Raw genomic sequence first — 144,179 nt, 5'->3', positions numbered from 1 at the left:
CCGAGAGCTGAAAGTTACTACAAAGGTTCATATAGGCCAACCCTCTTCGGCCGTGCAGAAATACATAGGATCCGAGAGCTGGAAGTTACTACTAAGGGCCATATAGGCCTAGCCTGTTTAGCTGTGCAGGAATACCTAGGATCCGAGAAATGGAAGTTACTACTAAGGGCCATATAGGCTGACCCTCTTTGTCTGTGCAGGAATACCTAGGATCCGAGAAATGGAAGTTACTACTAAGGGCCATATAGGCTGACCCTCTTTGTCTGTGCAGGAATACATAGGATCCGAGAGCTGGAAGTTACTAGTAAGGGCCATATAGGCCTAGCCTGTTTAGCTGTGCAGGAATACATAGGATCCGAGAGCTGAAAGTTACTAGTAAGGGCCATATAGGCCTAGCCTGTTTAGCTGTGCAGGAATACATAGGATCCGAGAAATGGAAGTTACTACTAAGGGCCATATAGGCCTAGCCTGTTTAGCTGTGCAGAAATACATAGGATCCAAGAAATGGAAGTTACTACTAAGGGCCATATAGGCCAACCCTCTTTGTCTGTGCAGGAATACATAGGATCCGAGAGCTGGAAGTTACTACTAAGGGTCATATAGGCCAACCCTCTTCGGCCGTGCAGAAATACATAGGATCCGAGAGCTGAAAGTTACTACTAAGGGTCATATAGGCCAACCCTTTTCGGCCGTGCAGGAATACAGATAATTCAGGACAGTGGGAAGGGAAAAGGTTAACTGGGATAATTGGAGAGTTTGCAATGGAAGGTAGCTGAGGATGAAGGGGAAAAGGGAAAGAGAAACTGGTACATTATTAAAAGCAGCTGAGAAATTGGGAGATCAGAAGGTCTAAAGAAAAAACAAAGCAAAGTGCATGAACACACAAATTACTATTTAACATAACCATTTTTTATTATAAAATAACCATACTAGAACTGTCTTTCGCCAGCCTTTTTGGACTCTCTGCTGCTGGTTTTGCCTCTTTGGCCTGCTGCTGGGCTCATCAACAGGGAGCTGGTTCATCATCATCCTCCCATTCTCTGCTGCAGATGGCAAGCAGATGGAAGGAAGGAAGGAAGGAAGGAAGGAAGGAAGGAAGGAAGGTGAAAAGGAGATTTCCCCCTGAGACTGGAGCTGCCTCCTGGACAGAGAGGAGGATGGGAGCAGAAAAAGGGCCATGCCAGTCTCATGCACCAGCAGAGACCCATCATCATCCTCTGCCTCTGGCTCCCAGAGTCTAGTTCTGGATTATTGGGAGCCCTCCTCTTTCATGGTAAGAGAGGGAGGGAGAGGGGAAGGGGAAAAGGGGAAGAAGGGAAGGAAGGAGGGGAAAGGGAAGGAGGGGAAGGGGAAGAAGGGAAGGAAGGAGGTATGGGGGAAGGAGTGAAGGAAGGAGGGGAAGGGGGAAAGAGGGACGACAGAGGGAATGAAAGAAAGACTTAAATGGAAGGAGGGGATGAAAAGGAAGGGAGGGAGGGAGAAAGGAAGGAACAAGGAAATAAAGAAAGAAGGAAGGAAAGCAAGGAAGGGAGTAAAGAAGGAGAAAAGAAAGGAGAGAGGGAGGGAGTAAAAAGGAGGAAAGGAAGGAGAGAGGGAGGAAGGAAGGAAGGAAGGAAGGAAGGAAGGAAGGGACTAGAACTTCTTTTTGGATGGTATGGATATCTATTTTATACTAAATTAAATTCTAAGAAGCAATTAAGAGTATTGGTTGAATATTAAACCTAAATGTTGTCCATTCCTTCCGAACTGGGCATCCATAAAGGAAGCGTTTTGTAATTGGGTCTAGCTAAGCCAAGAAAAATGGGTAAGGTGTGAAGATCTGATTGATCAAAAAGGCAAAAGACATACAAATAAAGTCACAAAGCAATTGATATCACAAGGTCTTAGCTGTACCTGGTTTACTTATAGACAGATTAGGGAAAGGTTTATAATGGATGTTAAGACTTTAGCAATTGGCGAAGCGGATATGGAATGGGGAAAAATTGTTCAATAAGAAGATAATCATAGAATCAACATTTTTTATAAAATATGGGAAACTACTATTTTATAAGATTTCAGCTGGCAGAATGGTTTACACTCAGAAATGGAAAATGAAGACAATACCTAATGTAAAGGACTGGTTGATAAAATTGTATGATGTTATAGAAACTGATGAATTAAGACATTTATTAAAGAAGAATTCAATGAATACGTTTGAAAAGCAATGGGAGCCTTTGATAAAAAATTTAAAAACAGAATGAGGAAAAGACTTTACTTTTGGACTGGAGTGATAAAAATATTTGTAAAGTAGTTAGTATACTTTAAAGCAACCACAAATAGATGGACTTTGCAATCATGTATGCGATTGTAGATACTTCTTGAAAATGGAGTATGTTTACTTTTAGATTTTAAGTAATATATTTCACTGTTAATAATGTCTGGAGACCTCATTTAATACTAGAAGGCAGGAGATCTCAAGTAAAAAGAAAGAAGAGTTTGATATGGTTTAGACATATAATTAGATTTCTCTGTGGTTTGTTATGAAAGAAAATGAATTGTATGTGTTTGTTTTTTATATATTATATCTATTTAAAAATGTAATACTGAATATTTTTTTTAAAAAGAAAGAAAGAAGATGATGAAGGAGAAGAGGAAAGAGGAGGAAGGAAAGCAAGAGAAGGAAGAAGAGGAAGGAAGAGGAAGGAGAGAAAAGAGGAGAAAGAAAAGAGGAGGAAGGAGATGAAGGGAAGGAAAGAGGGAGAGGAAAGAGGAAAAGGAAAGAGGGAGAGGAAAGAGGGAGAGGAAATAGGGAGAGGAAAGAGGAAAAGGAAGGAGGGAGAGGAAAGAGGGAGAGGAAAGAGGAGGAAGGGGTGGAAGGAAGGAAGGAAAGAAGAGAGAACTATATCCCCCGGCAGCCCCTGCCCACCATGCCCTTCCATCCTGCCACTGCTGGTCAGTTGGCTGGGCTCCCCTAAGCGCCAGCCAACTGACCAGCAGTGGCAGGATGGAAGGGCATAGTGGGCAGGGGCTGCTGGGAGATATAGTTCTCTCTTCCTTCCTTCCTTTCACCCCTTCCTCCTCTTCGTTACTTCCTTCTTTGGTTAAGCCGAGGTTTGAATCCAGCCAGAGCTCAAAGCACTCGGCTGTACTCTGAGAGTTAAAGGCCCACAGTTCAATCCAGGCCCGGGTTGGGGTGTTAGTGCTCCCCTTGTCTTCCCCATTGTTGCAGAGATGCGTCCCGTCACTTGAACCCGGCAAAGGTAGCTCGACCTGGATGGCACATTTTAAGCCTGGGTGGAACCGGTGGGATTGTCCTGCCCCAAATGGGGAAATGTCCACACCCAACGTCCGAGTGGCACAGCTTGGAAAGGTATGATGACATCCTTCTCCTGCCACGCCCTCCTGCGGCTGCCTGGCCTCTGCTGCCTTCTGTGCCCCTGGTGGAATTGGCGGAAGAGGGAAGGCTTGCTTGTGGCTTGGCTGCTGGTCTTCCTGAGGGCTGGAGGAGTGGCTTTTGAAGCTTCCCACTCCTCCTGCTGCTGCCTGGCCTCTGCTGCCTTCTGTGCCCCTGGTGGAGTTGGCGGAAGAGGGAAGGCTTGCTTTTGGCTTGGCTGCTGGTCTTCCTGAGGGCTGGAGCAGTGGCTTTTGAAGCTTCCCACTCCTGCCACGCCCTCCTGCTGCTGCCTGGCCTCTGCTGCCTTCTGTGCCCCTGGTGGAGTTGGCGGAAGAGGGAAGGCTTGCTTGTGGCTTGGCTGCTGGTCTTCCTGAGGGCTGGAGCAGTGGCTTTTAAAGCTTACCACTCCTGCAATGCCCTCCTGCTGCTGCCTGGCCTCTGCTGCCTTCTGTGCCCCTGGTGGAGTTGGCGGAAGAGGGAAGGCTTGCTTGTGGCTTGGCTGCTGGTCTTCCTGAGGGCTGGAGGAGTGGCTTTTGAAGCATCCCACTCCTGCCATGCCCTCCTGCTGCTGCCTGGCCTCTGCTGCCTTCGGTGCTCCTGGTGGAGTTGGGGGAAGAGGGAAGGCTTGCTTCTGGCTTGGCTACTGGTCTTCCTGAGGGCTGGAGGAGTGGCTTTTGAAGCTAACCACTGTTGCCATTCCCTCCTGCTACTGCCTGTCCTCTGCTGCCTTCTGTGCCACCGGTGGTGTTGAAGGAAGAGGAAAACCTTGCTTCTGGCTTGGCTGCTGGTCATCCTGAGGGCTGGAGGAGTGGCTTTTAAAGCTTTCCAATCCTGCCATGCCCTCCTGCTGCTGCCTAGCCTATGCTGCCTTCTGGATTATTGAGAGCCCTCCTTTTTCATGGGAAGGGGGGGATTGAGAGGGGAAGGGGAAGGAGGTAAGGAAGGAGGGCAAGGGGAAGAAAGGAAGGAAAGAGCGGAAGGGGAAGAAGGGAAGGAAGGAGGGGAAGGGGAAGAAAGGAAGGAAAGAGGGGAAGGGGGAAGAGTGAAGGAAGGAGGGGAAGTGGGAAGGAGGGAAGGAAAAGGGATGTAGGAAAGGAAGGAAAGAAAAAAGAGGGAAAGAAGGAAGGAAGGAAGGAAGGAAGGACAGAGGGAATGAAACAAATAAAGAAAAACGGAAGGAAGGAATGAAAAAGAAGGAAGGAGGTAGGAAAAAAAGAAGGAAGGAAGGCATAAAAGAAAGAAAGGAAACAGAGAAGAGAGGGAGGAAGTGATGAAAGGAAAGAAGAAGAAAGGGAAGGGAGGGAGGCAGGAAGGAATGAAAGAAAATGGAAAGAGGGAAGGGAGGGAGGAATAAGGGAAAGAGGGAGTGAAGGAGGCAAAGAAGGAAGAGAAGGGAAGGGAAGGAGGTCGGAGGGAGGGAGGAAGAAGAAAAGGTAGAAAGGAAGGAAGGAGAAAAGAAAGAAAGAGGGAGGGAGGGAAGGAAGGAAGGAAGGACAAAAGGAAGTCAGGGGGGAAAGAGAGAGGGAGCAGAAAAGAAGGAAGTAGAAAAAAGAAAAGAGGGAAGGAGGTAGAAAGAAAGGGAAGAGGAGGGAAGAAAGAAGAGAGGAGGAAAGGGAGGGAGGAAGCAATGAAAGAAAGAAAGAAGAGAGGGAGGAAAGGAAGGAAGGAAGAAGGAAGGAAGGAAGGAAGGAAGGAAGGAAGGGAATGGGGAAGGAAGGGAGTAAAGAAGGAGAATAGAAAGGAGAGAGGGAGGGAATAAAAAAAGAGGAATGAGGAGGAAGGAGATGAAGGGAAGGAAAGAGGGAGAGGAAGGTGGGAGAGGAAAGAGGGAGAGGAAAGAGGAAAAGGAAGGAGGGAGAGGAAAGAGGGAGAGGAAAGAGGGAGAGGAAAGAGGAGGAAGGGGTGGAAGGAAGGAAGGAAAAAAGAGAGAACTATATCTCCCAGCAGCCCCTGCCCACCATGCCCTTCCATCCTGCCACTGCTGGTCAGTTGGCTGGCGCTTAGGGGAGCCTAGCCAACTGACCAGCAGTGGCAGAATGGAAGGGCATAGTGGGCAGCGGCTGCTGGGAGATATAGTTCTCTCTTCCTTCCTTCCTTCAACCCCTTCCTCCTCTTCGTTACTTCCTTCTTGGGTTAAGCCGAGATTTGAATCCAGCCAGAGCTCAAAGCACCCAGCTGGAATCTGAGAGTTGAAGGCCCAGAGTTCAATCCAGACCTGGGTTTGGGTGTTAGTGCTCCCCTCGTCTTCCCCATTGGTGCAGAGCTGCGTTCAGTCACTTGAACCGGGCAAAGGCAGCTCGACCTGGATGGCACATTTTAAGCCTGGGTGGAACCGGTGGGATTGTCCTGCCCCAAATGGGGAAATGTCCACACCCAACATCTGAGTGGCACAACTTGGAAAGGTATGATGGCATCCTTCTGCCACGCCCTCCTGCAGCTGCCTGGCCTCCTGCTGCCTTCTGTGCTCCTGGTGGAGTTGGCGGAAGAGGGAACGCTTGCTTCTAGCTTGGCTGCGGGCCTTCCTAAGGGCTGGAGGAGTGGCTTTTGAAGCTTGCCACTCCTGCCTCGGCCTCCTGCTGCTGCCTGGCGTCTGCTCCCTTCTGTACCCCTGGTGGAGTTGGGGGAAGAGGGAAGGCTTGATTCTGGCTTGGCTGCTGGTCTTCCTGAGGGCTGGAGGAGTGGCTTTTGAAGCTGACCACTCCTGCCACGCTCTCCTTCTGCTGCCTGGCTTCTGCTGCCTTCTGTTCCTCTGTTGGAGTTGGAGGAAGAGGGAAGGCTTCCTTCTGGCTTGGCTGATGGTCTTCCTGAGGGCTGGCCTTTGAAGCTTACCCCTCCTGCCATGCCCTCCTGCTGCTGCCTGGCCTCTGCTGCCTTCTGTGCCCCTGGTGGAGTTGGGGGAAGAGGGAAGGCTTGCTTCTGGTTTCTCTCCTGGTCTTCCTGAGGGCTGGAGGACTGGCCTTTGAAGCTTGCCACTCTTGCTGCTGCCTGGCCTCTGCTGCCTTCTTTGCCCCTGGTGGAGTTGGGTGAAGAGGGAAGGCTTGCTTCTGGCTTGGGTGCTGGTCTTCCTGAGGGCTGGAAGAGTGGCCTATGAAGTTTACCCCTCCTGCCATGCCCTCCTGCTTCTGCCTGGCCTCTGCTGCCTTCTGTGACCCTGGTGGAGTTGGGGAAAGAGGGAAGGCTTGCTTCTGGCTTGGTTGCGGGTCTTCCTAAGGGCTGGAGGAGTGGCTTTTGAAGCTTGCCACTCCTGCCTCACCCTCCTGCTGCTGCCTGGCGTCTGCTGCCTTCTGTGCCCCTGGTGGAGTTGGGGGAAGAGGGAAGGCTTGATTCTGGCTTGGCTGCTGGTCTTCCTGAGGGCTGGAGGAGTGGCTTTTCAAGGTTGCCACTCCCGCCATACCCTCCTGCTGCTGCCTGGCCTCTGCTGCCTTCTGTGCCCCTGGTGGAGTTGGGGAAAGAGGGAAGGCTTGCTTCTGGCTTGACTGCTGGTCTTCCTGAGGACTGGAGGAGTGGCTTTTAAAACTTACCACTCCTGCTATGCCCTCCTGCTGCTGCCTGGCGTCTGCTGCCTTCTTTGCCCCTGGTGGAGTTGGGGGAAGAGGGAAGGCTTGATTCTGGCTTGGCTGCTGGTCTTCCTGAGGGCTGGAGGAGTGGCTTTTGAAGCTGACCACTCCTGCCACGCTCTCCTTCTGCTGCCTGGCTTCTGCTGCCTTCTGTTCCTCTGTTGGAGTTGGGGGAAGAGGGACGGCTTGCTTGTGGCTTGTCTGCTGGTCTTCCTGAGGGCTGGAAGAGTGGCCTTTGAAGTTTACCCCTCCTGCCATGCCCTCCTGCTGCTGCCTGGCCTCTGCTGCCTTCTTTGCCCTTGGTGGAGTTGGGTGAAGAGGGAAGGCTTCCTTCTGGCTTGGCTGATGGTCTTCCTGAGCGCTGGAGGAATGGCTTTTCAAGGTTGCCACTCCTGCCATGCCCTCCTGCTGCTGCCTGGCCTCTGCTGCCTTCTGTGCCCCTGGTGGAGTTGGGGGAAGAGGGAAGGCTAGATTCTGGCTTGGCTACTGGTCTTCCTGAGGGCTGGAAGAATGGCTTTTCAAGCTTCCCACTCCTGCCATGCCCTCCTGCTGCTGCCTGGCCTCTGCTGCCTTCTGTGCCCCTGGTGGAGTTGGGGGAAGAGGGAAGGCTAGATTCTGGCTTGGCTACTGGTCTTCCTGAGGGCTGGAGGAGTGGCTTTTGAAGCTGACCACTCCTGCCACGCTCTCCTTCTGCTGCCTGCCTTCTGCTGCCTTCTGTTCCTCTGTTGGAGTTGGGGGAAGAGGCAAGGCTTGCTTCTGGCTTGGCTGATGGTCTTCCTGAGGGCTGGCTTTTGAAGCTTGCCACTCCTGCCTCGCCCTCCTGCTGCTGCCTGGCCCTTTGCTGCCTTCTGTGCCCCTGGTGGAGTTGGGGGGTAGATGGAAGGCTTGCTTCTGGCTTGGCTCCTGGTCTTCCTGAGGGCTGGAGGAGTGGCTTTTGAAGCTTACCACTCCTGCCATGCCCTCCTCCTTCTGCCTGGCCTCTGCTGTCTTCTGCTCCCCCATTGCTTAACCACCCACATCCACGAAGACCAAAATCCAAATCCGCAAGAAGACTCGAGGGCCCCATGGCAGATCTGTAGACGGAAAGATTCTTCTTCTATAGTGGGGGCTTCTTGACCTCTCAGGCTGAAGACCAACAATGGCAGAACCAGGAGCTGACGCAGACTGGATCCAGCCCTGTTGGTTTCTCAAAGCCCAACTGCCCAAGTCGATGCATTCTGGAACCTTTTGAGCCACGTCGCTGAACTCCCATTGTGAGTTCTTATGACTTCAGGGTTCTGCTGTGCTGTCATCATTGACTCAAAGATATATGCCCTTGTTACTCTGCAAAATCAGTGTCTCACAGCTCCTTTGAGACTGAAAGAGATAATTTGGCAGGAGGAGCTTTCCTAATGTCCAATTGCATGAGGCCACTATGACCACGATGTGGATATCTGGTCTTATAGGATAAGACCGTAACATCTGTTTTATTGTATTGATAAAATCAGTTTCCCCTCCTTCTCCATGGATTCTCCAAAACAAACCAACTTATTTTTATTTTTATGTGTTTATGGTATTTCTAGCCTGCTTTTCTCCTGGGTCAGGCTATTGGCTAGGAGTGGCTGATCTGAGGCAGAGAACATGGGAAACTCTCTTTCTCTGTGTCCATCAGGGTCACAAGATGGGAGCCCCTTGCCGTTTATCGGGATTTGCGGAATTAGCAAAAGCATCCTTCCTCCAGACTTGAAAGCAGAGCACTCCTTAACGCTGTGTCTACATCACACGACATCCCATTATTAGATCAGTTTCATAGCAGCTGAGCCTCCATCCTATGGAATCCTGGGAGTTGCAGTTTTCTATGATATTTTAGACTTCTCTCTCAGAGAGTTCTGGTGCCACAGCAAACTACTGCACATCTCAGGATTTCTATCAGATGGAGCCAGGGCATTGTCGAGCTGCATTATTTCTACAGTGCAGACGCACCCAAAGTTAAACCTACACTGGAAACGTGGGCTGTAGCTACACTGTGGAAATGAATGCAGTTTGACGCTGCTTCAAGCACCGTGGCTCAGCGCTACGGAAAGCCTGAGATGTGTAGTTTTTGTGAGATGGCTTTGGTGCCACAGCAAACTGGGCATCCCAGGATTTCCATATGATGGAGCCGTGGCAGTTAAAGCGGTGTCAGGCTACACTGATTCTGCAGTGTGGCAACAGCGTGGACTTGAAATGGAATTGCTGCTGTGAGGGCATTTCCCATTGTCAGCTCAGTTCCCAAAGAGGGATTCTGGCCGGCCAGAGCCGCTGGGGCTCTTAAACGGCTGGTCTGATCTGGAAGCTGAAATGGATGAAGGCACTTCAGATGTCAGGCAGAGGTTGTTCACCCCTCCTTCGGATTCAGCACATGGCCAGGGGCCTCTTTGCACCTCTATTGTGGTTCCATCCAATTTTAGACCAAGTGCTTTGAAGTCGTTTCCAATTTATAAGGGTGCTTCCTTGGCATCTTTCTTCGGGATGGGAGGGGGGAGTCTTTGCCATGGCTATTCTCTGAGACTGAGAGAGTGTGCCTTGCCCAGGGTCACCCACTGGGTTTTCATGGCCGAGGCAGGATTTGAACCCTTGCCTCCCAGGAGTCTTAGTAGACCGTCAGTGTGATGCTTCAGCTAAGAAAGCCAATGCAATTCTTGGTCGCATCAACAGAAGTGTAGTATCTAGATTGAGGCAAATGACAGTACAGTGGGCCCTTATTATCCGCTGGGGTTTGGTTCCAGGATCAACTGCAGATAACAAAGTCCATGGATGCTCAAGCCCCTACTGTAATGTCACAGTAGCCCCTGAGGTGAAGACAGATATTGCAAAAGTACTTAATTATGTTCTCCACACATGTAAGTACCATTACAAAGACCCAAGTCCCATGCCAGGTTGCAGCCATATTCTTAGAAACTAGGAGCAGCCATAGAGAAGGCCCTGTCCCTCATTCTGATTAAGTGTGAAGGTGGTAGGATCCAGAGTAGTTTCTCCCCTGAGGATCACAGCAGCATTGGATGTTTTATGAGATCAAAATCCTTACATCTGATCACCAGTGCTTAATATATGAGAAGAAATTTGTTAGGAAGGCCATGATACCCAAGTGACCAGATATTCTAAACAGAAAGGAGAACAGGCACCGTAAAATATAGGGCCTTCAACATGCAAAATGCAAGCTAAAAACACTAATGCGGTCAGCCCTCAATATCCAGAGATTTTTTTTTTATCCACGGATTCAAGTATCCATGGATTGAAAATAGTCCAAAAATATAAATTGTTTGAGGTGCAATTGTTTGTAATCGTATTGTAATCAGCTATCATATACTGGCCTCTTACCACAATAAAACATTTACTTACTTACTAGGAGACACATAAATCAAATAATTGTTTCAAGGTGTGGGGGGTTTCAGGGTTGGACTAGGATGCTGGTGGCCAGAATTCAAATCCAGCTTGGCCATGGAAACCCACTGGGTTCCTCTCAGCCTCAGAGGATGGCTGTGCCAAACCCAGTCTGAACAAATCTTGCCAAGAAAACCCCATGATACCTTTGCCTTAGGGTTGCCATAAGTCAGAAACACTTTGAAGGCACAGAACAACAATAACAAACAAGGTGACACATAAATAAAATAATTATTTCGGTAGGCATGTGTGTAGAAACCACTATTTCTGAACTCTCCAGGTGCCTGTTCCCAGGAGAAGTAAACCTAAGCTTGCAGCTGAGCCTCACCATCCTAATACTTCGATGCCAGTCCCAGCCAGTTGAAGGCAAGCACACCTGCAGAGTGGGAAGTCAGCCCTGCTTTCTCTACATGCTTTTTGAGTGCCATAGTGGTTTGAGTGTTGGCCTATGACTCTGGAGACCAGGGTTCATTTACCCCCTTGGCCTTGGATTCAGTGGGTGACCTTGGACAAGTCACACTCTCTCAGCCTCGGGGGAGGGCCATGGCAAGCCTATTCTGAACAAATCTCATAGAAGCATAGAGCTGGAAGAGACCTCAAGGGCCATTATTACATCTAGTCCGACCCCCTGCCATGCAGGAAGACATGAACAAAGCACTCCCGACTGATGGCCATCCAACCTCTGGTTAACAAGGCTGTTAGAAAAAAAGGTTACTCGCACTACCGATGATGTGGATCTTTTTAAAAAAACTCCTGCACAGACAAACACTGTGAAAATAATCCAGGAGGAATCTGAATTGAATCTCCATTGTTCACTTGCATCCTGAACACACTAGATGAAGTTGGGCTACCATAACCCCCTCTTTATCCAGATAATCAATATTGGGTTTCCTTCTGAGTTTTTTTTTTCCTAAAGCTCCACATCATCATTAGTGTGAATAACTGATGCAAACGGACCTGAACAGACCTGGGATGAAACTCTGCATCACTGTTTGGTGGATTGTTTGAATTTACTAGCCCTGTGAGTCATATGGATGGAGATCTTGTGGCACCGTTTGAGACTGACTGAAAGAAAGCAGTGGGCAGCATGAGCTTTCCCAGGCTTTCCTTTGGATGTATTTGGTGGAGTGGAAAACCAGGGATAGGCCTATACAGCGCCGCGTGGGGGAAAGCGATGGCGTGCGTGCTCATGGCATGTGCACCGCACCACACCGTGAGCTCACGCCCCATTGTTTTCAATGGGGCTTCAGCACACACACTTTTTCTCTTACTCAGGGGTCCAGAACAGATCCCCCACGTAAGGGAAGGACCCCTAATAATAATAATAACAACAACAACGGGAACTCCATTTTAACAGACCAGTCTGTTTCTGTAACAGAAAGGGTGGTAAACAAAGACGAAAACTAGTAAATAAACATGTCCTTTAAAAGTCTTCACTGATGTTAATATCCATCCATTTGTGTTTTTGGCGATGAATGACCGTTCTTATAAAAATTAAAAATTTGGTTACATCAGCAGTAGTAGTTCATTAGACCCATCAGTGCAGTTGTGGCAAATCGGATGGCTATATCAGGCCTGCACAACATACGGCCCCTAAGGGTCCTATAGGGCGGCCCTTTTCGGCCGTGCAGGAATACATAGGATCCGAGAGCTGAAAGTTACTACTAAGGGCCATATAGGCCAACCCTCTTAGGCTGTGCAGGAATACATAGGATCCGAGAGCTGGAAGTTACTACTAAGGTTCATATAGGCCAACCCTCTTCGGCCGTGCAGAAATACATAGGATCCGAGAGCTGGAAGTTACTACTAAGGGTTATATAGACCATCCCACTTTGGCTGTGTAGGAATACATAGGGTCCAAGAACTGGAAGTTACTACTAAGGGCCATATAGGCCTAGCCTCTTTGGCTGTGCAGGAATACATAGGATCCAAGAGCTGGAAGTTACTACTAAGGGTTATATAGGCCAACCCTCTTTGGCTGTGTAGGAATACATAGGGTCCGAGAACTGGAAGTTACTACTAAGGGCCATATAGGCCAACCCTCTTTGTCTGTGCAGGAATACATAGGATCCGAGAGCTGAAAGTTACTACAAAGGTTCATATAGGCCAACCCTCTTCGGCCGTGCAGAAATACATAGGATCCGAGAGCTGGAAGTTACTACTAAGGGCCATATAGGCCTAGCCTGTTTAGCTGTGCAGGAATACCTAGGATCCGAGAAATGGAAGTTACTACTAAGGGCCATATAGGCTGACCCTCTTTGTCTGTGCAGGAATACCTAGGATCCGAGAAATGGAAGTTACTACTAAGGGCCATATAGGCTGACCCTCTTTGTCTGTGCAGGAATACATAGGATCCGAGAGCTGGAAGTTACTAGTAAGGGCCATATAGGCCTAGCCTGTTTAGCTGTGCAGGAATACATAGGATCCGAGAGCTGAAAGTTACTAGTAAGGGCCATATAGGCCTAGCCTGTTTAGCTGTGCAGGAATACATAGGATCCGAGAAATGGAAGTTACTACTAAGGGCCATATAGGCCTAGCCTGTTTAGCTGTGCAGGAATACATAGGATCCAAGAAATGGAAGTTACTACTAAGGGCCATATAGGCCAACCCTCTTTGTCTGTGCAGGAATACATAGGATCCGAGAGCTGGAAGTTACTACTAAGGGTCATATAGGCCAACCCTCTTCGGCCGTGCAGAAATACATAGGATCCGAGAGCTGAAAGTTACTACTAAGGGTCATATAGGCCAACCCTTTTCGGCCGTGCAGGAATACAGATAATTCAGGACAGTGGGAAGGGAAAAGGTTAACTGGGATAATTGGAGAGTTTGCAATGGAAGGTAGCTGAGGATGAAGGGGAAAAGGGAAAGAGAAACTGGTACATTATTAAAAGCAGCTGAGAAATTGGGAGATCAGAAGGTCTAAAGAAAAAACAAAGCAAAGTGCATGAACACACAAATTACTATTTAACATAACCATTTTTTATTATAAAATAACCATACTAGAACTGTCTTTCGCCAGCCTTTTTGGACTCTCTGCTGCTGGTTTTGCCTCTTTGGCCTGCTGCTGGGCTCATCAACAGGGAGCTGGTTCATCATCATCCTCCCATTCTCTGCTGCAGATGGCAAGCAGATGGAAGGAAGGAAGGAAGGAAGGAAGGAAGGAAGGAAGGAAGGAAGGAAGGAAGGTGAAAAGGAGATTTCCCCCTGAGACTGGAGCTGCCTCCTGGACAGAGAGGAGGATGGGAGCAGAAAAAGGGCCATGCCAGTCTCATGCACCAGCAGAGACCCATCATCATCCTCTGCCTCTGGCTCCCAGAGTCTAGTTCTGGATTATTGGGAGCCCTCCTCTTTCATGGTAAGAGAGGGAGGGAGAGGGGAAGGGGAAAAGGGGAAGAAGGGAAGGAAGGAGGGGAAAGGGAAGGAGGGGAAGGGGAAGAAGGGAAGGAAGGAGGTATGGGGGAAGGAGTGAAGGAAGGAGGGGAAGGGGGAAAGAGGGACGACAGAGGGAATGAAAGAAAGACTTAAACGGAAGGAGGGGATGAAAAGGAAGGGAGGGAGGGAGAAAGGAAGGAACAAGGAAATAAAGAAAGAAGGAAGGAAAGCAAGGAAGGGAGTAAAGAAGGAGAAAAGAAAGGAGAGAGGGAGGGAGTAAAAAGGAGGAAAGGAAGGAGAGAGGGAGGAAGGAAGGAAGGAAGGAAGGAAGGAAGGAAGGAAGGAAGGGACTAGAACTTCTTTTTGGATGGTATGGATATCTATTTTATACTAAATTAAATTCTAAGAAGCAATTAAGAGTATTGGTTGAATATTAAACCTAAATGTTGTCCATTCCTTCCGAACTGGGCATCCATAAAGGAAGCGTTTTGTAATTGGGTCTAGCTAAGCCAAGAAAAATGGGTAAGGTGTGAAGATCTGATTGATCAAAAAGGCAAAAGACATACAAATAAAGTCACAAAGCAATTGATATCACAAGGTCTTAGCTGTACCTGGTTTACTTATAGACAGATTAGGGAAAGGTTTATAATGGATGTTAAGACTTTAGCAATTGGCGAAGCGGATATGGAATGGGGAAAAATTGTTCAATAAGAAGATAATCATAGAATCAACATTTTTTATAAAATATGGGAAACTACTATTTTATAAGATTTCAGCTGGCAGAATGGTTTACACTCAGAAATGGAAAATGAAGACAATACCTAATGTAAAGGACTGGTTGATAAAATTGTATGATGTTATAGAAACTGATGAATTAAGACATTTATTAAAGAAGAATTCAATGAATACGTTTGAAAAGCAATGGGAGCCTTTGATAAAAAATTTAAAAACAGAATGAGGAAAAGACTTTACTTTTGGACTGGAGTGATAAAAATATTTGTAAAGTAGTTAGTATACTTTAAAGCAACCACAAATAGATGGACTTTGCAATCATGTATGCGATTGTAGATACTTCTTGAAAATGGAGTATGTTTACTTTTAGATTTTAAGTAATATATTTCACTGTTAATAATGTCTGGAGACCTCATTTAATACTAGAAGGCAGGAGATCTCAAGTAAAAAGAAAGAAGAGTTTGATATGGTTTAGACATATAATTAGATTTCTCTGTGGTTTGTTATGAAAGAAAATGAATTGTATGTGTTTGTTTTTTATATATTATATCTATTTAAAAATGTAATACTGAATATTTTTTTTAAAAAGAAAGAAAGAAGATGATGAAGGAGAAGAGGAAAGAGGAGGAAGGAAAGCAAGAGAAGGAAGAAGAGGAAGGAAGAGGAAGGAGAGAAAAGAGGAGAAAGAAAAGAGGAGGAAGGAGATGAAGGGAAGGAAAGAGGGAGAGGAAAGAGGAAAAGGAAAGAGGGAGAGGAAAGAGGGAGAGGAAAGAGGGAGAGGAAAGAGGAAAAGGAAGGAGGGAGAGGAAAGAGGGAGAGGAAAGAGGAGGAAGGGGTGGAAGGAAGGAAGGAAAGAAGAGAGAACTATATCCCCCGGCAGCCCCTGCCCACCATGCCCTTCCATCCTGCCACTGCTGGTCAGTTGGCTGGGCTCCCCTAAGCGCCAGCCAACTGACCAGCAGTGGCAGGATGGAAGGGCATAGTGGGCAGGGGCTGCTGGGAGATATAGTTCTCTCTTCCTTCCTTCCTTTCACCCCTTCCTCCTCTTCGTTACTTCCTTCTTTGGTTAAGCCGAGGTTTGAATCCAGCCAGAGCTCAAAGCACTCGGCTGTACTCTGAGAGTTAAAGGCCCACAGTTCAATCCAGGCCCGGGTTGGGGTGTTAGTGCTCCCCTTGTCTTCCCCATTGTTGCAGAGATGCGTCCCGTCACTTGAACCCGGCAAAGGTAGCTCGACCTGGATGGCACATTTTAAGCCTGGGTGGAACCGGTGGGATTGTCCTGCCCCAAATGGGGAAATGTCCACACCCAACGTCCGAGTGGCACAGCTTGGAAAGGTATGATGGCATCCTTCTCCTGCCACGCCCTCCTGCGGCTGCCTGGCCTCTGCTGCCTTCTGTGCCCCTGGTGGAATTGGCGGAAGAGGGAAGGCTTGCTTCTGGCTTGGTTGCTGGTCTTCCTGAGGGCTGGAGGAGTGGCTTTTGAAGCTTCCCACTCCTCCTGCTGCTGCCTGGCCTCTGCTGCCTTCTGTGCCCCTGGTGGAGTTGGCGGAAGAGGGAAGGCTTGCTTTTGGCTTGGCTGCTGGTCTTCCTGAGGGCTGGAGCAGTGGCTTTTGAAGCTTCCCACTCCTGCCACGCCCTCCTGCTGCTGCCTGGCCTCTGCTGCCTTCTGTGCCCCTGGTGGAGTTGGCGGAAGAGGGAAGGCTTGCTTGTGGCTTGGCTGCTGGTCTTCCTGAGGGCTGGAGCAGTGGCTTTTAAAGCTTACCACTCCTGCAATGCCCTCCTGCTGCTGCCTGGCCTCTGCTGCCTTCTGTGCCCCTGGTGGAGTTGGCGGAAGAGGGAAGGCTTGCTTGTGGCTTGGCTGCTGGTCTTCCTGAGGGCTGGAGGAGTGGCTTTTGAAGCATCCCACTCCTGCCATGCCCTCCTGCTGCTGCCTGGCCTCTGCTGCCTTCGGTGCTCCTGGTGGAGTTGGGGGAAGAGGGAAGGCTTGCTTCTGGCTTGGCTACTGGTCTTCCTGAGGGCTGGAGGAGTGGCTTTTGAAGCTAACCACTGTTGCCATTCCCTCCTGCTACTGCCTGTCCTCTGCTGCCTTCTGTGCCACCGGTGGTGTTGAAGGAAGAGGAAAACCTTGCTTCTGGCTTGGCTGCTGGTCATCCTGAGGGCTGGAGGAGTGGCTTTTAAAGCTTTCCAATCCTGCCATGCCCTCCTGCTGCTGCCTAGCCTATGCTGCCTTCTGGATTATTGAGAGCCCTCCTTTTTCATGGGAAGGGGGGGATTGAGAGGGGAAGGGGAAGGAGGTAAGGAAGGAGGGCAAGGGGAAGAAAGGAAGGAAAGAGCGGAAGGGGAAGAAGGGAAGGAAGGAGGGGAAGGGGAAGAAAGGAAGGAAAGAGGGGAAGGGGGAAGAGTGAAGGAAGGAGGGGAAGTGGGAAGGAGGGAAGGAAAAGGGATGTAGGAAAGGAAGGAAAGAAAAAAGAGGGAAAGAAGGAAGGAAGGAAGGAAGGAAGGACAGAGGGAATGAAACAAATAAAGAAAAACGGAAGGAAGGAATGAAAAAGAAGGAAGGAGGTAGGAAAAAAAGAAGGAAGGAAGGCATAAAAGAAAGAAAGGAAACAGAGAAGAGAGGGAGGAAGTGATGAAAGGAAAGAAGAAGAAAGGGAAGGGAGGGAGGCAGGAAGGAATGAAAGAAAATGGAAAGAGGGAAGGGAGGGAGGAATAAGGGAAAGAGGGAGTGAAGGAGGCAAAGAAGGAAGAGAAGGGAAGGGAAGGAGGTCGGAGGGAGGGAGGAAGAAGAAAAGGTAGAAAGGAAGGAAGGAGAAAAGAAAGAAAGAGGGAGGGAGGGAAGGAAGGAAGGAAGGACAAAAGGAAGTCAGGGGGGAAAGAGAGAGGGAGCAGAAAAGAAGGAAGTAGAAAAAAGAAAAGAGGGAAGGAGGTAGAAAGAAAGGGAAGAGGAGGGAAGAAAGAAGAGAGGAGGAAAGGGAGGGAGGAAGCAATGAAAGAAAGAAAGAAGAGAGGGAGGAAAGGAAGGAAGGAAGAAGGAAGGAAGGAAGGAAGGAAGGAAGGAAGGAAGGAAGGAAGGGAATGGGGAAGGAAGGGAGTAAAGAAGGAGAATAGAAAGGAGAGAGGGAGGGAATAAAAAAAGAGGAATGAGGAGGAAGGAGATGAAGGGAAGGAAAGAGGGAGAGGAAGGTGGGAGAGGAAAGAGGGAGAGGAAAGAGGAAAAGGAAGGAGGGAGAGGAAAGAGGGAGAGGAAAGAGGGAGAGGAAAGAGGAGGAAGGGGTGGAAGGAAGGAAGGAAAAAAGAGAGAACTATATCTCCCAGCAGCCCCTGCCCACCATGCCCTTCCATCCTGCCACTGCTGGTCAGTTGGCTGGCGCTTAGGGGAGCCTAGCCAACTGACCAGCAGTGGCAGAATGGAAGGGCATAGTGGGCAGCGGCTGCTGGGAGATATAGTTCTCTCTTCCTTCCTTCCTTCAACCCCTTCCTCCTCTTCGTTACTTCCTTCTTGGGTTAAGCCGAGATTTGAATCCAGCCAGAGCTCAAAGCACCCAGCTGGAATCTGAGAGTTGAAGGCCCAGAGTTCAATCCAGACCTGGGTTTGGGTGTTAGTGCTCCCCTCGTCTTCCCCATTGGTGCAGAGCTGCGTTCAGTCACTTGAACCGGGCAAAGGCAGCTCGACCTGGATGGCACATTTTAAGCCTGGGTGGAACCGGTGGGATTGTCCTGCCCCAAATGGGGAAATGTCCACACCCAACATCTGAGTGGCACAACTTGGAAAGGTATGATGGCATCCTTCTGCCACGCCCTCCTGCAGCTGCCTGGCCTCCTGCTGCCTTCTGTGCTCCTGGTGGAGTTGGCGGAAGAGGGAAGGCTTGCTTCTAGCTTGGCTGCGGGCCTTCCTAAGGGCTGGAGGAGTGGCTTTTGAAGCTTGCCACTCCTGCCTCGGCCTCCTGCTGCTGCCTGGCGTCTGCTGCCTTCTGTACCCCTGGTGGAGTTGGGGGAAGAGGGAAGGCTTGATTCTGGCTTGGCTGCTGGTCTTCCTGAGGGCTGGAGGAGTGGCTTTTGAAGCTGACCACTCCTGCCACGCTCTCCTTCTGCTGCCTGGCTTCTGCTGCCTTCTGTTCCTCTGTTGGAGTTGGAGGAAGAGGGAAGGCTTCCTTCTGGCTTGGCTGATGGTCTTCCTGAGGGCTGGCCTTTGAAGCTTACCCCTCCTGCCATGCCCTCCTGCTGCTGCCTGGCCTCTGCTGCCTTCTGTGCCCCTGGTGGAGTTGGGGGAAGAGGGAAGGCTTGCTTCTGGTTTCTCTCCTGGTCTTCCTGAGGGCTGGAGGACTGGCCTTTGAAGCTTGCCACTCTTGCTGCTGCCTGGCCTCTGCTGCCTTCTTTGCCCCTGGTGGAGTTGGGTGAAGAGGGAAGGCTTGCTTCTGGCTTGGGTGCTGGTCTTCCTGAGGGCTGGAAGAGTGGCCTATGAAGTTTACCCCTCCTGCCATGCCCTCCTGCTTCTGCCTGGCCTCTGCTGCCTTCTGTGACCCTGGTGGAGTTGGGGAAAGAGGGAAGGCTTGCTTCTGGCTTGGTTGCGGGTCTTCCTAAGGGCTGGAGGAGTGGCTTTTGAAGCTTGCCACTCCTGCCTCACCCTCCTGCTGCTGCCTGGCGTCTGCTGCCTTCTGTGCCCCTGGTGGAGTTGGGGGAAGAGGGAAGGCTTGATTCTGGCTTGGCTGCTGGTCTTCCTGAGGGCTGGAGGAGTGGCTTTTCAAGGTTGCCACTCCCGCCATACCCTCCTGCTGCTGCCTGGCCTCTGCTGCCTTCTGTGCCCCTGGTGGAGTTGGGGAAAGAGGGAAGGCTTGCTTCTGGCTTGACTGCTGGTCTTCCTGAGGACTGGAGGAGTGGCTTTTAAAACTTACCACTCCTGCTATGCCCTCCTGCTGCTGCCTGGCGTCTGCTGCCTTCTTTGCCCCTGGTGGAGTTGGGGGAAGAGGGAAGGCTTGATTCTGGCTTGGCTGCTGGTCTTCCTGAGGGCTGGAGGAGTGGCTTTTGAAGCTGACCACTCCTGCCACGCTCTCCTTCTGCTGCCTGGCTTCTGCTGCCTTCTGTTCCTCTGTTGGAGTTGGGGGAAGAGGGACGGCTTGCTTGTGGCTTGTCTGCTGGTCTTCCTGAGGGCTGGAAGAGTGGCCTTTGAAGTTTACCCCTCCTGCCATGCCCTCCTGCTGCTGCCTGGCCTCTGCTGCCTTCTTTGCCCTTGGTGGAGTTGGGTGAAGAGGGAAGGCTTCCTTCTGGCTTGGCTGATGGTCTTCCTGAGCGCTGGAGGAATGGCTTTTCAAGGTTGCCACTCCTGCCATGCCCTCCTGCTGCTGCCTGGCCTCTGCTGCCTTCTGTGCCCCTGGTGGAGTTGGGGGAAGAGGGAAGGCTAGATTCTGGCTTGGCTACTGGTCTTCCTGAGGGCTGGAAGAATGGCTTTTCAAGCTTCCCACTCCTGCCATGCCCTCCTGCTGCTGCCTGGCCTCTGCTGCCTTCTGTGCCCCTGGTGGAGTTGGGGGAAGAGGGAAGGCTAGATTCTGGCTTGGCTACTGGTCTTCCTGAGGGCTGGAGGAGTGGCTTTTGAAGCTGACCACTCCTGCCACGCTCTCCTTCTGCTGCCTGCCTTCTGCTGCCTTCTGTTCCTCTGTTGGAGTTGGGGGAAGAGGCAAGGCTTGCTTCTGGCTTGGCTGATGGTCTTCCTGAGGGCTGGCTTTTGAAGCTTGCCACTCCTGCCTCGCCCTCCTGCTGCTGCCTGGCCCTTTGCTGCCTTCTGTGCCCCTGGTGGAGTTGGGGGGTAGATGGAAGGCTTGCTTCTGGCTTGGCTCCTGGTCTTCCTGAGGGCTGGAGGAGTGGCTTTTGAAGCTTACCACTCCTGCCATGCCCTCCTCCTTCTGCCTGGCCTCTGCTGTCTTCTGCTCCCCCATTGCTTAACCACCCACATCCACGAAGACCAAAATCCAAATCCGCAAGAAGACTCGAGGGCCCCATGGCAGATCTGTAGACGGAAAGATTCTTCTTCTATAGTGGGGGCTTCTTGACCTCTCAGGCTGAAGACCAACAATGGCAGAACCAGGAGCTGACGCAGACTGGATCCAGCCCTGTTGGTTTCTCAAAGCCCAACTGCCCAAGTCGATGCATTCTGGAACCTTTTGAGCCACGTCGCTGAACTCCCATTGTGAGTTCTTATGACTTCAGGGTTCTGCTGTGCTGTCATCATTGACTCAAAGATATATGCCCTTGTTACTCTGCAAAATCAGTGTCTCACAGCTCCTTTGAGACTGAAAGAGATAATTTGGCAGGAGGAGCTTTCCTAATGTCCAATTGCATGAGGCCACTATGACCACGATGTGGATATCTGGTCTTATAGGATAAGACCGTAACATCTGTTTTATTGTATTGATAAAATCAGTTTCCCCTCCTTCTCCATGGATTCTCCAAAACAAACCAACTTATTTTTATTTTTATGTGTTTATGGTATTTCTAGCCTGCTTTTCTCCTGGGTCAGGCTATTGGCTAGGAGTGGCTGATCTGAGGCAGAGAACATGGGAAACTCTCTTTCTCTGTGTCCATCAGGGTCACAAGATGGGAGCCCCTTGCCGTTTATCGGGATTTGCGGAATTAGCAAAAGCATCCTTCCTCCAGACTTGAAAGCAGAGCACTCCTTAACGCTGTGTCTACATCACACGACATCCCATTATTAGATCAGTTTCATAGCAGCTGAGCCTCCATCCTATGGAATCCTGGGAGTTGCAGTTTTCTATGATATTTTAGACTTCTCTCTCAGAGAGTTCTGGTGCCACAGCAAACTACTGCACATCTCAGGATTTCTATCAGATGGAGCCAGGGCATTGTCGAGCTGCATTATTTCTACAGTGCAGACGCACCCAAAGTTAAACCTACACTGGAAACGTGGGCTGTAGCTACACTGTGGAAATGAATGCAGTTTGACGCTGCTTCAAGCACCGTGGCTCAGCGCTACGGAAAGCCTGAGATGTGTAGTTTTTGTGAGATGGCTTTGGTGCCACAGCAAACTGGGCATCCCAGGATTTCCATATGATGGAGCCGTGGCAGTTAAAGCGGTGTCAGGCTACACTGATTCTGCAGTGTGGCAACAGCGTGGACTTGAAATGGAATTGCTGCTGTGAGGGCATTTCCCATTGTCAGCTCAGTTCCCAAAGAGGGATTCTGGCCGGCCAGAGCCGCTGGGGCTCTTAAACGGCTGGTCTGATCTGGAAGCTGAAATGGATGAAGGCACTTCAGATGTCAGGCAGAGGTTGTTCACCCCTCCTTCGGATTCAGCACATGGCCAGGGGCCTCTTTGCACCTCTATTGTGGTTCCATCCAATTTTAGACCAAGTGCTTTGAAGTCGTTTCCAATTTATAAGGGTGCTTCCTTGGCATCTTTCTTCGGGATGGGAGGGGGGAGTCTTTGCCATGGCTATTCTCTGAGACTGAGAGAGTGTGCCTTGCCCAGGGTCACCCACTGGGTTTTCATGGCCGAGGCAGGATTTGAACCCTTGCCTCCCAGGAGTCTTAGTAGACCGTCAGTGTGATGCTTCAGCTAAGAAAGCCAATGCAATTCTTGGTCGCATCAACAGAAGTGTAGTATCTAGATTGAGGCAAATGACAGTACAGTGGGCCCTTATTATCCGCTGGGGTTTGGTTCCAGGATCAACTGCAGATAACAAAGTCCATGGATGCTCAAGCCCCTACTGTAATGTCACAGTAGCCCCTGAGGTGAAGACGGATATTGCAAAAGTACTTAATTATGTTCTCCACACATGTAAGTACCATTACAAAGACCCAAGTCCCATGCCAGGTTGCAGCCATATTCTTAGAAACTAGGAGCAGCCATAGAGAAGGCCCTGTCCCTCATTCTGATTAAGTGTGAAGGTGGTAGGATCCAGAGTAGTTTCTCCCCTGAGGATCACAGCAGCATTGGATGTTTTATGAGATCAAAATCCTTACATCTGATCACCAGTGCTTAATATATGAGAAGAAATTTGTTAGGAAGGCCATGATACCCAAGTGACCAGATATTCTAAACAGAAAGGAGAACAGGCACCGTGAAATATAGGGCCTTCAACATGCAAAATGCAAGCTAAAAACACTAATGCGGTCAGCCCTCAATATCCAGAGATTTTTTTTTTATCCACGGATTCAAGTATCCATGGATTGAAAATAGTCCAAAAATATAAATTGTTTGAGGTGCAATTGTTTGTAATCGTATTGTAATCAGCTATCATATACTGGCCTCTTACCACAATAAAACATTTACTTACTTACTAGGAGACACATAAATCAAATAATTGTTTCAAGGTGTGGGGGGTTTCAGGGTTGGACTAGGATGCTGGTGGCCAGAATTCAAATCCAGCTTGGCCATGGAAACCCACTGGGTTCCTCTCAGCCTCAGAGGATGGCTGTGCCAAACCCAGTCTGAACAAATCTTGCCAAGAAAACCCCATGATACCTTTGCCTTAGGGTTGCCATAAGTCAGAAACACTTTGAAGGCACAGAACAACAATAACAAACAAGGTGACACATAAATAAAATAATTATTTCGGTAGGCATGTGTGTAGAAACCACTATTTCTGAACTCTCCAGGTGCCTGTTCCCAGGAGAAGTAAACCTAAGCTTGCAGCTGAGCCTCACCATCCTAATACTTCGATGCCAGTCCCAGCCAGTTGAAGGCAAGCACACCTGCAGAGTGGGAAGTCAGCCCTGCTTTCTCTACATGCTTTTTGAGTGCCATAGTGGTTTGAGTGTTGGCCTATGACTCTGGAGACCAGGGTTCATTTACCCCCTTGGCCTTGGATTCAGTGGGTGACCTTGGACAAGTCACACTCTCTCAGCCTCGGGGGAGGGCCATGGCAAGCCTATTCTGAACAAATCTCATAGAAGCATAGAGCTGGAAGAGACCTCAAGGGCCATTATTACATCTAGTCCGACCCCCTGCCATGCAGGAAGACATGAACAAAGCACTCCCGACTGATGGCCATCCAACCTCTGGTTAACAAGGCTGTTAGAAAAAAAGGTTACTCGCACTACCGATGATGTGGATCTTTTTAAAAAAACTCCTGCACAGACAAACACTGTGAAAATAATCCAGGAGGAATCTGAATTGAATCTCCATTGTTCACTTGCATCCTGAACACACTAGATGAAGTTGGGCTACCATAACCCCCTCTTTATCCAGATAATCAATATTGGGTTTCCTTCTGAGTTTTTTTTTTCCTAAAGCTCCACATCATCATTAGTGTGAATAACTGATGCAAACGGACCTGAACAGACCTGGGATGAAACTCTGCATCACTGTTTGGTGGATTGTTTGAATTTACTAGCCCTGTGAGTCATATGGATGGAGATCTTGTGGCACCGTTTGAGACTGACTGAAAGAAAGCAGTGGGCAGCATGAGCTTTCCCAGGCTTTCCTTTGGATGTATTTGGTGGAGTGGAAAACCAGGGATAGGCCTATACAGCGCCGCGTGGGGGAAAGCGATGGCGTGCGTGCTCATGGCATGTGCACCGCACCACACCGTGAGCTCACGCCCCATTGTTTTCAATGGGGCTTCAGCACACACACTTTTTCTCTTACTCAGGGGTCCAGAACAGATCCCCCACGTAAGGGAAGGACCCCTAATAATAATAATAACAACAACAACGGGAACTCCATTTTAACAGACCAGTCTGTTTCTGTAACAGAAAGGGTGGTAAACAAAGACGAAAACTAGTAAATAAACATGTCCTTTAAAAGTCTTCACTGATGTTAATATCCATCCATTTGTGTTTTTGGCGATGAATGACCGTTCTTATAAAAATTAAAAATTTGGTTACATCAGCAGTAGTAGTTCATTAGACCCATCAGTGCAGTTGTGGCAAATCGGATGGCTATATCAGGCCTGCACAACATACGGCCCCTAAGGGTCCTATAGGGCGGCCCTTTTCGGCCGTGCAGGAATACATAGGATCCGAGAGCTGAAAGTTACTACTAAGGGCCATATAGGCCAACCCTCTTAGGCTGTGCAGGAATACATAGGATCCGAGAGCTGGAAGTTACTACTAAGGGTTATATAGACCATCCCACTTTGGCTGTGTAGGAATACATAGGGTCCAAGAACTGGAAGTTACTACTAAGGGCCATATAGGCCTAGCCTCTTTGGCTGTGCAGGAATACATAGGATCCGAGAGCTGAAAGTTACTACTAAGGGCCATATAGGCCAACCCTCTTAGGCTGTGCAGGAATACATAGGATCCGAGAGCTGGAAGTTACTACTAAGGTTCATATAGGCCAACCCTCTTCGGCCGTGCAGAAATACATAGGATCCGAGAGCTGGAAGTTACTACTAAGGGTTATATAGACCATCCCACTTTGGCTGTGTAGGAATACATAGGGTCCAAGAACTGGAAGTTACTACTAAGGGCCATATAGGCCTAGCCTCTTTGGCTGTGCAGGAATACATAGGATCCAAGAGCTGGAAGTTACTACTAAGGGTTATATAGGCCAACCCTCTTTGGCTGTGTAGGAATACATAGGGTCCGAGAACTGGAAGTTACTACTAAGGGCCATATAGGCCAACCCTCTTTGTCTGTGCAGGAATACATAGGATCCGAGAGCTGAAAGTTACTACAAAGGTTCATATAGGCCAACCCTCTTCGGCCGTGCAGAAATACATAGGATCCGAGAGCTGGAAGTTACTACTAAGGGCCATATAGGCCTAGCCTGTTTAGCTGTGCAGGAATACCTAGGATCCGAGAAATGGAAGTTACTACTAAGGGCCATATAGGCTGACCCTCTTTGTCTGTGCAGGAATACCTAGGATCCGAGAAATGGAAGTTACTACTAAGGGCCATATAGGCTGACCCTCTTTGTCTGTGCAGGAATACATAGGATCCGAGAGCTGGAAGTTACTAGTAAGGGCCATATAGGCCTAGCCTGTTTAGCTGTGCAGGAATACATAGGATCCGAGAGCTGAAAGTTACTAGTAAGGGCCATATAGGCCTAGCCTGTTTAGCTGTGCAGGAATACATAGGATCCGAGAAATGGAAGTTACTACTAAGGGCCATATAGGCCTAGCCTGTTTAGCTGTGCAGGAATACATAGGATCCAAGAAATGGAAGTTACTACTAAGGGCCATATAGGCCAACCCTCTTTGTCTGTGCAGGAATACATAGGATCCGAGAGCTGGAAGTTACTACTAAGGGTCATATAGGCCAACCCTCTTCGGCCGTGCAGAAATACATAGGATCCGAGAGCTGAAAGTTACTACTAAGGGTCATATAGGCCAACCCTTTTCGGCCGTGCAGGAATACAGATAATTCAGGACAGTGGGAAGGGAAAAGGTTAACTGGGATAATTGGAGAGTTTGCAATGGAAGGTAGCTGAGGATGAAGGGGAAAAGGGAAAGAGAAACTGGTACATTATTAAAAGCAGCTGAGAAATTGGGAGATCAGAAGGTCTAAAGAAAAAACAAAGCAAAGTGCATGAACACACAAATTACTATTTAACATAACCATTTTTTATTATAAAATAACCATACTAGAACTGTCTTTCGCCAGCCTTTTTGGACTCTCTGCTGCTGGTTTTGCCTCTTTGGCCTGCTGCTGGGCTCATCAACAGGGAGCTGGTTCATCATCATCCTCCCATTCTCTGCTGCAGATGGCAAGCAGATGGAAGGAAGGAAGGAAGGAAGGAAGGAAGGAAGGAAGGAAGGAAGGTGAAAAGGAGATTTCCCCCTGAGACTGGAGCTGCCTCCTGGACAGAGAGGAGGATGGGAGCAGAAAAAGGGCCATGCCAGTCTCATGCACCAGCAGAGACCCATCATCATCCTCTGCCTCTGGCTCCCAGAGTCTAGTTCTGGATTATTGGGAGCCCTCCTCTTTCATGGTAAGAGAGGGAGGGAGAGGGGAAGGGGAAAAGGGGAAGAAGGGAAGGAAGGAGGGGAAAGGGAAGGAGGGGAAGGGGAAGAAGGGAAGGAAGGAGGTATGGGGGAAGGAGTGAAGGAAGGAGGGGAAGGGGGAAAGAGGGACGACAGAGGGAATGAAAGAAAGACTTAAACGGAAGGAGGGGATGAAAAGGAAGGGAGGGAGGGAGAAAGGAAGGAACAAGGAAATAAAGAAAGAAGGAAGGAAAGCAAGGAAGGGAGTAAAGAAGGAGAAAAGAAAGGAGAGAGGGAGGGAGTAAAAAGGAGGAAAGGAAGGAGAGAGGGAGGAAGGAAGGAAGGAAGGAAGGAAGGAAGGGACTAGAACTTCTTTTTGGATGGTATGGATATCTATTTTATACTAAATTAAATTCTAAGAAGCAATTAAGAGTATTGGTTGAATATTAAACCTAAATGTTGTCCATTCCTTCCGAACTGGGCATCCATAAAGGAAGCGTTTTGTAATTGGGTCTAGCTAAGCCAAGAAAAATGGGTAAGGTGTGAAGATCTGATTGATCAAAAAGGCAAAAGACATACAAATAAAGTCACAAAGCAATTGATATCACAAGGTCTTAGCTGTACCTGGTTTACTTATAGACAGATTAGGGAAAGGTTTATAATGGATGTTAAGACTTTAGCAATTGGCGAAGCGGATATGGAATGGGGAAAAATTGTTCAATAAGAAGATAATCATAGAATCAACATTTTTTATAAAATATGGGAAACTACTATTTTATAAGATTTCAGCTGGCAGAATGGTTTACACTCAGAAATGGAAAATGAAGACAATACCTAATGTAAAGGACTGGTTGATAAAATTGTATGATGTTATAGAAACTGATGAATTAAGACATTTATTAAAGAAGAATTCAATGAATACGTTTGAAAAGCAATGGGAGCCTTTGATAAAAAATTTAAAAACAGAATGAGGAAAAGACTTTACTTTTGGACTGGAGTGATAAAAATATTTGTAAAGTAGTTAGTATACTTTAAAGCAACCACAAATAGATGGACTTTGCAATCATGTATGCGATTGTAGATACTTCTTGAAAATGGAGTATGTTTACTTTTAGATTTTAAGTAATATATTTCACTGTTAATAATGTCTGGAGACCTCATTTAATACTAGAAGGCAGGAGATCTCAAGTAAAAAGAAAGAAGAGTTTGATATGGTTTAGACATATAATTAGATTTCTCTGTGGTTTGTTATGAAAGAAAATGAATTGTATGTGTTTGTTTTTTATATATTATATCTATTTAAAAATGTAATACTGAATATTTTTTTTAAAAAGAAAGAAAGAAGATGATGAAGGAGAAGAGGAAAGAGGAGGAAGGAAAGCAAGAGAAGGAAGAAGAGGAAGGAAGAGGAAGGAGAGAAAAGAGGAGAAAGAAAAGAGGAGGAAGGAGATGAAGGGAAGGAAAGAGGGAGAGGAAAGAGGAAAAGGAAAGAGGGAGAGGAAAGAGGGAGAGGAAATAGGGAGAGGAAAGAGGAAAAGGAAGGAGGGAGAGGAAAGAGGGAGAGGAAAGAGGAGGAAGGGGTGGAAGGAAGGAAGGAAAGAAGAGAGAACTATATCCCCCGGCAGCCCCTGCCCACCATGCCCTTCCATCCTGCCACTGCTGGTCAGTTGGCTGGGCTCCCCTAAGCGCCAGCCAACTGACCAGCAGTGGCAGGATGGAAGGGCATAGTGGGCAGGGGCTGCTGGGAGATATAGTTCTCTCTTCCTTCCTTCCTTTCACCCCTTCCTCCTCTTCGTTACTTCCTTCTTTGGTTAAGCCGAGGTTTGAATCCAGCCAGAGCTCAAAGCACTCGGCTGTACTCTGAGAGTTAAAGGCCCACAGTTCAATCCAGGCCCGGGTTGGGGTGTTAGTGCTCCCCTTGTCTTCCCCATTGTTGCAGAGATGCGTCCCGTCACTTGAACCCGGCAAAGGTAGCTCGACCTGGATGGCACATTTTAAGCCTGGGTGGAACCGGTGGGATTGTCCTGCCCCAAATGGGGAAATGTCCACACCCAACGTCCGAGTGGCACAGCTTGGAAAGGTATGATGGCATCCTTCTCCTGCCACGCCCTCCTGCGGCTGCCTGGCCTCTGCTGCCTTCTGTGCCCCTGGTGGAATTGGCGGAAGAGGGAAGGCTTGCTTCTGGCTTGGTTGCTGGTCTTCCTGAGGGCTGGAGGAGTGGCTTTTGAAGCTTCCCACTCCTCCTGCTGCTGCCTGGCCTCTGCTGCCTTCTGTGCCCCTGGTGGAGTTGGCGGAAGAGGGAAGGCTTGCTTTTGGCTTGGCTGCTGGTCTTCCTGAGGGCTGGAGCAGTGGCTTTTGAAGCTTCCCACTCCTGCCACGTCCTTCTGCTGCTGCCTGGCCTCTGCTGCCTTCTGTGCCCCTGGTGGAGTTGGCGGAAGAGGGAAGGCTTGCTTGTGGCTTGGCTGCTGGTCTTCCTGAGGGCTGGAGCAGTGGCTTTTAAAGCTTTCCACTCCTGCAATGCCCTCCTGCTGCTGCCTGGCCTCTGCTGCCTTCTGTGCCCCTGGTGGAGTTGGCGGAAGAGGGAAGGCTTGCTTGTGGCTTGGCTGCTGGTCTTCCTGAGGGCTGGAGGAGTGGCTTTTGAAGCATCCCACTCCTGCCATGCCCTCCTGCTGCTGCCTGGCCTCTGCTGCCTTCGGTGCTCCTGGTGGAGTTGGGGGAAGAGGGAAGGCTTGCTTCTGGCTTGGCTACTGGTCTTCCTGAGGGCTGGAGGAGTGGCTTTTGAAGCTAACCACTGTTGCCATTCCCTCCTGCTACTGCCTGTCCTCTGCTGCCTTCTGTGCCACCGGTGGTGTTGAAGGAAGAGGAAAACCTTGCTTATGGCTTGGCTGCTGGTCATCCTGAGGGCTGGAGGAGTGGCTTTTAAAGCTTTCCAATCCTGCCATGCCCTCCTGCTGCTGCCTAGCCTATGCTGCCTTCTGGATTATTGAGAGCCCTCCTTTTTCATGGGAAGGGGGGGATTGAGAGGGGAAGGGGAAGGAGGTAAGGAAGGAGGGCAAGGGGAAGAAAGGAAGGAAAGAGCGGAAGGGGAAGAAGGGAAGGAAGGAGGGAAAGGGGAAGAAAGGAAGGAAAGAGGGGAAGGGGGAAGAGTGAAGGAAGGAGGGGAAGTGGGAAGGAGGGAAGGAAAAGGGATGTAGGAAAGGAAGGAAAGAAAAAAGAGGGAAAGAAGGAAGGAAGGAAGGAAGGAAGGAAGGAAGGAAGGAAGGAAGGAAGGACAGAGGGAATGAAACAAATAAAGAAAAACGGAAGGAAGGAATGAAAAAGAAGGAAGGAGGTAGGAAAAAAAGAAGGAAGGAAGGCATAAAAGAAAGAAAGGAAACAGAGAAGAGAGGGAGGAAGTGATGAAAGGAAAGAAGAAGAAAGGGAAGGGAGGGAGGCAGGAAGGAAGGAATGAAAGAAAATGGAAAGAGGGAAGGGAGGGAGGAATAAGGGAAAGAGGGAGTGAAGGAGGCAAAGAAGGAAGAGAAGGGAAGGGAAGGAGGTCGGAGGGAGGGAGGAAGAAGAAAAGGTAGAAAGGAAGGAAGGAGAAAAGAAAGAAAGAGGGAGGGAGGGAAGGAAGGAAGGAAGGAAGGAAGGAAGGAAGGAAGGACAAAAGGAAGTCAGGGGGGAAAGAGAGAGGGAGCAGAAAAGAAGGAAGTAGAAAAAAGAAAAGAGGGAAGGAGGTAGAAAGAAAGGGAAGAGGAGGGAAGAAAGAAGAGAGGAGGAAAGGGAGGGAGGAAGCAATGAAAGAAAGAAAGAAGAGAGGGAGGAAAGGAAGGAAGGAAGAAGGAAGGAAATGGGGAAGGAAGGGAGTAAAGAAGGAGAATAGAAAGGAGAGAGGGAGGGAGTAAAAAAAGAGGAATGAGGAGGAAGGAGATGAAGGGAAGGAAAGAGGGAGAGGAAGGTGGGAGAGGAAAGAGGGAGAGGAAAGAGGAAAAGGAAGGAGGGAGAGGAAAGAGGGAGAGGAAAGAGGGAGAGGAAAGAGGAGGAAGGGGTGGAAGGAAGGAAGGAAAAAAGAGAGAACTATATCTCCCAGCAGCCCCTGCCCACCATGCCCTTCCATCCTGCCACTGCTGGTCAGTTGGCTGGCACTTAGGGGAGCCCAGCCAACTGACCAGCAGTGGCAGAATGGAAGGGCATAGTGGGCAGCGGCTGCTGGGAGATATAGTTCTCTCTTCCTTCCTTCCTTCCACCCCGTCCTCCTCTTCGTTACTTCCTTCTTGGGTTAAGCCGAGGTTTGAATCCAGCCAGAGCTCAAAGCACCCAGCTGGAATCTGAGAGTTGAAGGCCCAGAGTTCAATCCAGACCCGGGTTTGGGTGTTAGTGCTCCCCTCGTCTTCCCCATTGGTGCAGAGCTGCGTTCCGTCACTTGAACCGGGCAAAGGCAGCTCGACCTGGATGGCACATTTTAAGCCTGGGTGGAACCGGTGGGATTGTCCTGCCCCAAATGGGGAAATGTCCACACCCAACATCTGAGTGGCACAACTTGGAAAGGTATGATGGCATCCTTCTGCCACGCCCTCCTGCAGCTGCCTGGCCTCCTGCTGCCTTCTGTGCTCCTGGTGGAGTTGGCGGAAGAGGGAAGGCTTGCTTCTGGCTTGGTTGCGGGTCTTCCTAAGGGCTGGAGGAGTGGCTTTTGAAGCTTGCCACTCCTGCCACGGCCTCCTGCTGCTGCCTGGCGTCTGCTGCCTTCTGTACCCCTGGTGGAGTTGGGGGAAGAGGGAAGGCTTGATTCTGGCTTGGCTGCTGGTCTTCCTGAGGGCTGGAGGAGTGGCTTTTGAAGCTGGCCACTCCTGCCACGCTCTCCTTCTGCTGCCTGGCTTCTGCTGCCTTCTGTTCCTCTGTTGGAGTTGGGGGAAGAGGGAAGGCTTCCTTCTGGCTTGGCTGATGGTCTTCCTGAGGGTTGGCCTTTGAAGCTTACCCCTCCTGCCATGCCCTCCTGCTGCTGCCTGGCCTCTGCTGCCTTCTGTGCCACTGGTGGAATTGGGGGAAGAGGGAAGGCTTGCTTCTGGTTTCTCTCCTGGTCTTCCTGAGGGCTGGAGGACTGGCCTTTGAAACTTGCCACTCTTGCTGCTGCCTGGCCTCTGCTGCCTTCTTTGCCCCTGGTGGAGTTGGGTGAAGAGGGAAGGCTTGCTTCTGGCTTGGGTGCTGGTCTTCCTGAGGGCTGGAAGAGTGGCCTTTGAAGTTTACCCCTCCTGCCATGCCCTCCTGCTTCTGCCTGGCCTCTGCTGCCTTCTGTGACCCTGGTAGAGTTGGGGAAAGAGGGAAGGCTTGCTTCTGGCTTGGCTGCGGGTCTTCCTAAGGGCTGGAGGAGTGGCTTTTGAAGCTTGCCACTCCTGCCTCACCCTCCTGCTGCTGCCTGGCGTCTGCTGCCTTCTGTGCCCCTGGTGGAGTTGGGGGAAGAGGGAAGGCTTGATTCTGGCTCGGCTGCTGGTCTTCCTGAGGGCTGGAGGAGTGGCTTTTGAAGCTGACCACTCCTGCCACGCTCTCCTTCTGCTGCCTGGCTTCTGCTGCCTTCTGTTCCTCTGTTGGAGTTGGGGGAAGAGGGAAGGTTTTTTTCTGGCTTGGCTGATGGTCTTCCTGAGGGCTGGCCTTTGAAGCTTACCCCTCCTGCCATGCCCTCCTGCTGCTGCCTGGCCTCTGCTGCCTTCTGTGCCCCTGGTGGAGTTGGGGGAAGAGAGAAGGCTTGCTTCTGGCTTCTCTCCTGGTCTTCCTGAGGGCTGGAGGACTGGCTTTTGAAGCTTGCCACTCCTGCTGCTGCCTGGCCTCTGCTGCCTTCTTTGCCCCTGGTGGAGTTGGGTGAAGAGGGAAGGCTTGCGTCTGGCTTCGCTGCTGGTCTTCCTGAGGGCTGGAGGAATGGCTTTGAAGCTGACCACTCCTGCCACGCTCTCCTTCTGCTGCCTGGCTTCTGCTGCCTTCTGTTCCTCTGTTGGAGTTGGGGGAAGAGGGACGGCTTGCTTGTGGCTTGTCTGCTGGTCTTCCTGAGGGCTGGAAGAGTGGCCTTTGAAGTTTACCCCTCCTGCCATGCCCTCCTGCTGCTGCCTGGCCTCTGCTGCCTTCTGTGACCCTGGTGGAGTTGGGGGAAGAGGGAAGGCTTGCTTCAGGCTTGTCCCTGGTCTTCCTGAGGGCTGTAGGAGTGGCTTTTGAAGCTTGCCACTCCTGCCATACCCTCCTGTGGCTGCCTGGCCTCTGCTGCCTTCTGTGACCCTGGTGGAGTTAGGGGAAGAGGGAAGGCTTGCTTCTGGCTTGCGTGCTGGTCTTCCTAAAGGGTGAAGGAGTCGCTTTTGAAGCTTGCCACTCCTTCCTCGCCCTCCTGCTGCTGCCTGGCCTCTGCTGCCTTCTTTGCCCTTGGTGGATTTGGGTGAAGAGGGAAGGCTTCCTTCTGGCTTGGGTGCTGGTCTTCCTGAGGGCTGGAGGAATGGCTTTTCAAGGTTGCCACTCCTGCCATGCCCTCCTGCTGCTGCCTGGCCTCTGCTGCCTTCTGTGTCCATGGTGGAGTTAGGAGAAGAGGGAAGGCTTGCTTCTGGCTTGGCTGCTGGTCTTCCTGAGGGCTGGAAGAATGGCTTTTCAAGCTTCCCACTCCTGCCATGCCCTCCTGCTGCTGCCTGGCCTCTGCTGCCTTCTGTGCCCCTGGTGGAGTTGGGGGAAGAGGGAAGGCTAGATTCTGGCTTGGCTACTGGTCTTCCTGAGGGCTGGAGGAGTGGCTTTTGAAGCTGACCACTCCTGCCACGCTCTCCTTCTGCTGCCTGCCTTCTGCTGCCTTCTGTTCCTCTGTTGGAGTTGGGGGAAGAGGCAAGGCTTGCTTCTGGCTTGGCTGATGGTCTTCCTGAGGGCTGGCTTTTGAAGCTTGCCACTCCTGCCTCGCCCTCCTGCTGCTGCCTGGCCCTTTGCTGCCTTCTGTGCCCCTGGTGGAGTTGGGGGGTAGATGGAAGGCTTGCTTCTGGCTTGGCTCCTGGTCTTCCTGAGGGCTGGAGGAGTGGCTTTTGAAGCTTACCACTCCTGCCATGCCCTCCTCCTTCTGCCTGGCCTCTGCTGTCTTCTGCTCCCCCATTGCTTAACCACCCACATCCACGAAGACCAAAATCCAAATCCGCAAGAAGACTCGAGGGCCCCATGGCAGATCTGTAGACGGAAAGATTCTTCTTCTATAGTGGGGGCTTCTTGACCTCTCAGGCTGAAGACCAACAATGGCAGAACCAGGAGCTGACGCAGACTGGATCCAGCCCTGTTGGTTTCTCAAAGCCCAACTGCCCAAGTCGATGCATTCTGGAACCTTTTGAGCCACGTCGCTGAACTCCCATTGTGAGTTCTTATGACTTCAGGGTTCTGCTGTGCTGTCATCATTGACTCAAAGATATATGCCCTTGTTACTCTGCAAAATCAGTGTCTCACAGCTCCTTTGAGACTGAAAGAGATAATTTGGCAGGAGGAGCTTTCCTAATGTCCAATTGCATGAGGCCACTATGACCACGATGTGGATATCTGGTCTTATAGGATAAGACCGTAACATCTGTTTTATTGTATTGATAAAATCAGTTTCCCCTCCTTCTCCATGGATTCTCCAAAACAAACCAACTTATTTTTATTTTTATGTGTTTATGGTATTTCTAGCCTGCTTTTCTCCTGGGTCAGGCTATTGGCTAGGAGTGGCTGATCTGAGGCAGAGAACATGGGAAACTCTCTTTCTCTGTGTCCATCAGGGTCACAAGATGGGAGCCCCTTGCCGTTTATCGGGATTTGCGGAATTAGCAAAAGCATCCTTCCTCCAGACTTGAAAGCAGAGCACTCCTTAACGCTGTGTCTACATCACACGACATCCCATTATTAGATCAGTTTCATAGCAGCTGAGCCTCCATCCTATGGAATCCTGGGAGTTGCAGTTTTCTATGATATTTTAGACTTCTCTCTCAGAGAGTTCTGGTGCCACAGCAAACTACTGCACATCTCAGGATTTCTATCAGATGGAGCCAGGGCATTGTCGAGCTGCATTATTTCTACAGTGCAGACGCACCCAAAGTTAAACCTACACTGGAAACGTGGGCTGTAGCTACACTGTGGAAATGAATGCAGTTTGACGCTGCTTCAAGCACCGTGGCTCAGCGCTACAGAAAGCCTGAGATGTGTAGTTTTTGTGAGATGGCTTTGGTGCCACAGCAAACTGGGCATCCCAGGATTTCCATATGATGGAGCCGTGGCAGTTAAAGCGGTGTCAGGCTACACTGATTCTGCAGTGTGGCAACAGCGTGGACTTGAAATGGAATTGCTGCTGTGAGGGCATTTCCCATTGTCAGCTCAGTTCCCAAAGAGGGATTCTGGCCGGCCAGAGCCGCTGGGGCTCTTAAACGGCTGGTCTGATCTGGAAGCTGAAATGGATGAAGGCACTTCAGATGTCAGGCAGAGGTTGTTCACCCCTCCCTCGGATTCAGCACATGGCCAGGGGCCTCTTTGCACCTCTATTGTGGTTCCATCCAATTTTAGACCAAGTGCTTTGAAGTCGTTTCCAATTTATAAGGGTGCTTCCTTGGCATCTTTCTTCGGGGGGGGGGGGGGGGTCTTTGCCATGGCTATTCTCTGAGACTGAGAGAGTGTGCCTTGCCCAGGGTCACCCACTGGGTTTTCATGGCCGAGGCAGGATTTGAACCCTTGCCTCCCAGGAGTCTTAGTAGACCGTCAGTGTGATGCTTCAGCTAAGTCCGTGGATGCTCAAGCCCCTACTGTAATGTCACAGTAGCCCCTGAGGTGAAGACGGATATTGCAAAAGTACTTAATTATGTTCTCCACACATGTAAGTACCGTTACAGAGACCCAAGTCCCATGCCAGGTTGCAGCCATATTCTTAGAAACTAGGAGCAGCCATAGAGAAGGCCCTGTCCCTCATTCTGATTAAGTGTGAAGGTGGTAGGATCCAGAGTAGTTTCTCCCCTGAGGATCACAGCAGCATTGGATGTTTTATGAGATCAAAATCCTTACATCTGATCACCAGTGCTTAATATATGAGAAGAAATTTGTTAGGAAGGCCATGATACCCAAGTGACCAGATATTCTAAACAGAAAGGAGAACAGGCACCGTGAAATATAGGGCCTTCAACATGCAAAATGCAAGCTAAAAACACTAATACGGTCAGCCCTCAATATCCAGAGATTTTTTTTTATCCACGGATTCAAGTATCCATGGATTGAAAATAGTCCAAAAATATAAATTGTTTGAGGTGCAATTGTTTGTAATCGTATTGTAATCAGCTATCATATACTGGCCTATTACCACAATAAAACATTTACTTACTTACTAGGAGACACATAAATCAAATAATTGTTTCAAGGTGTGGGGGGTTTCAGGGTTGGACTAGGATGCTGGTGGCCAGAATTCAAATCCAGCTTGGCCATGGAAACCCACTGGGTTCCTCTCAGCCTCAGAGGATGGCTGTGCCAAACCCAGTCTGAACAAATCTTGCCAAGAAAACCCCATGATACCTTTGCCTTAGGGTTGCCATAAGTCAGAAACACTTTGAAGGCACAGAACAACAATAACAAACAAGGTGACACATAAATAAAATAATTATTTCGGTAGGCATGTGTGTTGAAACCACTATTTCTGAACTCTCCAGGTGCCTGTTCCCAGGAGAAGTAAACCTAAGCTTGCAGCTGAGCCTCACCATCCTAATACTTCGATGCCAGTCCCAGCCAGTTGAAGGCAAGCACGCCTGCAGAGTGGGAAGTCAGCCCTGCTTTCTCTACATGCTTTTTGAGTGCCATAGTGGTTTGAGTGTTGGCCTATGACTCTGGAGACCAGGGTTCATTTACCCCCTTGGACTTGGATTCAGTGGGTGACCTTGGACAAGTCACACTCTCTCAGCCTCGGGGGAGGGCCATGGCAAACCTATTCTGAACAAATCTCATAGAAGCATAGAGCTGGAAGAGACCTCAAGGGCCATTATTACATCTAGTCCGACCCCCTGCCATGCAGGAAGACATGAACAAAGCACTCCCGACTGATGGCCATCCAACCTCTGGTTAACAAGGCTGTTAGAAAAAAAGGTTACTCGCACTACCGATGATGCGGATCTTTTTAAAAAAACTCCTGCACAGACAAACACTGTGAAAATAATCCAGGAGGAATCTGAATTGAATCTCCATTGTTCACTCGCATCCTGAACACACTAGATGAAGTTGGGCTACCATAACCCCCTCTTTATCCAGATAATCAATATTGGGTTTCCTTCTGAGTTTTTTTTTTCCTAAAGCTCCACATCATCATTAGTGTGAATAACTGATGCAAACGGACCTGAACAGACCTGGGATGAAACTCTGCATCACTGTTTGGTGGATTGTTTGAATTTACTAGCCCTGTGAGTCATATGGATGGAGATCTTGTGGCACCGTTTGAGACTGACTGAAAGAAAGCAGTGGGCAGCATGAGCTTTCCCAGGCTTTCCTTTGGATGTATTTGGTGGAGTGGAAAACCAGGGATAGGCCTATACAGCGCCGCGTGGGGGAAAGCGATGGCGTGCGTGCTCATGGCATGTGCACCGCACCACACCGTGAGCTCACGCCCCATTGTTTTCAATGGGGCTTCAGCACACACACTTTTTCTCTTACTCAGGGGTCCAGAACAGATCCCCCACGTAAGGGAAGGACCCCTAATAATAATAACAACAACAACAACGGGAACTCCATTTTAACAGACCAGTCTGTTTCTGTAACAGAAAGGGTGGTAAACAAAGACGAAAACTAGTAAATAAACATGTCCTTTAAAAGTCTTCACTGATGTTAATATCCATCCATTTGTGTTTTTGGCGATGAATGACCGTTCTTATAAAAATTAAAAATTTGGTTACATCAGCAGTAGTAGTTCATTAGACCCATCAGTGCAGTTGTGGCAAATCGGATGGCTATATCAGGCCTGCACAACATACGGCCCCTAAGGGTCCTATAGGGCGGCCCTTTTCGGCCGTGCAGGAATACATAGGATCCGAGAGCTGAAAGTTACTACTAAGGGCCATATAGGCCAACCCTCTTCGGCCGTGCAGGAATACATAGGATCCAAGAGCTGGAAGTTACTACTAAGGGTTATATAGGCCAACCCTCTTTGGCTGTGTAGGAATACATAGGGTCCGAGAACTGGAAGTTACTACTAAGGGCCATATAGGCCAACCCTCTTTGTCTGTGCAGGAATACATAGGATCCGAGAGCTGAAAGTTACTACAAAGGTTCATATAGGCCAACCCTCTTCGGCCGTGCAGAAATACATAGGATCCGAGAGCTGGAAGTTACTACTAAGGGCCATATAGGCCTAGCCTGTTTAGCTGTGCAGGAATACCTAGGATCCGAGAAATGGAAGTTACTACTAAGGGCCATATAGGCTGACCCTCTTTGTCTGTGCAGGAATACCTAGGATCCGAGAAATGGAAGTTACTACTAAGGGCCATATAGGCTGACCCTCTTTGTCTGTGCAGGAATACATAGGATCCGAGAGCTGGAAGTTACTAGTAAGGGCCATATAGGCCTAGCCTGTTTAGCTGTGCAGGAATACATAGGATCCGAGAGCTGAAAGTTACTAGTAAGGGCCATATAGGCCTAGCCTGTTTAGCTGTGCAGGAATACATAGGATCCGAGAAATGGAAGTTACTACTAAGGGCCATATAGGCCTAGCCTGTTTAGCTGTGCAGGAATACATAGGATCCAAGAAATGGAAGTTACTACTAAGGGCCATATAGGCCAACCCTCTTTGTCTGTGCAGGAATACATAGGATCCGAGAGCTGGAAGTTACTACTAAGGGTCATATAGGCCAACCCTCTTCGGCCGTGCAGAAATACATAGGATCCGAGAGCTGAAAGTTACTACTAAGGGTCATATAGGCCAACCCTTTTCGGCCGTGCAGGAATACAGATAATTCAGGACAGTGGGAAGGGAAAAGGTTAACTGGGATAATTGGAGAGTTTGCAATGGAAGGTAGCTGAGGATGAAGGGGAAAAGGGAAAGAGAAACTGGTACATTATTAAAAGCAGCTGAGAAATTGGGAGATCAGAAGGTCTAAAGAAAAAACAAAGCAAAGTGCATGAACACACAAATTACTATTTAACATAACCATTTTTTATTATAAAATAACCATACTAGAACTGTCTTTCGCCAGCCTTTTTGGACTCTCTGCTGCTGGTTTTGCCTCTTTGGCCTGCTGCTGGGCTCATCAACAGGGAGCTGGTTCATCATCATCCTCCCATTCTCTGCTGCAGATGGCAAGCAGATGGAAGGAAGGAAGGAAGGAAGGAAGGAAGGAAGGAAGGAAGGAAGGTGAAAAGGAGATTTCCCCCTGAGACTGGAGCTGCCTCCTGGACAGAGAGGAGGATGGGAGCAGAAAAAGGGCCATGCCAGTCTCATGCACCAGCAGAGACCCATCATCATCCTCTGCCTCTGGCTCCCAGAGTCTAGTTCTGGATTATTGGGAGCCCTCCTCTTTCATGGTAAGAGAGGGAGGGAGAGGGGAAGGGGAAAAGGGGAAGAAGGGAAGGAAGGAGGGGAAAGGGAAGGAGGGGAAGGGGAAGAAGGGAAGGAAGGAGGTATGGGGGAAGGAGTGAAGGAAGGAGGGGAAGGGGGAAAGAGGGACGACAGAGGGAATGAAAGAAAGACTTAAACGGAAGGAGGGGATGAAAAGGAAGGGAGGGAGGGAGAAAGGAAGGAACAAGGAAATAAAGAAAGAAGGAAGGAAAGCAAGGAAGGGAGTAAAGAAGGAGAAAAGAAAGGAGAGAGGGAGGGAGTAAATAGGAGGAAAGGAAGGAGGGAGGGAGGAAGGAAGGAAGGAAGGAAGGAAGGAAGGGACTAGAACTTCTTTTTGGATGGTATGGATATCTATTTTATACTAAATTAAATTCTAAGAAGCAATTAAGAGTATTGGTTGAATATTAAACCTAAATGTTGTCCATTCCTTCCGAACTGGGCATCCATAAAGGAAGCGTTTTGTAATTGGGTCTAGCTAAGCCAAGAAAAATGGGTAAGGTGTGAAGATCTGATTGATCAAAAAGGCAAAAGACATACAAATAAAGTCACAAAGCAATTGATATCACAAGGTCTTAGCTGTACCTGGTTTACTTATAGACAGATTAGGGAAAGGTTTATAATGGATGTTAAGACTTTAGCAATTGGCGAAGCGGATATGGAATGGGGAAAAATTGTTCAATAAGAAGATAATCATAGAATCAACATTTTTTATAAAATATGGGAAACTACTATTTTATAAGATTTCAGCTGGCAGAATGGTTTACACTCAGAAATGGAAAATGAAGACAATACCTAATGTAAAGGACTGGTTGATAAAATTGTATGATGTTATAGAAACTGATGAATTAAGACATTTATTAAAGAAGAATTCAATGAATACGTTTGAAAAGCAATGGGAGCCTTTGATAAAAAATTTAAAAACAGAATGAGGAAAAGACTTTACTTTTGGACTGGAGTGATAAAAATATTTGTAAAGTAGTTAGTATACTTTAAAGCAACCACAAATAGATGGACTTTGCAATCATGTATGCGATTGTAGATACTTCTTGAAAATGGAGTATGTTTACTTTTAGATTTTAAGTAATATATTTCACTGTTAATAATGTCTGGAGACCTCATTTAATACTAGAAGGCAGGAGATCTCAAGTAAAAAGAAAGAAGAGTTTGATATGGTTTAGACATATAATTAGATTTCTCTGTGGTTTGTTATGAAAGAAAATGAATTGTATGTGTGTGTTTAAATTTTATATATTATATCTATTTAAAAATGTAATACTGAATATTTTTTTAAAAAAGAAAGAAAGAAGATGATGAAGGAGAAGAGGAAAGAGGAGGAAGGAAAGCAAGAGAAGGAAGAAGAGGAAGGAAGAGGAAGGAGAGAAAAGAGGAGAAAGAAAAGAGGAGGAAGGAGATGAAGGGAAGGAAAGAGGGAGAGGAAAGAGGAAAAGGAAAGAGGGAGAGGAAATAGGGAGAGGAAAGAGGAAAAGGAAGGAGGGAGAGGAAAGAGGGAGAGGAAAGAGGAGGAAGGGGTGGAAGGAAGGAAGGAAAGAAGAGAGAACTATATCCCCCGGCAGCCCCTGCCCACCATGCCCTTCCATCCTGCCACTGCTGGTCAGTTGGCTGGGCTCCCCTAAGCGCCAGCCAACTGACCAGCAGTGGCAGGATGGAAGGGCATAGTGGGCAGGGGCTGCTGGGAGATATAGTTCTCTCTTCCTTCCTTCCTTTCACCCCTTCCTCCTCTTCGTTACTTCCTTCTTTGGTTAAGCCGAGGTTTGAATCCAGCCAGAGCTCAAAGCACTCGGCTGTACTCTGAGAGTTAAAGGCCCACAGTTCAATCCAGGCCCGGGTTGGGGTGTTAGTGCTCCCCTTGTCTTCCCCATTGTTGCAGAGATGCGTCCCGTCACTTGAACCCGGCAAAGGTAGCTCGACCTGGATGGCACATTTTAAGCCTGGGTGGAACCGGTGGGATTGTCCTGCCCCAAATGGGGAAATGTCCACACCCAACGTCCGAGTGGCACAGCTTGGAAAGGTATGATGGCATCCTTCTCCTGCCACGCCCTCCTGCGGCTGCCTGGCCTCTGCTGCCTTCTGTGCCCCTAGTGGAATTGGCGGAAGAGGGAAGGCTTGCTTCTGGCTTGGTTGCTGGTCTTCCTGAGGGCTGGAGGAGTGGCTTTTGAAGCTTCCCACTCCTCCTGCTGCTGCCTGGCCTCTGCTGCCTTCTGTGCCCCTGGTGGAGTTGGCGGAAGAGGGAAGGCTTGCTTTTGGCTTGGCTGCTGGTCTTCCTGAGGGCTGGAGCAGTGGCTTTTGAAGCTTCCCACTCCTGCCACGCCCTTCTGCTGCTGCCTGGCCTCTGCTGCCTTCTGTGCCCCTGGTGGAGTTGGCGGAAGAGGGAAGGCTTGCTTGTGGCTTGGCTGCTGGTCTTCCTGAGGGCTGGAGCAGTGGCGTTTAAAGCTTACCACTCCTGCAATGCCCTCCTGCTGCTGCCTGGCCTCTGCTGCCTTCTGTGCCCCTGGTGGAGTTGGCGGAAGAGGGAAGGCTTGCTTGTGGCTTGGCTGCTGGTCTTCCTGAGGGCTGGAGGAGTGGCTTTTGAAGCATCCCACTCCTGCCATGCCCTCCTGCTGCTGCCTGGCCTCTGCTGCCTTCGGTGCTCCTGGTGGAGTTGGGGGAAGAGGGAAGGCTTGCTTCTGGCTTGGCTACTGGTCTTCCTGAGGGCTGGAGGAGTGGCTTTTGAAGCTAACCACTGTTGCCATTCCCTCCTGCTACTGCCTGTCCTCTGCTGCCTTCTGTGCCACCGGTGGTGTTGAAGGAAGAGGAAAACCTTGCTTATGGCTTGGCTGCTGGTCATCCTGAGGGCTGGAGGAGTGGCTTTTAAAGCTTTCCAATCCTGCCATGCCCTCCTGCTGCTGCCTAGCCTATGCTGCCTTCTGGATTATTGAGAGCCCTCCTTTTTCATGGGAAGGGGGGGATTGAGAGGGGAAGGGGAAGGAGGTAAGGAAGGAGGGCAAGGGGAAGAAAGGAAGGAAAGAGCGGAAGGGGAAGAAGGGAAGGAAGGAGGGAAAGGGGAAGAAAGGAAGGAAAGAGGGGAAGGGGGAAGAGTGAAGGAAGGAGGGGAAGTGGGAAGGAGGGAAGGAAAAGGGATGTAGGAAAGGAAGGAAAGAAAAAAGAGGGAAAGAAGGAAGGAAGGAAGGAAGGAAGGAAGGAAGGAAGGAAGGAAGGACAGAGGGAATGAAACAAATAAAGAAAAACGGAAGGAAGGAATGAAAAAGAAGGAAGGAGGTAGGAAAAAAAGAAGGAAGGAAGGCATAAAAGAAAGAAAGGAAACAGAGAAGAGAGGGAGGAAGTGATGAAAGGAAAGAAGAAGAAAGGGAAGGGAGGGAGGCAGGAAGGAAGGAATGAAAGAAAATGGAAAGAGGGAAGGGAGGGAGGAATAAGGGAAAGAGGGAGTGAAGGAGGCAAAGAAGGAAGAGAAGGGAAGGGAAGGAGGTCGGAGGGAGGGAGGAAGAAGAAAAGGTAGAAAGGAAGGAAGGAGAAAAGAAAGAAAGAGGGAGGGAGGGAGGGAAGGAAGGAAGGAAGGAAGGAAGGAAGGAAGGAAGGAAGGACAAAAGGAAGTCAGGGGGGAAAGAGAGAGGGAGCAGAAAAGAAGGAAGTAGAAAAAAGAAAAGAGGGAAGGAGGTAGAAAGAAAGGGAAGAGGAGGGAAGAAAGAAGAGAGGAGGAAAGGGAGGGAGGAAGCAATGAAAGAAAGAAAGAAGAGAGGGAGGAAAGGAAGGAAGGAAGAAGGAAGGAAATGGGGAAGGAAGGGAGTAAAGAAGGAGAATAGAAAGGAGAGAGGGAGGGAGTAAAAAAAGAGGAATGAGGAGGAAGGAGATGAAGGGAAGGAAAGAGGGAGAGGAAGGTGGGAGAGGAAAGAGGGAGAGGAAAGAGGAAAAGGAAGGAGGGAGAGGAAAGAGGGAGAGGAAAGAGGGAGAGGAAAGAGGAGGAAGGGGTGGAAGGAAGGAAGGAAAAAAGAGAGAACTATAAATCCCAGCAGCCCCTGCCCACCATGCCCTGCCATCCTGCCACTGCTGGTCAGTTGGCTGGCGCTTAGGGGAGCCCAGCCAACTGACCAGCAGTGGCAGAATGGAAGGGCATAGTGGGCAGCGGCTGCTGGGAGATATAGTTCTCTCTTCCTTCCTTCCTTCCACCCCGTCCTCCTCTTCGTTACTTCCTTCTTGGGTTAAGCCGAGGTTTGAATCCAGCCAGAGCTCAAAGCACCCAGCTGGAATCTGAGAGTTGAAGGCCCAGAGTTCAATCCAGACCCGGGTTTGGGTGTTAGTGCTCCCCTCGTCTTCCCCATTGGTGCAGAGCTGCGTTCCGTCACTTGAACCGGGCAAAGGCAGCTCGACCTGGATGGCACATTTTAAGCCTGGGTGGAACCGGTGGGATTGTCCTGCCCCAAATGGGGAAATGTCCACACCCAACATCTGAGTGGCACAACTTGGAAAGGTATGATGGCATCCTTCTGCCACGCCCTCCTGCAGCTGCCTGGCCTCCTGCTGCCTTCTGTGCTCCTGGTGGAGTTGGCGGAAGAGGGAAGGCTTGCTTCTGGCTTGGTTGCGGGTCTTCCTAAGGGCTGGAGGAGTGGCTTTTGAAGCTTGCCACTCCTGCCTCGGCCTCCTGCTGCTGCCTGGCGTCTGCTGCCTTCTGTACCCCTGGTGGAGTTCAGGGAAGAGGGAAGGCTTGATTCTGGCTTGGCTGCTGGTCTTCCTGAGGGCTGGAGGAGTGGCTTTTGAAGCTGGCCACTCCTGCCACGCTCTCCTTCTGCTGCCTGGCTTCTGCTGCCTTCTGTTCCTCTGTTGGAGTTGGGGGAAGAGGGAAGGCTTCCTTCTGGCTTGGCTGATGGTCTTCCTGAGGGTTGGCCTTTGAAGCTTACCCCTCCTGCCATGCCCTCCTGCTGCTGCCTGGCCTCTGCTGCCTTCTGTGCCACTGGTGGAATTGGGGGAAGAGGGAAGGCTTGCTTCTGGTTTCTCTCCTGGTCTTCCTGAGGGCTGGAGGACTGGCCTTTGAAACTTGCCACTCTTGCTGCTGCCTGGCCTCTGCTGCCTTCTTTGCCCCTGGTGGAGTTGGGTGAAGAGGGAAGGCTTGCTTCTGGCTTGGGTGCTGGTCTTCCTGAGGGCTGGAAGAGTGGCCTTTGAAGTTTACCCCTCCTGCCATGCCCTCCTGCTTCTGCCTGGCCTCTGCTGCCTTCTGTGACCCTGGTAGAGTTGGGGAAAGAGGGAAGGCTTGCTTCTGGCTTGGCTGCGGGTCTTCCTAAGGGCTGGAGGAGTGGCTTTTGAAGCTTGCCACTCCTGCCTCACCCTCCTGCTGCTGCCTGGCGTCTGCTGCCTTCTGTGCCCCTGGTGGAGTTGGGGGAAGAGGGAAGGCTTGATTCTGGCTCGGCTGCTGGTCTTCCTGAGGGCTGGAGGAGTGGCTTTTGAAGCTGACCACTCCTGCCACGCTCTCCTTCTGCTGCCTGGCTTCTGCTGCCTTCTGTTCCTCTGTTGGAGTTGGGGGAAGAGGGAAGGTTTTTTTCTGGCTTGGCTGATGGTCTTCCTGAGGGCTGGCCTTTGAAGCTTACCCCTCCTGCCATGCCCTCCTGCTGCTGCCTGGCCTCTGCTGCCTTCTGTGCCCCTGGTGGAGTTGGGGGAAGAGAGAAGGCTTGCTTCTGGCTTCTCTCCTGGTCTTCCTGAGGGCTGGAGGACTGGCTTTTGAAGCTTGCCACTCCTGCTGCTGCCTGGCCTCTGCTGCCTTCTTTGCCCCTGGTGGAGTTGGGTGAAGAGGGAAGGCTTGCTTCTGGCTTGGCTGCTGGTCTTCCTGAGGGCTGGAGGAATGGCTTTGAAGCTGACCACTCCTGCCACGCTCTCCTTCTGCTGCCTGGCTTCTGCTGCCTTCTGTTCCTCTGTTGGAGTTGGGGGAAGAGGGACGGCTTGCTTGTGGCTTGTCTGCTGGTCTTCCTGAGGGCTGGAAGAGTGGCCTTTGAAGTTTACCCCTCCTGCCATGCCCTCCTGCTGCTGCCTGGCCTCTGCTGCCTTCTGTGACCCTGGTGGAGTTGGGGGAAGAGGGAAGGCTTGCTTCAGGCTTGTCCCTGGTCTTCCTGAGGGCTGTAGGAGTGGCTTTTGAAGCTTGCCACTCCTGCCATACCCTCCTGTGGCTGCCTGGCCTCTGCTGCCTTCTGTGACCCTGGTGGAGTTAGGGGAAGAGGGAAGGCTTGCTTCTGGCTTGCGTGCTGGTCTTCCTAAAGGGTGAAGGAGTGGCTTTTGAAGCTTGCCACTCCTTCCTCGCCCTCCTGCTGCTGCCTGGCCTCTGCTGCCTTCTTTGCCCTTGGTGGATTTGGGTGAAGAGGGAAGGCTTCCTTCTGGCTTGGGTGCTGGTCTTCCTGAGGGCTGGAGGAATGGCTTTTCAAGGTTGCCACTCCTGCCATGCCCTCCTGCTGCTGCCTGGCCTCTGCTGCCTTCTGTGCCCCTGGTGGAGTTGGGGAAAGAGGGAAGGCTTGCTTCTGGCTTGACTGCTGGTCTTCCTGAGGGCTGGAGGAGTGGCTTTTGAAGCTTACCACTCCTGCCATGCCCTCCTGCTGCTGCCTGGCCTCTGCTGCCTTCTGTGTCCATGGTGGAGTTAGGAGAAGAGGGAAGGCTTGCTTCTGGCTTGGCTGCTGGTCTTCCTGAGGGCTGGAAGAATGGCTTTTCAAGCTTCCCACTCCTGCCATGCCCTCCTGCTGCTGCCTGGCCTCTGCTGCCTTCTGTGCCCCTGGTGGAGTTGGGGGAAGAGGGAAGGCTAGATTCTGGCTTGGCTACTGGTCTTCCTGAGGGCTGGAGGAGTGGCTTTTGAAGCTGACCACTCCTGCCACGCTCTCCTTCTGCTGCCTGCCTTCTGCTGCCTTCTGTTCCTCTGTTGGAGTTGGGGGAAGAGGCAAGGCTTGCTTCTGGCTTGGCTGATGGTCTTCCTGAGGGCTGGCTTTTGAAGCTTGCCACTCCTGCCTCGCCCTCCTGCTGCTGCCTGGCCCTTTGCTGCCTTCTGTGCCCCTGGTGGAGTTGGGGGGTAGATGGAAGGCTTGCTTCTGGCTTGGCTCCTGGTCTTCCTGAGGGCTGGAGGAGTGGCTTTTGAAGCTTACCACTCCTGCCATGCCCTCCTCCTTCTGCCTGGCCTCTGCTGTCTTCTGCTCCCCCATTGCTTAACCACCCACATCCACGAAGACCAAAATCCAAATCCGCAAGAAGACTCGAGGGCCCCATGGCAGATCTGTAGACGGAAAGATTCTTCTTCTATAGTGGGGGCTTCTTGACCTCTCAGGCTGAAGACCAACAATGGCAGAACCAGGAGCTGACGCAGACTGGATCCAGCCCTGTTGGTTTCTCAAAGCCCAACTGCCCAAGTCGATGCATTCTGGAACCTTTTGAGCCACGTCGCTGAACTCCCATTGTGAGTTCTTATGACTTCAGGGTTCTGCTGTGCTGTCATCATTGACTCAAAGATATATGCCCTTGTTACTCTGCAAAATCAGTGTCTCACAGCTCCTTTGAGACTGAAAGAGATAATTTGGCAGGAGGAGCTTTCCTAATGTCCAATTGCATGAGGCCACTATGACCACGATGTGGATATCTGGTCTTATAGGATAAGACCGTAACATCTGTTTTATTGTATTGATAAAATCAGTTTCCCCTCCTTCTCCATGGATTCTCCAAAACAAACCAACTTATTTTTATTTTTATGTGTTTATGGTATTTCTAGCCTGCTTTTCTCCTGGGTCAGGCTATTGGCTAGGAGTGGCTGATCTGAGGCAGAGAACATGGGAAACTCTCTTTCTCTGTGTCCATCAGGGTCACAAGATGGGAGCCCCTTGCCGTTTATCGGGATTTGCGGAATTAGCAAAAGCATCCTTCCTCCAGACTTGAAAGCAGAGCACTCCTTAACGCTGTGTCTACATCACACGACATCCCATTATTAGATCAGTTTCATAGCAGCTGAGCCTCCATCCTATGGAATCCTGGGAGTTGCAGTTTTCTATGATATTTTAGACTTCTCTCTCAGAGAGTTCTGGTGCCACAGCAAACTACTGCACATCTCAGGATTTCTATCAGATGGAGCCAGGGCATTGTCGAGCTGCATTATTTCTACAGTGCAGACGCACCCAAAGTTAAACCTACACTGGAAACGTGGGCTGTAGCTACACTGTGGAAATGAATGCAGTTTGACGCTGCTTCAAGCACCGTGGCTCAGCGCTACAGAAAGCCTGAGATGTGTAGTTTTTGTGAGATGGCTTTGGTGCCACAGCAAACTGGGCATCCCAGGATTTCCATATGATGGAGCCGTGGCAGTTAAAGCGGTGTCAGGCTACACTGATTCTGCAGTGTGGCAACAGCGTGGACTTGAAATGGAATTGCTGCTGTGAGGGCATTTCCCATTGTCAGCTCAGTTCCCAAAGAGGGATTCTGGCCGGCCAGAGCCGCTGGGGCTCTTAAACGGCTGGTCTGATCTGGAAGCTGAAATGGATGAAGGCACTTCAGATGTCAGGCAGAGGTTGTTCACCCCTCCCTCGGATTCAGCACATGGCCAGGGGCCTCTTTGCACCTCTATTGTGGTTCCATCCAATTTTAGACCAAGTGCTTTGAAGTCGTTTCCAATTTATAAGGGTGCTTCCTTGGCATCTTTCTTCGGGGGGGGGGGGGTCTTTGCCATGGCTATTCTCTGAGACTGAGAGAGTGTGCCTTGCCCAGGGTCACCCACTGGGTTTTCATGGCCGAGGCAGGATTTGAACCCTTGCCTCCCAGGAGTCTTAGTAGACCGTCAGTGTGATGCTTCAGCTAAGTCCGTGGATGCTCAAGCCCCTACTGTAATGTCACAGTAGCCCCTGAGGTGAAGACGGATATTGCAAAAGTACTTAATTATGTTCTCCACACATGTAAGTACCGTTACAGAGACCCAAGTCCCATGCCAGGTTGCAGCCATATTCTTAGAAACTAGGAGCAGCCATAGAGAAGGCCCTGTCCCTCATTCTGATTAAGTGTGAAGGTGGTAGGATCCAGAGTAGTTTCTCCCCTGAGGATCACAGCAGCATTGGATGTTTTATGAGATCAAAATCCTTACATCTGATCACCAGTGCTTAATATATGAGAAGAAATTTGTTAGGAAGGCCATGATACCCAAGTGACCAGATATTCTAAACAGAAAGGAGAACAGGCACCGTGAAATATAGGGCCTTCAACATGCAAAATGCAAGCTAAAAACACTAATACGGTCAGCCCTCAATATCCAGAGATTTTTTTTTATCCACGGATTCAAGTATCCATGGATTGAAAATAGTCCAAAAATATAAATTGTTTGAGGTGCAATTGTTTGTAATCGTATTGTAATCAGCTATCATATACTGGCCTATTACCACAATAAAACATTTACTTACTTACTAGGAGACACATAAATCAAATAATTGTTTCAAGGTTTGGGAGGTTTCAGGGTTGGACTAGGATGCTGGTGGCCAGAATTGAAATCCAGCTTGGCCATGGAAACCCACTGGGTTCCTCTCAGCCTCAGAGGATGGCTGTGCCAAACCCAGTCTGAACAAATCTTGCCAAGAAAACCCCATGATACCTTTGCCTTAGGGTTGCCATAAGTCAGAAACACTTTGAAGGCACAGAACAACAATAACAAACAAGGTGACACATAAATAAAATAATTATTTCGGTAGGCATGTGTGTTGAAACCACTATTTCTGAACTCTCCAGGTGCCTGTTCCCAGGAGAAGTAAACCTAAGCTTGCAGCTGAGCCTCACCATCCTAATACTTCGATGCCAGTCCCAGCCAGTTGAAGGCAAGCACGCCTGCAGAGTGGGAAGTCAGCCCTGCTTTCTCTACATGCTTTTTGAGTGCCATAGTGGTTTGAGTGTTGGCCTATGACTCTGGAGACCAGGGTTCATTTACCCCCTTGGACTTGGATTCAGTGGGTGACCTTGGACAAGTCACACTCTCTCAGCCTCGGGGGAGGGCCATGGCAAACCTATTCTGAACAAATCTCATAGAAGCATAGAGCTGGAAGAGACCTCAAGGGCCATTATTACATCTAGTCCGACCCCCTGCCATGCAGGAAGACATGAACAAAGCACTCCCGACTGATGGCCATCCAACCTCTGGTTAACAAGGCTGTTAGAAAAAAAGGTTACTCGCACTACCGATGATGCGGATCTTTTTTAAAAAACTCCTGCACAGACAAACACTGTGAAAATAATCCAGGAGGAATCTGAATTGAATCTCCATTGTTCACTCGCATCCTGAACACACTAGATGAAGTTGGGCTACCATAACCCCCTCTTTATCCAGATAATCAATATTGGGTTTCCTTCTGAGTTTTTTTTTTCCTAAAGCTCCACATCATCATTAGTGTGAATAACTGATGCAAATGGACCTGAACAGACCTGGGATGAAACTCTGCATCACTGTTTGGTGGATTGTTTGAATTTACTAGCCCTGTGAGTCATATGGATGGAGATCTTGTGGCACCGTTTGAGACTGACTGAAAGAAAGCAGTGGGCAGCATGAGCTTTCCCAGGCTTTCCTTTGGATGTATTTGGTGGAGTGGAAAACCAGGGATAGGCCTATACAGCGCCGCGTGGGGGAAAGTGATGGCGTGCGTGCTCATGGCATGTGCACCGCACCACACCGTGAGCTCACGCCCCATTGTTTTCAATGGGGCTTCAGCACACACACTTTTTCTCTTACTCAGGGGTCCAGAACAGATCCCCCACGTAAGGGAAGGACCCCTAATAATAATAACAACAACAACAACGGGAACTCCATTTTAACAGACCAGTCTGTTTCTGTAACAGAAAGGGTGGTAAACAAAGACGAAAACTAGTAAATAAACATGTCCTTTAAAAGTCTTCACTGATGTTAATATCCATCCATTTGTGTTTTTGGCGATGAATGACCGTTCTTATAAAAATTAAAAATATGGTTACATCAGCAGTAGTAGTTCATTAGACCCATCAGTGCAGTTGTGGCAAATCGGATGGCTATATCAGGCCTGCACAACATACGGCCCCTAAGGGTCCTATAGGGCGGCCCTTTTCGGCCGTGCAGGAATACATAGGATCCGAGAGCTGAAAGTTACTACTAAGGGCCATATAGGCCAACCCTCTTCGGCCGTGCAGGAATACATAGGATCCGAGAGCTGGAAGTTACTGCTAAGGTTCTTATAGGCCAACCCTCGTCAGCCGTGCAGAAATACATAGGATCCGAGAGCTGGAAGTTACTACTAAGGGTTATATAGACCATCCCTCTTTGGCTGTGTAGGAATACATAGGGTCCGAGAACTGGAAGTTACTACTAAGGGCCATATAGGCCAACCCTCTTTGTCTGTGCAGGAATACATAGGATCCGAGAGCTGAAAGTTACTACTAAGGGTCATATAGGCCAACCCTCTTCGGCCGTGCAGAAATACATAGGATCCGAGAGCTGGAAGTTACTACTAAGGGTTATAGAGGCCATCCCTCTCTGAGGTCTTAGAGAAAACTGACTTACAGGAGAGGCAGTCTTGAGTTTTTTCTCATGGGGCTCGTTTGGGCTACACGATTGTAAAGCACTATGATTCCATTTTATTGCCACAGCTCCATCTTATAGAATCCTGGCTGTGTAGTTTATGGAGGAGTATGTTCGTAGTAATTTGAGTGCTTGACTATGACTTGGGAGACCAAGGTTTGATTCCCAGCTCAGCCATGAAACCCACTGGGTGACCTTGGGCAAGACACATGCTCTCAGCCTTAGGGCAAGGCAATGGGAAACAAACTCCTCTGGACAAATCTTGCCAAGAAAACCCTGTGATAGGTTCACTTTAGGATTGCTATAAGTCAGAAATGACTTAAAGGCAAGCAACACACACACATGTACAAATTCTCAGCCAGAGAGCTCCAAAGCCCACCCCCACCTCCAAATTACAGACTCCAGGATTCCACTGGATGAAGCCATGATAGTTAAAGTGGAATTATAGTGCCATACTGGGATAGTGTGACGAAGTTCCTGTCCCATGCAATTCTGCAGTTTCCATGGTGGTTGCCTTAATGAGACAGAATTCTGGCATGCTTGGTGAGGAAGGAGAGGCATGTTGCAGGTCTGCCTCTGAGAGATGACAGAGAGGATGTGGATGGAGTGGAGTCATAGCTGTTTCATCCTACAACTATCTCCACCCATGTGGGGGACATTTGGACCAGTCATGGTCCTGTCACAAGACTTGTAGCTGAAGCGAATGTTTCTCAAAACAAAACCAGTTGCCTTGTAGCGGAGGGGGGATGCTCCCTACCAAGATTTTGCATAGACCAGAGGGTCTGATGTTGGGGGCCTCTGTCCTTCTCACTCCCTCACCTTTTAATTGCTTTCTTAGTACACAATTTTTGAAAAACAAAGTTACTCTTGAGATTCAGGTTATCAGCTTCTAAAATTCTGTTCTGCAGTGTTCCCAGTGGAAAGAGAAAAGAGGATTAAAGGATTACTCCCTTTGTTGTGATTATACGCAATCCTCTGTTACACATGTTAGAAACACTTATAAGTTAACAACAGGACTGGCCATGGCTGTGCTGTGTCCTACTTCTGTATCAGACAAGCAGAACTATCTATGTCTTATCTAGTTCAGAGTTAGTTCAGATACTGCAAGCCTTTATGTTCTGTCACATTTGTTAAGATCAGGTTGAAGTCTAATGCCACAAAATCATGGATGTGCAAAATCTGTGGTGTTCTATCTATGATAATGAAAGAAAATGTGTCTCTTGTCTAAGGCAGCCACAACTAACAGGGTCATTGTGGAAGACACTTCCAAATCTGATTGTCGTCCAAGGTGCAGTGCACAATTTCAGGTCAACACTCCAAATGGAAGGAAAGCTTGCTAAAGGTGGGGAGGGGAGCATAACTGAGCAAGAAATACTTTTTAAAGGGTTAGAAAACAGAAGAGCATACTCTGAGAAATATATATATATGTATATATAAACAGAAGACAGTTGTTTTAATTATCAAACTGCTGCCAATATTTTTTTAAAGGATGGGGAACAGGAAAACAAGGGATTCCAAGGAACACTTTGGGGGTATTAACAATGGACCTGGGCAGCACTGGACACATTTCAGCTACTTGTAAGAAGGAATGAGTTGTGCACTATTGCTGCTTGGTGATCATTTTAAATTTTATGATTAATTTACAATTAATTACATAGCCACACTCTATAAAAGGGTGCAGGAGGAGGGAGATACTTTCTCAGCTGCCCAGTAATGTTTTCTGAGTGTTCATCTGAGTCAGCCAGTCATAACAGAAAGTGCTGGTTTTAACTTTGTCATAAAGGAGCCCTTTCCATGTTACCCTTGTCATGCAGGAGCTGCTTTGAGAATGGGATCGTTTTTGTGTTTGTAGGGATATTTCAAATTTTGAGGACGCTACAAGAGGCATGGCCTGTTACAAAATGACAAGAAGGAAAAGACATCCTAGTAAATAATAATTTAAAAAAGATCAATGGAAATTTGCATTGGCTTTTCCTTAAATCTCTCCTTGAAGGTTAATATGTGGATTGCAAAGACTTCTTATATATGCTAACAGTCCACACAAATAACTGTTCCTTTGTTGAAGGATAATTGTTTCCTCTCAGGCAGGCAGTCATGTCCTTAGAGGCCCCTTGAGACAGCCATGTTGTCTTGTTCAAGGCTGTTAACCATGACATTTGAGATGCTGAGGATGTGTAAAGCTTGAGTAACAGCTGCAGGCTTCTAGGAAAAGACTTAACAGATTATTTTCTGCCCAGCTTACATTTTACATCATTTTTATTCCACCCTACCTCAAAAGGAGCTCAGGGGCCAGGTAGTACACACACCTGATTTCTATCTCCTCACCAGATTTTGTTCTTTATCCTGGACTGGAGTCAAGTTTATATGATTCAAGCATGTGGACAAACAGGTAAAACCCTAAAGGTCTTAACCACAAAACCACTGATATCTAAACCCTTTGACCCACACATAGTTTGACCATTTAAGGCCCCATTCCCACTGGGCTATAAAGCGAATCAAGAATTGGATTATAGGAACATCATTCCCATTTGAACTCACATTCCATCCTAGTTTAAGGAAAATCGTTGCCATTTGAATTCGTGTTCAAGCCTATTTTGATCGATTTCTCTAGCAAAAATCCAAATCAGCAGTGGATAACCCGGGTTATCCTGACACCACTTTTCCAGCGGTTCTTTTTCCGTGTCCGATCCAGGGTAAATTAATGGGAACATTGGGTGTCCGATTCGGGTATTTTGGGATGGGAGGGCCAAAGTTAAAAGGGCTGGTCTGGAGGTGTCACCAACTTTGTTCTTTCCTGGCATTCCCGGCGCCATTTTTGTGTTCACGTAGCCTTTCCTTGGTGGTGCGGGAAGCGATCACGTGTGTAGCAAGCCCATAGCTAGGCTGGGGCAAGGGGGCGCCAAAGAGAGGGAGACAGAGAGACTTGGGCTATATCTACACTGGAGAAATCACCCAGTTTGGCACCGCTTTAATTCTTTCCTGGTTCTAGGGTATGGAATTCTGGGAGTTGGGCCCACAACAAACTCCAGCTCCCAGAATGCCATAGCCTTGAGCCAGGATGCTTAAAAGCAGTGCCAAACCGGGTGATTTCTCCAGTGTAGATGCAGCCTCAGTCTCTCTGTCTCTGTCTCTCTCTCTCTGGCACGCCTGCCCCTCCTGGGAGTTGGAGTTGGTTGTGGGACTGGGCACACACACACACACACACACACGGGAAGACCTTTGCATCTGAATTGGATCCCTTCTTATTCTTCCTCCTCCTCCTCCTCCTCCTCTTCTTCCTCCTCCTCTCCCACTCTGGGCCTGACAACATACTCCAACTCCCAGAATTCCATAGCCTAGAGCTAGAAAAGAGTGAAAGAGGTGCCAAGAGTTTGGATACAGGCGTGCACTCCTCTGCCCCAAGTCCCGGGAGTTGGGGTTTGTTGCTGGCTGGCTGGGCCCTTCTTATTTCTCTTCTTACTGCTCCTCCTCTTTTTCCTCCCCTCTTCTTCTTCCTCCTCTTCTTCTTTCCCTCCTCCTCCTCCTCTTCTTCCCCTCTTCTTCCTCCTCTTCTTCTTTTTCCTCCTCCTCCTCTTCTTCTTCTTCCTCTTCTTTTTGTCTTCTTTCTCCTATTCTCCTTCTCCTCCTTCCCCTTTCTCCTCCCCCTTCCTCCTCTTCTTTTTGTGTTGTTGTTGTTGTGTTCCTTCAACTCCTTTAGGACTTATGGCAACCCTGCAGTTTCCCTGGCAAGTTTCTTCAGGGGGAGGTTGCCTTTACCTTCCCCTGAGAGGCTGAGAGAGTGTGATGTGCCCAAGGTCTCCCAGTGGATTTGCACGGCCAGTCTGTTTCCTCTAATTCTCTAGCCACCAAGCCAGCCCCCTCTTCTTCCCCCTTTCTTCTTCTTTTTCCTCCTCCTCTTCTTCTTCCCCTCTTCTTTCTCTTCTGTTGTTGTTGTTACTGTGTGCCTTCAACTCCTTTCTGACTTATGGTAACCCTGCAGAGTTCTCTTGGCATAGTTTCTTGGGGGGGGGGGTGCTTTTAATTTCTCCTGAAAGGCTGAGAGAGTGTGTCTTGCCCAAGGTCTTCCAGTGGGTTTGTATGGCTAGTCTGTGTCCTCCAGGTCTCTAGCCACCAAGCCAGCCCCCTCTTCTCCCCCCCCTTCTTCTTCCTTTTCTTCTTCCTCCTCCTCTTCTTTCTCTTCTTCTTCCCCTCTTCCAATCACAATGATGCCTAGCCACCCAAGCACTCATGCGCTTCAGCGATCCATTGACAGGAGAGATTAATAATAAACAACCAGGAGGAAGAAATGGACCACACATCGGAGAGATGGCTTCTTTCTCCCCCCCCCCTCCTGGAGGGCTAATAGAAGCCATGGGCGAGGTCTAAGAGCTTGGGGATGGAGGAGGGGAAGAAGGGATAGGTGGGTTAAATGGGGAAGGGGGGGAGGGAGGGAGGGAGGGAGGGAGGGGGGAAATGTTTGTAGGGGTAGTGCACTGAAGAGCCTAGATAGAAGATGTAGAATAGCAACATGGATAATAAAATAAGGATAGCAACATTAAACATGAAAGGACTGGGGTCTGTAATTAAAAGGAAAAGGATTGAATCATTAATGAAAAAACAGAAAGCGGATATTTTTTTTATTCAGGAAACGCACCAAGCGAAATCAGGATCGTCGGAATTGAAGATGAACTGGGTTGCCACATATGAAAAAGCATATGGTACTTCTAAAGCAAGAGGAGTAGCAACCTTAATATCTAAGAAATGTGGGTTTGATATACTAAAAGTTAAGTCAGATGAAAAAGGAAGATTTGTATTGGTGCAAGGAACGATGGGGGGAGAAAAATACTTGTTGGTAAATGTGTATGCTCCAAATGAAAATCAAATGGAATTTTATGAAAAAGTATTTAAGGAAATGGAGGATATGCAGGGAGATTACACAATTATGGCAGGAGATTTCAATATGGTCATGGATAAGGTTAAAGATAAATCAGACCCAACAATAAGGGACAGACTTAATAAGATTACACCTTTGAACAAAATAATGAATAGGAAAGAATTGAAAGATGTATGGAGATTGATTAAAGGAGATGAAAAGAACTATACTTACTATTCAGCGGTTCATAAAAATTATTCTAGAATAGATTTCATTTTTGTATCCAAAAATATGATGTCAAGGGTATTAAATAGTGAAATAGAAGGAATAAAAGTTACAGATCACGGAATAGCAAACATGGATTTCATAATTAAAAAAGATTATAGAGAAGCAAAAAGATGGAGGTTAGACACTAGCATACTTAATAACAAAGAAATAGTGAATAAAATAGAGTAAGAATGGCAGGTTATATGGGATATTAATAACAAAGAGATTTCTCAAGCTTTATTATGGGATACTATGAAAGCAGTGGCAAGAGGGATTTGTATTAGGGAAACATGCAAGGTAAGGAGACAAAAGGAAGAGAGAAAAATCAAATTGGAAACGGAAATTGAAAAATTAAATAAGGATTATATAAAGAATAGAAGTAAAAATATATATATAAAACTGCAAGCGAAAAGAAAGGAATTAGAGAAGATAGAAATAGATCAGATCCAGAAAAATTTGATATATTTATGGAGGGAGTTTTTTGAATATAGTAACAAAAATTCAAAAATGTTAGCAAGATTAACACAAAAAAAGAAAGAGAAAAATCTGATAGGGGTTATAAAGGACAAAACAGAGAAAAAATGTATGCTGATGAAAGAAAAGATAAAGATATTTGAAGAATACTACAAAGATTTATATACAGCAGGGGATAGTTCAATTGACAAAATTGAGGAATATATAGAGAAAAATTGGAGAACAAAGATAGAAGAAGAGGATAAAGAAATAATGGAACAACCAGTTTCGAAAAAAGAAATTGAAGAAGTGATAGATAAATTAAAAGGAGGGAAATCACCAGGAATGGATGGATTAGGACCAGAATATTATAAAACTTTTAAAAAGGTTTTAATACCTAAATTAGAAGTGTTATACAATAAAATTTTAAATGGAGAAAGGATCCCACCATCATGGGACCACTCAATGATAATATTGATTCCAAAACCGGATAAAGATTTGTCAGACCCAGGCTCATACAGACCTATATCCCTTATCAATCAGGATGCTAAAATATTAACAGCTATAATGGCAAAAAGAATGAATAAGTTTATATATAAATATATTCAAAATGATCAATGTGGATTTGTGCAAGGAAGACAAATGTCAAATCTAATAGGAAGAGTACTGAATAAAATAAATATAATAGAGAAAAGAAAGCAGAAAGCAGGAATAATGGCATTAGATATTTATAAAGCTTTTGATTGTGTGGAATGGCCAGCATTAAAAATAACGTTAAAGAAATTAGGTATGGGAGAAAAGTTTAGAGGATTGATAGATCAGTTATATTTAAATAATACAGCAGTAGTAACAATAAATGATGGAATAACAGAACAAATTTCAATTTCTAGAGGAACAAGGCAAGGATGCCCTCTTTCCCCGGTTTTATTTGCAATAATTATTGAAATATTAGCAAATATTATTAGGGAGGATAAAAATCTGGAAGGAATTGGGATGAGAAAATTGAATAAGATAAGTTTATTTGCAGATGATACTCTATTAACAATTAGAGACCCCTTGGAAAAAATGAATAATGTGAAAAACCATTTAAAGGAGTTTGGACAAATGACAGGACTAAGAGTCAATTGGAATAAATCAGAGCTAATGTTGTTCAATTATCCAAAAACGGAAGAACAGGAATTTGTAAAGGATGGAAAGATAGATATAAAGGTAAAATATACAATTAAATATCTAGGAATAAAAATTACAAAAAATCTACACAAATTAGAGGATCAGAACTATAAAAAATTAAGAATAGAAATTAAAAGGAAATTAGAAGAATATAAAAATATAAAATTATCATGGTTCGGTAGAATCGCATTAATAAAAATGAAAATTCTGCCTAAGATTAATTTTTTGTTTAGGATGTTGCCAATACAAATATCAGAGGTTGAAATTAAAAATTGGCAAGTATTAGTGAATAACTATTGTAATGGGAATAAAAAAGCAAGGATTAATAAAAGATATTGGTATAAACCCCAAAAAGAAGGAGGTTTGGGTCTCCCAAATTTAAAATTGTACTATAATGCAAACCAAATAAGATATATTATAGATGGAATCATAGAGAAAGGGGAATTAGATTGGTTAGAGATGGAAACAACAGGAATAGAGGAAAAATGGGAAAATATATTTTTTAAAGAACTTACTATGAAAGAAATGAAGGAAATAGAAAACCCCTTTTTAAAGAATATATTAGAAATTTGGAAAAAAATAAAGAAAAACTAATGCCAGCTATTTCACCTTTAACACCAGTTATAATGCTAAAAATTTTTCCAGTAAATTTAAAGGAAGAAGTAGGGAAATTAGTAAAAGGTCAAGAAATATATAGGATAAAAGAATGGATGAAGACTATGAGGGAGAACGGGAAAATAAAGGAGAAATTGCAAGGATCAAAATTAACTTGGTATAATTGTATTCAATTGGAACAATGGATAAAGAAGTACGAGAAAAATATAGGAGAGATTAGAGAATACACAAAATTTGAACAGTTGATTAGGCAAAGAGAAAGTCTAGAGGCAAATGAAACTTTGAAAGGGGTCACAAGTGAAATATATAAATTATTATTAAAATATAATGAGAAAGAAGATTATTTAAAGACAACATGGGAGGATGATTTAGTACGAAAAATAAATGACCACGAATGGGGGAAAATTTGGAATCAACGCCATTTAAAATTTTATTCTATACGAATAAAAGAGAACTACTACAAAATAATTTGGAAATGGTATTTAACGCCTGTAAGGTTAAGTCATATAAATAAGAATTATTCAAGGTTATGTTGGAGAGGGTGTCAAGAGATAGGCACTTATATGCATATGTGGTGGGCTTGTAGAACCGTAAGGAAATTTTGGCAAATTGTATTTGAGGAGATAAAAGAAATAACAAAAATTGATTTAGAATTTAGTCCAAAGATAGCGTTATTATCTTTATATGATAAAATTAACTGCACCCAAGTTATAAAGGATCTAATTACAAATTTATTAACAGCGGCGAGATTAATGATAGCAAAAAAGTGGAAAGACCAGGGAGATTTACAAATACAAGATTGGTATAGAGAGATATGGCAAATAGCAATTAATGATAAGTTAACTAGTGAAATTAAGTTTAGAAGAGGAATAATCAAGAGAAATGATTTTGAAGCAATATGGAAAACATTTGTACAAAAAGTTTTAGGAAAAGAAGGAGGTGTTTTACCACCAGAGGAAGAGTTACAATTCTGGAGATAGAGTAATAAGAAGACAGGCTCGGGTGATGGGGAGCACTTGGGAGAAGGGGGGAATTATGAAAAATATATGATGAAAAGAAATATGAAGTAAAGTTAGATAAAGTAGTAAAGAATCGAATATAAAGGGATATATTATATGTATGGGGAATATAATGTAAAAGTCTTTTTTATATATTATTGTAAAGTGAATTTAATCAATATTTTATCAATTTATTATAACATGTATTAATTTCATTCTACCAATAAAAAAAAAGAAAGAAAAAAAAAGGCTCCAAAGATTAATTTCAGTGTGAAAAGACAATTACATGCTTCTTGCCTTCTTGAAAGGGTTGCTGCAGTCAGTTGTGTGCTTGCTGTAGTTGTTTCAAAACAGCATAGCATGGGCTTTTTAACGCACTAGAAGCTCTTGGAAAGCTGCCATTTTGAGGGTCATTATTCACTGCTTATTTTCAGCTAATTCTGTCTAGAGATGAATGCCCTTCTATACTTGATGGCCTGAGCCAGTGCCAACTGCAGTTCTTTAAAAGGCACCTTCACCTCATCCAGATAATTTTGCTAGTTGCCTTTTGTAGCAGCTATCCCATCTGTCAAGGCTGGAAGGGGGACAACGGTGCAAAGTCCCTGGAACCTGAACCTCTGGAAAGCCCACTGTGGCTGGGACAGTGAAAAAACAAACAGTACATAACAAAATAAACGCTGGTATCAAAACAGCCCAGTGAGAGGCTATAATGTCTATAATTCCCAGTACATCCAAGTCTTCTATAAGCACCAACATTTATTAATTTGTGATCCAGACATAGCAAACTGCAACTTACAGTAGTGATGAGAACTATTGAGACCCTACTAGTAATAGTAGATCCCCATTGCTAGAATGAATATGTCCAAAATCACCGTTGTTGAACAAGTATTTCCTGTAGTTCTACTAAAGGAAGAGTATATCACAGTGGAGAAAAAAAAAGTTTAGATATCAACATATTGTACTTCTACTACACCTCTACAGATACTTCTGGTCTGGGACTAAAACCTGTCAGAACAAGTCTTAATGTGTTTGGCATTGTTTAAAGTGAAATGAATGTACAGTGCACCCGCTTTATATGTGGGTGCGCTATATGCGGCTTTGAGCTTATGCGCTCAAGCTGCGGGGAGTGCACAGGGCGCAAGGGCTGGCGCATCGGATTCAGATGAATGGGGCGCATGCCCATGGCGCATGTGTGCTGCCGCGCAGCCACACGCACAAGCCCTATTCAAGTGAATGGGGCTCCAGCGTAGGCGGAATTTGCCTCACGCGGGGGATCCAGAATGGATCCCCCACATAAGGCAAGGGTCCACTATAAAGGAGTACAAATACAAATATGGAGCAGAGAAAAGAAAATAAAAGCAAGGGGGAAAATGAAGGGCAAAAAGAGCAGGGAGGTCTGCCAAGTTTATTTAGCCTGAGCTTAATTTCAAAATTACCATATGGTGGTTTGGGAGGTAGTGAACACTGGTCACTGGATGCTCAGCTCAAACACTGTTAGAAGAAAAAGCTAATGAAGAGTCTGCTAAAGCAGAACAGGAATGTTCAAGAAAATGAAACTTTCATTATACAGTTGGTCCTCTGTTTTCACGAGGTATTTTGAATAAACATATTAACTGTTCCATTCTGACATTTTCTTTTATTTCGCCTTGTATCCTCCATGCTATGGCACTTTGCCTTGTATCCTGCATGCTATGGATGTCAATGTCTTTCTTATCCTTATTTAAGCCCAAGTCATTTAAAGCAGGACTAAAGATCGTAGTAACATCTCATTTGTAAGAAGACCATGAACATTAGTGCACCGGCTTTAATCCCCCCAAGACCTTTCTCCTCCCTGATCCTTTCTATGGGAAGCCCAAGGAGAAGATTGTGGAGAAAGCAAGAGGTGCCTTGGCCCCTGCAAGACCCTTCTCCTCCCTGATCCTTTCTATGGGAAGCCGAGGAGAGGATCGGGGAGGAGAAGGCAAGAAGTGCCTTGACCCCCCCTCCCAAAACCCTTCTCCTCTCTGATCCTTTCTATGGGAAGCCCAAGGAGAGGATCGGGGAGGAGAAGGCAAGTACCTTGACCCCCCCCCAGACCCTTCTCCTCTCCAATCCTTTCTATGGGAAGCCCAAGGAGAGGATCAGGATGGAGAAGGCAAGATGTGTCCTCTCCGAGACCCTTCTCCTCCTTGATCCTTTCTATGGGAAGCCCAAGGAGAGGATTGGGGAGGAGAAGGCAAGAGGTGTTGTCATCTCTGAAACCCTTTCTCTGGGCAGTCCAATACTATTGAGGGGAACAACAGGAATTCACCATCCCGTCTTGACAGGAACAGTAGTAAGGGAAGGAAATGATAAGTCAGGAGGAGGGTTTTCACCCCACGTCGTAACACTAGGGTTGAGATGGGGATGCAATCTGGACTCATAGATATCACACACAGCGGGAGTAATGGCCTCAGAATGTTTTTTAGGAAGGGAAGATGGAATACAATCGTCGGAGCAATTTCATGTGACTGGAACGGAAAGAGCCCCAGAGAAAAACATTCTGTTCTGTTCCATCCTCTTTCAAACCACAAAACGTTTCACAAAATGTATCCGATAAGCTTCCATGTCAATCTTGCCTCTACACATTTTAGAAATCATCACTGATTTAAAAGAGCTATGGAAATATGAAAGCTTTTGAAACTTTTGACATTGCTTTCCAAACCTGCAATTTTCCAGTCCATATTCCTGATTTATGTGTGTAATGAGCAAGCTGTCTGAAAGAACAGCATTGGCTGCAGAACCCCCCCCCCCTTCTTTTATAAGTATTCAAACAGTATATTCGGATTAAATGGTTTACTGATGGTAGGAAGCACTTTGCCTTGCATCTTGCATGCTATGGATGTCAATGTTCATTCAATAACTTTGTCTCAGAGACTTGGAAATATGATTGTAGGATTGTCATCTTGGCTTGTGGTACACATGCTAATATTTTATTTTCAAGAATTTATATTTTATAGTTCAACCTCAGTACAATCAAATCGTACTTACAGTTGCAAGATGCAACTAACTCCTAGCAATCCTAAACCTAGGCTGCTGCCACACTGCAGGATTAATGCAATCTGGCACCATTTTAACTGTTATGGCTCTATCCTATGAAATCCTGGGATTTGTTGTTTGTTGTGTGGTACCAGAGCTCTCTGAGAGAAGATGAAGTATCTCACAAAACTACACACTAAAGTCTGGAGTGCCATGGGTTCATCACCCCAAGACAGCTGACCACCAAGCAGTCCACATATATACCTATTTAGTATTGCTTAGTTGACAACTCTATGATTCTATGACTGACTTCTCCTCAGTCCTTGTTTTCTAAGACATTTCAATAGGGACGGGGGAGGGGGACCCTCCCCCAAAAATATACTGATTCTAGGACTAGTGTAGACATTTGAGAGTTATTAGGGAGACATAACACTGATTTTTATTTGACAGATGCTTGTGGTTAGCTGCAGGAACCATCTCACTCTACCCCTCCACTAGATATTACAATTAGTGTTTTTGGTTCACCTCATATTGAGTAGTTACTTGGTAACTCAAGAAATGCAAATGTAAATTCATTCCCCCAGTGAGCTTGTTCAGCACTGCTTTTTCACAACATGGCAGATTCTGGAAGCTGGTGGGATCAAGCACCACATCTTTCGAAAGAGCAGGAAGATGGTTGAGCCTCATTACTTCCACACCCAACTTCAGCTTGTGTACTTTTCCTTTTGTATTGCAGAGTGTTGCTGTAAATAATCACTAGCAAAATCCTATTGAATGACTCTATCCATTAAATAGCACTTCAGGCTAATTTTTTAAGGTCACATAGCTGTTGGCGGGTAGAGATGTTGCTAGTCTTTTTCATGGGAGCCTTGAAAAGACAACATCTAAATGCAGACAAAATGAAAGCTGCATTTGGAAAACAGGAAGATACACCTTTAAAGCAACCCACAGACTAAAGCCATGTTATGTTTTATATTTAAATTTTATTGGAAAGATTAAATATACAATTGCAAATGTTATCTACAGAATGTATGAAATATACAGAAATGCAGGTGCAGATTAAGTTATTCTGCTGTTGTTTCTCTTCATATTTTTTTTTAAAAAAACAAGCTGTGAAGACTGACTCAGGACAATCCAGGAAAGCTTCCGCCCCCCCGCCCCCCCCCCCAAAAAAAAACACCATTCAAACAATATCAGTCAGAAATATCTGTCAGGTAATGTGCTTAGTGCCATATTGCTATGAAACAATTACAGTTCATTATTGACCAGCCATGAATAAGCTCTAGATTTTGATGGGCAACTGCAGTGGGTCCAGGAGACAATTTACTGCCTCTGGGACCATCCAGGGGATGCACAGATTTCAAACATTAAAAAAGCAAAACCCTATACAGAACTGGAAGTAGCCAGAAACTGGTGTTTTCAGTGTTCAGCTGCTATCTATTTAAAGTTGAGCTGCTGCTCCTGGAGTTTTCCAGGAAAATAAATTCATCGTTTATTTGGGAGGTGGGCAGAGAGAAAAGGACAGAATGGATCATCTGAAAGGGCTATGGGCTGCAAAACAGGCTAGGGGAGGCACAATTTGCCCACTCCTACTCTAGAGAGTTCAACACATCTTGCAAATACTGAAACAGAGTTACATATGAGATTAGTGTTTTGTTCACATCACTCCCATACATTCTAGATATGTATGGAAAAATGAGGTAGGTTTTGTTAAGAATATTCCTTGAGGGGAAAACAAAACAAAACAAGGAGTGTTGGCATTAGAAAAACAAACCAAAAGTGATACCCATCAGATACCAATACTATTTTGATCCACTGGCATAAAAATACAATAATTCAAATGTGGAAATAACTTTCCACTCCTAATACTTATCCCCACTGATTTCAGTGGAATAGATTTCCAAGTAAAGGCATCAACCAAGAAAGCATCATTCACTACAGTAAGAAAATACTTTCCAGGCAGGCATGTTTTAAGACTGGCACATCAGTTCGAAAAAGTAGAGGGAAACTGTACAAACATCTTCTTACACATTTTGCATAAAATATTTCCTTTTGATACGTACAAACAGATTTCACAGAAGCAGCAACTTGTTCAATAGTCCCACTTTCAGCTTTTCATAAGCTACTTGATTGAGTTGTAATTCTGGCTGTTCCTCCAGAAGTTGTATAACATATCAGTTAAGCATACCTTTAAAAACAAATTTAAGGAATATGAACTTAAGACAATGCATTGTCTTTTTAGAACTGTAAACCGTACAGAATGCTGCTAAGGGCTAAAATTGGTGTGATATCTCTTTGAATTAAAAATGGGTAATACAGGTTGAGTATCCCTTATTCCAAATGCTTGAGATCAGAAGTCTTGGATTTCAGATCCCTTCCCCCTGGATTTTGGAATATATGTATACATAATTAGCTATTTTGGGAGATGGGACCCATGTTTAAACATGAAATTCATTTAAGTTTCATATACACTTTATACACATAGCCTGAAGGTAATTTTATACAACATTTTAAATAATTTTGGACATGAAGCCAGGTTTATGTACATTTAACCATCAAAAAACAAAGGTGTCACTAGCTCAGTTACCCATGAAAACAATTTTGGAATTTGGAGTATTTTGGATTTTGAATTTCCAGAAAAGGCATACTCATAATTGCTGGAACAATTATGGCTGAGTCCATATATGTGGTGTACACATATACGCAGCAGATGTATCTGTGATTTATTAGCAGATGTGGCCGGATATATCCAATAGTCTATTGACAATTTGGAAAACATCCAAGCTTTGCACTTTTTGCTCTATTACCTGAACTGCATTCCTTAACCTTGTAACTCTCTTATTTGAATTTGTGTATGTATATATACCTATCAATTTTCAAAGTCTCACAATAATAATTCAACCCCTTTGTCATTCATTACAAATTTGGGGAGGGGAGCAGAGTATATTCTTTGAAACAAATACAAATTCCTATCTCCTTGCATCCTACAACTTCAATCTTGCATTTACAATTTCAACAGTAAGTAGTAGCTCACTGCAAATTCATATCATTAAAAGAAAGTTTAGCATGGCAGCATAGTCTGCCTTCAAGTATATTTTGAGTGTGATACTAATATATGGAATAATGAAGCTCTGTATTTTCAGCTTTGCCCTTAATATCTAATCTTCCTTCAATACATCAGCCACAGTTTAGTTAACAGCTATTGATGGTACATCTCATTTATTTATTCATCTGTAGGCTTCTGCTGGTACATAAAGCAACAACTGTGATTCACCAATGACAAAAAAGAGTAGGTAGATACGGAAATGCTAAGTAATATAGCAAGGAAAAGAAACACCATTACTCAGGTTGCACCTGCACTGATACAAGCCATTGCAATACTTAATGAAATCTTTCTAAAGTAGAGTTTCTTTTTCCTATTTTGTGAATATTGTCCAATATGCATATGCATTCATAACATATACATGTTGAGACCTACATATTGGACGAGAGCTAGGGTGGTATAATGGCTTGAGTGCTGGTTGAACTAGATCAGGGTTGAAATCCCCATGCAGCCATGAAAATCCACCAGGTGACCTTTATTTTATTTCTTTTTTATTGTTTCTTTCATTTCTATTCTGATTTCCCCCCCAAAAGGGACCCAAGATAGCTGACAGATAAAATCTTTAAAAGTTTAAAAGATTTTTACAATAAAATTTTAAAGAACAATTAAAATCAACTAGACTTAGTCCAGGAAAGGCTCTGAAATCTGAACACACACACCTTTCTTATCCTCTTTCTCTGTGCTATTTACATGTTGCCTGCAGCCCCTGGTCCCAGAACTTGCAGCTTGGGCAAGTCATACTCTTTCAACCCAGAGGAAAACAATGGCAACCCACCTCTGAATGAATCTTGCCAAAAAACAAACAAACAAAAAACAAACTGTGTGAAAAGCTCACTTTAGTGTTGACATAAATTGAAAACAATTTGAAGATACACAGTAGTAACAACAACAGCAGCAGCAGCCATATTTCAGTTAATGTTGAAACAGTAAAATAGTAAAAGACTTGTAAAAAGATAGTCTTGCGCTATATCGTGGTTTTTATAATGGCAAATACAATTTCTGCCACAAAGGAGAAAAGTTTGAAAGGATTTTATCATTTGTTCAAAATAATCATTACCAAATTCTGCAAGGATGGTGTCTATTTTACATGCCAGTAGTCCTAGCTACAGCCAAGGGCTGACAGGCACTTCACAGAGGTTTTCAATATTTTGAAAACAATTCCTTTTCATTTTTTCACAACAAGAAGGAATTTGAAAGTCAAAAAAGTCAGGAGATGATACCCTTAATTATCTTAGAAGAACCATCTTCAATCTAGTACCTGTTGGGTGAATTGGACTACAACTCCCATCACTGCCAAACAACATGACTAACAACTGGATCACGGAAGGTTGCCTTAGAACTTTGACCACAGCAGACCAGGGAAAGCCTACTCAGATACACGTTCAGTGGTTTAATGTCTAATGTCTGTCCAAAACTTCCACCCAAACCTATGTTTCTGTTCCAGTGCAATCACAATTTTATTCAGTGCATAGTGTGACTTGAATTTGCTCATAATGAAATCACAACAAAACCAGATCTACTGTTCTTATAGTTCTCTGAACATTTTCACAATATGAAGCATACTGGCAAGGATCATATAGGTAAGGAAGAAAAAAGACCTAACTAACCAATGGCTTGGGTTTGTAAGGAGATACAATAACATATTTATTGTTGTTGTTGTTTTGTGCCTTCAGGTTGTTTCTGACTTATGGCACCCCTAAGGCAAACCTATCATGGGGTTTTCTGGGGCTGGAAGGGTGACTTGCGGGTTTCCAGGGATGAGTGTGGAATCGTACACCGATCTCCAGTATCCTAGTTCTACATTCAAACCACTATGCCACACTGCCTCTCATTTAAAAAAAAATACAGTGGAGCCTCCATATCTGGAGACATGTCATCCACGGATTTCAGCATCTACAGGCGACAAATGCCATATTCCTAATGGCGGCGCATGCATGCAGCTGTGTTAGTGGGCCCACAATATCATGCTGCTATTAGGAAAAATGAGACTTATGGTCCTGTGATTTTTGGTTTCTGCAGGGGGGAGGGGTCTGGAATGGATTCCCCACGGATACCAAGGTCCAACTGTATACATATTCATAAGGGGAGGGGGGGGTTCATGGACTATTTCAGTCACCTTTAAATCCACTTATTTGCCCCTAGACAAATATGTCAAGGAGCAAAACCACAACACAGCTATAGTTTTAGTGCCAAATGTCCCAGGGGTCATGCAGCAAACTGGGAAAGTATTAAGTATCAGGTGTAAATTCACAAGAAGTATGTGGCATTTTCTAGTAAATATTTTCTAGTATTGAAATTGTTTTGAAGTTGTATCATGTTAACAGGTAACAGGTTTTTTTTAAATACTTTTATTAGCATATAAAAAGTAAAAGATTTTTCATAGCTTCTGTGAAGGGACAATCTTGAACATCTTGTACATCATTTATAAAATAAAGATTTCTCTAGACAAATTTTACAGTTCAATAATAATTATGAAACTGAGCCAACAGCATTACTTACCTAAAAAATGGATTCTTTAAATCAAGGATATTGCCTGACTTAAAACCTGTTTCATCCACTATGGCCACTATCTGGATGTCATAACTCTGCCTGTATTGAAAATGGAAAACATAATGAAAAATTGACATATTACAGTTATAATAGGTATCAGCATAACTGTATTAAACTGCAGTCTAGTATGTTTGCATTTGATGCATGTAACTAGGAATGAATGTACTAATTTGTACATTTGATGAATCTTTCATAGATTAATCAGACCTGTCCTTCATTAAAAGAGACCCAATAGTTTAATTTTGGAGCTGTGCTTGCAATACTGGGTTTGCATTGAAAAGCAAACCATGAGCATTTATCTAATCCTGAGAGGGCTGGATTTTGGGATAAGCTACTGGTTTTGCAGCAGTGTAAGAACATCTTGTTGTTGTGTGCCTTCAAGACATTTCTCAGGTATGGCAACCCCAAGGGGACGCTATCCACAGGGTTTTGTTGGCAAGATTTGTTCAGAGGAGATTTGCATTTGCCTTCCTCTGAGGCTGAGGGAGTATTACTTGCCCAAGGTGGGGCAAACACTGCCAGAAAGAGGCACCTCCCCGGCGCCTCTCTTTGTTCCACAGGAGTGCCGCTGCAACCGTCTGGAAGTGGCACAGCTGCGATGTCACCATTATGTGCCGCATCTGGTGGGCGCACCGCACCTGCAGTGCCCCCATCACATGTGAGGGCTGCCGGGCACGTGGGCGCTCCACTCACCAGGCAACCCTCGCACTTGACGAGGGTGCCTCCAAGGCCCATCTGTTCTAGGCCCATGGCCACTCAGTGGGTTTCCATAGCTGAGCAGGGATTTGAACCATGGTCTCCAGAGTTGTGATGGTGTGCTCATACTACTACATAGTGTAAAGTGGCTCAATGTACACTATTATGCATTTTAGACAGATATATAGTAATAGTATATGTAGCTTATGGGATTTAGGGGGAAATTTTAAAACCTCTAGTTATATTTTCCAGAATGATAAGTTAAATATTCGTTTAATCTCTTTTTATGAGTTGAACACTGTTTTTATGATTGAGAGGAGGGTTGGGGTCTTGGAGGTTTTTTAATTGTAATTTTTAATTGTTTCATGTTTTATTTATATTGTTGGAATCTGCTTTGATTCCTTTGGGAAAAAGCGGAATATAAATTATTATTATTGTTGTTGTTGTTGTTGTAATTTGCATTACTCTTGGTTAGAAGAGTGATTTAAAATACTAAAATATGACACAAGAGGCTTTAAAATATTTCCCCTAAATCCCATGAACTCTTTTCTGGGCTTTCACACTGATCTCAGAATAAATTTGATTATTTTTAAAGTGCTACACCCCTCTTTGTTTTGAGATCTGGGCGGCTGCAGAAAATCTTTTGGCTGAGGAACAGGTTGGCTTCTCTCGTGGTAAATTAACAGTTGGCCAGTGTTTTCTTTTAAATCATTTATTGAAAAATATACCTTTCCACCCTCTTTTTGCAGCCTTTCTGGACTTTAGGGCAGCTTTTGACTATATCATGGCCACTTTTGTGGCATAAACTGGCCCTTTTGAATAATGACCTTAGGTTATTAAAGACAATCCAGGGGTTGTATAATAATTCCAGTTGATATATTAGAACAAATTGCTCTTGGCAGTGTCTCAGAAGCCATTCCTGCAAGGCTGTTCGACCCAGCTGCTCATGCACCTCTTTTATTTAATTTATATATTAATGGTATAATTTCTTCTCTATTAGATGCAAAGTTTTTCTCCTCTTGCATGAAGGATAAAGATATCTCTATCTTATTCTATGCTGATGGTGCCAACTTTCTTTCTTATTATAGAAGTGGACTTGCATAGGCTTTTGAGGGCTCTAGGAGAATATTGTGAAAAATAATTTCTAGAGGTTAATTATTCAAAAACTAAAATCATGGTGTTTGGAAGGAGAAGGCAGAAATATCAATGGCAGCTTAATAACCAACAATTGGAGCATGCTAGTCATTATAAAATACCTAGGAGTAACATTTAAGGATTCTGGATGCTAGTCTACACACTTGAAAGGTACTGTATTATCAGCCAATGTAACAGCTAATGCTATTTTTTGATACACAGTAGATTCTGGTGCTAGGTTTGTGTTGCCATTCCTTGAGCTCTACAACAGTAAGCTATTGCCCCAGTTGCTGTATGGGGCTGCAGTGTGGGTCCACTCAGATGCGGCAGTGTTGGACTCAGAACAGCAAAATTTCTAACAAGAACTCTGGGAGTCCCCAAATGTTCCCCAAAGGCAGTCATACATATGAAATCTGCATGCTGTTCAGTTAACATGTTGGCTCAGAAAGCAGCCATTTATTATTGTCTCGAGATAATTTTTCAGTTGACTTCTACTTTAGTTGTAATGGCATATGAATAAATGGGCTCAAACCCCCGGCTATAAAAATCTGTCATCTTGTATCTAATTTGGGATTTTCAAAAAACTGTTTGGTTGCAAAAGGTTATAATGGCATCCGACTGGAAATTACAAGGCGCTTAGCTCATATTGATTTCCAGGAAAATGCTGCAGTAGTGTGTAATTGCTGTTCTCTTACTTTATACAGGAATTCCACCATTTATCCTGAAAGATTGCCCCCTCATTTAGCCTTTACTTGCCCATATGACCTTAAGACCATTCTAAGTGCAGATTAAATATTTTGCACCTAATGGAAGTTAAAGGGTGATAGGATGGCATATCGAACACCAACAGAAAGTACCCATATGGTTGTAGAAAGACAGAAGATTTGTATCCTTATTTTTTTCTGGAATGTTTTTGTATTTGGACCTGAGAGCTCAGTACCCTCTTTTTGTACATATCAGAGACACTATTCCAGGGGTAGGCAACCTGCGGCCCGCGGGCCAGATGCAGCCCGGCGAGGCCTTGGGACTGGCCCCAGCCTGGTCCTGCCGCCGATTGCCACCGGGGCCTTTGGGGGGCAATTGTCTATAGAAGCCTCAGAAACATGCATTTATATTAACATTTTTTAAAAATCAGCAAATTTTTTCGCGTGTCCTCCATTTTTTTAAAAAAAGTGTCTTCCATTTGAAAATGTTGTCCTACATTTGTCCTGGTTTATTTATATATTTATTTTTAAAAATTATTTAATTATTCATTTTTTGGCTTCGGCCCCCCAGTTGTCTGAGGGACAGCAACCCGGCCCCCGGCTCAAAAAGATTGCCTACCCGTGCACTATTCCCTCAAAAAACAAAACAAAACAAAAAAACCTGATACAGTCGGCCCTTCTTATACACAGATTTTTTTATACACGGATTCAAGCATACACGGTTTGAAAATGTCCCATTAAATGACATAGCAAAATGGTGTTCCTTAGAAAATATAAAAAATCAAGGTTTGATATTTGAAATTTATACTCTTTTTTTGAACATTTTCAAACCGTGGATGCTTGAATCAGTGTATAAAAAATCAGTGTATAAGAAGGGCCGACTGTAATTATGTTTTGATATGGTATTGGATTGTTTTATGGTTGTATGCAAAATCCTGGTCAGCTAATGTAGAATCAACTTGATGATGTTTTATTGTAATGAATTAACAAAGCTAATCCTCTGGAGATATTTTTTTTAAAGAAACAAAATGTATCTCTACTTAGCTGTCTGTTTACTTATTATTCTGGGTCTAGATAAGATGGTCACTGCCAGTAAGCATAGCTATTGTTTTCAGGACACAGATTCAACAGAGAGCAACCGAGGGGAAGAGGAATGTTTGCACCAAAGCAAACTAATCCTAATATTTAACTAGTCTAATATTGCTAAAGCGCTTTAGCACTTTGACCAAACAGTAACAATAATGGCTCAGTGGAAATTGGTGCGAATCAATTTCTGATGCATTGCTCGAGTCCAACTGTGACAGATGATCAATGGGAGGGGGGAGGAAGACCATGTTGCGGGAGTGGGTGGGTGAGGGAACCCAGGATATTTCAAGAAGGATGAAGACCTAGGAATATGCAGGTAAAATCAAAACAAAAGGAACTGGAAACTCTGGATACTTCCAGATACTTTTCCCCTTTCTCGATGAGCCATAAGGCACTAAGGAGATTATTATCAAATGCAAAAATAAAGCTCCCCATGTTTGCACATTGGCCAGCTGAGCATGGTTGGGAGCCGGGATGCAGTCGCCTGGTGACATCAGTGGCATTTTTTGTGCGATAATTCCCTATTGCATCCTGTAAATGACTGCATCCTGGCATGGGTAAGTCACTTTATTTTTGCATGCGATAATCTCCTAAGAAGCTAGACAAGTGACAGCCCTATCAAGGATCTATGAGGTTTTGTTTCCTTCTATAGCTTTTTGTCCCTGCAGTCCAAAATACCTGCTAGGTCTCAAACTGTTTGTATGGCCAAAGTATTCTTGAGGTCTACATGCATATTTCTTCAGGATCAAGTTTACAGGCAGGACAGCAGCCAAACTGCTTGGCCTTTAATGAGGCTTTTGGCAACCAAATCATATTGCTATAGTAACAGTTTTGTAAACAGGTATGTTTACAACATTAATCATGGCATCGTGCTATGGAAAACACTGCTTTTCTACCACACACCCCAGTAACTGATGCTCTTCATCTCTGAAAGGAGGTATTCAGGAAGAGTAATATGATTCCTTTATAGGAAAACTTTTAACCACAATGTTTGGCATACTGAACAATATTACATCACGTGGGTATTTGCTATCAATGTAAAGGAAGCATTCTGATTGTATTACTAGACACTCTGAAGTACTGGTTTTATCCCAGTGATATACAAACACAGTAGTCTTAAAACAGAGGCCAGAAATTGCCCTGAATATCTTAATTTTGCTCTATGTATCAGTACAAAGCTTTAAAAGCACTGAGGATTTAGGATGAACTACAAAATTAGATCATCATGTCTCACATACATACATAGGCCTCGTTCCCACTACCTTTTAAACTGGAACGCAATTCAGTTTGAACAGGTTCAAATGACCCTGGTTCCCACTTAAATTGATTTGCTGAAGCGATTTGGTGAGGGGGGCCATGCACCAGACCCATTTAACCTGCATCTTTTTGATGCTGATTTTTTCTGAATCTTTTTCAGCAAATCCCTTCAACACAAGTGTGAACCAGAAGCGGATTGGAATCAATTCAAATTTTCCTTTCGGCTGGCTGGAGCCAAATCAATTTGAATTGATTCATTCATGAATGCAAACCACAAGTGGGTTATTTTGATGCCAGAAAATGTGATCAGGGCAACTGTAGTATAAACCACAATCCAATGTTGAATCGATCCATTGATTCGGATTGCACATCGATTTATCTGTAAGTGGGAATGAGGCCATACTTGACTTTCTCTCTATATTGAGAGGCAAGGAGAAACTGATATCAAAGAATGAAGGCAATTTCAGAGCAAAGGACAAAACTGCTAACTATTTTGATAAATATTACTATTTCTTTAAAATGACTAAATTGAAGCTACATCAAAAAAAAGAAAAGAAAAGAAACACTGCTGTTGCCCGATGTATTCCCTCTGTAGAACTGAAAGCAATATTGTTCTGTTAAATTTTGGTTCAAATACATAAAGAGATGCTCACAGCAATAGCAAAATGTTGGTGCAGCAAATTAACTTGGCAGAGATATTATAAATGACTATTTTGTTTTTACTAATCCTGTTTCTGAGACATGAACACAGCAGGACTGGATTTTCTACACTGTGGGTTGAGAAACAAAGCATACTGCCTATTCTGTCATTTCCATCAATTTGCCAATGACTTCTGTTATCACGCATATGCTACAGATGTTCTGAATAACCCCAAAATGGTATCCTTGACTTACTAGGAACCGTATTTGTAGCTCACAGCAGCAGATGGGAACATGTTCAGTGCCAGCACCCCATTTTCTGTCCTAGAAGCCCATGTGGTTTTTGCAGGTTATGGAAAAATAGCCAAGGGGATTTCACCAGGATGGATGGAAGCATGCCTGGATGAAGCTGACTGTACGCTTTCCTCTGATTCACTCCCAGGGTGAAGCCTCTATCAGTTCATCTAGGTCAGAGATTTGTCCCTATTCACTTTCCATTTATTTGATGTATTAAGTACTTTAAGATTTTGTACTTACTCTATAACCTCTGTCACAATCTTAGGAAGTTTTAGCATGGGACCTGGATCATGTTTGGAGAAGCTAAGACTTATGTGCCTATCAAACCAGTTGGGGATCCACGCATGGGACCTTGGAGACATGGGTAAAAGGGTCATGAGAAGCTCAGGAGCCAGTGACTGCACCCCACTCTCAGATGGCAGGGGAATCACATAGTTGCTTCCACTCAAGTGGATTCCTGCATCTGTCATTCTGGATACAACCAGCAGGAGAGTAGAGTTGTATGGATTACATTGACTGGTAAGCAGATCAATTGATGTCTGGATCCAGACCAATGCTGGGGCCAAGTCAATAAAGTCCTGGCCATTTCCTGCCAACCTATTTGGTTTACTGTTTGGGTGGAGACTTACTTGCTGCTGAGTCCACAAAATGACAACTTTAGCAAAACATAAGCACTAGTTTTCCTGCATGCTTACCGTTTATTTGCTACAAATAAGACTTTCCCTGAAAGTGTTTCCCCTTCTTTTGCGAAGAGAGGAGTCTGAAGAAGGCAGCGCACTTGATACCAGTGAGTCAGAGGTTCTGTGGGAGCCGTTGATAGCCAAACTGTTACCCTTAAAAAAGGAGAACTTAAATGAATATACAAGCATCAAGAAGAGAAGTAAAGCTAAAAGTCTAGGGTAGCTGTAAAAGAACAGAAGGAAGGAAGATAGTGTCAGAAGGAAGATAGTCTTCTGGAACCTGACTATTTTTGTTCTGAGAACAGAAACCCAAGAAGAACACTTATAACAACAGAAGAACTCCTTCTACAAATGTAATATTCCTTCCAGTCACACAGAGCACTATGTTAAACTCCAGGCCAATACATACATATTTTAATAACAATGTCCAAAGCTTGGGAAGTTACTTTTTCAAAGTATTTTGTTCACATTACTAGTTACAGGTTTTAAAAATTGTTGTTACTAGTTGCAACGTTAGAAGAAAGCCTCTTGTTATTTGTATATTACTTTTTGTTATTGAATGGCACAAAATCACAGTGCTTAAGTGATATAAAGTTGTATCACTTTAGCATTATAACTGTAGAAGAAGGAAGATAAATGTTCAGTCTAGTCATTGGAAATGTAATGAGAGAATGAAGGTCAATGGAAAATCTTTGTGGCAAAGATCACCCCCATTCAAAATGTCACCTGCAGAACCACCCAAAAATAAAGCTGGAAGAACTGCAACAATGGTTACAAACATGTGACATTTACAGCCTGGATCAGAAATTCCCAGGACATTAAAAAAAACAGGGCCTAGTACCCTGAAGGGAAATAAAAAGTTGCAGGTAGTACAGGAAATTCAGAAGAAAAAATCCAGGACAGAAAGAACATTGTGTGGATATCAGAAACTACCCCTCTTAAGCAGATCTGTAATTCCTATCAAATCCTGAGACTTTTGGCCAGTTTGGGGGCTCCTAAATTTCTCTGACTCTAAAAATAAGTAGAACAGTTTGCTTATTACACTACCAAAGTAATTTCACATCCATGTGTTACTCTATTTTTGAAATACCATTTTTAGACTCTAGTTATAGAAGAAAATAACCTCCTGCAGTTCATTACGTTGCAACACTTTACTTCCTAGCTCTGACAACATCAATTCCAAGGAGCTCATTGACTGCTACAATGGGTTCTATGTAAGGATGCTTGTAAAGCCCACTTTAATTAATTCAGAACATAGTCACTTGAATGAATTCAGTGGCTGCTGACTGGAATCAGTCCTAGGCCACAGGCTCCACTTTGATTTATAAAATAACTTTGTTGGGAGTGATCTGGTGCCAACCACATTTCATCATGTTGGTACTTGATTTAAAGCCCTAAAACCAAAGGTGGCCCTCCAGATGTTGCTGGACTAGTAGAATCATACAAATGTACTGATCAGAGACTGCAAAGACTATCTAGTGAAGTCCAACCTCTACCATACAGGAATACATAGCTAAAGCACTCCTGAGAGATTGCCATCCAACTTCTGTTTAAAGACTTTCAAAGAAAGAGAGCCCACCAGCCTCCGAGGCAGCCTATTACAGTAGAGAAATTCTTCCTAATGTTTCACACCTAATTTGATCTACACAAACAACTTTCCCATTCAAATATGCCTCAATGAAGTCAATAGGAATAGACATGCCTGCCCCTAAAACAGAGAAGTATGAACACAGATTATTCTTTTATGTATTAGGATGAAGAAGAACTTGAACAAGTTGGTTAATTTGGTTAAAGGGGAAAGGGCCTTTCACTTTACGTTATTTCCGAATAAATGTTAGGAATGAATGAGGAAGAATACATACAGTGAACCCACAAACGCCACATCAAACCAAAATGCCAAGCCATGGATTAGACCAGACTGCATCATCTGGAAAACAAAGGGGATTTCAACTCTGTAGAAGGAAAACAAAATAGTTAGCATCACCTGATATTATACACCTACAATTAAAACAATATCATATCTATGTTTATTCATTGTTAATTACCTTGAAAATGAGGCACATGCTCCCGCTGGCAATGTGCAATTCTGAGAGTTGTAGTCCAATGGGGGGGGGGGGGGGGAGGCTGTGGGTCACACACATTCAAGGGTCATTTTTTCTTTCAACCTTTTGCTCCAAAATGCCTTGGAGGGCATTTTCACCACATGTAGAGCCCTTTGGACTCACTGGGTAGCAAAACAAATCACTGCAATTTTTGGAGGCTTCAAAATGACCCAAAATGCCCACTGGGAAGCCAGAAAAGCCTCAAAACTGGGTGAGAAAGCCCCCTAGAGGGCATTTAATGTCTCAAAATTATTGATTTTTTTTGTGGGGGACTGGGTGCTGTGGTGGGTGCCTCCCCCAAGGTCTCCTGCTGGTGCTAATGTGCACCTCCAGCCTTCCACAGTAGCCCACTCCTGGATTAGATTATGCACTTGCCTCTAGCCTCTTGTCTACTGCTCTGAAATCTAATCTCTATTTTGGACAACATAATTTTTACTAATTTACTGCTTTGGATTTTACTTCATATTGATATTTAATTTGGATTAACTATGATGCTTGTCCCCCCCCCCCCCCGCCAAACCACTTAGTATACAATCCATAATTATTTTACAGAAATGCCATTTTGGAAAAATAAACACATGATTCTAAATCTGTCTATCCTATTCATCTATCTCCCCTGCTACTGAATGCAAAAATCTGTCCCTCATATTACTATTTCTATTTGATTGATTTTATTACACCAATACCCAATACAACAAAAAGCTCCAGACAGGTTGAACAATGTTGGGCATATGTCAAGTAATGCCATCTACCTATTGGTTCTGTATAATTGTATTTGTGGATGTCACCACTTAAAGTAAATATTTCAAACTTAATTATATTTTGCCCTAAATACTATGCTTATTACACTACTACACTCAGACTCTTAATGTGCCTTTGAGACTATCCAAACAAACCAACAAACAGACAGACAGACAGACAAACAAACCTGGATACTCTCACACTGTGCAGCCACTAACATGCTTATAAATGGGAAAAGACAGTAAGGAGATTATTGCACAGCCATTTTTGCCCTGGCTGTGCACAGGACGGATTCAGGTCGGAATGGAGAAAAATGGGTGTTATCACACAGTAAATTGCTACTGTACTGCTGCCCGACTATCACCCGTCTCCTAGGCAAGCTCTGCAGGCCGATTTGGGTGGTATGGAAGGCTTCCGTACCACCAAAATCACCCAACAGAGTGCACCTGGGCGATGGAGTGATGGTTGGGCTGCAGCGCACCAGCAATTTACTGTCTGATAACACCCGTTTTCCCCCATTCTGACCTGATCCCATCCCATGCACAGCCAGGGCTAAAATGGCCATGTGATAATCTCCTAAAAAGCAAGGGTTTAAAATGGGAGTGTGATATAGAGATGGAAAAGCAGATTCTTTCCAGACACTTAACCTGTGCAAATCTTCTTCTGCTGCTTCTGTAAAGTTGACAGTATATTTCACTGTGCGGGCCATTAGAATTCTAATGTCAAATGTGTCCTAGAAGTTTAAAAAACAAAAGCATGTGCATGTTATCAAATGGTGCTTCAAGATTGTAAAAAAAATTGTAAAAAGTTCCACTCTAACAGGGTGTATGTTCTCTTGGCCTTCTTCCTATTTTATTTTACGTTCACATTCCTCGTATCCCTGTGTGAATATGCACTATGTATAACTGGGACAGTGAAGTACAAAGATCTATCCAGACAGTCTTAATGGAGGGATTCATAAAGGAAGAGGCAACTTCTAGCCATAATTCCAATGAGCTACAACATTTGGTGTATCATAGCAGCACTATATGTACAGTGAGAACTATGTAACAGTAATCATCTTTGTCTTGACAGAGCTCTGAACAATCTTTCAAAATTACATTTAGGATTTCTTCCAAGGGGGGGGCTATCGTGAATAAAGTAATGACAAGATTCATGATAATCTAGTCTTCTCAACTGTAAAGAAAAAACAAAAAACAACCATCTGAATTATATATTATTGTTACCGTTACCTCTGTTCTATATAGTGGTTGCCAACCCTTTTGATGCTCCACATCCCTAAGACCCGTTTGATTAATGTTCACACCCCCTACAAAAGTAGTATCATATCTGAAGATGAAGAAGACTAATTTCTAAGTTTTGAACCACAAATTGAACCACATACAGTACTGCAGATGAACAAACTGAACTTAAAAAACTAAGCTTTTAACTCAGTGCATAAAATGCAAATCTAAATAGGTTCTAAATTATTCAGAAAAAAATGTAAACAGTAAAATCAATCTCAATTGTGGATATAAAATTACTTCTTTGCTCCTGCTTCTCATTCATGATTTTCTTGCTGACTGTGATCCACAGGTCTACCTGTGGATTCAGGTGATTCCTAGATTTTGTCTTGACTGATAAAAAGAGAACTGAATCCAGATCAATACAAGTGTCTTTGTTGCAAGTTGGGAACTTCTGGTTCTATAGAAATATTTCCTGAAATATTCAGAAATGAATCATTTCAGGAATAAAAGAGAGATCAGCTGGAGAATGCAGAGAGTGCACAACATCATTATTAACTTCTATGCAAGTTAATAATTCACCAGCATGGGATGGGGTGAAGTGAAAAAACTGCTTGATAATGTCAGTTTTTGAACTGCAAAAAGGCAGGAAGGAAAAGGATTAAGAAGCCATTAACTAACCAACCTGTGGTGGTATAGTCTACTCTGACTACTTTGGGTTTTAAAAGCATAGGAACAAGATGGGAGAACAGAGGTATAGTGATCCATTTAACATATGCCATGAGTTTGACAAAGAAACCAAGAACTACATACTAAATCCAGTCAGAAAGTTGCAAAACTGGTAGTATGTGAATTCTTGGGAGGACTCAGTAAGAATATGAGAAAATTCAACTAAGGGGCTCTTGAAAAAGTCCTACATCCTTTGATGCACAATAGAATTCAGAGTTTTCAGTGTCCTGACTTCTCCTCTAGCTGAAAACAAGCATAACTTTGGAATATGATAGGGAAGAGAAAAATAGCGTGAAAGAGAAAATTAAAATGTACTTACTACAATAGGCTGCCTGAAGTATTCATCTACAGCTGCATTACGGAGACTGGACAGATTGACTCCATAAAAACATTGTTGGTACCTAGAAAGAATAAAATAGTTGTAGGAAAAGGAAATAAACAACTATACAAAAACCTTAATCCAATTCTCAGTCCCAATTAGAATAGATCAGCTGAATGAATGAAATGTACACAAGCACTGACTTACCAGATTTCCATGGATTTAATTATTTTCTGATAGCTGGGACTAACCATTTAATTAGGGCAAAGAAATCTATTTATACTGTACAGAACTTATACAGATCTATGCAAATTTTTCCAACAAACCACAAAACCTGATCAATGTCCTTTTTCAATTTGCAAAATCTATTCTTCTCTCAAGTTCCTCAAATAAGCAGGTTGTTGGGGAATAGCTCCCTACTAGATCAATGAGTTCTGTAAGTAATGATGAAGCAATGCCATTTAATTCTCCTGGAAACAGCACTATGATGTCTTTTTTTTATTTTAAAGAATCTCTTAATGTGCTGGTTAGGCCTTGTCTAAATGGGCCAAATAAAAAGGCTTCCCCCTGTCCTCTCCACAGAGAGACTGAACGCACAACCCAAAATTTGGGTCTGGTGAAAATAGACCAGATGATGTCCAGCCTGTTCAGCTCTGGAACAGGGTATACTGATTAATGTGCATTAAAATATCAACTTGTTTGCTCTGGATCTTTCAGGAAGATCTGGAGCGCTCTGTTCCACCTCTGGCTGGCTGTTTGAAATGTGTCCTGCTTAGCCAGCTGGTGCATCCACTGCCACCACAGGTTGCTTGCTCAGGGGTCTGAATGAGGCACCCATACATGTGATAGTCTCTGGACACCCTGTTCTGACCCCAGAGCAAAGTGATGTGCTATAGCACTTGATGCACAACACAGCAGGACACACATGTGAACATCCACCCATCATCAGAATGGAGGGCTGCAGTAATAGAGGGAGGTTGGGGCAGCTCTGGGACCAGAATACTCTGGACGGTTCCTAGAGTATCCTGGCCAGTGCAAACAGGACCTCAAAAAAGCACCACGTAACAGGGAAAGGCACTACTGAACAAATCAAACCATGGGTCCTCCCATCACTATAGATTCCAAACAGCTGTATCTAAAATCACCATGTTGATGCCACCTTCTGAGATTCTACCAACTTTAATCAGGGATGGAAAATGTAGAAGATGAACTTAAAACTGATGTGCATTCAGCAGTCTGAGGAAACAGAAGATTTTAGCAGTGACATGCATTTCAAGCAAATGTGCCACCAAGATGTTAAGTCCTAAATTTTAAAACAAGGTTTAATTTAAAGAAATGTGTATAAGCTTAGGAATTAGAGTCACAATTTGAGGACACCAGAAATATCACAAACACTTCTAGAAATCTGTTTATTGGCTAAAGTCAGAGACCTTTCCTGTTTTACTTTGAAAAAAGACTGTCTACTTTAAAGTAAGACGACTCACTGAAAACTTTGAGTAAAAATGCTGTTAAACCAGTCACTCCTGCTAGATCCAAATTCTCAGACTGCCCCATCCCACCAGCCCTCAAAGAAAATGCTATTTTCAGGGGACTGTGTTAAAAAAATCAGGTAATTCCAGTTAACTAAAATTTATAATAATGGGAAAAGAAATTCAGTTTTGTTACAAATGTCTTGATTGCTGAGTACAGCATCATACTGTAAAAATACAAGTAGATCTTATGGAAAACCTGCTCAGGAATTTGGCTTTGATGAGCATTGGAGCTTTATTTTTTAGATTTAATGTAAGAATGCCACTGTGAATAGCCTGAAAGAAGAAGTGAGACTAGAGGGAAAGAAAGAAAATAACAACAGGAAGATTTGGGTGCTGTACCTTGCTGTCTGGGACAGAAAAACCCACCCTCCTAAACTCAGGCATACATTATGCTTCAATGAAGAAAGTTTAGATGTAATTGCTTTGCTTGTTCGGTAATTATAAAATTTAGGATAGTATGCTTTGTAAGAGCAAGGAAATGTATTATCATGATCAACCATGTTTTCATTTCAGTTGGAATCCAAAAGGACTCCACTGGTAAGTAGGTACATTTAAGTATCCAAAATTTAGAACTCAGTGGGTACTCTGATATACATGCAGGGCTTTTAGACAATTGAACTTCCATACTTGTTTTAATAGGGAGGGCTATGCTGTATAGTGCTGCTCTATTTATTTAAATTAAGGGAGGGAAATATTTGAAGACTGGACAGCTTAATAGGTAGACTGGATTTCCTGTGGCTGCAAAACAACAACAACAAGCAAACAAACAAAAAACAGCTGGGGAGAAGCAGAGATCTGTAAACTATTCCATATTTTTTTAAAAAATTATAATATCCATGTTGTATATCCAAACATATGATATATTAAATACTGTAATTAAACCCACTCTTAGCTCAAATTAGTTGATAGTTTTCCTTTAAAGCTTTGATTCTGTACCAGTTTGAGTCATTTATTGCTAAGCTTGTACCAATAACACAAGAGACAGAAACCATACAAAAACATGATGAGTAGAATCATTTTGTTTTTCTGTTTAGAATTGCAGCAACCCCCCACACACAAAAACAAACAAACAAAAAAACAAAAACAAAAACCAAAACAAAATAAAACAAAAAACAGGTGGATCCAAATAAATTACTGGCATAGGAATTTTCATGCAAAGAGTACAGAGTCTGAGAACCTCTCTGATTTGTTACTGAAGACATGCACAAGCAGAGAAAAAGACCACCCACACATGTACGAAGCAAACCATAAACAAAAAAGCAGCATTTCTTTGTAACACCTGCATTCACGATGAAATATTTTATTAATACTGCACTTGTCCATGCTTGGGGGGGAAGAGGTACCTTAGCATATGTGGCAAAGTTAGCATACAACTACTATGTAACAGTTATGGATTTATTCAAACACATGACTCAACTGGCAAGCACAGGGTATCTTTTTTATTAGTCTATTAAAAGATAATGGTAAAGGTTTCCCCTTTGACAGGATTGTCATGTCTGTCTGTAGGGGGGGTGCCTATTTCTGTTACTATTACTTTATTACTACATTTTAGTATCACAGAAAGCATGTTGGAGGAATGGAGACTACTTGACAGTTGATTCTTGGGATCACATGCAGAAAGATGCATTAAATATCACCTTCATAGTCTCCTTAAGGCATCATCTGATTTTAGGGAAATTAATAACCTTCAAAGAAGGGGCTGAGGGTGTGTGTGCGCAAGCAAGAGACATATGGGGTATAAGCGCATGCACACCCAGCCAACGTGGTGTAGCGGTTTGAGCAATGAACTATGATTCTGAAGATCAGGGTTCAAATCCCTACTTAGCCATGGAAATCAACACTCTCAGCCCCAGAAAACACTGAAATAGGTTGCTGTAAGTCAGAAATGACTAGAAGGCCCACAACATCAGTACCTAGAAAACTGTTCCCAAACACATTTTTCAACATAGTAATAATTGCTAATGTGTTTTCCAGTTTGCACTGCATAACTAAACAGAAAATAATTCCAGGGCCACCCCTGGACTGTGGAACTCCCTTCCCAGGGAGATCAGAATGGCCCCTTCTTTGTTGTCCTTCTGCCGACAGGTTAAAATCTTCTTATGCCGGCAGGCTTTTAAAACAGAATATTTTTAAAGTACCAGTATTTTAAACAATTTAAAATTTTAAACTGTATTTTTATTCTTTTAATAAGCAATTTGTTTTAATATTGTAACAATTCTGTTTTAATGTATCTCTTTTCAATTGTATTGGTCTTTTAATGTTGTGAGCCACTCTGGGTCCCAGTTTGGGGAGAACGGTAAATAAATAAATAAATAAATAAATAAGTAACTGTGGTATAAGAGTTTTCAGTGCAAGGGGGAAAATTAAAATCCAAATTATACTTCCAGTCATATCAACATATTAGTATCTACCTATCTACACACTTGCATATGTAATTTTACATACACATACACACATATAGATGTGTGTGTGAAGGGAGAGACAGAGATTATGCCCATCACAGATGCTGTTGAATTTGCTGTGACAGTGGAGGAGAATTAAGAGTAATTTTTCCATTTGACAAGGTGTGTTGTCCCCAGGTACCTTTTTTATGTGTAGTATAATGTTTCTGGGATGGCAATTCTATTTATGAACAAGGAGTGTGGGAAAAACACAACTTTTAAAAAAAGGAACAGCAATTTTTTTCCAGTGCTGCACCTGCAACAAATTGAGCAGCAGTGGGAGCATGGGGAAGTCAGCTAGAAATCTGGATAGGGCCACATGAGGTCTACATGTTGTTCACCCCTGAACTAAATATATGAGCTAAGTCAAATATGTCAGATATCAAACTAAATAACACACACAATATGTGAAGGTTTGTCATCAACACAGAAATTATATCAAGAGAAAAGTGGAGGCTGATGAAAGAAAAAGTCACCTCTGAATGCAATTCGGAAGAAATCTTCAAGTGGTCTGTAGCAGGCTCAAATGTTTGTTTATACAAGGCTTACCTAACTTGTTTTGTTTTTTTCATTCAACGTACCCATGTAGTTAGTTATGGATAAAAGGTTTGCTGAAACCTGTTGAACTTCTCTTCTTTTTAGGTGCAGAAACCTACCTAGTGGAGAGCCAGCCTGGTATAGTGGTTTGAGAGTTGGACTATGACTCTGGAGAGCAGGGTTTGATTCCCAGCTAGGCTTGGTGAGCTTGGGCAGGTATTATGCTCTCAGCATCAGGGGAAGGCAATGGCAAACCTCTCACAAAACTTGCCAAAAAATTATTTAAAAATCCCATCATAGGTTCGGCCTTAGGGGTCCCCTAAGTTGGAAATTACTTGAATGCACACAACAACACCAAGAAACATTTCCCTATTCTCCCCATGTTACTTCTGCCTCTGGTACCAAATTTTCTCTTAAAGGAGTAATGCCCAGGAACATATCTGCTTCATTGTTTTATGACTTTTTGCTACACATATTTTGTTCTGTGCAAAAGAGTGGAGAGAGAGAGACAGGCAGACACACACATTTTCAAGTTGACATCAGTCTTCATCCTCATAAACTTTCTGCTAGAACATGGATTAAAGTTTCTTATCTCTGCCTCTTGTAATCACTGGTGACTCTGGTAGGCTTCAGCAGAATTCAAGACTTCTCAGGTGCAGAAACTCAAATGACATCAGTGCTGCCTATCCTTGTCCCCAATTATATAGCAAAAGACTAGCTGAGCATGGAGGTAATGTAGTACACTATGTTTCCCCGCCCCCGCTGCTGAAGCCACCAGTGATCACAAGAGCCAGTGATAAGAAACTTTAATCCATGTTCCGGCAGAAAATTTAAGAAGGTGAACACTGGTGTTTATGTTCACACTAGCATGATGCCACTTCCAGTTGCACTTGGCCACCTCTGTGGTTGTCAAGCCCTGCCACAATACTTCTGCAGCTGAAGTGTGGGAATGCCCATTTCAACCAACTGAAACTGAAATTCTCAGAGTAAACCCTCAAAGAGGTTTGGTTGGGATACCTCTATAAATACATTCTCCCCTGCAATACTACATATTCTATGAGCCAGTGTGGTGTAGTGGCTTGAGTGACTGACTGTAACTCTGGAGACCAGGTTTCAAATCCATACTTGGCCATTCTCTCAGTCTCAGAGGCTGAGAGGCAAACCCTCTCTGAACAAATCTTGCCAAGAAAACAGGTGACAGGTGCACCTCAGGGTTGCCACAAGTTGGAAATGACTTTAAGGCATACTACAACAATAACAACAACAACATAGCCTATTTTTTTTCATTTGATTTCTACTGCTGTGTATCATGGTCAGTGAGCTGGCTTTCTGAAGACTAGTGAAGTAAAATATTTTATTATGTTTCAATTTATAAAATATACATCTCATTACAGTCCAGGAGTTAAAACTGTGAACATAAACATATATTACTTTCCTGTAGGACAGCAGATTTCCCTGCCTCCATAGAAATGTCATGTACATACTTACAAAAGCAAGTAATACAGTTGGCCAAGTTTTACATTTTTCTATTAAATACTTACTTACAGATTGTCATGTTCAGATCTTACAAGATCCAAAGGCCACAAGAAGACACAATGCTTTGATACTACCAGAAATGCACCTAATCTCTAAATGATTATGGCGAAGCTGTTGGATTTCTGCCCCAGACTACTAATGAGGATCAACTTGAGCGTGAGCTGTCCATACACAGCAAATCCCTGAGTTGCTGGTATGACCTGATGGACCACAAAGGTAACACACAAAAGCAACCAAAAAGAAATAGAGACCTCTTTTACTACAGTTTATCTTTGTTATCACAGGAACTAGAAACAGAATGGATTCTGATGAAGAAAAACGGTTCATAATGGGAGAAAAGTTTTACAAGCTCACCAACAAAGAAAACATTCATCCTCATAATCCACATACACTCGAGTCTGTTTCCTGTAGGGATGAGCCTTTTAAAGTCAGTGAACATAGCAGGTGGCATACAAAGCCAGCACAAGCCATAAATGTCCACAGCTTCATTCCATAAATATCCTTCATTTGCTTATGCTGCAAACGGTGACTGCTGGACCGTTGATGTCTGTGCAATTTACAAAACAGGAGTCATCTAATCAGCTTCCAGAAAAATGTGTTTGGTGTTTTCTAGACATCTGCCTTGTCTATGTACAGTGTAACCTCAGTATCTGCAGGGGATCCCTTCCGGACCACCACCACCCCTCCAGATACCAAAATTTGCACGATCTGAAGTCCTGTTGTCCTTAGTGGCAGCACATGCATGCAGCTGTGCCACCATTAGGAACCACAGGACTTCTGGTGATGTCCTGTGGTCCCTAATAGTGGTGTGGCCACATGTACGTGCCATCACTGGGGACAATGGAGGCTGTCCCTAATGGCAGTGTGGCCACATGCCCACACAACCATGAAGACAATGAGGGCTGTTCCTAATGGTGGCACAGCCATGTCCACGTGCAGCCACTGGGGACAATGAGGGCTTGCCATCCACAAATGCTTAAATCCATGGACGGCAAATCCAAGGATAACATTGCCCACTGTATATCAAATTTCTTTTTTGTGAATAAGCAAAAAGGGGAGAATCTGTCATTTAGATGCATCTAGAAGCTGATGTCAGTGTGAGCAAAACAAAATATAATAGACTAGATTTGACCTTGGACACCACCTCAGGAGGAAGGCAGAGTTTAAATTCAGCAAACAAACAAAAAACATACAAACAATAAAACTTGAAATGTTCTAAGAAACTATAATAAATGGTTGTCTTTATGCTGGATTTTGAAGTTATGTGGATTAACGTCTAACAGATCATTGTTTTTTATTTCAGAAACAAAAGCACTGGAAGACAAATCAACAAGATCCTCAGGTAGACACTGTAAAATATGTGCACGATCTGAAGAAAGTGAAATGGCAAAACTAAATCCAGTTTCTTCAAGGGGATTTAATTTATTTAAGAGCAGCACTATATACTGAATAATTATCAGCTTGTTTCTTACATTTCATTTTTGGGCAAAGTTCTGGTGCATGTGATGACCTCCCATTTCCAGGAGTTTCTAGATTTATTTCAATATGACTTCAGGCCTGGTTATGGGACAGAGACAGCTTTGGTTGCTTTGGTGAAAGACCTATGCAGGGAACTGGACAGGAGGAGTGTGTCTTTGTTGATTCTGATGGGCTTTTCAGCAGTTTTTTTATCCTTCTGGGCCAACTCTCTGGGATGGCACTTGGGAGCACTGTTATATAGTGGTTTTGGTCTTGGAGAGGTGAATTTAGTAAGTGGTTCTGGGAGGGACTCTTTTTTGATGCTTTGGTTGTTAACCCTGTGAGGTCCTTCAGGGTTCTGTTTTGTTCCCCACGTTGTTTAACATCTACACGAAACCACTGGGAGAGGTCATCTGGGGTTTTGAGGCCTGATGTCATCAATATACTGGTGAGGCCCAACTCTACTTCTCTTCTCATCCAGTTCCAAGGAAGCTGCTCAGTACTGAACAAATACTTGTTATGAGTAATGGACTAGATGAGGGCAATTTACCTAAAACTTAATCCAGACAAGACAAAATTGCTTCTAGTCAGTCAAAGGGCAGATCAGGGATCTTTGGCTGTGCTGGATAGGGTTACACTCCTCCTGAAGTTTCAGGTTCTCAAGCTTGGGTGTTCTGAACTCGGCTCTGAGCCTGGATGCCCATATTTCAGCAGTGGCCAGGAATGCATTTGCACAGCTAAAACTAGTTCCTTAAGAATCAGGTCTGGCTATGACGACACATGCTTTAATTATATCCCATTTGGACTACTGTAATGCGCTCTATGTGAGACTGCCTTTGGTTGCTATTTGGAAACTTCAGTAGGTCCAGAATGCTGTGACTAGAATGCTGACTAGGGCCAGTGATAGGGAGCGTATAATTTCCTTGTTAAAACAACTTTACTGGTTACTGGTTTGTTTCCGGGGACAATTCAAACTCTTAGTCATGACCTATAATGCCCTATATGGTTTAGGTCTAGCCTTTCTGAAGGGCTTTATCTCCCCATACAAATGTGCCAGAACTCTAAGATCTTCAGAGGAAGGCTTTCACAGGTGTGCATGGTGAGGACATGAGAGAGAGCCTTCTCAGTGGCTGTTCTGATACTCTGGATCTCCCTTCTATGGGAGGTTAGGCTACCCCCTCCCTGTTTTTCTTTTATTGGTAGGCAAAGACCTCTTTAAGACAGCTTTTAATGTGTAAAGAGGACAGCTTTTTATTAGGATGTTTTGTTTATCTTTTAAAACATTACTATATCTATTAAAAATTATACTGTTTTATGTGATGGTTTTAATTGTTTTTTATTTTTTGATTGTGAAAGTTTTTTTGAAACTGACTGCTTGTCAGTTCCACCTTGAGTCTCACTCTAGAAGAAAGGCGGCATACAAATGAAATAAATAAATAAATAAATAAAGTGAAACATTGGTGAAAAACCAATTCTAGCTCTATTGGAATGCATATTGTGTGTCTCAGACTGTAATGCAATTGTTATTTAAGTGCATCATCTTAATTCCTAGCTATCCCATAATAAAAAAGGAAAAAGAAACCTGTTGTTTCACAGTGAAGAAAGAAAGTCATTGTATGAATATGATCAAGAGACAACCTAGATTCATCCCTTAATATGAGACAAATTATAGCCATAGAACCTCACCCCTAGAAACCATATTCAACATCTGGGCTTACCCTTGCAGAACACAATCAAACTGAATGAAATCCACCCATCAGATAAGGCCATATAAGTATTATTACAGTAGGGCATAATATTATTCTATTGGATTACTGCTACCACATTATTGCTACCCGAACAGCGATTCTGCCATGGCCGATTTTGTTCTCACCCCCCCCCCCCCCCCCCGGAAGAATGCTAGGTAATGCTGAATGAATCACAACACAACTCTTAACTGTCATATACAAAGCTACACAAACAAAAGATTCTTAAACACACCCAACTCTCTGATGGAAACAGATTTACACAATTACTACAGCACTGCCAGCCAAGGCTATCTGCATATGATAAATCTCATCACATTTCTTCCCTAGACAAGTACATCCTGCCTGCAATGAAATGGAACGCCATCACACAATACTAGCAGGTCATCACATGATAATGGCAATCACCACATTAACAATATTGTTATAGAATATAGTAGGGCCACCTATTGATAAGCCTCACATAACTAAATAATTTATGCCAAGTGGTACAGCAGTACACCAGCAAACAGAAATGTGGTTAGAAAATAAGGAAGAGTTTTCACTTTTTCTGACAGGTGATTTCAAGAAGCATTCTTATTTGAAAACCTCTGCTAGGTTGCCAAGCAAAGACATTTTTCTTTTTTTTTTTTTTTTTTTTTTTTTTTTTTTTTTTGTGTGAAAAAAGTGAAATAATCATTACCAAAAATTGGCTCTGGAGTAGTGTTCCATGTAGAGCTGTTCATCGGAAAAAGGAGCCAAATGAATGTCACTAAATGTTGGAAACATCATTCCTAGTGAACAAAAGATAATATACAGTAGCAAAGTTCAAGTCTTCTGTGTAGCCCTACTTAAACATTTGTTGAAAATATCCTATAAACATCATCCACTCTCCATCTCAAACAATATATCTATCATTTAACAGTGGGTAATAATTTATGTTTTTCCCTGGCCACATTTCAGTAAGTCCACCAGCTACAACAGAACTCTTATGATAGTAATTGAAAGATGCTGCTGTGAGCTGATGAAAACTTAATGTTTTTAACACATTTAGGATTACATCTTTAAATAACTTCCTTAAATCAAATGCAAGATTCTATTCTAGTTCATTCGCCACAGCAGGAGGAATAGGATAAGGTTTCTAAACAGCTATAACAATGTATAGCTGTAAATACATTATCACTAAGAGAATACCAACTTTCCAGATATGCACTGAAGATTATTATCAAACTGATCATGTTACTGTTACTATGCATTTAACGAAGGATTTCAAAAATCTGTAAAGCAAACCTTAAGCCCGTCTCATATACAATAGGAGACACAAGAAACACAATACAATAGGCAACACAAGAAAGAGCACAGTATGCACTTATACTGCCAACAGAGTCAGACATGGAATATAGTAACCCACGTTTCCAGCAGTAAGAATTTAACCCAGCAACAATGAAAATAAGACTATAAGCAGATTGGTTATAACCAGACTACCAGGCAATGAAGGTATGAATTAACCTATGAAAGAGATGCTGGAAATTTATACACCTGCATAATCAACATTAGCTTTTTTTCACAGTACAGTTTGAGATGGTGAGAAGCATTGTCATAATAGGACAATGCTATTGTAAAGAAAATTATCACATAAAGACTGAAATTCTAAAACTGTTCATTTCTGAGAGGTCACTGAATTTAGTAGTCACACGAAGTAAGTTGGATCCGAATATTCATCTTATAGTCCACAAAACTCAAAATGCTTTATAAAACAAAACAAATCCATATCAGTTTCCAAGGAGGGGGAAAAAGACCTAACATGTTAGCAAAGTCTGCTCTCTTTCAAAGTAAAAATTAACTTTTTAATCAGTAAAACTAAGACCTGCACCTCTAAAGATTTTTTTTAAAAGCAAAGAACTTTAAAAAAACATAACATTCCAGGATAGAAGGGCTACAAACTGGCAAACTTGAACATTTATGCTAAAAGTGATAAGCTGTTAGTTTGCAAGGCAATGAGGAAGACTTGGCAGAGGGGAAAACATTTTGAGATGATTTTACTATGCCACACTGAAGCCAATTCTCTCTCAGGCTATGTTGTACAATTTGAATATTTAGAAATAAAGTAATAACTATCTACATACAATCTACAAGACCCATTAAAGAGATAGTCCAAAGAAAACACCCCACTGTTCTATAAATATGAAGCAGTTTCTATTTTTTATGTCCTATCATTCCATTGTCCCATATATGTCTTTACAAAAAAAGTGCTGGAAGTCAGAACTATCATTTAGTTGTCTTGTGACTTCTGTCTGCCAGGGAGTCCAAGACATGTTAGATCAGAACACAAAAGGTCAAAGTAGGAATATTGGTAAGATGTGGCATTATAAGGTATGGACTGAGAAACAATCAGAAATACATAATCTGATAGATAGGAGCCAGGAAGAGCTCTGCCAGTATCCAGAAAGACTTTATGGATGACCATTTTCTCGGCTCCAACTTGTCAGAGCTCTTTTCTGCAGACTTGAAGTTTCTGACAATCTCCAAGTTCTGCACTCCTCAAGTCAACTGCAGGCAAACACTGAGACTTACCATTTGACTTCAGCCATTTCTTAGCATGGAGGTAACTTTCCAGCATCCTTTCATTGAAGAGCATATAACCCATTGGTTCAGAAACAATAACATCTACATTCTCAGGCAGGGAGATTTCCTCAATTTTTCCTGACAGAACTTTGATCTTATCAGAAAGATTGTTACTTTGCACTAGAATCTGGAAAGAGGAAGCAGAAAAGCCAAAATGTATTCATTTTTTTATCCATAAATAATATGAGTGAATATCAAGACAGTAGATTAATTAGAAATAAAGAAGGCCTATAACAAGATCACCTGAAGAACTGCTTGTTGTAAAGAAGGAGTTGGAATAACACTGTTTTTGAGATGCAACTGCCAGTGTTCTTCCCAGTTGACTATGCTGGCAAGGGCATTAGGAGTTATAGTACAACATCTGGAGGGCCACATGAATCCCACCTCTAATGCAAAATTTCCTTACATAGCAGCTAAATGTAGCAACCACCATAATTTATATTTCTGAAGAGATTCAGATTTCAGACCATGATACAAATTATTTTACAAATATGTCACTATCAGATTTCCTTACTTAATTTTCTTACTTATCCTCCAGAGTCTAGACATTTTCTGACTTACTATGAGGCTCAATAGACAGCCCAACAGGGGCAGCTCTGTACTGCTCCTGCAAGCGCTGGGTTGGGGACGCGGCAAACAGACACCACACCCCCAACCCACTCGTAAAAGGAGCCACAAAATGCAACTCCTATTCCCGGTGGTACAGGAGCAGCATAACAGCCACAGCGCAGTCTTATGACACTCCTTGTGCACAGTGCCATTTGTACGCAGTACATGAGCAGCAGCATCATGGCATGTGCCGTCTGGTTGGGTGCCTGCGTGATGTGAGAAGGGCTTGGAGTGTGTAAATGCTAAGCCCTCAGGCAACCCTAATTTGGGCCAAGGTCTGCACAAAGTGCCAGTCTGTATGGGTCCTTAGTCTTTGTCTATATTTCCTTACTTACCTTCCCACTTTTCCTCCAGATAAAGATATCAAAGACAGATAGATAAATGTATGAAGATAAAAAAAAATCATGTAGTGATTGCAGTCTTATTTTAAATGTCTTTGGCCCGGTACAGACGAGCCTCGACGCACATCTTGATAATGTGCTAGGGTTGACTCAGGGCGTCACTTACAGACGCCCCGCAACCCTAGCATGTATTCCGTATGTCAAAATGGCAGCGCCCTGTATAGATGGGCGCTGCCATTTTGACGTGACGGACGCTTAGCACCCGTACATCATGGCGTGATACTGACGTCACAATTGTGCCATTGGCGCACTGCGGCATCAGTATTACACTGCAAAAAGAACCCGCTTTTCCCCTGCATTTTCCCCTAGCGGAAAACTAGGCGCCGGCAAACTGCCCTTTTTGGGCGGTCTGTACCAGGCCTTACGTATGATTCAGTTATAAATGTATACATGTATGATTCAGTTATAAATGAAATTGCCTTTTCTTCAAGTAGTCTCAAGGGCCCAGGGAGGGGGGTACTTTTTTGGTGGGGAAAGAACATGCCCAACTCTAGCCTCTTTTTGTTGCTATCAGTGCTATAAACTATGCTACCTCTCATATAGAACTCTTGCATAGACTATAACATGGTAGCAAATGGATTTTTAGTGCTCAGTCCTAACAAATTCCCTTATAGCTATTCTAGCACCCCATAAATCTACAATTGATTTTCAAAATGTGTCAGGCTATAAAATAAATCTACAAACAACAAACTAAAGTTATATAAATTCCACTAGAAATCTGGAATATTGGCCATTTGACCAAACCATAAAATAATACAAGCGATAGACAAACATAATGTTCATTCAGAAACAAACATTTTTTGGCATATTCATGAAATATAATTTAGACTAGCTAAGATTTATTACCCAAGTGGAAAAAACAGCTGCCAATTTTTCAGAGTTAGGAAAATTATTTTTAAAAAGTAATTAATTACACATTATAGTTCCAAGGAGCTTCCCCCAATAGCTACATAGCATTTTAGTTAGAATTTTAAAAAGGTAACTCCTTACATTCTTGCTTTTCAAAGGTAACAATAATGTTAATTTTAGTTACTTTTAAAAAATTCTGAAGGTTAAAAGCTGTGATACATACAGAATACACTGTCCTTCTATCTATCTTACTGACATCTTAAAAGTTAGTACAGACCATGAGGCAGCAGCATAAGACATATCATGATCTAACATTTGAACCATACGATATTCTTGCTCCATTCATCATTTAGTACTGTATAGCAATCTGCTTATATAGAGTAAGATCATTGGTTCTTACAACCCAATATTATCCCTTCTGATGTTCCCACCCCCTCTTGAAAACAACCTCAAGGAGGAATTATGACAGGGATGCTCCTGGTGATTGTTGCACCAGAGATCGCCAGTGGGAGAGGATGGAAACTTCAGTTTGCTGCATCCTGCGGAACAGACACCTGTTGCTTGCCACAGCTGATGTAAGATAGGACTGAGTGGATCAGGCCAGGAGAGAGTACTTGATATTTCAACCAACACTCTTATATGTTATGATTCCCACCTAAAATGAGGCACACTCTGCAACTTATGGAATAATAGGCAAATATAACTTACATCATTGCACTGGGCTATAGAATTTTAAATAAACTCTGAAGCTAATGGAAGGCAGCAACAGGCCCACTTCACATCTACAATATACTGTATTTTACTGACAAATGAAACAAAATGAGATAAGCACTATGCTGCCTTTCATTAGGTCTGAAGCTTTAATCATACGCTTCACTTTAATTATGTAGGCAGTCAGTTCAACAGACTTCCATTCAAATCATTTTAAGAACCATGCTATTACTCAAATAACTTGCTGAAATAATTAGATCATGTTACTGTTTGCTTGGGATAAAACAATGAACAGGATAGTCTAATCAGATGTTGAAATATATAGGCTAAGAAGAACCTAGCTCTGTGCAGAGGTTCATAAAACACCTAGACTTTGGTTATTCCATCTGGTACCTATATATAATACATTTTGAAATAGTTAATAGTATGGTTGCCAGATGGCCCACCCAATATCTGGCAATAGTATGATGGCCCGTTGTCTTGTTCCCCCTCCTCCTTCTTTCTCAGTCTAGCTCAAAAATATATCAAACAAGAGCTGAAAGAACAGGAAATATTTAAAAACTAACAACTTCATTCCCTTTCCCCTTTCCAAACTAGTTTTTTTTATTCATTAGATAGTAAATCTCATACTTGTTACATGAACACTATGTTAGCATCCATAATGATGATTTCTCCTTCTCTTTGGGCCTCTCTTAAAAGAAAACCAGTTGTCAAAGCTCCAGAAAGACCTCCTTCTCTCCCAGACTCTTATGTAAAATAATACTCTATTCCTCAAGGGCTAATTTTTTATTACTAGTGATCCCAAAACTAGCTGACCTCTTCCATATAGACAACTTTTTCTCATGCACAATTGCTCGTATGTCCTGTTTGTTCAAGTGCTCTTCATAAATTCTCTTCTGCTTACACCACATTCTTTCTTAGTCTTTATATAGGAGACAAAAATCCAAATCCCAAACACATTTAGTTGGAGATATCAGTATAACTTGTTCTACTGAAATCAGTACAATGTGTGTCATATATTTAATTTGTTCCAATTAAATATATGACACAGTACTGAAGCAGCCTTTCAATTTTATACGGTAATTTGTTTGAGTCCTGACAGGGCATAATGTGTAACTCCAGGAATTTCTGCTCACTGAATGCAAAAAATCTCAAATGTGCTGCCATAATCCTGCAATACTAGTTTAATAAATTCCTTGTTAAAATATCATTTTTAATTTTTTAAAAACGAAAATAAATACTGTAATGTAGCTCTAAGGGGGTCTTGTGAAGAGCAGCTCATGGGTTGCATATGCCTTTCTGGGTCTCACACTGCTGCCTTGAAGTTCCCCCATTATGCCAAAATTAAAAGAAAAGTTGGGCAGTTTTTCACTAAACCCCAAACTATGGAGTCATGCATGAGAAAACCCAACATACTGGTCTGAAAACCAGCTATAAAGTATTGGCCTTTTTTGTTTTTCACATTCAACTGAATAACATTTTTGACATGCCTATGATTTCAATTTGTAGACCACACCAATGAAGTGACAGCACAACACATTAACTTAACCATAATCCACATTATTTTGTATTATAGTGTTTTACAATCCAGCTGTTTCAGTGCCAATTTATTTGGGAACAGCCAAAATATTCAGATAATCAGATTAGAATAGGGGTAGATTATCAGTGTTACATGTGCACGTAGGAATATATACATGTAGAGAACCAGGTGTTTCAACTCCTGCAGTCCATACCTGTGGGACTTTTCAGCCTACTGAATAGTCCCTATTGGATTGGTCCTAAAAGTTGACAAGACAAGCATGAGACTAATATGACCCATTTATTCCTGCATATTCCACAAGATTTGTTTGCCTGTAGTGGGGCAGGTCTCTCAGGAGAAAAAGGAATGCCTACTTTTTCCAGAGATGTGGCCCAAAGCTAGGATTAATCAGTACCGGGCCTCATCCAGCACCAGGAGAAAGAAGTGATTCAATTCTCTTACAGCTTTGTTTCAGACACTAAGGTTTCTATTGTGTTTAAGGTATGGCAGAATGGTAGGCTATAAAAGGATATTTTATATTTGAGTTCTAATCAGATGCAAATGGTTTTTAGCCACATCAAAATTATTTATTAATATTAATGTAAAATGCTTCCACTTAGAGTGGAATTTGACTGAGGAGGCTTGCCCACTTTTTTCAAATTCATGAAAGAAATAATGTGTTTACATTCCTAAAAGAAAGTACATAATCCCACCAGATTTGCTTCCACCAATTTTTAGGGGATTTGTTGAATTAACTATCCTCTTTTCACACCTACTTCTGAAACATGAATCCAATGTGCTGTATTGCAGATGTTAGGTGGAAATAAGTCTCAATGAAATATGTGCAATCTGCTACCATTTAATAAACATGTGTTACTATAAGACACATTCCTGACAAAACCCTATGAAACAGGTGAGGGTTAGACAGAAAAAATGCTTGATAGATAACAATGACCCAAACAGCTAGTGCTCCTAAGTTTACAGTAAAGTCATGAATATCTAGTTCCTGTGGCATAGAGCCAAGAGTGTAAAACAAATTCATTCTCCAGAACAAACTCAACAGACTCACCTCAGCATATTTTGCCACTGAGCTAGCTTCAACCGCATACACTTTTCTAGCTCCAGCTTGCACAGCAAAAAACGAAAGGATTCCTGATCCACAGCCAACATCTAGGACAACCTTGATAAAATAAACAAACAGAGTGGGGTAATATAAAGCTTTATGCCCCAATGTTTTATCAAATAGATGCAGAAAGTAAAACAACCACGCCCACAACTGATCCTGTGGAATGTCTATAGATTTATGTAGTATAAGGCCAAAGAAAGCTTCTAACTGAAACTATTCTGAAGTTTAAAGTCTAATTACATCCTTAACTCAGAATCATATTGAACCAAATCCATATTGTATTTGCTTTATTGAGTAACCAGTGATAGGAAAACAAACAACACCTGGGCAGACTGCCCTCTGCCAAACTCCCCAGTACAGCCCTCATAGCCCACACCCCATTATTTTTATTTTGGCTTAAAAATGGAAATTTTTGATAAGACCACAAGGGGTACAATTTCCATTTTAACACTATCCTTCCCCTCCACATACATTCCTCCACATTCTAGCCTGAAATGACGTGTTGTTCTCCCTAAAACATAAGTAACCTTCAAGTCTTGCAGTTTCAAAAAAAGAGGTAGGTGTGGAAAAGGGGGTGGGGATTGCCCCCAGAGAATCCGCAACTCACCACCCCAGCCATTTCCAACTTACCAGAAACTATAAAAACAGAGCAAGTATATTTGGCATGGGTGGCTGTGACAGTAACATCTTTGCTTTCTGGTGGTTCAATGTACACAAACTTTGTTTCATGCACAAAATTATTTAAAAATCCTATAAAATTACCTTCAGGCTATATGTATAAGGTGTATATGAAACGTAAATGAATTTTGTGTTTAGATGTGGGTCCCATGTCCAAGATATCTTCATTATGTTTGTTGTTAGCTGTCTTTAAGTTGACCTTGACTTGAGTTAACCCTGTGACTAAATCTCCAAGCCCCACAATCCTCTACATTTCTTCTCAGGTCTTGCAGGCTTAAACCTGTGGCATCCCTGATTGAGTCTATCCATCTGACATGCTGTCTTCCTCTCTTTCTACTGCCCTCTACTTTTCCTAGCATTACTGTCTTGCCTTCTCATGATGTGGCCCTACAGGGCGCCGTCATTATGTGCGAGGGGCGGCGCTTCCAGACATGACTTGCCCCTTGCACGTGACGAGGGCAAAAAAATGGCGGCGCCCTGTACATGCAGGTGCTGCCATTTTGACTTGACAGACGCATGGCGTCCGCACGTCCCAGAGCCTTTGTGACGCCACAAGTGTGCCATTGGCGCCTTGTGGCGTCACAAAGGCACCACAAGAAGAACCCGCTTTTTGCGGGTTCATTTTGCTCCATGATGGAGCCATATGGTTTGTCTGCTGCGGCTCCCTCGCGGAGCAAACCAGGGCGGCAGGAGACCACCCTTTTTGGGTGGTCTGTCTCCCGCCTTAGTCTTCTTTGCTTCCAAGGAGAGTTCAGGCTTGATCTGTTCAAGAACCCATTTGTTTGGCTTTTTGGCCATCCACTGTATCCTCAGCGCTCCTCTCCAGCGCCACATTTCAAATTAATTAATTCTCTTCCTATCTGCTTTCTTCACTGTCCATCTGTACACTTACATGTATTTCAAAATAAAAAAAATATCAAAATCCAAAACACTCTGGTCCTGAGCATTTCAGATAAGGGAGACTCAACCAATATTGCCTTTCCCTTATGGGTCCGAAAGATTTTCTGTGTCCCTCACTCTTGGCCTTGAGGTGTGAAGTTATAGGCGCTAGAGCAAGGTTAGGAAGACTAATTGATATTTTTGTTTACTTTGTGCAGGATTAAAAAAGAGCTAAGGATCTCAGGTGAAGAATCAAATTAGTGAAAACAATGTATCATTACAAACTCTTGACAGTGCTCTTTGGTTTACCATAAAAAACAAAAAAATCAGTTTTTAAGTTAATAATAATAATAATAATAGGTTTTTATTTATTTTTATTTATTTTAGTTAGACAGCATTAGGCATCTACCAGGCAAGGGGCATTTAGGGCCATTGCAGATTGCTCAGAAGGAGGGGCCTCTGGTTGCTCCGGCCCCAATTGGACTGGGACCATGGCAGTTGCATGGCCCGCTCCCAAAATGGGCTGATACCATGGTTCTTAATGGGCTGCTGGCAGGCACGGATTTAATCCACTCCTTTTTGGGCCGGCTCTCCATGCCTTGGCATGGCTTCAAAGTGGCTTCCAGCAGCTTTGGGGTGTGCATCTTCTGAACGCCATGCCCCCGAAGCAGCTGGAAGCCGCTTCTTTTGGCCCATCTATTTTCAGGCCTTAGTGCACCTGGAAGGTGATATGTCATTTGAAGATGATGTGCAGCTATTTCATCTTTCTCTCCTTAAGAATGTTTTTCCCAGTTTTTTTTTAAGTTAGAAAAGCAGTGAGAAAACATAGGACAGTACAAACAGAACATGTTTTTGTTCATACACTCTTGTTAAAAATCTGTGGACAGGGTGAAAGTACAATTAAAGAAAATCTGGAAGCTTGACCTGCCAGATAAACTATCAAATCTTTAAGTCACTGTTTATGTAAATTCAATTGATTCATTAGGTCTATTCTATTTGGGATTTATTAGAGTAAGGTTTTAACATTCTGGATTATGGGATAATGCTTGACTAAATTATGGATCACATATGCTTGTGACATCTTTTCCACTGCCAAAATCAAAATAAATGAACTCATATCCATTTACATAGGAGCCTCCCAAGCTTCTGTTTTCCCCAGATGGAGCAGTCTGACACATAAGAACCACAAACCTATTTTTGCATGGACACAATCTTTCCTTCCTTTTGCCTTCTCCTGTTCTATGATCCAGAGAGATAATGAGCACATAAGAGATTGAAAGGAGACATAGTTCAGACTATATATGCACCCTGTTGTGAAGACAGTGCATAACAGCACTACAGTATTTGGCAATGGTTGGGGGAGATACACTCGCTATAGTACTCAGATCCAGCCTTAGGAAATGGCTGTTTTGCATTCCCTAAAGCAGTGGTCCACAAATTGTACCCTTTAAGAGATTTAGAACTTCAGTTTCTAGAATCCCAGACTATTGGCCAATATGTCTAAGGCTTCTGGGAGCTGAAGTCTAAAATCTCTTAAAGGGCAGTTTGGAGACCACTGCCCTAAAGCAAGGAAAATGTAGAGAAATAAGCAGGGTTTGAATCCCTGCTCAGACACAGAAACCAACTGGGTGACCTGGGGCAAAGCCACTCTCTCAGACTCAGAGGAAGGCAAAAGCAAATCCCTACTAAACAAATATTGCCCTCCCCCCCCAAAAAAAAACTGTGACAGGTTTGCCTTGGGTCACCGTAAGCAAGAAATGACTTGAAGTCATACAACAACCATGGTAGAGGACACACGAGGCAAATACTCTCAGTAATGGAAAATTCTTAGGACAGTACAATACAGCAGGAATCCTGTGCTGTAACTTCATTTAATAAAATGAGCTCATGGTATGAGATGCATGCTATATTGCACTGTCCTAGGAAACTGATACTGTGGAGAATCACCCTCTAATAATATCGATAAAATCTTCTGGAATAGATTTTTTAAAAGGCATAATAAATTGCTTTGAGACATGATGTTTTTAAAAACCTAGGTATCATTGCTTTTTCACTTTGCTTAGCTGGTATTCAAATAATACTATTCATATAAAAGTCACATTTGTACAAACATGATGAATTAAATTTATCACATAAACCTGCTTTTGCTCTGATTCTGTAAATAATTGAAGAAAAATGTCCCATTTTTAATTGACTAATGGATTCAATATATACAATAAACACAGAGTTTTAATTATAAATTTTATTTTATTTTCTAAGATCACAAAATGATCTAGGCTGGACATCGCAACAACTACACTGCCAACTACATTCACAGTGTGCAGCTTTAGAATTCTGTCTTATGTTATCCAAATGTGACCTATATGTACAAGGAAAAACAGCTTATGACACTTCGCAGAGTAATGTATAAGCTCAGCATGGAAACTCACAAAGAGAACCTGTTTTAGTGCTATATGATTATAATTTCTCATAGTCCCATAGCACTAGTACAGGTTCTATTCTCTTACTGTTCCTCAGTCAGCCTTGAACAAACTGTTCCAGTGTTCTCCGGTACACATTGACAGCCATGCTGAGTTGACAGCCCTGCTCTTAAAAGCATAGTCATTACATCTGTTCAGGGCCAACTTGGAAATGAGGCATACATTTCTCTATATATGTTAAGAAAACTAATGTTACCCAGGAAATCATGCAGCCATGTACCACACTTGAATTTTATTTAGTCTTCTTAAAAACTGTGTAAATATCTAAGTAAAACAGCCCTATTGCTTAACCTCTGTTCCAGTGTTGATCAGCTGTTTTTTGTTTGCAAATGCTGACCTTCCAATTTACATATAATGCAAAACAAATAATTTCCAGGCTTATTTTCAATTCCTACTACAGGACTACATTAAGGTAATTTTTATTTCATCAAGGGCATGCTGTCAAAGTATTAGTGGAGTTTATCACACGCGAGGAAAAGCGCCAAAATCTCATGCATAAATGGGGTTTAATCCTTGGAAAATCCTGCAAGAGCAGACATGTCACGTAAATTAAGCATTAACATGACATTAACCTGTACAAAAAGCGGCAAAATCATGCTGCTTTTTAACTTTGGGATTTCCCCAAAGTTAAAATGCGGTATAATTTTGTTGCTTTTTGCACAGGTTAATGTCACATTAATGCTTAATTTGAGCAACATCGTCTGAAAACAATCCCACTATTGTGGGATTTTTCCAGGTTTAAACTCTGTTTATGCATGGGATTTAGGCGCTTCCATCCTATGTAATGAACTCTAGTGTCTATTCAATATTTTAGTCAGGTACTGTTGGCCCATACTTCATACATGAAAGAGCCAGCCCTACAAAATAGGTATGATAGCATCTACTGATTTTTTTAAAAAATAATATAAATTAATATTAAAGTACAAAGACTAAACAAAAATGTTTTGGGCAAAATCATACAAAACAGGACAAAGGTTCAGCATTGGTTTGTTGTTGGTCTGTATATACTGTAGATAGGTGTGCAAGAGCCAGACTTTGAGCAGGTTCACTAAAATCCATGGGACAATTTAGTCAAAACTAATTTAAGCACACTGATTTAAGTGGATCTAGTTTAACTTGTGCAAAATCCCATGATAATGAAGGGAGGTACAGACAGAACAACTCTTGTCTCTTACACATATTCCATTTCTTCCAAAGAGGTGGGCACAGAGCAAATATTTGTCATTAGACTGTCAGATTTCTAACAGAGCTTACCTTATCTTTAAAATCTATATGGTTCTGGAGTATTGCTCTGTGATATGTGGCTGTCCTCACAAAATCCTGCATCATATTTTGTTGCTGAGATAAGCAGCCATAAAACTAAAAGGAAATTATAGGAAAAATAGGGGAAGAAATATATATAAAAGTTGCCTTCCAATAATTGCTTTCTGCACTTTACACAATACAGGTGAAACATTTACTGCAGAAACCTAAGACAGTGTTTCAAGACAGTCTGAGTCAGAGAAACCAATAACATTTGGAAATAGTCAATGCACTTCTTAAAGGATTATTAGCCCAGCAGAGGATGAAGGGCCCTCCTTCCATTCCAGCTGTCAATGCTTTGGCCTCAAAAGAGAGAAGGATAGGCAGTATCTGCTAGAGTAATCCCCTCCTCCACCGCCATTCCCTTTTTCCTTATGTTTCATGTCTTATTTAGATTGTAAACCTGAGGGCGGGGAACTGTCAAATTAATGATCTGTAAACTTCCTTGGGAGTCTTTTTGGCTGAAAATCAGGGCATAAACACTCTAAATAAATAAATAAATAAATAAATAACATTTTGAAGCACTGGGCCTCTACCTGAAAATACTGAGCTGCAGAGGATTCTTCTGTTCTCTGACTGAATGCAGAGGATTCCTTTGTCTGATTCCTGCAGTTCTTTAGTGCATTTGTAAACATGCTATATTCTGAAATAGAAAGAATAAAGCTCAGCATATAGCAGCTAAATACAAAAGCATGAAAGTGAGGCAGCACTATCACAATTGGGTTTCCTAGGGTAACTGGAGGAAATTTGTGTAGGTTATGGGCAATTGCACCTGCAGTTGCTTATGCATACAGTTAAACTACACTAATGATGGATTGTGGAAGCCAAAACAAAGTAAGGAAGAAAGCTGAACTATCACTGAGTTTTTATGCATTTACTGCAAAATACAATATAAAATTCCACTCAATTGAATCTATAAATTACAGTGCACCTGTGCCACAGACAGGCGTGCCATACGCAGCTTTCAGCTTATGCTGAAGCCATACTGTAATAAAAACAATGGCACATGCCATGTGCACGAGCCCCATTGTTTTCAATGGGGCTCGAACATACACATTTTTTGCCTTATGCGGGGGGGGGGGGGTCCAGAACATACCCACTGTACTAGCAAAAAAATTACAGGTTGAGTATCCTTCATCCAGAATTCCAAAATCTAAAATGCTCCAAAATCCAAATTTTTCATGTGGGTGGCTATAGTGACATCTTTGCTTTCTGATGGTTCATTATACAAAAACTTTGTTTCATGTACAGAAATATTAAAAATATTAGGGATAAAATTACCTTGTGTATATGTGTATAAGGTATATACAAAACATCAATGAATTTCATGTTTAGACTTGGATCCCATCTCATTATGCAAATATTCTAAAACCCAAAAAATTCCAAAATTAAAAACACTTCTGGTTCCAAGCATTTTGGATAAGGAAGACGCAACATGAATATTTTCTTTTCCTTAATCTTTCTGTTGGGGCTTCAATGATAGTGTAGTTCTTGACCTTCCCTTTGGTTATCCAATAAGGCTTTCCCCCAATTTTGTATGGTTTGGACAGCAAAGGTGAAGAACATACAGTATGTTTCCTGGATTACCATTAACATCTTTTAAGCCTAGTATTTATCTAAATGTGTTAACTACACTTCCAAGTTAAATCCAGAGTCTGGAAAACCTTTTAATGGGGGAAGAGAGTATCAGGTCCCTAAGTCCCTCAGCTATTATAGTTAGTTACTACACTGGCTAACAGATTCTGGAAGCTACAGTCCCAAAGGCAAACAATTCCAACCTTTGCACAGAATCTGCATGGAGACAGTATTACAAGAAGACCAGCTCTTGGGTTTATCTTCTGGCTCACATAAATCTTTAACTAGTGATCTACCAGCCACATTATTTGAGCCAGCTGTTTCCACGGTCTGTGCAAAAATTGTGATAATAGCTGTCTGCCTCAGCAATCATCCGGATACTTCCCCTCCCTGACTTAAAAAATGGTCCTGTGACCTTGTGAAGACTGATCCCCTTGACCAGCCTAATCAGGAACCCAAATTCTCACCACAAGGCATTTGTTACTGTCAAGAGAGTGAAGCTCATCTTATCACAAGCCTTGCTATTTCTCAGTTCTGGGGCTTCACCTGATGTCATATAGAGGAATGTAACCCTGATGGAGAACATGACAGGAAAGCATGTAAGCTCAGCTCCACCTTTTCTCTGTTTTCCCAGCTGCCATCATTCTCTTTTCACAGGGTTTGCTTCACCCACTCTTCCCTTCCCCTTGTTCCAGCTATCTCTTATCTCCTCCCATGGCAAAGATAGGCAGGATGAATATTATACAGATATCTGCAGCATTATGGCAGTATATAAACCAAATCAGTCAAGGCTGGGGGATCATGGCTGCATCTGTTCTAATGACTTCTAAGCCATAAATCAATTTTATCATGATGGAAACTAAGCTGATCACTGAGACACATTATAAGAATAAAGTCAACTTGTAACAGAAGAGACACGATGCAAAGAAGGTATAATAAAATATTTAAAATATTGATGCCTGATCATTCTCAGTATAGAAGAAACAGAGTAGGCAGGAGAGGATTAAGAGTCAGAGTTCCTTTTACTGGAGTAATAAAACGAGAAGGCTAAATTATGAGATGAAATTTTGTATGTTGTGTGGCTATTATAGGACTGCAACTCTTAGCATTCTTCACCATTGGCTATGTTGGCTAGGGATGATGGGAGTGGCAGTCTTTGCCCACCCCTTGTGTACACAATGTATTTAGCAGATATACTGTGTCTTCCTAGAGGCAAAGTAATAGTTATAGCACATAATTACTTAGATCAGAATACACATTTGTCTAGCTTTTAATGCTTGGCTGTATTGCAGACTGTGCATAATCTCCCCTAGTAGTTCTTCTCTGGTTTAATAAGTTGATTGAAATTCTGAACACACTTGATGTAGCTATTAACTGTTCAGATGCACAAAGCCAACTTCTATGCAAGTGCATGAACAAAAATTATTTAATGTGAACCCCAAAGTAGTATCTGATCCCCCATTTGCACACGTTGTGATCCTTGTTTGCACAGCCAAATAACACCAAAATGAAAGCCACGTTTTCTGAAGCTTAGAGAAAAATTATATTCATTTTTAAACTAAACATTACTACCAGGTAATAGCAGGTGGCTACAGATCCATTGGTTCATTTGTTCCAAACAGTTGAACATTGTTGGCGAGGAGAAGAGGTGTGTGTGACTCTGAGCAGTCTTTATATACTAGATTCATTGACAATCAATTTTATGGCTTGCTTGATACTATTCAGATGTTGCACACATGTTCTGCAGAAAGCAGAGAATATCATCTATGATTTACTGCTGTCTAAATGGTTAATGCAAGAAGACTGAGTATTACAGTCTCTGCATGAATTCAAAGTAGGCACACATTTGTCACCTTAAACAGAGAAGAAACAAGAGTTTGAACATTTAAATCATCATAACTTTCAAGCCACACACAGTGTTGTGTAATTCCCAGCTAAACCAAAGCTTGGAAGAAAAAGCTTTGGCGGGGGAGGGGGGGGTACCACTACTAGATGGAAAATTCTGGGAATTATATTTAAACAAAGGGAACTTTTTTCAAGCTCAGAGATAAGGAAACAGAAACATTCCATTGTAAGGTCTTACAAGACTACAGACTTTTCTCTTTGCAGATACCTTTTCAAAGTGTAAAATCTAAACTAATATGTTGCTAGCAATTCTCCAGGCCTAGCACAAGATTAGATACTACAAAAATGTGCCAGAACCCCCTCATTTCCCCCCCCCCCTGTATTTTCCTTGTAATATGGACTTAATAAAAATCGAAGTACTGTACATATGATATCACCACATTTTCTTTCCCTAGAACCAGCAGCCATGTTACAAAAGACATGAGATTACTATTTTGATAGAAGTTTGTATTTCTCCTAATATTTAATTCTTCCCTAAACATCTTCAGGTTTCATAAAAGTGTTCGCCTCTGTTGTATTGCACCTTGACTTCTGAGACTGATTTCTGAAATCCTCTTAAAGAGTTCACTCATTAACCCAATACCACCATTTGCACATGCATCTTTTAGCTCACTCTCTGATAGCGATATCTAAATATAGAAGTAATTGTTGTTCACAAAACTCAAAATAAAACAAATCATCAAACTGAAGAAAAGTATTATCAAAATGGTTACAGTATATCAGCAAATAAAGTTAAGAAGAGAAAAACTGTCAACCACAATTTTTAAAAATAACTGGTAATGGTATCAATCACTTACCAGAGAGTGACCTGAATTGGAGCAAAGCACTATTGTAGCCCAGCGATATCAAAACTGAGTCTCTTCCCACACGGCAGAATTCTGTATCTCTGTTAACCATGCATCTGAACACACATACTCCCTCAGCTGTAGAGAAGGGGAGGAAAGGTCTGTAAATACACAAATAAAACCACAGAAATCTGTTGTGCTATGCCTTAGGTTTTGGGCCAGAGACAGCCTTGCATGTTGTTGGGGCCCCTTCTAAATAAGTCTTCTTCAAAGGGGATTATCTGGAGCCTGGGGTCATGGTGGACAGAGACACATCAAGATTCCAATGTGAGCCAGGTGGATCCCAGTGGCAGACAGGGCTGAGGGCACTGAGAGGAAATTAGAACAGCGGGTACTTCCAGGTGTTTAAAGGGGGGACCTCAGTGTTGGCACCACTGAATTTTCCAAATGGGGACTAGGGATCCTGCAGCTGCCAGAGGAAGATGTGTGCTGATGCTTAATTCCATTCATTTTGATAAAGCATAGGTGAGACAAATCAGGAGAAAGAAGCACAAACTGTAAACACTTTATTCTACTTCCCTTGGGTTCATTTCAATATGGAATTTTAAATATTTTTAATTTTAATTTTAAATAAACAGCTTTAAATATTCACTGTTGGAATTTCTGTTTTCTTCAAGAGAGCTCTCCCCAGAATTTAAACATTCTATGTGCACACATCCTTTGACACAGAGCATTTAACAATCAAACTATTCCCCCGTGTATAAAATTACATTGAGGAGGTGTGTGTGTGTGTGTGTGTGAGAGAGAGAGAGAGAGAGAGGGAGGTGTGTGTGTGTGTGAGAGAGAGAGAGAGAGAGAGAGAGAGAGAGAGAGATTTATAAGACTGAGGTAGCACTCTCTTATGACTTGGGCTAGGCTATGCACTGAAGATTATTATTTCTTTATTCCTTTGCCACAAAAAAGAATACAGACATCAAGTCACTATGGAACAATGAACTGCTGTAATTACATACTACTAAACCCCAAATACTATTTCAAAGAGTGACATCATCATCATCATTATTAGTTTATATCCTGCTTTTTCTGCAATAATGGGAACCAATGCAGCCTACAAATTATTTAAACCTGTACAGATTAAAACCATACAAAAATATAAATATAAATATTTTCAATATTAAACAATCTGTAGAGTTAAAACCATTCGAAATTCATTAAAGACCATTATGAAACAGCACAGAAAACAGCACACCATACAATTAAAAGCCCATCCCAGTCAATTCCCCAAAGCATGAAGGAATTATTTCATCTGCTGAAAGAAGGAGAGCAAGAAAGGAGCCATCCTAGCCTACCTAGGGAGAGGATCCCAATGTGTGGGAGCAGTCACTGAGAAGGCCCTCTCTCTTTTTCTCTACCAAATGAGCCCAAGAAAGTACTGAGAAAGAGGAAAGGGCCTCTCCAGAAGATCCTAAAGGAAGATACGGTCCTTCAAATAATCTGGACCTGAGCAATATAGGCTTTATAGGTTATCACCAGACCTTTTCAAAAATTTGTTTGTATATTAATGAAGACAACATTCCTGATATGCTGAATTTCTTTGTGTGTGAAGGACACATACTCAGCTATAACAATAATTTCTCATTAAGCAGAAACTTCTCAATTCATTTTTCTGAGCAAAGTCACTGGATTTCTTTCCTTTGTAATACTTTTGATACATTGCTAGAGCAGTTTTAATTCCTGACAGCACATTGTTAAGGGTTGCTTGATCTGAAACCTGGTAACAGAAGCTGATTTTCTCCTACTTGCTACTTTCTTAAACACTGAACATCGAAACACTGTGATTCAAATTTTTAATCGTGATTTAGTGCAATGTATGGGTAATGCTTTTCAGATTAGCATCACAATAAACTTTAGTTTATTTCTTTTCAGAATCAATATTTCTTTTCACTATTTTTTACAATGCATCTCTACTCAGAAGTGAGTCCTACTGAATGCAAGTGCAGTTATATTAGTGTTATGTTGCCCTAGACTTCATAGGACTGTGCCACTAGTCATGGTGCACAAGCAAGAGCAGTAATGAAAGGAGAGTGACCTTGTGTAAGGTACAGGCAAGGTTGTGCCATATTTATTTAAAAACAACAGTTTAGGAGGTGAAGTGAACATTTTTCCACACGAAAGGTATTGTGAAGAGTGAAGAAAATGTGAGAAGCTATAATGCTTTTAAAAATAGGGAGCTTGTAAAACACATGCGCGCACAGACACACAGAGCCACAATAAGTGGAATGGTATATCGTTCACCACCAAGGATCTCAAATGAAGCATGTAATAGCTGCTTTTAATATTTGTGATACATTGTACAACTCAATACATACGATGTGCTATCTGGAATGAAAAATTGCATTTTCCAAGCAACAAGTGTAGGGGTTCTTCTGTCTATCCTTCAGGAAACTGTCCATCCTTTAGGAAAGACATCTGGATCCCATCTCACCCCACCCTCCACAACATATGGGGAACAAGTGTGTAGTGCACAATACAAGCCTTGTTGGTGTGTACTGTGATGTTGCTTCTTATACAAATGTAAGAAAACCAGCAATCCTGCCTTCATCTTAAGAAGTATGGGTCACTATCATTCTCATCTAGTGGATGATGCAGAATTCAGTAGGATTTGCTCCCAAATAATCATTCTTATTTTTTGTGGGTTTTTCGTGCTATGTGGCCATGTTCTATAGATGCTGGCCATGAAAGCCTTCGACTTCACAATCATTCTTATATTTTGTATTAAGGGTTTTCAGATGAAATACCATTTGAAAAGCCTTAGTACAAAAGACTGACCCATTTCATTTCTTGTAACAGATTTAATAATCTCCACCAGAGGAATGTTTAGAAGTCAGTTATAAAAAGATTCTGTATTAAGATGGACATTCCAGTAGAAAAAGCTTTAAGCAGGTCTTGACATAAATTAAACTACTCATATATTTTTGTAGGTGTTTGGCCAAAGTATAGCTCTTTCAGAAAGACTTTAACCTAGTATTCTGTAGTGCTATTGGTAATAATGCTCAGTTGTGCTTGCTGCTACTACAGAACTATTTATTCAGTAGCTGGTTTTACTGCTGTAGCTTTTGCCTTTTGTAGTTTATATTAATTCTATTAAGGATTTTGTTGTTATTATTGATTTAAACTTCCGTTCCACTTTTCAAAGAAAAAAATAGATATAAATTATTCAATTCCAAATTTAAGAAAATTATAACAGATTAAAAGATTGCTTATGTCCCATGCCCAAAATTCTGATCTATAATTAAAATGTAATATAAACATTCAGAATGGTTCCAAATACAGACCTTCTTACCAGGAAAATCAGCAATTTTCAAAATATACTTGAATGACTTCAGGAACAGACTCACCGTATAGGAATTAAATCTTTATAGAAGCATCCCCAGTAACACAGATTTATAGAGATCAATACATATAACAATGACTCACTAATGTGCATAGACAAAGTATGTTCATGCCACATATACTGTCCAAATGACACAAAAGTGTCAGCATAAGAATGTTCAAATTGCCAGTTTACTAACTACTTCTGTTTAATTTTTGACACCAACATTTTTTCATAAAGAAAATGTTTCATATGAGTAGTAGAAATATTGTCTCCTAACTATATAAATTCTTGTACATGTATTAGAGTAAATGTAAAACAACAGGGCTGTTACTCTGATTATGCAAACATGATGAATGTTTTCCCATGAGAAAATAAAAGTTGTGAGTCTTCCTAGCTTTGCTTTAGGAATTTATACAGTCATTATGATATGCTGAAAGTTTACCCTCTAATTGAAGGGTGAAAACATGAAAGCTATACCATGACAGATATTTAACAATACACAAGTCAGAAGAACAGATGGGTGTCATAGCTATAACTCATAGTTTGGCTTACTTATTTTTGGCAGAGATGAGTTTAGTTTGCCATGCAGAAACTTATTTCTTATTCCATAGGAAAAGAGTTGTCACAGTTGAATGGTAAAACATATCATTAACTTGTCTGAATATCAACTAATTTACCAGAAGCACAGAAAAAAGAACAAAGGAAATTATTGTACAAAATGGCATCATATTAAGACATTAATACTTTGTATAGCTGCTGTCAAACTGTGTGGCAGTTTTGAAATCTTCCTTTGTCAAATGGAGGATTCAAAATCTGTTACAGTTTGATTTTTTGTTCAAATTGTGCAGAATCAACCAGATTCACTGCCCCAATGTGTGTGACTGCTTTAGGAGCAGTGAAAAAGAGGTCAAGACACTGCTTGGAATCAGATGAAATTAAATTATAATTACAATTATAAGTAAAGGCAGAAAAGTGCTGAGATCTACCGATACTACTGAAAGTAATCTGTCCTTTTTTTTCTAGGTACAGAAAGGTATGTTATGTTTTGTTGGATAAGAGCTGGACCTGGCTAGTGTGGATCTCTGATAGAAACTTCTCAATGTGCTTTATCAAATAGGTCTGCAGTCAGTTGGCACCCCTGTTACTCATGGTTAGCTTTTGCCCAAATCTCCTCTTGTGGCTAATGATTACCACCCACTTTAACTGAATGTTCATATATAAAAACTGCACATATACCAATGTCCACACCTTACTTTTCTGTGCGGTCTGGTAGGGGTACACTTAGGGTTGCCATCCCCGAGGACCTCCAAACCGGGGAAAATGTAGGACAAGGTATTAAAATGTAGGATTTTTTTTTAAATTTCCTGGCCAAGAAATTTTTTTGAAAAAAAGGTCCTACATTTTAAAACCTTGTTCAAGGCCTCCCTGGGGCCTGGGAGACAGCGTCTCCCAAGCCCCAGGTAGGCCTTGGAGGACTCCACGATCACGGAGCCGCTTCCAGGGCCTCCCTGGGGCCTGGGAGACAGCGTCTCCCAAGCCCCAGCGAGGCCTTGGAGGCCTTGGAGGACTCTGCAATCGCGGAGCTGCCTCCAGGGCCTCACTGGGGGGGAATCCCGGGGGCGGGGCCAAACTGGGGTGGACCGTGCAAACCGTGCAAACCCGCCCCAAACCGGGAAAGTCCCACCCCCAGGCAGGATATGGCAAGCCTAGGTACACTTGGAAACCTTGGTAATACCAAATAACTGTACTTCAGGAGAGTGAGGGAAGTATGGGGAAAAAATAACGGTCAGAGGCTCAAGACAAGCCCACAGGCACCAAACACAGTCAATTGTGCAAGTATTGCTAGATTATAAAACATTCTACTTTTTAAAAATCATATTTTTGAACAGCAGAATCACCACATTATTTGTAATATATAAATAAATAAAATAAATAAAAATGAAATAAATACCGTAAAAAATGATTAATACCATTTACCATTATTGCCAAATACTAAAATTCTGTTTCAAAAGTAAGTTTCCTGGCTATTACACAAAACAAGAACACCAATCTATATAAATATTATATATAAATCTTATACATTTTGGCAAATATATTAAAGTGTTAAAACTTTGATCCAGCAATTAACAACAGCAAATGTTTTATTATCACTAAAGCAAAGAGTAATTTTTCATCCACAGAACACAAATACTCAGAAGATGTATGTTTAATTTCTTCAGAGCACAGTTGCAACACAACTTATCTTTTTCTAAAAGTTCAGATTAACACCTTTTTATTACTGAAGCTCTCCCATAATAAAAAGCTCAGTGTAAGAATCTTGAAGAACAAGTTATGCATAGATTTGCTGTCACAGATCACTGATATTTAAAAGAAAGCTGCTTATTCTGTTGCTTGAATTATGTCTAGACAGTGATTGTTTACTTGAAATACAGATTTATCTGCAGAATCTCTCCTTCTGTACTTATGTCTCCACTTTATTTTTATGAGTAACCAGGCATTTCTATTCCTCTCCCTTGAATTCCATTCTATCTATTAAGATGCTAGATGTGTGTCATAACCATTAAATAAATACCAAATATACACCGTTGAGTACACCAAATGTAATCAACAAAATGTTTGGAATAGAAATAACTAGACATGTATGATAATTTATTTTAAAAACTAACTAACTCTGGACCAAAACACACTGCAGAAATAATCTGGCCTGGCTCAACACTAGGAAACTGTGGGAACTGTAGTTTATGCGACATTTAGTTTGTCAGAGAGCTCTGGTGCCACAATAAACTATAATTCCCAGGATTCCCTAGCAGAGAGCCAGGGCAGTAAAGTGGTCTCAAACTGAATTATTTCTACAGTGTGTTTTGGACCTTTGTAAGGATGATTGAAATAACTCTGTACTTCAGAAATGTATGCCTGTTCTACTTTTCCTTAATGCTTTTTTCAAATGAATACAACAAAAATAAATGTAATTAATTAATGAATTTAGTGCCATATTAACAAATATACAATGTTCTAGGACTCTCAGTTTCTCTCACTTTTTCTTTCACATAATTTTCCTTCCATACAGAATATTTTTTAAAAAGGAGAAAATTGAAAGCAAAGACATTCAAAGTAATGGTAGGAAAACTATGCAAACATTTTTGCAAAAGGGAAAAAATTCCAAGTGGGGGAAAGGACTAAAACAAACTAACATATACTATACTGACCGTGCAGCAAAATACAACAAAATTCAAACTCCACAACCAGTAACAGCTTTATTGGGCCAACGCCAAAGCCTAATACATTATGTAAGGTTTCAAAGCTTCACTAGATTCTTAGTTAGTCAAAAATGGCTTCATGTTAAAAATCATACAAGAAAAAAAAAACGGTGATGATTTTGGAGCCACAGGCTCAGGAATGAAACATGAACTTAACACTGGCAAAGACTGTGAAGAATACATTTCTGTCTTATAATAAGATAAAGATCACAGTGATCTAAGATAGTTTAGCACAGAAAGACACTTTGACCAGCCTTAGACCCATTCAGATTTACTCTCAACCTTGCTCCAAGCCTCGCCCTCACCAAGTATCCTGTGCTCGCACTACAGGAAACAAACACACAACATATTTTCAGTCAACAATTTCAGTCTGCAATTGTTAGAGCTGAATTGCAACAGCCATAAGTGCATCTTGGACTCTGGGGACTTCATAGACCACAAATTGGGGCCCTGAAGACTGGATGTCATGGGCCACACTTTCCTCTTCCATCTATGGTGTATGTCTGAGATGCCAAACGCACACAAATTTGCTATGGTTGGATTAACCTGATTCTGACAGCCCTATTTTTGAAACTATATACAAAATTTAATTCTTATGTATAATCTCTTCAAAAATAGGGGAAAAAACAATAACAGGAGCAAACCTTTCATCAAAAATTTTAAAAGACATTATTGCCTCTCTCTATAAAAGAATATTATGAAGTCATGTCATAGAGGAAAATAAAAGCTAAAACGTGGCTTAATGGCAATGTGGTCTGGAGTGACTATGAGAGAAAACAAACAGTTGGTATGTACATAACAACTGCAAAGGCTGCAGAAAAAAATATTTCTAGAATAGTATTGACAGAATTGTCTCATCTAGATTTTCATATGTATGTTGCTTCTTCCATTCATATTTCTCCTGTGACTGAAATTAGACTTGCGTGGGGTGGGGGATGTAGGGCCTTACCAGAGATTGGAATTAATTTACTGACTTGTTATTTTGTTAATTTGATTTTTTATAGTGATTTCACCTAACTTTCTAGATTCTCTAATTAATGGAGAAGCTGAACATATGCTTCAGTGAGTTAGGGCTGTTACGATTTGTTAAGGTGGATACATCTTCCTCTGTCACACTTAATAAAACAGAAAGGCCTGATGTGTCAGAAAACACATTAAAAGTGGAGTAAATCTGTCTTTGTTCTGTTGTTGTTGTCAAAATACGTTCCTAAGTACGAGTATGCAGAGCACATTAGACTTTATATTTATCAGTAATTATATCTATGATGTAAAAATTTAAAATAGTCCATGTGCCTCAAAAATACTTGATGAAAAAGAGTTCATCTATTCTTAATGTTCATTTGCAAACACAAATTCCTACTTGCTATTACATCATGTAATAGCAAGAACACTATTCTTTCAGTTTCCTTGGTGGTATCTGGCCCTACATTCTTCCAAAAGAGTTTTTAAAAGCACAGCAAAGTTACAGTCCAGTTATAATGAACTCACCCCACTGACTTTAATGGGACCATGCTGGGTTAAGGATAAGTCCAGCAGTGTGTTGTAAGCACAACACCTGCATAAACCATTGTAACTATAGGTCAGCCTGCAAACATTAAGACTGCCTCCATATGTGCACAACTCTAATACCAGTGCACAAGATAGTATTCTCAAGTTCCAATAGTTTGGTGCATTTTCATCAACAACAAAAACAAATGAGCCTTGAGGTACTTCCTAAACACGGAGGAATGGCTTTGCAGATTATAATGTAAATACATTTCACGTAATTACAAAACACACACACACACACACACAAATTCCAGAAAGACTGTTTATTTGATTTTAGCAAGACTGTCAGAATTTCTGAAGGACACTGTGAAAAACGTTACAAGGCAGTTTGTTCATTCTATAGCACATGCTTCCCTGGCATTATGAAATAGTTCTGAAGATCAGAAAATAGGAAAGGAGGTCTGGGTCTAAGTAATTTTTATTGCCTTTCCAGATGATTAAAATGGAATTTTTTACAACTAGGATGCTGTGTCATTAGTGTCATATTTCCTTTCTGTCTCATGCTCTGGAGAACAGCGCATTTAGGCTAGCGGGACAACCCTGCTGAATATTTTAAACCATCATTTGAAGAAGATTATCAAAAATATATAATTACTGATTTTTTATTAAAATGAGATGGGATTCTATACAGTGTCAGTTGCCGTGTTTATCTTAATTTTTAAAGATGGTTACAGACTGAACTACCAGTATATAATGTATATTCTTCTGACACTACAATATGGAAGCTTTTGTACAGGAACTTAGGCTGCATCTTTACTACAGAACTAATGGAGTTTGACTCTGCTTTAACTGCCATGGCTCAATGCTATGGAATCCTGGGATTTGTAGGTTTATGAGATATTTAGCTTTCTCTGTTAGCAAGCTGGATGTGCAACAAACTGCAAATCCCAGGATTGCATAGGGTGGGGCCATGACAGTTAAAGAGGTGTCAAACTGCATTAATACAGCAGTGTAGCAGCAGCCTTAGCCTAAACCAGCGGTTCTCAACCTGTGGGTCACAACCCCTTCGTGGGTCGAATGACCCTTTCACAGGGGTTGCCTAAGACCATCGGAAAACATACATTGGAATTAGCAATGAAAATAATGTTATGGTTGGGGGTTACCACAACATGAGGAACTGTATTAAAAGGTTGCAGCATTAGGAAGGTTGAGAACCACTGGTCTAAACTGTGGTCATATTTCAAAAATTGAGATAAATGCAGGAACTATGTGAAGCTAGTCTTATCAAGGATGATTAATCCCATTTACAGCCAGAAGGCTATGTTCTAAGAGAAGCTGGCATTCTGACTTGTCCTTAGTAAAAGGCAAATGATTTATATGATCTGAAGAGAAACCAGAGTATGCTGACTTGTCCTCACATCATATACCACAAGCCAGAGAAATAAGCTGCAGAACAAACTCTGGGTTCTTTGATGTGTTGGGAGAGAAATAGCTCAGAGTGCCAGCTGCTGCTGGGCTCTGCTACCACAGTAACCTAACCATGGTCTTAAGATCTGTGGTTTGTTCAGCCTCTCCTGCTGCAAGGAGTGATTGAACAGCATACACCAACAATCTGCCCTCTCTCTATAACATCAGTGTTTTCATAGTTCCCAGCCTTGTTATGATATCAGAACACTGCATGTCTGTTGAAGGAGAACAGTGGTGGTTCACAGAAAAGCTTTCCTACAAACAGCTTCCATCGAAGTGTATCATTATACAGACATGTTGAGTGAATTTAAAGGTGTACTCTCATTTCACCCAAGAGAACAGTGAGAATAGAACTGACCATCTCCGTATGTGAAATGAATATGCAACCCAATACATGTCCCAGATTTCCCTGCACTAAGTAGGGCTTCTGTGGCATTTGTTCAAGAGGTTCTAAGAAGGCTTGCTGATGTTTAAGTTTTAGAAAGTTTAGAAAGCCAACTGTATAAATCAAATGAATCACTTTCTTCAGGCAATTATGATATAATAGCAAGTAAATTTCTATACCACTTATCAGTGAACTAGCACTCCCTAAGTGGTTTACAATGTGTAAACCAATTAACTGCCCCCAACAAGCTGGGTACTCATTTTACCGACCTATGAAGGCTGAGTGGACCTTGGAGCCCTGCCGGAGAACAAACTCACAACCTTGTGGTTGCAGTACTGGGATTTAACTACTGCTCCATCAGGGCTCCCAGGGCACAAGGGGTGGCAATGGATCAGACAAATAAAGCCATGAACCACAACTTATTATTAATTTCAGGGATGAAGTCAGGGTTAATGAGGCCCCCAGTGTCACTTGGATAAGTTCCTTCATGACAGAAGTACCACATCTCCCCTAAGTTTGGAGCGGGCAGGCACAGCTTCAACAACACCAGAAAGCCTGTTTAGCTGGCAAATGCTGCTACTGTTGATGGCCATTTTTTACTTTGTGTCAGGAACAAAAAGAATCAAAGAGGAATTAACATGCTAGACAAACCAGAGGTGCTTGGAATTTAGTACTGAAAAGTATTTACTGTGCTTTTAGCTACATGGGTGGCTAAAGCTAATATTTGGGCCTCTGCCGCCATGGCCAAATTGCCTGTCCTTTTTCCAGCCAAAGAGTCATGCAACCAATCTGGAAATGGGTCTTTTCCTCCACAGCTAAGGCACTATGGAACAGTGAAAAGGGCTGCTGTAGTTGTCTGTGGGTGAAGGAGAGGGTATTAAGGGGAAAGTGGAGATGGCTCACTGTGGTTATATACCTTCCAATAAGTTTCCCAAGTGTCAGTGCGGACTATCAATGGGGTGAAAAGATTGTCACTTTTATGGCAGGGCTTCGACCATTGATAACAGTTGCCAAATGCTGTTGACCTCTAATGATGGGCCTGATTAATTGCCTCCCAACATGAATATCTGGGGTCTAGACCAGTGGTTGCCAACCTTTCAACTTCAGCTTCCATAATTCCTGTTTGCCAAGATGGCTAGGGCTTCTGGCATCTGAAGGCCAAAACAAATGGAGGGCCAAAGTTTGGGAACCACTGATCCTGATAATGCAAAATACATCTCATGCTGTTTGAGGAGAGAAATCCCTATTGTCACTTTTAAATTATACTATAAAGGGATGAAAAAAAAACAGTTTGGAGAATGATGTACAAAGCCATAAATGAATGATGAAAATGATCCTTATGAAAAGATTTGTGACATGTCAAAATATACTGGTTTTCACTATATTAAGCATATATTGGAGTTTAAATGCTTTGGATTGTTTACCTTGGAGAATAGACAATCTAACTATAAATACGGACACCTATGTACAGAGTATGGCTTTTGAGGAACTTGGAGGCAGTAGGAAAAAGTCAAACTTGCTCATGCATATACACAGGCTATGGTGTGAACTCTCTACCCCACCCCACTCCTGTAAATACAACCAATATCAGCCTCATGGGTAACTCCATGTTTCTGCATTATGTTGACTGGTTAGGCATCATGTTAATCCAAAATTCAACTTTCTCCACTCTCTAGTTTTAGAAATATTGATTACTGGTGGGTGAAAAAATCAAAGATTTATAAAGCACTGAACAAAAATTTTATTGAAGAAAACAGGCCCTTGAATTTACAAAAGGCTTGGAACAGATTTCACATCCAAAGCATGAGGGAAGGAATGATCAGGATTCTATCTGTATGTCTGTGATTACAGCTGCAAGAGCAGTAAAGGTTATTTTGGGCTACAACTCCCAGAACCACATGCTGGTTGAACAATTCAGAGAGCTGCAGTCCCCAAACGTAATTTTGCCAAGCTCTACATAGGCAGTGGAGGGTAAGGAAGAAGAGTCAAAAGAGACTAGGCAGTCCTCTGAACCTGCATCATTTCCCATTCACACATACCAGTAACACCTTTTCCCTTTGCTATTCTGTGTCTTCAAACCAATCGCATTTTAGCAGGGTTTTGAATTCATATGCCTCCAGTACCCCTGGTATAGTTTCACAAGGTTGCTGCAATGTGAGCCAAGAGTAATGTAATTTTGGTGCAGAGATGCATACCTGTACCCAGAGGCAAATACTGTCAGTCACTGGACAGAAGGAGTGCAAATTTTATGAAGAGTTGGCAGGGTACACTTAAGTGAAGGGTGTTGGGCCAGAAAGGATTTTCATCCATTAAGTCTTCAGCATAGGAAGGTACTACTTTTTTATATTTCTAATGGATGCTGAGCACCTATGCTTTCTGTAGTCAAAATAATAGTTTCTAAGTTTCCTATGTGTGGAGTACAGCTTTAACACAGGTAACAAAGCCTCTGACAGTGAAACTTCTTTTTACATTTTTTAAAACGGTACCCATCTCTCATCACTCCTTGTCCTCTGCCTAGCTTGAATTTTTTTCAGCAGTATTGGTGTTGGGAGGTTGGTGAATGATGGCTAGAGAAACGTAGACTTTCAGTGCTGGGTTGCAGCAGAATGTCTGCAGTGAACAACACAATAAGCAAAAGAAACCTTGCCCTGGGAAAGGGCAGGATTCTACTCTAGCTGATTCTATGCATGCCTACAACAGGCAAGGTGAACAGCAGCTGGTCAGAATCCCTTACTAAACACACGCAAACCGCAAAACAAAGAAAAAGAGTGAAGTGATATGCCTGCCTTATCAGCAATCCACAAGTTAAAGAAGCACCTTTCTATGAGTTTTTCTACCAAAATGAAAAATCAGGAAGGTGGAGCCTGGTGAAAAATGCATTTCTGAAGAAGCCCTCAAGTTGTTTTGAGAAGGTTCAAAATGTTTATTTTTACTTATGTGATGATTATCTGAACTGGTTGTTCATTCCGTATCTGCAAATAGCTTTGAATAAAAAAGTTTACTGAAACACATTGAATTGCTCTTCTTTTTGTGGAGTCGCAGAATCTACCCCATTCCTTCCCATGTTATTTCTGTTTCTATACCCAATTTTCTGTTAAAGAAGTAATGCCCAGGTACACATCTACTTCCTTAACTGAGGCAAATGGATTTTTGTAGGAACTGTTATTTTTTAGCTTGACTTTGCCTCTCCTTTACATATTGACCACTAATAGAAAATGCAAGACTGGAATTCCTCCTATATATTACTTTCTATGGCCATGGATCTTAACAGTATAAGTTGACTTGTGTTGTCTTTCTCAACAGCAACTACAGCTTTACAGACATTCCAGAATGCTTGTATTTATTTCCATCTTCATTTATTTATAAAAACTGCATAGGGAGGGAAAATAGGAAGCGAGAGAATATACCTTCCAACATTTCACAGATGAAAGGCAGGAAACAAGTGGCCAAGCAACATCAGAGTGAGGTCAAGATGACAAAATTTACCAATGAGGCAGACCACATGAGCTAGGAGAAGCTGCAAAGTGCAGCCGTTTGCTTTTGTAGGAGTGCTCTGGGAAGGGCAAGATTCTGTCCCTCCTCTCCTCTCCCTCCTGCTGTGCTGTGTATAAACTGCTTTTGTACTTAAAACTCAGTTTGCAGCAACTGACAGGGGACTAAGGGAGAAAGCTGGAGGAGGAGTGAGGAACTGGGACATTTTAAAAGCAGCTGAAAACGTGGGATGGCAGAGGATTAGTTAGATTTGTCTATGCTAAATCAAGACCAGTTGGAGGTTTGTGAGAAGAAGCTTTCTATGCCACACAGGCATGTGGTTTTAAAAAAGGAAATACAAATGCTTCATGGGCTCTCCACATGCAAAATGTGCACAATACAATCACACATGGAGGGCCTCTCTAGATCAGAGCCCTTTGGCATACATATATACAAGGAAAGCAAAGGAACATCACTGAAGGACATTTTAATCTCATTATTTCCCCCCAGATGTCTTCTATTGTCCTCAAAACTTTATCATAAAATGAATCCGTGTCTCATTGACACAACATGAGCATTTAAAATGAAAATCTCATTTGTGTGATGTTAAAATATCTTGCAGAAGTGATGAATTAAGACAAACAGAATTGATCTTGCATTGTGATCAATATTTATCTCCATGAGACAAGCTGTCATCAAGAGCCTCTTGGTTTCAGTACTTACAAGCACATAAAAACAGCTGTTCGCCCTTGTCAGTCATGGTAACACTGTCATTAAATAGCTTTTCTAAAACACTTCAAGATAAAACCATTCCTCCCAACATCTGCAAACTGCATACTGTACTTAGTGCTGAGCAAACAGAAGACAGACTGTGTCCCAGTTGTGCACTTTTTCTATATTTCTCAGCCAACGTAGTTCAGTGGCTAGTGTCCTGGGCATTTGCCCAGCAGAATTTAATTCTGTCTCCATCTCAGCCAACGGCTCAGTGTGTGGCTTTGTAAATGGAAATAACAATTCCATGGTGGTACTGCAAGACCAAAATAGGGAAGAGCTAGCAAAGCATTTTGTATTATCATGTCCTGATCATAGCCATCTGCACCAGAATAAATGGATGCTCATGCACCATCATCATGTAAACAGCACATTGCTGTGTTTTGCAAGATATAGTCATTGATCTGTATTTGATTATGTTGAACTCATGGAAGAATGCTGTATTAGCAGGTTATCAAGGGTAGAGGTCAGATCTAATTCTCCTATAGTAAGCCTTTGAGAAATGTAGGAAAAATAATTCCACTTTCAATCTGTAATCTTTTTCTGTTACGTTGTCCAAAGGGGTAGTATTGGGTTTTGTTACATATTGGCTTATTTTACTTTTCCTCATTACAATCTTTTTGTCCTTCCCACACAGATTTACTTGTCTTCCTGAAACTGCATGACTGAAGTTTTAAATCTTTTATCCTAACAAAGGCTGAAATTGAACACCTTCCTTCTTTGATTGTAGGTACAGTATTTCACTAACCCATTCCACAAATTTCCAAAATGCACACATGCCTGCTTTGGCCTTACTTTTCCACTGACATATACAGCCTTGTACTGCAGTGTACTGTGCTGCCCAGGGGAATATTTTTTTAAAAAAACAACAACTCTTTTCTTCTTTTTAAATAGGAGAGACATCTCAAACTGCATTACAAAGCTCCTTTGGGAACACGGAGTTAAAAATGGTTAGCTACAAGTATGTCTGAAGATTAAGTGTGTGCTGCTTTTCAATGCACCCAAGCCCTTTTCTGAACTAGTTGTGTGAATTAGTACTTTGCTTCTGATCCTGTTCCTTAGAGGATTAGCTATGATAACTTTGGGTTTCTTGGTACATGTCAGTGTTTTTCTGAGAGCTCCTGTACTCCACAATGGAAGAACATGGATAAATGAAACAAGACTTACTGAGTACCTGTAACTGGTTCCAGAAAAACATCTACAAAAAGCAGATTCTTCTGTAGCCTTGAGGTCAGTTTTGTTCAATACAATTGCTACACAAATTTTATTTTATCATTATGTTTTATAAAGCCAGAAACAAAAACAAACAGTACAGGCTGGTGCAATTTATATACAGTTAAAATAACGTAGATACAAATAAAACAGATAATATTATCTGTCTGTCCATCCAAACCCAATTGCTAATTTCAACAAAAGCAGATCTAGTAAATCAATGGGATCTACCGTACCTAAATTTTGATTTACCATTCAGCAATCAGCTCAGTGTATTCTAGTGAGGATTAACAAAGTATTTATATATAAATATATGAACAATCTTTAAAACTCCTCTCTAAATGGTATCTCCAGTTTGTAAAGTGAATAAACGAACACCAGCTTTCCAGAAACAATTAAGCTTCCGTACAAGACTAAACCTTTCTGAACTTTCTCTGAACAGCTTTCAATATACAGTTATTCAGCATTACAATGGTAGCAGCCATTTCATTAAATGTGACTACCAAATGTGAACAGAATCTGCAACTGATTTCTATTAGAATCTAGGGACAATATTTCCTTTTTCATTTCATTGGAGTTAAATGTCAGAGGGGTGGATATAAATTCATTCATTCCCATTAAGTCATAACAATAATAGACGCATCGACAAAAAACACATTAGAATTCAATATAAAAAGCAAAGTGATAAGCATGGTATAAAGATATAGTCACTAAGGATACAATACAGCCCAAATCTCTAGATAGGTATGAAATTTCAAAATTATTTGTGGATAATTCTAAATTTAAACAAATATTGTATCATATCTTGGCTCAGCAATTACTTGTGATTCCAATACTATATTACATTGTATATAATTTTAAAAAACTAATTTTAAATATTATTTTTCTTGCCTAATTAGAATAGCTCTTTTACAGTGTTTTCTGTATTTTAATAATTCTGCAAAGTCACTTTTGAACTAATTTAATAAAGGAAAGTGATTTATAAGTTGAAGAAACTATAAGTAAATATTTTATGTTCCTTAATTTCCCCCAGTGGCATCCCTAGGATTGGTGTCACCCGGCGCAGTAACGCATGGTGTCAACTCGCCCCATTGACTTCCTTCCATTTCACACCATACAGAATCCTTAGTAGTGCTTTTTTGCACTAATATTACTCATAAATCGTAATTCCCATATACCCCTGAATGTAATGGTAATAGTTGTGATGTAAACAACTAGTGAAATTAAAATTATACCTTCAAATTACAATATCATATGCACAACCTAAATATATTTACATATACATAGTGAAGATTTGGTTAAAATGTGATGTTTTCTCCCATTTTAAAGGAATAATTTTTTTTAAAAAAATATTTTTTTAAAAAAATAAACATTTGAAATTTTGAAATTAGAAATTTTAATTTAAAAAAAATCCTGAGGCCTCTCCTTTCTCCTCCCACTGAGCATAACCCCACTCCACCATATCTTAAAGCATTTTAAAGGGAAGTAGGAGAATGCCACTGCCTGTTTCTGCCCAAACACAGATGTTTGAGGAACAGTGGTGTCACCCCCCTTTAGGATGTCTCCTAGTGCATTCTGCACTTCCCTAGTGACACCACTGGTTGCCCCATTAATAAAACACCAGAAGAGTCCTTTCTCTACTCATTACTCTGCATAACTTCTACCTTTATCATTTCTCCCAGATTATCCAATATTTATGAGATTCATTCTTCTGTACACTAAAAAGGCCCTGAAAATACCTTTACAATTTTAAATATGTTTCATATATGGTAAATCAGGATCTTTGATCAAAGAAAACTCTTTTAATTCAAACCAGCTTTCATTATCATTAGTATTTTTGCCTACATATAAAGGTGTTTTTAAGAAAAGGATACACGGATATACTAAAACGTAGTTTGATAATGAAACACATGCTGAAATTCTATATTTTAAAGGTTTTTCCCCCTCCCATTTGATTGAAACTTCTACATTCTGCTTTAACTCAGGTGTCCCAGATGTCTCTTTTAAACTTCTAACATTTCTCTATTCCCTTATATGTTTCTGAACATCTGCTGCCATTTTTGCAATATTTTAAGAATGATTGTGGTAGTACTTTTACTGCTGGCAAGGAAGGTAGTTTGGATGTTTAACAATTTTCAAGGCAGTAGACTTTCTGTCTAAGTAGGGACCAGATGGGAGAGAAAGAAGGTGCCAGCTCATGACACTTTGCTGCTTGAGAAAGTGCTCCAGTTGTGCTCACTCTCCACTACAGCCAAAGCCTGTTACATTCTTCCGATACCAATTCCCACTTTGAAATACACTTCACTTCTAGCAGCTGCCACTTGCAGGAGGTCATCTCACCACACTGCATGGCAGAGCTCTTTCTAGGAGAAGAAAGGAAGCACACAGTGAACAGAGCTACAAACAGGCCATACATTCTTTCTTCCAAGAATCTGGCATAAAGAAGACAAGGATACTGAGATGTTGTTTCTGATAAGAATTAAAGCCACCCAATTCACTTCTGGATCTGCTAGGAAGGACACAGCCAAACATATGTAGCCACAACTTGGGAGCTAAAGCTGGTGATGAATTCCTGTGGCCCTCTAACTGCTTAAGCCCCTGAAATTGGCATGGTACCCTGCCCCTATCTCTTTGAACTGAGGAATTGTGGGTCCTTGTCATTTGTAAGCTAAATTGGATTTTGTCTGGGGTCCAATTATTATCTGTTACCACCTAGGTGTCCAACTTGTTATGGTGGGGAAACCCAGACACGCTGAGTTGACATCAACGCTCCACTTAAGCATCCTTCGGTCTTGGAATTACATGATATTTATATAGGAGAATGAGCAGGCTCTATAGCATTTATTTAAAAAAGTAAAGGTTTCTCTTCTGACAAGATTGTGTAGTTGTGTCCAACTGCAGGGGGCGGTGCTTATCTCCGTTACTAAGCTGAAGAGCTAGCATTGTCAAAGATGACTCTGGTGGTCATATGGCCAGCATGACTGAACTGAACGCAGTTACCTTCCCACCAAAGTGGTATCTATTTATCTACTTGCATTTACATGTTTTCAAACTGCTAGGCTGGAAGAAGCTAGGACTATCTGCTTCATTTGGCCTATGTTCTGGGCCTAAGTCAATATGGCAAGGCATCCATAAGAGCACAGTGTCAAGACCACAAATCCAGTTTAGCTTTCATAGTGTAAGTTTTTCATCTTCCCTGTCTCTCTGCATTGGGCTGGAATGGATACTGTCATCAAAAAGTGCAGAACTGTGTTTTTTCCATCTTCAGTTGTGGCTATGCAGTTTGTACAGTTATTAGAATACAATTACAGTGTATACTTGACTACAAGTACAATTCATGTATAAGTCAAGGGTAGTTTATGAGGCCAAAATTATGCATTCTGATATTTGCTTTGCTTTACCTTTTCATTCTTTGGATAAGTCGAGGGGAAAACTTAGGAACACGTTACAAAGGATGAAAAGGATGAAGCAAAGTCAATGAACCTACAAAATTCCAGGGGCATAAGTGTTTGTGTTCACCCTAAAGGCTGATTGGATGAGGAGGTAATTGTGGTAAATGTGGCTCTGTGATGTGTGGGGGAGTGAACAGGTGCAAGCGAGGTTAAGAAAATGCACACATGTCAAAAAGAATGAAAAGGCAAAGCAAAGCAAATGGCAACCACATTAGCAGTGATTACAGTCTTTTAACTTTAATGTGGTAATTTTGCCTTATTTTAACCTAGAAAAATTGACAAACATACATAAATGTCTTACTCAGATCCTTAAAAGCCTGTTTCCTCTTGCCACTCCTTTGTGGGAAAGCATCAAAGAGCTGCCACTGCCACCATTTTTCCACCCTGGCATTAAAAAAGATCAGAAGTGGTGCCATGTCAGAGAAAGTAGACAGGGTCAGTGCTTTTTTTTGGTGTTCCCAAAATGGACTAAGCTCTCACCTTTTGCCACCCTACTCAGAGAAAGGGGAATGGTTCCTTTTTTTGCTAAGAATTAAAGTGTAGTTTTTACATTCATCCGTGGATAAGTCAAGCCAGGTTTTCTGGATCTGTTTTTTGACATACATGAGTATTTACAGTAAGCATAAGACAATAGCTAGATATCAAGCTAACACAAGAACAATTAGATCCAAATCTTTGTCTTGCAACTGACTTTTTCTGAAACAGTACTCTAAATATCAAAGCCCAAGTGGGAATTGCTGTTCAGTTACAGCAGCCCAGGCTAAGGTGTTTGGATGCCGAGATCAGTTTACATGCTAGAGATTTGCAAGCAGGAACACGCACAGCAGTAACAAACAGTGGATGCCAAACCTCACACCCTATTTTTTATTTTCTTTCAGCTAATAAAGATAGACTGAAATTCTGTGAGCTAAGACATCAAGAACAAAATGGCAGTAAGACATTTTGCTACGCAAGGCAAGCAACACAGGAGAACATTGGTGAATGAGGAAAGAGTCACCCATCACACCTCAGATGCAGCAGGACAGCTTAAAAGATGTCAGGCATACCAAGTGGAATACATTGTTCTGTCCTTCAACACATATTTGCCTCTTCCTACACTGTGCTGCCTGAGTTCACTGAAAACAGTCTACATGTTGTTGGTTTTTAGCACAATTATGGGGCTGTACATACCAGCAATAAGTACGGGTTTGGGGACGGCATGGGGGCATGGTGTTTGGATGACACACGTGGGCAGCATTAAGGCACTCTTTTGACGTGGTGTTCACATGCTGCATGCCAAAAGGAGTGCAGAAAAGTGCCACTGCGGTGGCAAGGGCACCCTTTTTCAGGACCAAAAAGAAGTGCCATTTTGCCACTTCTTTTTGGCCCAGAAAAACAGCAGATCTAGGGTGCAGTGTGTGGTTGCCACAGTCCCAATTCAGCGCTCAAAGGGACAGTCTGTTTCGCCCCTATGTGAAATATTCACACTATGGAACCGCATCTATGCACATCTCTGCAGTTCGGTTGCTCACACATGTCAGCACTCGAATAGAGTCAATGATGCAAATGTATTTGAAGCACGTTCAAGGCATGCAGAGTTTTATCCCGATTTATCCAGTCTATTTACATTGGTTATTCATATAGCTGAGAATTCGAATTTTTTAGAAAAACTTGGGCGGGGGGGAACCTGCCATCGATTATCCCGGGTTAAGTGTGTGTTTTTTGGCAGTCCCCTAAAAACTTAATCAGATGCATTCAAAATGCACGTGAACAACAAAATGTAATCCAGATTCAACCTGAATTACTTTCACCATCTGAATAGCTATCCATAACATCAGGAGAAACTCCTCTAATTATGGAAGCTTCTGCAGAGGCAGTCTGCTACGAAATTACAAGTATGAACCAAAGAAAGACAGTTAGAGAATCTGTATATATATCTTTGAACATATGGAGAGTGCTTTTCAATATTCAGTGGTAAAATACGTGTGCCTTCAAGTCTCCTGTCAATTTATGGCAACCCCATGAATTTCATAGAGTTTTCTTAAGCATGAAATACCCAGGGATGTTTTGGTCAGCCATTTCCTTTGAAATATAGCTGACAGCACCTGGTATTTGCTGGTGGTCTCTCATCCAAGCACTAACAAGAGCTGACCCTGCTTAGTTTCCGAGATCAGACAGGATCTGGTGTCTCCAGGCTATTTAGACAAGCAAAACATCAATTTGGGATGACATGGAAAAGCTTTCTGGGGAGTTTTATGCCATTTACTCTCCTTCATCTTCTCATGCGCATACAGGTTTTATACTTGCCTTCTCACTTTAGAAATTCTGACTTAGGGCACATGTGGATCTAATGGGGCACAAGCAAATGCTCTGTGCTCACAGAGAGACTTCCCGGCTCTTGTATGCAGCAAAATAATAGAACAGAAACCTCATCATCCGACCACCTTTTTCAAAGATGGTGGAGCATTTGTACTTCTGTTGAAAAGCTTTAGATGTACAAAGTCGATACCATGGAAAGTGTGTGTGTGAGAGAGAGAGCATGTATGTGTGAGGGATATTTATGTTAAGGGACCTGAGAGACAGAGTGGCTCAGTGGTTTCAGCCCTGGACTAGGACTAGGACACTGGGAGACCAGGGATCAAATCCCGGATCGGCCATGGAAACCCTCTGAGTGACCTTGGGCAAGTCACACTCTCTCAGCCTCAGAGGATGGCAACGGCAAACCCCCTGTGAACAAACTTACCAAGAAGACCCATAAGTCAGAAATGACTTAAAGGAACACAGCAACAACAAATGTTGGTGGATATGTCGAGTTAGATTGAGAAAGATGGAGGCGGGGAAACAAGACTATGATAGGCGGATGCCCTTAGGCTTGCCACAAGTCTAAATAACATGAATGAAGGCACACACAACAACAAACCTGCGTTTTAGGGAAGCCAGCATGGCTAGAGGTTTGAGCGTTGGACTATGACTCTGGGGACCAGGGTTTGATCCCTGCTTGTCCATGAAACCCACTGAGTGACTGTGGGCAAGTCACACTCTCTCAGCCTCAGGGGGCCAGAGGCGCCACAACAAACGACCATTCCCAGAATTCCACAGCCTGGAGCCGAGGAGGCTGAAACAGAGCCAAACAAGGCTATTCCTCCAATGTGAATGCATTATTATTATTATTATTGCTATTTATTACCCCCCCCCCCCCCAGGAATGCCTCCCAGTGGCCTCACCATCAGTGACAGCCATCTCTGCTGCTTCTCCTCCTCCTCCTGCTGCTCCTTGTGGCGCCTGGACCTCCATCTGGAGCCCCTTGAAGTCTGGGCCGGAGAAAGGCAGCGTGAGGCGCCCCTGGAGGAGCTCTTCTTCGCTGAGCAGAGCCAGCCTGACGGAGCAGCGCAGCGAGGCAGCCATGGGGGGCCTTCCCGCCACTGTAGCAGTAGCAGCAGCAGCAGTCCCTTCCTCCGTCCTCTGAGGAGGAGGAGGAGGAGGCGGCCTGAGGAGCGTCGCAGGGACGGAATGGGGCGGGCTCGGCTTGCCAGCGAAGGGGCTCCCCATCTGAGGCGCTCGGGCATCGCCAGCCACCCCCTCCTCCTCCTCCTCAGCCCAGAGCCATTTTGTAACCACTATACGCCTCCAAATCTATTAAGGAGACCCTGATCATAGGAGATGTTTTGGACTTCATCTCCCAGAAGCCTCAGCCACGTTGGCCAATGCTCTAGGATTCTGGGAGATGAAGTCCAAAATCCCTTCAAGAGCAGTTTGGGGAGTTCAGCAATGGTCCCCAAATTGTGTCCTTTAAGAGAGATTTTGGACTCAAGCTCCCAGAAGCCTCAGCCACGTTGGCCAATGGCCTGGGATTCTGGGAGTTGAAGTCCAAAAGCTCTCAGAAGACACAGTTTGGGGACTTAAGCTAGCCCTGGGTTTATTTGGCAAGGTTTTCTAAAGTAGTGTTTGTTTTTTGGTTTAGATTTGAGAGGGGTTCTCTTTGGCCATTTGTCATCCTCTGAGGCTGAGAGAGTGTGACTTGCCCAAGGTCTACCCAAACGGTGCCCTCCCTGACCATCCTGGTCTCTCTGCGGAGATGTATTTCTTTTATTTTATTTACAGTATTTCTACCCCACTCTTCTGCCACAACATCATTCTATAACATCATACAATTTTATCAACCAGTCCTTTACATTAGGTATTGTCTTCATTTTCCATTTCTGAGTGTAAACCATTCTGCCAGCTGAAATCTTATAAAATAGTAGTTTCCCATATTTTATAAAAAATGTTGATTCTATGATTATCTTCTTATTGAACAATTTTTCCCCATTCCATATCCGCTTCGCCAATTGCTAAAGTCTTAACATCCATTATAAACCTTTCCCTAATCTGTCTATAAGTAAACCAGGTACAGCTAAGACCTTGTGATATCAATTGCTTTGTGACTTTATTTGTATGTCTTTTGCCTTTTTGATCAATCAGATCTTCACACCTTACCCATTTTTCTTGGCTTAGCTAGACCCAATTACAAAACGCTTCCTTTATGGATGCCCAGTTCGGAAGGAATGGACAACATTTAGGTTTAATATTCAACCAATACTCTTAATTGCTTCTTAGAATTTAATTTAGTATAAAATAGATATCCATACCATCCAAAAAGAAGTTCTAGTCCCTTCCTTCCTTCCTTCCTTCCTCCCTCCTTCCTTTCCTCCTATTTACTCCCTCCCTCTCTCCTTTCTTTTCTCCTTCTTTACTCCCTTCCTTGCTTTCCTTCCTTCTTTCTTTATTTCCTTGTTCCTTCCTTTCTCCCTCCCTCCCTTCCTTTTCATCCCCTCCTTCCGTTTAAGTCTTTCTTTCATTCCCTCTGTCGTCCCTCTTTCCCCCTTCCCCTCCTTCCTTCACTCCTTCCCCCATACCTCCTTCCTTCCCTTCTTCCCAATCCCCTCCTTCCTTCCCTCCTTCCCTTTCCCCTCCTTCCTTCCCTTCTTCCCCTTTTCCCCTTCCCCTCTCCCTCCCTCTCTTACCATGAAAGAGGAGGCCTCCCAATAATCCAGAACTAGACTCTGGGAGCCAGAGGCAGAGGATGATGATGGGTCTCTGCTGGTGCATGAGACTGGCATGGCCCTTTTTCTGCTCCCATCCTCCTCTGTGTCCAGGAGGCAGCTCCAGTCTCAGGGGGAAATCTCCTTTTCCCCTTCCTTCCTTCCTTCCTTCCTTCCTTCCTTCCATCTGCTTGCTATCTGCAGCAGAGAATGGGAGGATGATGATGAACCAGCTCCCTGTTGATGAGCCCAGCAGCAGGCCAAAGAGGCAAAACCAGCAGCAGAGAGTCCAAAAAGGCTGGCGAAAGACAGTTCTAGTATGGTTATTTTATAATAAAAAATGGTTATGTTAAATAGTAATTTGTGTGTTCATGCACTTTGCTTTGTTTTTTCTTCAGACCTTCTGATCTCCCAATTTCTCAGCTGCTTTTAATAATGTACCAGTTTCTCTTTCCCTTTTCCCCTTCATCCTCACCTTCCTTCCATTGCAAACTCTCCAATTATCCCAGTTAACCTTTTCGCTTCCCACTGTCTTGAATTATCTGTATTCCTGCACGGCCGAAAAGGGTTGGCCTATATGACCTTTAGTAGTAACTTTCAGCTCTAGGATCTTATGTATTCCTGAACGGCCTAAGAGGGTCAGCCTATATGGCCCTTAGTAGTAACTTCCAGCTCTCGGATCCTATGTATTCCTGCACAGCCAAAGAGGCTAGGCCTATATGGCCCTTAGTAGTAACTTCCAGTTCTTGGACCCTATGTATTCCTACACAGCCAAAGTGGGATTGTCTATATAACCCTTAGTAGTAACTTCCAGCTCTCGGATCCTATGTATTTCTGCACGGCCGAAGAGGGTTGGCCTATATGAACCTTAGTAGTAACTTCCAGCTCTCGGATCCTATGTATTCCTGCACAGCCTAAGAGGGTTGGCCTATATGAACCTTAGTAGTAACTTTCAGATCTCGGATCCTATGTATTCCTGCACGGCCGAAAAGGGCCGCCCTATAGGACCCTTAGGGGCCGTATGTTGTGCAGGCCTGATATAGCCATCCGATTTGCCACAACTGCACTGATGGGTCTAATGAACTACTACTGCTGATGTAACCAAATTTTTAATTTTTATAAGAACGGTCATTCATCGCCAAAAACACAAATGGATGGATATTAACATCAGTGAAGACTTTTAAAGGACATGTTTATTTACTAGTTTTCGTCTTTGTTTACCTCCCTTTCTGTTACAGAAACAGACTGGTCTGTTAAAATGGAGTTCCCGTTGTTGTTGTTATTATTATTAGGGGTCCTTCCCTTACGTGGGGGATCTGTTCTGGACCCCTGAGTAAGAGAAAAAGTGTGTGTGCTGAAGCCCCATTGAAAACAATGGGGCGTGAGCTCACGGTGTGGTGCGGTGCACATGCCGTGAGCACGCACGCCATCGCTTTCCCCCACGCGGCGCTGTATAGGCCTATCCCTGGTTTTCCACTCCACCAAATACATCCAAAGGAAAGCCTGGGAAAGCTCATGCTGCCCACTGCTTTCTTTCAGTCAGTCTCAAACGGTGCCACAAGATCTCCATCCATATGACTCACAGGGCTAGTAAATTCAAACAATCCACCAAACAGTGATGCAGAGTTTCATCCCAGGTCTGTTCAGGTCCGTTTGCATCAGTTATTCACACTAATGATGATGTGGAGCTTTAGGGAAAAAAATCTCAGAAGGAAACCCAATATTGATTATCTGGATAAAGAGGGGGTTATGGTAGCCCAACTTCATCTAGTGTGTTCAGGATGCGAGTGAACAATGGAGATTCAATTCAGATTCCTCCTGGATTATTTTCACAGTGTTTGTCTGTGCAGGAGTTTTTTAAAAAAGATCCGCATCATCGGTAGTGCGAGTAACCTTTTTTTCTAACAGCCTTGTTAACCAGAGGTTGGATGGCCATCAGTCGGGAGTGCTTTGTTCATGTCTTCCTGCATGGCAGGGGGTCGGACTAGATGTAATAATGGCCCTTGAGGTCTCTTCCAGCTCTATGCTTCTATGAGATTTGTTCAGAATAGGTTTGCCATGGCCCTCCCCCGAGGCTGAGAGAGTGTGACTTGTCCAAGGTCACCCACTGAATCCAAGGCCAAGGGGGTAAATGAACCCTGGTCTCCAGAGTCATAGGCCAACACTCAAACCACTATGGCACTCAAAAAGCATGTAGAGAAAGCAGGGCTGACTTCCCACTCTGCAGGCGTGCTTGCCTTCAACTGGCTGGGACTGGCATCGAAGTATTAGGATGGTGAGGCTCAGCTGCAAGCTTAGGTTTACTTCTCCTGGGAACAGGCACCTGGAGAGTTCAGAAATAGTGGTTTCTACACACATGCCTACCGAAATAATTATTTTATTTATGTGTCACCTTGTTTGTTATTGTTGTTCTGTGCCTTCAAAGTGTTTCTGACTTATGGCAACCCTAAGGCAAAGGTATCATGGGGTTTTCTTGGCAAGATTTGTTCAGACTGGGTTTGGCACAGCCATCCTCTGAGGCTGAGAGGAACCCAGTGGGTTTCCATGGCCAAGCTGGATTTGAATTCTGGCCACCAGCATCCTAGTCCAACCCTGAAACCCCCCACACCTTGAAACAATTATTTGATTTATGTGTCTCCTAGTAAGTAAGTAAATGTTTTATTGTGGTAATAGGCCAGTATATGATAGCTGATTACAATACGATTACAAACAATTGCACCTCAAACAATTTATATTTTTGGACTATTTTCAATCCATGGATACTTGAATCCGTGGATAAAAAAAAAATCTCTGGATATTGAGGGCTGACCGTATTAGTGTTTTTAGCTTGCATTTTGCATGTTGAAGGCCCTATATTTCACGGTGCCTGTCCTCCTTTCTGTTTAGAATATCTGGTCACTTGGGTATCATGGCCTTCCTAACACATTTCTTCTCATATATTAAGCACTGGTGATCAGATGTTAGGATTTTGATCTCATAAAACATCCAATGCTGCTGTGATCCTCAGGGGAGAAACTACTCTGGATCCTACCACCTTCACACTTAATCAGAATGAGGGACAGGGCCTTCTCTATGGCTGCTCCTAGTTTCTAAGAATATGGCTGCAACCTGGCATGGGACTTGGGTCTTTGTAATGGTACTTACATGTGTGGAGAACATAATTAAGTACTTTTGCAATATCCGTCTTCACCTCAGGGGCTACTGTGACATTACAGTAGGGGCTTGAGCATCCACGGACTTTTTTATCTGCAGTTGATCCTGGAACCAAACCCCAGCAGATAATAAGGGCCCACTGTACTGTCATTTGCCTCAATCTAGATACTACACTTCTGTTGATGCGACCAAGAATTGCATTGGCTTTCTTAGCTGAAGCATCACACTGACGGTCTACTAAGACTCCTGGGAGGCAAGGGTTCAAATCCTGCCTCGGCCATGAAAACCCAGTGGGTGACCCTGGGCAAGGCACACTCTCTCGGTCTCAGAGAATAGCCATGGCAAAGACCCCCCCCTCCCGAAGAAAGATGCCAAGGAAGCACCCTTATAAATTGGAAACGACTTCAAAGCACTTGGTCTAAAATTGGATGGAACCACAATAGAGGTGCAAAGAGGCCCTTGGCCATGTACTGAATCCGAGGGAGGGGTGAACAACCTCTGCCTGACATCTGAAGTGCCTTCATCCATTTCAGCTTCCAGATCAGACCAGCCGTTTAAGAGCCCCAGCGGCTCTAGCCGGCCAGAATCCCTCTTTGGGAACTGAGCTGACAATGGGAAATGCCCTCACAGCAGCAATTCCATTTCAAGTCCACGCTGTTGCCACACTGCAGAATCAGTGTAGCCTGACACCGCTTTAACTGCCACGGCTCCATCATATGGAAATCCTGGGATGCCCAGTTTGCTGTGGCACCAAAGCCATCTCACAAAAACTACACATCTCAGGCTTTCCGTAGCGCTGAGCCACGGTGCTTGAAGCAGCGTCAAACTGCATTCATTTCCACAGTGTAGCTACAGCCCACGTTTCCAGTGTAGGTTTAACTTTGGGTGCGTCTGCACTGTAGAAATAATGCAGCTCGACAATGCCGTGGCTCCATCTGATAGAAATCCTGAGATGTGCAGTAGTTTGCTGTGGCACCAGAACTCTCTGAGAGAGAAGTCTAAAATATCATAGAAAACTGCAACTCCCAGGATTCCATAGGATGGAGGCTCAGCTGCTATGAAACTGATCTAATAATGGGATGTCGTGTGATGTAGACACAGCGTTAAGGAGTGCTCTGCTTTAAAGTCTGGAGGAAGGATGCTTTTGCTAATTCCGCAAATCCCGATAAACAGCAAGGGGCTCCCATCTTGTGACCCTGATGGACACAGAGAAAGAGAGTTTCCCATGTTCTCTGCCTCAGATCAGCCACTCCTAGCCAATAGCCTGACCCAGGAGAAAAGCAGGCTAGAAATACCATAAACACATAAAAATAAAAATAAGTTGGTTTGTTTTGGAGAATCCATGGAGAAGGAGGGGAAATTGATTTTATCAATACAATAAAACAGATGTTACGGTCTTATCCTATAAGACCAGATATCCACATCGTGGTCATAGTGGCCTCATGCAATTGGACATTAGGAAAGCTCCTCCTGCCAAATTATCTCTTTCAGTCTCAAAGGAGCTGTGAGACACTGATTTTGCAGAGTAACAAGGGCATATATCTTTGAGTCAATGATGACAGCACAGCAGAACCCTGAAGTCATAAGAACTCACAATGGGAGTTCAGCGACGTGGCGCAAAAGGTTCCAGAATGCATCGACTTGGGCAGTTGGGCTTTGAGAAACCAACAGGGCTGGATCCAGTCTGCGTCAGCTCCTGGTTCTGCCATTGTTGGTCTTCAGCCTGAGAGGTCAAGAAGCCCCCACTATAGAAGAAGAATCTTTCCGTCTACAGATCTGCCATGGGGCCCTCGAGTCTTCTTCTGGATTTGGATTTTGGTGTTCGTGGATGTGGGTGGTTAAGCAATGGGGGAGCAGAAGACAGCAGAGGCCAGGCAGAAGGAGGAGGGCATGGCAGGAGTGGTAAGCTTCAAAAGCCACTCCTCCAGCCCTCAGGAAGACCAGCAGCCAAGCCAGAAGCAAGCCTTCCATGTACCCCCCAACTCCACCAGGGGCACAGAAGGCAGCAGAGGCCAGGCAGCAGCAGGAGGGCGAGGCAGGAGTGGCAAGCTTCAAAAGCCAGCCCTCAGGAAGACCATCAGCCAAGCCAGAAGGAAGCCTTCCCTCTTCCCCCAACTCCAACAGAGGAACAGAAGGCAGCAGAAGGCAGGCAGCAGAAGGAGAGCGTGGCAGGAGTGGTCAGCTTCAAAAGCCATTCCGCCAGCCCTCAGGAAGACCAGCAGCCAAGCCAGAAGCAAGCCTTCCCTATTCCCCCAAGTCCAACAGAGGAACAGAAGGCAGCAGAAGGCAGGCAGCAGAAGCAGAGCATGGCAGGAGTGGTCAGCTTCAAAAGCCACTCCTCCAGCCCTCAGGAAGACCAGCAGTCAAGCCAGAAGCAAGCCTTCCCTCTTTCCCCAACTCCACCATGGACACAGAAGGCAGCAGAGGCCAGGCAGCAGCAGGAAGGCATGGCAGGAGTGGCAAGCTTGAAAAGCCATTCCTCCAGCCCTCAGGAAGACCAGCACCCAAGCCAGAAGCAAGCCTTCCCTCTTCCCCCAACTCCACCAGGGGCAAAGAAGGCAGCAGAGGCCAGGCAGCAGCAGGAGGGCGAGGCAGGAGTGGCAAGCTTCAAAGGTCACTCCTTCACCCTTTAGGAAGACCAGCAGCCAAGCCAGAAGCAAGCCTTCCCTCTTCCCCTAACTCCACCAGGGTCACAGAAGGCAGAAGAGGCCAGGCAGCAGCAAGCGTGGCAAGCTTCAAAAGCCAGTCCTCCAGCCCTCAGGAAGACCAGGAGAGAAACCAGAAGCAAGCCTTCCCTCTTCCCCCAACTCCACCAGGGGCACAGAAGGCAGCAGAGGCCAGGCAGCAGCAGGAGGGCATGGCAGGAGGGGTAAGCTTCAAAGGCCAGCCATCAGGAAGACCATCAGCCAAGCCAGAAGGAAGCCTTCCCTCTTCCCCCAACTCCAACAGAGGAACAGAAGGCAGCAGAAGGAGAGCGTGGCAGGAGTGGTCAGCTTCAAAAGCCACTCCTCCAGCCCTCAGGAAGACCAGCAGCCAAGCCAGAATCAAGCCTTCCCTCTTCCCCCAACTCCACCAGGGGCACAGAAGGCAGCAGACGACAGGCAGCAGCAGGAGGGCGAGGCAGGAGTAGCAAGCTTTAAAAGCCACTCCTCCAGCCCTTAGGAAGACCCGCAGCCAAGCCAGAAGCACGCCTTCCCTCTTTCCCCAACTCCACCAGGGGCATAGAAGGCAGCATTGGGGCATAGAAGGCAGCATTGGCCAGGCAGCAGCAGGAAGGCATGGCAGGAGTGGGAAGCTTCAAAAGCCATTCCTCCAGCCCATAGGAAGACCATCAGCCAAGCAAGAAGGAAGCCTTCCCTCTTCCGCCAACTCCACCAGGAGCACAGAAGGCAGCAGGAGGCCAGGCAGCTGCAGGAGGGCGTGGCAGAAGGATGCCATCATACCTTTCCAAGTTGTGCCACTCAGATGTTGAGTGTGGACATTTCCCCATTTGGGGCAGGACAATCCCACCAGTTCCACCCAGGCTTAAAATGTGCCATCCAGGTCGAGCTGCCTTTGCCCGGTTCAAGTGACGGAACGCAGCTCTGCACCAATGGGGAAGACGAGGGGAGCACTAACACCCAAACCCGGGTCTGGATTGAACTCTGGGCCTTCAACTCTCAGATTCCAGCTGGGTGCTTTGAGCTCTGGCTGGATTCAAACCTCGGCTTAACCAAAAAGGAAGTAACGAAGAGGAGGAAGGGGTGGAAGGAAGGAAGGAAGAGAGAACTATATCTCCCAGCAGCCGCTGCCCACTATGCCCTTCCATTCTGCCACTGCTGGTCAGTTGGCTGGGCTCCCCTAAGCGCCAGCCAACTGACCAGCAGTGGCAGGATGGATGGGCATGGTGGGCAGGGGCTGCTGGGAGATATAGTTCTCTCTTTTTTCCTTCCTTCCTTCCACCCCTTCCTCCTGTTTCCTCTCCCTCTTCCCTCTCCCTCTTTCCTCTCCCTCCTTCCTTTTCCTCTTTCCTCTCCCTCTTTCCTCTCCCACCTTCCTCTCCCTCTTTCCTTCCCTTCATCTCCTTCCTCCTCATTCCTCTTTTTTTACTCCCTCCCTCTCTCCTTTCTATTCTCCTTCTTTACTCCCTTCCTTCCCCATTCCCTTCCTTCCTTCCTTCTTCCTTCCTTCCTTTCCTCCCTCTCTTCTTTCTTTCTTTCATTGCTTCCTCCCTCCCTTTCCTCCTCTCTTCTTTCTTCCCTCCCCTTCCCTTTCTTTCTACCTCCTTCCCTCTTTTCTTTTTTCTACTTCCTTCTTTTCTGCTCCCTCTCTCTTTCCCCCCTCACTTCCTTTTGTCCTTCCTTCCTTCCTTCCCTCCCTTCCTCTTTCTTTCTTTTCTCCTTCCTTCCTTTCTACCTCTTTTCTTCTTCCTCACTCCCTCCGACCTCCTTCCCTTCCCTTCCCTTCCTTCTTTGCCTCCTTCACTCCCTCTTTCCCTTATTCCTCCCTCCCTTCCCTCTTTCCTTTTTCTTTCATTCCTTCCTGCCTCCCTCCCTTCCTTCTTCTTTCCTTTCATCACTTCCTCCCTCTCTTCTCTGTTTCCTTTCTTTCTTTTATGCCTTCCTTCCTTCTTCCTTTTTTTCCTACTTCCTTCCTTCTTTTTCATTCCTTCCTTCCGTTTTTCTTTATTTGTTTCATTCCCTCTGTCCTTCCTTCCTTCCTTCTTTCCCTCTTTTTTCTTTCCTTCCTTTCCTACATCCCTTTTCCTTCCCTCCTTCTCACTTCCCCTCCTTCCTTCACTCTTCCCCCTTCCCCTCTTTCCTTCCTTCCTTTCTTCCCCTTCCCCTCCTTCCTTCCCTTCTTCCCCTTCCCCTCTTTCCTTCCTTTCTTCCCCTTCCCCTCCTTCCTTACCTTCTTCCCCTTCCCCTCTCAATCCACCCCTTCCCATGTAAAAGGAGGTCTCTCAATAATCCAGAAGGCAGCATAGGCTAGGCAGCAGCAGGAGGGCATGGCAGGATTGGATAGCTTTAAAAGCCACTCCTCCAGCCCTCAGGATGACCAGCAGCCAAGCCAGAAGCAAGGTTTTCCTCTTCCTTCAACACCACCAGTGGCACAGAAGGCAGCAGAGGACAGGCAGTAGCAGGAGGGAATGGCAACAGTGGTTAGCTTCAAAAGCCACTCCTCCAGCCCTCAGGAAGACCAGTAGCCAAGCCAGAAGCAAGCCTTCCCTCTTCCCCCAACTCCACCAGGGGCACCGAAGGCAGCAGAGGCCAGGCAGCAGCAGGAGGGCATGGCAGGAGTGGGATGCTTCAAAAGCCACTCCTCCAGCCCTCAGGAAGACCAGCAGCCAAGCCAGAAGCAAGCCTTCCCTCTTCCGCCAACTCCACCAGGGGCACAGAAGGCAGCAGAGGCCAGGCAGCAGCAGGAGGGCATGGCAGCAGTGGGAAGCTTCAAAAGCCACTGCTCCAGCCCTCAGGAAGACCAGCAGCCAAGCCACAAGCAAGCCTTCCCTCTTCTGCCAATTCCACCAGGGGCACAGAAGGCAGCAGAGGCCAGGCAGCAGCAGGAGGGCGTGGCAGGAGAAGGATGCCATCATACCTTTCCAAGCTGTGCCACTCGGACGTTGGGTGTGGACATTTCCCCATTTGGGGCAGGACAATCCCACCGGTTCCACCCAGGCTTAAAATGTGCCATCCAGGTCGAGCTACCTTTGCCGGGTTCAAGTGACGGGACGCATCTCTGCAACAATGGGGAAGACAAGGGGAGCACTAACACCCCAACCCGGGCCTGGATTGAACTCTGGGCCTTTAACTCTCAGAGTACATCCGGGTGCTTTGAGCTCTGGCTGGATTCATACCTCGGCTTAACCAAAGAAGGAAGTAACGAAGAGGAGGAAGGGGTGAAAGGAAGGAAGGAAGAGAGAACTATATCTCCCAGCAGCCCCTGCCCACTATGCCCTTCCATCCTGCCACTGCTGGTCAGTTGGCTGGCGCTTAGGGGAGCCCAGCCAACTGACCAGCAGTGGCAGGATGGAAGGGCATGGTGGGCAGGGGCTGCCGGGGGATATAGTTCTCTCTTCTTTCCTTCCTTCCTTCCACCCCTTCCTCCTCTTTCCTCTCCCTCTTTCCTCCCCCTCCTTCCTTTTCCTCTTTCCTCTCCCTCTTTCCTCTCCCTCTTTCCTTTTCCTCTTTCCCCTCCCTCTTTCCTTCCCTTCATCTCCTTCCTCCTCTTTTCTTTCTCCTCTTTTCTCTCCTTCCGCTTCCTTCCTCTTCTTCCTTCTCTTGCTTTCCTTCCTCCTCTTTCCTCTTCTCCTTCATCATCTTCTTTCTTTCTTTTTTAAAAAAATATTCAGTATTACATTTTTAAATAGATATAATATATAAAATTTAAACACACACATACAATTCATTTTCTTTCATAACAAACCACAGAGAAATCTAATTATATGTCTAAACCATATCAAACTCTTCTTTCTTTTTACTTGAGATCTCCTGCCTTCTAGTATTAAATGAGGTCTCCAGACATTATTAACAGTGAAATATATTACTTAAAATCTAAAAGTAAACATACTCCATTTTCAAGAAGTATCTACAATCGCATACATGATTGTAAAGTCCATCTATTTGTGGTTGCTTTAAAGTATACTAACTACTTTACAAATATTTTTATCACTCCAGTCCAAAAGTAAAGTCTTTTCCTCATTCTGTTTTTAAATTTTTTATCAAAGGCTCCCATTGCTTTTCAAACGTATTCATTGAATTCTTCTTTAATAAATGTCTTAATTCATCAGTTTCTATAACATCATACAATTTTATCAACCAGTCCTTTACATTAGGTATTGTCTTCATTTTCCATTTCTGAGTGTAAACCATTCTGCCAGCTGAAATCTTATAAAATAGTAGTTTCCCATATTTTATAAAAAATGTTGATTCTATGATTATCTTCTTATTGAACAATTTCCCCCCATTCCATATCCGCTTCGCCAATTGCTAAAGTCTTAACATCCATTATAAACCTTTCCCTAATCTGTCTATAAGTAAACCAGGTACAGCTAAGACCTTGTGATATCAATTGCTTTGTGACTTTATTTGTATGTCTTTTGCCTTTTTGATCAATCAGATCTTCACACCTTACCCATTTTTCTTGGCTTAGCTAGACCCAATTACAAAACGCTTCCTTTATGGATGCCCAGTTCGGAAGGAATGGACAACATTTAGGTTTAATATTCAACCAATACTCTTAATTGCTTCTTAGAATTTAATTTAGTATAAAATAGATATCCATACCATCCAAAAAGAAGTTCTAGTCCCTTCCTTCCTTCCTTCCTTCCTTCCTTCCTCCCTCCCTCCTTCCTTTCCTCCTATTTACTCCCTCCCTCTCTCCTTTCTTTTCTCCTTCTTTACTCCCTTCCTTGCTTTCCTTCCTTCTTTCTTTATTTCCTTGTTCCTTCCTTTCTCCCTCCCTCCCTTCCTTTTCATCCCCTCCTTCCGTTTAAGTCTTTCTTTCATTCCCTCTGTCGTCCCTCTTTCCCCCTTCCCCTCCTTCCTTCACTCCTTCCCCCATACCTCCTTCCTTCCCTTCTTCCCAATCCCCTCCTTCCTTCCCTCCTTCCCTTTCCCCTCCTTCCTTCCCTTCTTCCCCTTTTCCCCTTCCCCTCTCCCTCCCTCTCTTACCATGAAAGAGGAGGGCTCCCAATAATCCAGAACTAGACTCTGGGAGCCAGAGGCAGAGGATGATGATGGGTCTCTGCTGGTGCATGAGACTGGCATGGCCCTTTTTCTGCTCCCATCCTCCTCTCTGTCCAGGAGGCAGCTCCAGTCTCAGGGGGAAATCTCCTTTTCCCCTTCCTCCCTCCCTTCCTTCCTTCCTTCCTTCCTTCCTTCCTTCCATCCATCTGCTTGCCATCTGCAGCAGAGAATGGGAGGATGATGATGAACCAGCTCCCTGTTGATGAGCCCAGCAGCAGGCCAAAGAGGCAAAAACAGCAGCAGAGAGTCCAAAAAGGCTGGCGAAAGACAGTTCTAGTATGGTTATTTTATAATAAAAAATGGTTATGTTAAATAGTAATTTGTGTGTTCATGCACTTTGCTTTGTTTTTTCTTCAGACCTTCTGATCTCCCAATTTCTCAGCTGCTTTTAATAATGTACCAGTTTCTCTTTCCCTTTTCCCCTTCATCCTCAGCTTCCTTCCATTGCAAACTCTCCAATTATCCCAGTTAATCTTTTCCCTTCCCACTGTCTTGAATTATCTGTATTCCTGCACGGCCGAAGAGGGTTGGCCTATATGACCCTTAGTAGTAACTTCCAGCTCTCGGATCCTATGTATTCCTGCACAGCCAAAGAGGGTCAGCCTATATGGCCCTTAGTAGTAACTTCCAGTTCTCGGACCCTATGTATTCCTACACAGCTAAACAGGCTAGGCCTATATGGCCCTTAGTAGTAACTTCCTGTTCTCGGACCCTATGTATTCCTACACAGCCAAAGAGGGTTGGCGTATATGGCCCTTAGCAGTAACTTCCAGCTCTTGGATCCCATGTATTCCTGTACGGCCGAAGAGGGTTGGCCTATATGGCCCTTAGTAGTAACTTCCAGCTCTCGGATCCTATGTATTCCTGCACAGCTAAACAGGCTAGGCCTATATGGCCCTTAGTAGTAACTTCCATTTCTCGGATCCTATGTACTCCTGCACAGCTAAACAGGCTAGGCCTATATGGCGCTTACTAGTCACTTCCAGCTCTTGGATCCTAGGTATTTGTGCCCAGCCAAAGAGGCTAGGCCTATATGGTCCTTAGTAGTAACTTCTAGCTCTCAGATCCTAGGTCTTCCTGCACAGCCAAAGAGGCTAGGCCTATATGGCCCTTAGTAGTAACTTCCTGTTCTCGGACACTATGTATTCCTACACAGCCAAAGAGGGTTGGCCTATATGGCCCTTAGCAGTAACTTCCAGCTCTCGGATCCCATGTATTCCTGTACGGCCGAAGAGGGTTGGCCTATATGGCCCTTAGTAGTAACTTCCAGTTCTCGGATCCTATGTATTCCTGCACAGCCAAAGACGCTAGGCCTATATGGCCCTTAGTAGTAACTTCCAGTTCTTGGACCCTATGTATTCCTACACAGCCAAAGAGGGATGGCCTATATAACCCTTAGTAGTAACTTCCAGCTCTCGGATCCTATGTATTTCTGCACGGCCGAAGAGGGTTGGCCTATATGGCCCTTAGTAGTAACTTCTAGCTCTCGGATCCTAGGTATTCCTGCACAGCCAAAGAGGCTAGGCCTATATGGCCCTTAGTAGTAACTTCCTGTTCTCGGACCGTATGTATTCCTACACAGCCAAAGAGGGTTGGCCTATATGGCCCTTAGCAGTAACTTCCAGCTCTCGGATCCCATGTATTCCTGTACGGCTGAAGAGGGTTGGCCTATTTGGCCCTTAGTAGTAACTTCCAGCTCTTGGATCTTATGTATTCCTGCACAGCCAAATAGGCAAGGCCTATATGGCCCTTAGTAGTAACTTCCAGTTCTCGGACCCTATGTATTCCTACACAGCCAAAGAGGGATGGCCTATATAACCCTTAGTAGTAACTTCCAGCTCTCTGATCCTATGTATTTCTGCACGGCCGAAGAGGGTCGGCCTATATGGCCCTTAGTGGTAACTTTCAGCTCTCGGATCCTATGTATTCCTACGCAGTCAAAGAGGGATGGCCTCTATAACCCTTAGTAGTAACTTCCAGCTCTCGGATCCTATGTATTTCTGCACGGCCGAAAAGGTTTGGCCTATATGGCCCTTAGTAGTAACTTCCTGTTCTCGGACCCTATGTATTCCTACACAGCCAAAGAGGGTTGGCCTATATGGCCCTTAGCAGTAACTTCCAGCTCTCGGATCCCATGTATTCCTGTACGGCTGAAGAAGGATGGCCTATATGGCCCTTAGTAGTAACTTCCATTTCTCGGAATCTATGTATTCCTGCACAGCTAAACAGGCTAGGCCTATATGGCCCTTACTAGTCACTTCCAGCTCTTGGATCCTAGGTATTCCTGCCCAGCCAAAGAGGCTAGGCCTATATGGTCCTTACTAGTAACTTCTAGTTCTCAGATCCTAGGTATTCCTGCACAGCCAGAGGCTAGGCCTATATGGCCCTTAGTAGTAACTTCCTGTTCTCGGACCCTATGTATTCCTACACAGCCAAAGAGGGTTGGCCTATATGGCCCTTAGCAGTAACTTCCAGCTCTCGGATCCCATGTATTCCTGTACGGCCGAAGAGGGTTGGCCTATATGGCCCTTAGTAGTAACTTTCTGTTCTCGGATCCTGTGTATTCCTGCACAGCCAAAGAGGCTAGGCCTATATGGCCCTTAGTAGTAACTTCCAGTTCTTGGACCCTATGTATTCCTACACAGCCAAAGAGGGATGGCCTATATAACCCTTAGTAGTAACTTCCAGCTCTCGGATCCTATGTATTTCTGCACGGCCGAACAGGTTTGGCCTATATGGCCCTTACTAGTCACTTCCAGCTCGTGGATCCTAGGTATTCCTGTCCAGCCAAAGAGGCTAGGCCTATATGGTCCTTAGTAGTAACTTCTAGCTCTCAGATCCTAGGTATTCCTCCACAGCCAGAGAGGCTAGGCCTATATGGCCCTTAGTAGTAACTTCCTGTTCTCGGACCCTATGTATTCCTACACAGCCAAAGAGGGTTGGCCTGTATGGCCCTTAGCAGTAACTTCCAGCTCTTGGATCCCATGTATTCCTGTACGGCCGAAGAGGGTTGGCCTATATGGCCCTTAGTAGTAACTTCCAGCTCTCGGATCCTATGTATTCCTGCACAGCTAAACAGGCTAGGCCTATATGGCCCTTAGTAGTAACTTCCATTTCTCGGATCCTATGTACTCCTGCACAGCTAAACAGGCTAGGCCTATATGGCGCTTACTAGTCACTTACAGCTCTTGGATCCTAGGTATTCCTGCCCAGCCAAAGAGGCTAGGCCTATATGGTCCTTAGTAGTAACTTCTAGCTCTCAGATCCTAGGTCTTCCTGCACAGCCAAAGAGGCTAGGCCTATATGGCCCTTAGTAGTAACTTCCTGTTCTCGGACCCTATGTATTCCTACACAGCCAAAGAGGGTTGGCCTATATGGCCCTTAGCAGTAACTTCCAGCTCTCGGATCCCATGTATTCCTGTACGGCCGAAGAGGGTTGGCCTATATGGCCCTTAGTAGTAACTTCCAGTTCTCGGATCCTATGTATTCCTGCACAGCCAAAGACGCTAGGCCTATATGGCCCTTAGTAGTAACTTCCAGTTCTTGGACCCTATGTATTCCTACACAGCCAAACAGGGATGGCCTATATAACCCTTAGTAGTAACTTCCAGCTCTCGGATCCTATGTATTTCTGCACGGCCGAAGAGGGTTGGCCTATATGGCCCTTAGTAGTAACTTCTAGCTCTCGGATCCTAGGTATTCCTGCACAGCCAAAGAGGCTAGGCCTATATGGCCCTTAGTAGTAAC

At 43.6% G+C, this 144,179-nt stretch overlaps 1 protein-coding gene across 2 annotated transcripts; it reads right to left on the bottom strand.

The window, feature by feature from the left end:
- Nucleotides 1–62,735: 62,735 nt before the first annotated feature.
- LOC149323621 (histone-arginine methyltransferase CARM1-like) lies at nt 62,736–127,980 on the bottom strand. 2 transcript variants are annotated; one of them, XM_089490180.1, is made up of 14 exons: nt 127,756–127,793; nt 124,854–124,936; nt 105,686–105,811; nt 101,945–102,051; nt 101,361–101,465; nt 96,013–96,123; nt 90,804–90,981; nt 88,933–89,023; nt 79,002–79,083; nt 77,378–77,463; nt 75,750–75,839; nt 73,903–74,040; nt 67,344–67,433; nt 62,736–63,929 (listed from the first exon to the last, which is right to left on the bottom strand). In XM_089490180.1, the coding sequence occupies exons 3-14, from the start codon at nt 105,783–105,785 to the stop codon at nt 63,920–63,922; spliced, it is 1,188 nt and encodes a 395-aa protein (XP_089346306.1). In that variant the 5' UTR covers nt 105,786–105,811; nt 124,854–124,936; nt 127,756–127,793; the 3' UTR covers nt 62,736–63,919. The 2 variants fall into 2 exon arrangements, with proteins under 2 accessions (XP_089346306.1, XP_089346305.1); XM_089490179.1 differs by lacking the exon at nt 124,854–124,936 and having other exon boundaries at nt 127,756–127,980.
- Between the last annotated feature and the right edge of the window lie 16,199 nt (nt 127,981–144,179).

Source organism: Sceloporus occidentalis, unplaced genomic scaffold (genome assembly GCF_023333645.1).
Source record: "Sceloporus occidentalis isolate IW3139 unplaced genomic scaffold, rSceOcc1.0.p SCAF_1, whole genome shotgun sequence".
In the NCBI taxonomy this organism is placed as follows: domain Eukaryota; kingdom Metazoa; phylum Chordata; class Lepidosauria; order Squamata; family Phrynosomatidae; genus Sceloporus; species Sceloporus occidentalis.
This window is presented reverse-complemented; position numbering and strand designations above follow the sequence as displayed.

Coding starts and splice junctions, on each gene's coding strand:
- LOC149323621 (XM_089490179.1), bottom strand. CDS start 127,936: ATGGCTGCCTCGCTGCGCTGCTCCGTCAGGCTGGCTCTGCTCAGCGAA. Junction 89,024..90,803: donor GAAATGGCTGAAGTCAAATG/GTAAGTCTCAGT, acceptor TTTGTTCACTAG/GAATGATGTTTCCAACATTT. Junction 79,084..88,932: donor TACTCCAGAGCCAATTTTTG/GTAATGATTATT, acceptor TATTCTTTCTAG/GTACCAACAATGTTTTTATG.